The sequence below is a fragment of the Myripristis murdjan genome, chromosome 22 (genome assembly GCF_902150065.1).
Source record: "Myripristis murdjan chromosome 22, fMyrMur1.1, whole genome shotgun sequence".
In the NCBI taxonomy this organism is placed as follows: domain Eukaryota; kingdom Metazoa; phylum Chordata; class Actinopteri; order Holocentriformes; family Holocentridae; genus Myripristis; species Myripristis murdjan.
The window spans coordinates 7,023,613-7,166,611 of record NC_044001.1 but is presented as its reverse complement, the minus strand read 5'-3'; the positions used below and the strand labels follow the sequence as shown (position 1 = coordinate 7,166,611).

The 142,999-nt window shown below is 43.3% G+C and overlaps 7 protein-coding genes and 1 long non-coding RNA gene across 20 annotated transcripts in view; 4 read left to right on the top strand and 4 right to left on the bottom strand.

Annotated features, from left to right (window-relative positions):
- Positions 1–28,891: 28,891 nt before the first annotated feature.
- LOC115354461 (M1-specific T cell receptor beta chain-like) lies at positions 28,892–41,740 on the top strand. Its single transcript, XM_030044858.1, has 8 exons — positions 28,892–28,993; positions 29,238–29,546; positions 30,711–30,991; positions 37,059–37,116; positions 40,454–40,780; positions 40,892–40,921; positions 41,118–41,224; positions 41,469–41,740. Exons 1-8 carry the CDS (start codon positions 28,939–28,941, stop codon positions 41,493–41,495), a joined length of 1,194 nt encoding a protein of 397 aa, XP_029900718.1. The 5' UTR covers positions 28,892–28,938; the 3' UTR covers positions 41,496–41,740.
- A 3,022-nt stretch (positions 41,741–44,762) lies between these two features.
- Positions 44,763–71,571, bottom strand: paplna (papilin a, proteoglycan-like sulfated glycoprotein). Of its 2 annotated transcripts, XM_030082113.1 has the most exons (28): positions 71,236–71,571; positions 68,623–68,685; positions 68,093–68,196; positions 65,409–65,469; positions 64,910–65,012; positions 64,312–64,442; positions 62,604–62,727; positions 61,991–62,071; positions 61,675–61,847; positions 61,398–61,521; positions 61,098–61,224; positions 60,376–60,441; positions 58,591–58,795; positions 57,742–57,921; positions 57,305–57,455; positions 56,646–56,726; positions 54,977–55,175; positions 54,608–54,692; positions 54,148–54,274; positions 52,650–53,169; positions 51,247–51,405; positions 50,950–51,077; positions 50,297–50,351; positions 49,853–49,999; positions 48,466–48,593; positions 47,898–48,006; positions 47,184–47,359; positions 44,763–45,576 (listed from the first exon to the last, which is right to left on the bottom strand). In XM_030082113.1, the coding sequence occupies exons 2-28, from the start codon at positions 68,671–68,673 to the stop codon at positions 45,416–45,418; spliced, it is 3,756 nt and encodes a 1,251-aa protein (XP_029937973.1). In that variant the 5' UTR covers positions 68,674–68,685; positions 71,236–71,571; the 3' UTR covers positions 44,763–45,415. The 2 variants fall into 2 exon arrangements, with proteins under 2 accessions (XP_029937973.1, XP_029937974.1); XM_030082114.1 differs by lacking the exon at positions 60,376–60,441.
- On the top strand, positions 70,429–78,865 carry LOC115380860 (uncharacterized). The gene is made up of 2 exons (XR_003930369.1): positions 70,429–70,468; positions 78,766–78,865. It is a non-coding gene; the product is annotated as an uncharacterized LOC115380860 (long non-coding RNA).
- Positions 76,322–89,402, bottom strand: psen1 (presenilin 1). The gene is made up of 11 exons (XM_030082116.1): positions 89,293–89,402; positions 88,257–88,342; positions 85,388–85,758; positions 84,740–84,881; positions 83,843–83,910; positions 83,449–83,669; positions 81,722–81,820; positions 80,926–81,015; positions 80,656–80,829; positions 79,110–79,228; positions 76,322–78,952 (listed from the first exon to the last, which is right to left on the bottom strand). Exons 2-11 carry the CDS (start codon positions 88,290–88,292, stop codon positions 78,797–78,799), a joined length of 1,476 nt encoding a protein of 491 aa, XP_029937976.1. The 5' UTR covers positions 88,293–88,342; positions 89,293–89,402; the 3' UTR covers positions 76,322–78,796.
- A 494-nt stretch (positions 89,403–89,896) lies between these two features.
- LOC115380671 (enhancer of rudimentary homolog) lies at positions 89,897–94,166 on the top strand. The gene is made up of 4 exons (XM_030081805.1): positions 89,897–90,030; positions 90,595–90,682; positions 92,100–92,220; positions 93,833–94,166. The coding sequence occupies exons 1-4, from the start codon at positions 90,028–90,030 to the stop codon at positions 93,933–93,935; spliced, it is 315 nt and encodes a 104-aa protein (XP_029937665.1). The 5' UTR covers positions 89,897–90,027; the 3' UTR covers positions 93,936–94,166.
- Positions 94,167–96,257: 2,091 nt separating this feature from the next.
- LOC115354513 (BRD4-interacting chromatin-remodeling complex-associated protein) lies at positions 96,258–108,899 on the top strand. Its single transcript, XM_030044905.1, has 14 exons — positions 96,258–96,337; positions 96,575–96,620; positions 97,287–97,329; positions 97,548–97,613; positions 97,803–99,338; positions 100,585–100,818; positions 101,105–101,227; positions 101,270–101,690; positions 101,891–102,048; positions 102,407–102,468; positions 103,398–103,546; positions 105,293–105,387; positions 106,879–106,981; positions 107,713–108,899. The coding sequence occupies exons 2-14, from the start codon at positions 96,580–96,582 to the stop codon at positions 108,459–108,461; spliced, it is 3,780 nt and encodes a 1,259-aa protein (XP_029900765.1). The 5' UTR covers positions 96,258–96,337; positions 96,575–96,579; the 3' UTR covers positions 108,462–108,899.
- A 2,818-nt stretch (positions 108,900–111,717) lies between these two features.
- On the bottom strand, positions 111,718–120,747 carry exd2 (exonuclease 3'-5' domain containing 2). Of its 3 annotated transcripts, none has more exons than XM_030044577.1 (10): positions 120,628–120,747; positions 118,794–118,861; positions 118,258–118,702; positions 117,293–117,549; positions 117,020–117,146; positions 116,336–116,649; positions 115,497–115,603; positions 114,816–114,951; positions 114,069–114,437; positions 111,718–113,428 (listed from the first exon to the last, which is right to left on the bottom strand). In XM_030044577.1, exons 3-10 carry the CDS (start codon positions 118,669–118,671, stop codon positions 113,212–113,214), a joined length of 1,941 nt encoding a protein of 646 aa, XP_029900437.1. In that variant the 5' UTR covers positions 118,672–118,702; positions 118,794–118,861; positions 120,628–120,747; the 3' UTR covers positions 111,718–113,211. The 3 variants fall into 3 exon arrangements, with proteins under 3 accessions (XP_029900437.1, XP_029900435.1, XP_029900436.1); XM_030044575.1 differs by having other exon boundaries at positions 118,243–118,702; positions 120,628–120,746; XM_030044576.1 differs by lacking the exon at positions 120,628–120,747 and adding an exon at positions 120,392–120,526 and having other exon boundaries at positions 118,243–118,702.
- A 284-nt stretch (positions 120,748–121,031) lies between these two features.
- Positions 121,032–142,999, bottom strand: part of numb (NUMB endocytic adaptor protein) — a 44,139-nt gene continuing 22,171 nt past the window's right edge. The window contains exons 2-11 of one of the 10 annotated variants that reach the window (XM_030044379.1): positions 141,084–141,220; positions 135,744–135,818; positions 129,247–129,279; positions 128,433–128,507; positions 127,684–127,824; positions 126,760–126,964; positions 125,273–125,578; positions 124,708–124,878; positions 123,742–123,876; positions 121,032–123,376 (exon numbers count right to left, since the gene is read on the bottom strand). In XM_030044379.1, coding sequence (XP_029900239.1) covers positions 122,628–123,376; positions 123,742–123,876; positions 124,708–124,878; positions 125,273–125,578; positions 126,760–126,964; positions 127,684–127,824; positions 128,433–128,507; positions 129,247–129,279; positions 135,744–135,818; positions 141,084–141,209 — 2,016 coding nt within the window. In that variant the 5' untranslated portion in view covers positions 141,210–141,220 and the 3' untranslated portion in view covers positions 121,032–122,627. The remainder of the gene's footprint in view (positions 123,377–123,741; positions 123,877–124,707; positions 124,879–125,272; positions 125,579–126,759; positions 126,965–127,683; positions 127,825–128,432; positions 128,508–129,246; positions 129,280–135,743; positions 135,819–141,083; positions 141,221–142,999) is intronic. The other 9 variants (XM_030044381.1, XM_030044380.1, XM_030044382.1 and 6 more) reach the window with 9 other exon arrangements.

Here is a 142,999-nt window from a genome sequence, read left to right as displayed (position 1 = left end):
TGTATGTTGAGGGTGTCTGTCAAGAAAGAGACAGAGACAGAGAGGAACATTAAGTCATCATGATCAGGAGCCTCAGCTGGACCGCTCTGCTAATTCTCTGGCTCACCTGTGGGTTGGAATGCAAAAGCTTTGTGACAAATTTGCTAAAAGTCACATTTTCTTCATGTTTTCTTGATATTTTCCTTCTTTGCAGGCCGCTCACTGAGCAATGAAGTCCTTCAGGTTCCTGCCTTCCTGCCTGAGGAGTAGCTTCAGTGACAGGCTGCTGTCACTGTCCTGCTCCACCGACAGGCTGAGGAAATCATTCCTCCCCCACGCCATGCGGCTTTTTAACTCTACCCGGAGGAAATAACTCCTCTGTATGCACATTCTTCCTTCTACTCAGCACCTTAACTACTCCTCGTTTATAGTGTATATATTGCTTGCTGCTATTTATCATCTGTTTATACTGTGAATTTGGACATTGCCCACATCTATGCACATTGTATACATCGATGCACACTCGTTTTATTGGTTTTTTATCATCTATTTATCATCTGGGTGCTATTTATTTATTTATCATCTGTTTATACTGTAAATTTGCACATTGCCCTCATCTATGCACATTGTATACATCGATGCACACTGGTTTTATTGGTTTTTTGCACATTGTTTTTTTGCACATTGGGTACTTAGATCTTTAGATCTCGAGGGTCATCTTTTATTCTTTATTTTTGATTTACTTGTTCTTTATTTTTGATTTACCTAATCTTGTACTCTGTGGATACTGCTGAAAACTGTGAATTTCCTTCGGGATGAATAAAGTATCTATCTATCTATCTATCTATCTATCTATCTCAGTCTTGGGAAGTCCTCATGGATCGGTAGAAATCAGCTGCAGCCACTCAAGCAGTTCATATGTTACGATCTTGTGGTACAAGTTGGAAGACTCTAACCTCACACTCTTTATTTTTGTTTATCTGTTGTTGTTTTGTTTATCTGTTTACACACTATGCAATGCTGTTTGTCATGTTTAGTGTCTTATAAGCCCATGTGGGTTGGGCACCTTGAGTGCACGACACTTAAATAAAAATTCAATTCAATTCAATTCAATTCAATTCAATTCAATTCATTGGATATACCCTTTATAAAAACCCAACCATCGAGGAACAGTTCCAGAAGCATTTCAATGTGACTGGAGATGGCTCAGCGATGGCTCACCTTCATATACTAAAACTAAGACAGCCAGAGGACAGTGGCATGTATTTTGTGCAGCTAGTAGGCACAGTGACTGAATTACCTTCTATCCTCTACAAAAACCCTCACTGACAATCACACACACACATTTTCACTGAAGAAGACACACACCTGCATCTCACCATAATCTGCAGCAGGAAATCAACATTCCTATCAGAGCTGAAAACTGTCTCTTCCTGTCTTAAGCAGCGCAGCAGGAAACTGTTTCTATCCACTGATCACAGCTGTGACGGCCACAGTGTTCGCCCCTCCTCTTCTCCATCCAGGCAGCTGCATTCAGTTTGCAGTCTTCATTCAACTTTTCATCTCTGCAAGCATCATGATCAGACTTCTCATACACTTAGCAGCTCTACCTCTCTGTGTGACAGGTATTATCACATTAATTCATGCATAGTAGTGGAGTAAGTCATAAATATCTGCAGTAACGTTCAGTGACCTGTATGTTTCAAATCTGTTTCTGCAGCGCGATCAGCAAACAGTGTTCATCAGACTCCAACTGCCATGATAAAACATCCTGGAGACAAAGTCCTGATCAACTGCAGCCACTCCAACTCTAATTTTGATATGATCCAATGGTACAAACAGTCTGTGGGCAGCAGTGATATGGCACTCATTGGGTATGTACGCTTCACTACTGACAGCATTGAAGACCCATTCAAAGGGATTTATAATGTGAGCAGGAATGGAGGAAGTCTGTCATCTCTTCATATTCCAATGCTGAGTGGAGCCCAGGACAGTGCGGTGTATTTCTGTGCTGCCAGTGCTGCACGGTGCTACACAAACCCTCTGTCTGCAACAAAAACCCTCTGAGATCCACCGAGCAACAAAATCACAATCATTCACCTGCTGAAAACCACAGGAAGAGCAGAGAAACACCGTGAATGTCTGATATCAGACAGCTGGCTCACAGCGACACCAGAGGTCGGTTTGATGCAACACTTTTATTGGCCTGCAGGGGGCGATGTTTCTTCACATGTCTATGAGGAAATTATTATATGTGATTATTATTGTAACTGTATCTGGGGATACAGAATCTCAAATAAGTAAAATGATGTTATACATAATTTGATTTACAATATTTTTTAAAGTTGATATTTCACTTCTGCAATAACTGAAGTGATAATCTAAATACACTAAAAATTTAGTGCACAGCAATCAACCAGTAGGAGATTTTTTTAAACTCTACATTTGAAAAAAAGGCATGAAAATGTCTTTGAACTTCACTGTGAAATGGCTTACATTTAAAAAATATAACAAAATTCAACATTATAAAACATATTAGCTGTAAAGGTTATGGTTTCTTACATAAAACCAACATCCACATTAACATTTACATCTTTGTGGTTTATCTTCCCTTCACAAGGTGACAGTAAATCTTTACTCACACCATATAGAGCCAGTGGGGGAGTGGTGGCTGAGAAAACCAAAATGTTGAAGGCAGCAGGAAGTGCTCTGACACCACCCACCTAAATTCTTCATGTTTATTATGCTGATAGGTGGTTTACTCAGAGAAAGAGGAAGGTGTGATCAGTATGCCTCCATATACACTGATGAAAGCATGATTGTGATCTTATATTCTGCAATATAAACAACCACTCAGAAAACTCAACATGATCATCATATTCCTCAGCATAACCTTTAACATGATCCTGGTTTCAGGTAAAGCAATATTTTTAATCTTTAATTTTTATCATTATTCATGAAAAATAAAATCTCCAAACAGTTTTATTTGCATGTCATCAGGCGTCTATGGTGCAGCTTTTATATCCAGATACTTTTGACTCCTAAAGATAAATTGAGACTTTTTCAGAAGGTGAATAAGCAGCACATGTGCAACTTAAGTTGAGTGAGGATGATTATTTTCAACTCTGTACCAGATTATACTCTCAAATTGTTGTCTAGTCACCAACTGCATGTTGTCTGTTGTTGTGTGTTGATGTGTTTTCCACAGGTTCTTCTCTCAGTGACCAAGTTCACCAGACTCCAGCTGACATGTACAAGAAGCCAGGAGAAGAAGTCCAACTCAACTGTTCACACGATATTCAGGACTATGAGAGAATCCTCTGGTATAAACAATTGAAGAATGAAAAAATACAGTTCTTGGGATACATATATGGAGGCAGTGGATATCCTGAGCCTGGGGTGACTGTCCAGATGGGTGGGAGTGCAAATCAAGGCGAGATCAGCACATTAACAACTAAGGAACTCAGCCTGAACAGCAGTGCAGTGTACTTCTGTGCTGCTAGTTACCACAGTGCTGCGTATCGCTGCTCCTCAGTACAAAAACCTCCTATCACACATCTTTCCATCTCTGTATTACAGCTCACAGCCCCTTGCACCTGGATCAACCCATTCTAACCAACACTGGCCTCCCCTCTGGTTCAGATTACAGATTACAGTGGGAGGTTCCTTCAGCCTCCGCCCTCCATTATAAACACCAGCCTCAGACATTTAGTTTGTCTGTTGTGGCTCTTCATCATTTTCATAGGATCACTATGATTAGTCAGCTTGTCATCACAGTCATTGTCTCATCTCTGTGGCTTCAAGGTACAAGGACTAACATGAAGTTTCTGATTATTTCAGACATGTATGTGAAGGTTTTATTCATATCATTTATAATAGAAGTACCTTATCTTATTCACATGTAAATAATACAAAAGTTTGAAGAACCTCTTCATATAAAGGGTTTCATTCAAAATACAGAAATAACGTATGTGAAAATGTTGAATGTAACACCTGACACATTAATTCAAGCATGGAAAACAGACTTTGCATGTTATAGATTATTGAGTATACTGGTGACACTTAGATGAAAAGTGTCGTTTGGAAATTTGAATGTTTAAGAATCTGAACATTCACAACACTTTTTTCCCCAAACATGATGTAAGCTGCTTTGAAATGAAAAGTTTTCAGTTTTGTATTTTCTCCCTGCAGGTCGCTGCCAGGATGTAACTCAACAGCCTGAAATCATCTGGAGCTCCACATCCAGATCTGCAGAGATGAACTGCAGCCATAAGAGAGATGCTGGTCACTCACAGATGTACTGGTACAGGCAGCGTCCGGGCGAGGCCATGAGCCTCATCGTCTTCACGGCTGTCGGTGTGGAGCCAGACTATGTGGGGGACACTCAGCAGAAATACTCAGCTGTCAAAACTGTGGTAGAGAGCGGGGCTCTCACTGTCAAAGACCTGCAGCCGGAGGACAGCGCTGTGTATTTTTGTGCTGTCAGTAAACACAGTGATGCAAGAGCCGTGAGCAGCTGAACAAAAACTGCTTGCCATTAATTTGGTGACTGTGTCAGTCATGTGGAATCACAGCTTTACTTTCATATCTGTCCTGTAGGTGGAGTTACAGCTCAAGAAATACTTCTCACCTCAGTGGAGGAGGCACCATTCAGTGACACATGGCTGGTAGAGATTTGAGAGGAGGGCTTTGACAAAGTGTTGACAGTATTCTGATATTTTAGTAAAGGACTAAGAGCCACTAACTGTTTTGTAAAAGTTCAGAAAGGGAGACAACATGTTCACAGTTTTGTTTTTGTCTTGGCTCATTGGTAATTGTTTGATTTACCATAGAAAAATACAGTATGCTATGTTTATACTTTATTCAGCTCAGTAATTTCTCTCTTTCTAGGCTTTTCTCTTGGTGTCGAGATCCATCAGAGCTCATCAGAAACCCTGGAGAAAAAGTCCAGCTGGTCTGTACTCATGAGAAAACAGACTACAGATTGATGCTGTGGTACCAGAAATCTCCTGAAGACAGAGCTCTGAAACTCATTGGACATGTGTATTATTCCAGAATAGAGCATGAAAAAACATATGAAGAGCATTTTAATATCACTGGAGATCTGAGAGGGGACACAGCAAAGAACGGCTCTCTTTTTATAAGGAACCTAACGGCAGCTGAGCACAGTGCCGTGTACTGTGCAGCGAGATATGCACACTGACTGCAGATCCCCTCCACTCCTTACAAAAACTTTGCACTAACCTTCATTACATGGTGGTTTGAATAAGATCTTGAACAGGCCCCTCCCAGGCAGCTGCACTTGAGCTCGCAATTTGCAGATGTACAGGCATGAATGGTGTTTCTTCATCACCTCCCTTTTCTACTCACACTTCAGGAAAGCTCAGTGGAGCTCCCAGTTGATTCTCCATCTCTAATGGTGACAGTCAGTGTGATCTGATACCAGATCCCATCACTACACAACCACAACAGAGTGTCACATCTTTCTGAGTTTTTCATTTTTTGAGTTGACAGGCGAGAAGAAGTAAAAATGATCCGATTGTTGATTTTCTGCTGCCTGATGGGTAATAACTTGTTTGTGATAGAATTGTGTTTGCTCTATACAATGTTCATCAGCATTTCTTTTCATATTTCCATCTACAGACTGTAAGTAAATGCTCTCTTTCCGTCTCTGTCCAGGTGTTTGTCAGGGGATTGAGGTCCATCAGACTCCTTCTTCATTCATCAGAAAACCTGGTGACAACGTGCAGCTTGTCTGCACTCATGGAAAAACCGACTACAGAGTGATGCTGTGGTACCAGCAGTCACCTGGAGACACAGCGATGACACTCATTGGATATTTAAACATCAAAAATCCCAATATGGAAGAAGATTATAAGAAACATTTCAAACTTGCTGGAGATCTGAGTGGGACTACTGCAAAGAATGGCTCTCTTATAATCCAACAAACAGGAGCTGAGCACAGTGCAGTGTACTACTGTGCAGCGAGGGAAGCACACTGATGCAAATTCCCTCTGCTCACTACAAAAACTCCACACAAATCTTTATCATCAGTGGTTTTGAATTAGATATGGAATAAACCTCTCCCAAGCACCTGCTTTTGTGGTTGGAGTTTAGTTTGATGCAGTTCTGTCATCACCACCAGAGTTTTGTTTACTTTGTGTTAACCTTTAATAAACCACACAAGTCAGTCAATGCAAATTCTAATTAAAATGACATCCTGTCAAGATGCAAAGTACCTCTCAAAAACATCTCCAAAAGTATGATAAATAAACATAACAGGGTGACATCACTTCCCCCTCCTCCTGACAATAAGGCAGCTGAACCAACACACCAGTAAGATCAATGACAGTGATCTAATGCCACATCCCATCAGCACACAGTGATGAGACACTGTCACATCCTCTCTGACACTACACCACAGAATTAAGAGTAACTCAAAGCTCCAAATTTGATCTCGACATCATGATGAAATTTCTCTTTTTCTGTTTCCTCACAGGTAACAACTCCGTTAGTTGTGATAGAGGGGATGTGATGCACATAATTTACTTTAAAATCAATATATTAAATGTTTTCTTTTCTCATCTTCTGCCTACAGGAGGTGTTTCTCTGGGTCTTGAGGTCCATCAGACTCCCTCTGCACTAATCATGAAGCCTGGTGATGACGTGCAGCTCGTCTGCACTCATGGACAAACCGACTACAGAGTGATGCTCTGGTACCAGCAGTCACCACGACACAGAGCTATGAAACTCATTGGATATGTGGATTATAGCAGAATAACCCATGAGGAGTCATATAAAGAGCATTTCAACATCACTGGTGATTTGAGTGGGAATACTGCAAAGAACAGCTCTCTATTTATTGTGGACGTAAAAGAAGCTGAGCACAGTGCAGTGTACTACTGTGCAGCTCGCTATGCACGCTGAGGCAGATCTCCTCTGAGCTGCACAAAAACTAAACACCGCCCTTTATCATCTGTGGTTTTAAATGAAGCCATGAACAGACGCCTCCCAGGCAGCTGCAGTGATCCCTGTTTCATTGACTAATATCATCCTCTCTAGCCAACAATGTAAAAAGAAAAGCCTTGCTCAAATTAAAAAATTTGATGTTCAGTGGTCACATCTAAAATATCTGACTTCACAGAATCTAAATTGAGTCACTTGTTATGAGCTGATTCTTTTATGTTGATGTAAACCATATTACTGCACTTGACCCAACCTTAATTCTTTGTCTTGATCCAAATGAACCAACCTAATTTATTTACATTGAACCAAATAAATAATAAATTTTTGCGTTGACACCAGTAAATTCATTTACACATAATCAAACTATATTTTTCACATTTCATTTTACTTCAATGCATTTCTCATCTTAAACTCTATAAAAGATAAGACACTTGGCCAATACATTATTTCAAAAATTATTTATTCTTTCAACATTCAACTTTCAACAACTTTCAAAGTGCATCATAGCCAGAGAAGTGTATTGCAAAAAAACAAAAACAAAACAAAAAAAAAAAAAAACCACTTCTTTTGAAACATTTGTCCTGGTTTCACAGCGAACTTTTGAAAAATGTGTCTGGAATGAAGAATGTAGCTAACGCTAACGTTAGCAATATTGGTTTAGCCATGAATGTAACATAGCCTTATCATAACGAGGGTTTTGGTTTTTGGCCAACATGCATTCCTGACTGTCAATGTTAACCAGCTTGCACATTAGCAAAGTTAGCTAGCTTTGGTGGTGGCTGATTAGCCAGCTTAAATGGGGCCATTCTTTGCCATTTTGCCAACACAAAACACTAAAAAGTTGTGTATATACTTCTGCTGTAATCCATAAAAGATGTCTCTCACCAGTCAGGCCATGCAAAAAGAGAACTGTTTCTGGCAGGGCACGTGTGATCTCACGCGAATCACATTTGACTCAAAATAAAAAATATTATCTGCTGAATATGAACTAAAAAAATATGTCTGAGAGAAATCAATAACATAGTGTTGTGTCCTTTGGGCGGATATTTAGTTCCGTATAAATCAAAACTGATGTCTCAAAATCCAAAAAGAAAGAGTTTCACAATCAAATCAATAATTTTATTCTGTTTTCAATGGAAGTTATTAGATTGAATGAACAACTGCAAGTTAGACTTTTTACAGTGAATGTGTGTCATGTGATTTCATCACCCGCTCTCCATGCAGTTGAGTTGAGTTGAGTTGAGTTGAGTTGAGTACTTTATTGTCAGAATCTCTTCTGAAATTTTTCTTGCATCCAAGACACTTGTTCTTCATTGCAAAACAACAAATACCAAATAATATACACACATACATATAACATATAACATAAGACACCCATCAAACATATAATAATGTGCTATAGGCGTAAATGCCTCAAAGTGGCTGCAGTGCCTCCATGTCCTTACACTAACAATAACAATAATTCAGTGCCCTGACTGGCCCAACTATTCAGGATCTAATGCACCAGTTGGTGTTTTTCATGTTCAGCACAGTCAGTCAACAAGGGGAGTCTTCTCATCACCATCTCTGTATCTGTCATCATCCTTGTAACCACCCTCATATCCAAAACAGAAATCTCTTTTCATCCCTCTGAAAAATTCAAACTTACATGGACAGAGTCAAAATGATTGGATTTCTGCTTTCCTGTCAGCTCACAGGTAATGAGATCAGTTGTCTGCTGTGATGAATGTATCCATTTTATTTGTGTGGCAGCAGATCAGACCTGTGTTTGTCTCTGTTTCTAGGTTTCTCTGTAGGATTTGAGCTCCATCAGTCTCCCTCTGAGATCTTCAGAAACCCTGAAGAGGACATTCAGATGCTCTGCACCCATAGGGGAAACTGACTACAGAGTGATGCTGTGGGACCAGCAACTACCTGAAGACAAGGCTCTGAGGCTCTTAGGCTTTGGATACGTGGTGTTCAATGATATCAGTCTGGAAGAGCCGTATAAAAAACATTTCAGACTGGCGGGGGATCTGAGAGAGGGTTCAACAAAAAATGGGTGACTTTCTATAATCGAGTTAAAAGCACACGAACACACCGCAACGTACTTCTGTGCTGCCGGCACAGTGCAGCACATGAGGCGCTCATCTGCTGGTGACAAAAACTCCTGTTGTGAGTGTGGCTTCAGCAGGAGATTATCTCCCTGCCGTGCACTTGACATCTGGGGGTTTGACTGCAGATTTCTTGCCAACTTATCAGCCCTGCTCATCATGTGACGCTGTTCTCCCCGCATCACTTCCCTTTCCTGCCTGAGACTCATCAGCACTTTGTCTCTAATTGATTCTTCTCTCTCAACAGTGGAGATACTCAACATGAAAAGAGCTCTCATCATAATTATCATCCAACATGTATGGATCAAAGGTACATCAAGTAATTCATTTCTACTTTATCCACTGAATATTGTTTGTAATTTGAAAATATCAGATGGAAGCTTAATTATTTTAGAGAATGAGGATTTTATTTGACTTTATTTTAGTGTCCAGTTGAATTGAATTTCTGCTCACCTCTTTACAGGAGTGTCACTCAACAAAGATAAAGAAGTTCATCAGACTCCAGCCGATGTGGTGGGGAAACTGAACGATGAAGTCAAACTGACTTGCAGCCACAGCATCTCGAGCTATGACACTGTTCTCTGGTATCAGCGCTCACACGGAAACACTTCTCTAAATCTGATCGGTTACACACGTTTTACAACAATGCAGAATATTGAAAAACCATATGAAGGTCACTTCAATGTGAGTGGAGATGGTAGGAAAGAGGCTTTCCTTCACATCCTCAAACTGAGGCACCCTGCAGACAGCGGGCAGTATTTCTGTGCAGCATTCATATACACAGTGACAGAAAAGTCTGAAACTCCTCTACAAAAACCTTTATCTGATGCTGCACACCTGGATCAAACCACATGAACAGTCAAAGACAGACAGACTGGCAGAGAAACAGACAGGTGACCACCATCTGAGTGACAGACGGTTTCTCCATGATCTGTCTACATCACTTCCTCCCCCCTCCTTCACCTCCAGACAGCACACAGCAGAGACTCCAGTTGGTTTTTCACATTCGGCAGCACTGCCAGACAACATGATCCCACCTCCACTCATCATTTTCACCGTCACTCTGTCCTGGATTAAAGGTATCACACACTCACAGAGACACTTATTGCTTTAGTTTAAAGTAGAACTTCTTCATATGCAGCTGGAGGGATTGTAATGTAATATTGATTTGATTTTGTTAGTTTATTTAGTGGAACCAAAACGCCAAGCAACAATTTCCAGTGACTTTCTTCAGTAACACTTAGATTTCTGTGCGTTAGCCAAAGATTTCTATGGCTAACACACACACAAACATGTTTACTTGTAAAGTGCTGGCCAACCCTCGTCTTCATCTCTCTCCAGGGGTTTCACTCAGTCAAGAGAAACAAGTGCTTCAGACTCCAGCTGATCTGCTGCAGCGGCCCAACCAAGAAATCAAACTGACCTTCTCACATCAAATCTCAAATTATGACACTATTTTCTGGTATCGGCGCTCGGCAGGAGACTCTTCTCTGAAGCTGATCAGTTCTGTGTGCTATCTTTTGGTTGCAGCGCTTTATTGAAGCTACATCACGCTTATATTGAGTGAAATATTCGAACCTAAGATGTCATTGTTTTATGGCTGCACCATTACATCAAATAGAGAATATCTAGATGTCTTGTGCATTATTTTGTGCACATTTTCCTGCAGTTCAACAGCAAATATTTGGTATCTTTGGAATCCCTGGGATCACCACTAGAAGTTAAAATAAAGTTGTGTGGATTTGAACACAGCAGCATGCATTTTGACTTGTGATGCATTTACTGGACTTGGTCAGAACCTGCTGACCTCTGAATAGGAAAGTACAGTCTGTCTTCACACTTCTATATGTGATTATACTTTGATATTCATCTCTTCCAAGGAACACTTTGAAATCAGTTCTTTCTCTCTCTCATGCACATTTCAGACTGGCGGGGGATCTGAGAGAGGGTTCAACCTGAACACACCGCAACATACTTCTGTGCTACCGGTACAGCACAGCACATGAGATGCTCATCTGCTCACAACAAATACTTCTTCCCTTCCCTGTTGTTAGTGTGGCTTCACCAGAAGATTATCTCCCTGCCGTGCACTTGACATCTGGGGGTTAGACGACAGATTTCTTGCCAACTTATCAGCCCTGCTCATCATGTGACGCTGTTCTCCCCGCATCACTTCCCTTTCCTGTCTGAGACTCATCAGCATTTTGTCTCTAATTGATTCTTCTCTCTCAACAGCGGAGATACTCAACATGAACAGAGCTCTCATCATAATTATCATCCAGCATGTATGGATCAAAGGTACATCAAGTAATTCATTTCTACTTTATCAACTGAATATTGTTTGTAATTTGAAAATATCAGATGGAAGCTTAATTATTTTAGAGAATGAGGATTTTATTTTACTTTATTTTAGTGTCCAGTTGAATTGAATCTCTGCTCACCTCTTTACAGGAGTGTCACTCAACAAAGATAAAGAAGTTCATCAGACTCCAGCCGATGTGGTGGGGAAACTGAACGATGAAGTCAAACTGACTTGCAGCCACAGCATCCCGAGCTATGAGACTGTTCTCTGGTATCAGCGCTCACACGGAAACACTTCTCTAAATCTGATCGGTTACACAAGTTACACAACAATTCAGAATATTGAACAACCATATGAAGGTCATTTCAATGTGAGTGGAGATGGTCAGAAAGAGGCTTTCCTTCACATCCTCAAACTGAGGCGCCCTGCAGACAGCGGGCAGTATTTCTGTGCAACATCCATATACACAGTGACAGAAAAGTCTGAAACTCCTCTACAAAAACCTTTATCTGATGCTGCACACCTGGATCAAACCACATGAACAGTCAAAGACAGACAGACTGGCAGAGAAACAGACAGGTGACCACCATCTGAGTGACAGACGGTTTCTCCATGATCTGTCTACATCACTTCCTTCCCCCTCCTTCAGCTCCAGTCAGCACACAGCAGAGACTCCAGTTGGTTTTTCACATTCGGCAGCGCTGCCAGACAACATGATCCCACCTCCACTCATCATTTTCACCGTCACTCTGTCCTGGATTAAAGGTATCACACACTCACAGAGACTCTTATTGCTTTAGTTTAAAGTAGAACTTCTTCATATGCAGCTGGAGGGATTGTAATGTAATATTAATTTGACTTTGTTAGTTTATTTAATGGAACCAAAATGCCAAGCAACAATTTCTAGTGACTTTCTTCAGTAACACTTCATAATAAATAATAATAGTAATTTTACAGTGAACAAAGAACTAACAATTCTTACATAGTAAACTATATATTATCAGTTTATTGATGCAAACAGAAATGTTGTTTAGTCTTTTTTATAAAGGGTTAAATTCTGTATGGAATACACTTATTTTCTAGTAGTGAAGAATAAGAAATCCAAGGTGCTGGAAAGTTAAAAAGTCGCAGTTCTGCTTTGCGATATATTTTCTGCGTGAGCATTTATTATAAAAACACTTTTTTTTACTTTTTTTTTTTTATCTTTTTTGCCTTTTTCATCATTGTTTTATTGTAGTATAATAACCTGTGAAATTAATTTCTATAAATTTCTATAAAGGCTTACACACACAAACATGTTTAGTTGTAAAGTGCTGGCCAACCCTCGTCTTCATCTCTCTCCAGGGGTTTCACTCAGTCAAGAGAAACAAGTGCTTCAGACTCCAGCTGATCTGCTGCAGCGACCCAACCAAGAAGTCAAATATTCAAAGAATATTATATATTATACTATACCAAGAAGTATAATATTCAAACCTAAGATGTTACTGTTTTATGGCTACACCGTTACATCAAATAGAGAATATCTAGTTGACTTGTGCATTATTTTGTACACATTTCCCTGCAGTTCAACAGCATATATTTGGTATCTTTGGAATCACTGGGATCACCACTAGAAGTTAAAATAAAGTTGTGTGGATTTGAACACGGCAGCATGCATTTTGAGTTGCAATTGCATTTACTGGACTTGGTCAGAACCTGCTGACTTTTGAATAGGAAAGTACAGTCTGTCTTCACACTTCTATATGTGATTATACTTTGATATTCATCTCTTCCAAGGAACACTTTGAAATCAGTTCTTTTTCTCTCTTAATCAGATTTTGCAATAGTGTCTGTCTTTTTCATTCCAGTCCAACATGTCCTAGAATCCACACCAACTGCACTTCACACCCTGTTCTCTAATCTGTATACACTGGAAAGTGGCAGTGCATATGCTGTCTCAGAGACTGAGTGTCCAACTGAAAGAGTTCTCTAGGTTTAGGCTTCTCTCCTGTACAAAAATATGCCCCTTTTCCACTAGTATGTACTCGGCTCGTCTCAGCTCGACTCTACTCGCCTCGACACGGTTTAGGTGGTTTTCCATTACAGTTGAGTAGCACCTCGCCGTGGGTGGAGTCGTCACAGCAAGACGGCGCCCTGTCCAGCTCCCTCTGGATTCTTTGGGCCGCCACCAAGCACAGAAAAGTCTCCGCCTCTTCATTTGACCACGGTACCAGTGTACTTCCCATTTTCCGACTTTGCCAACTTCAGCGATGATCAATGCACACGGTCGCTGTTGCCGTTTTTTTTGTTTGTTTGTTTGTTTGTATGTTTTTTTTGTTTTTTTTTAAATGCCGGGTTTGGTTTTCGTGCAGGAGTCGCTCTCATGTGTCATCGCTCCCCGTCCAATCAATGGCCTGCATGGCGTTTACGTCACATTTCGGTTCGACTCAGCTCGACTCAGCTCACTTGGAACCCCGGCTGAGTAGGTCCCAAAATAGTATCTGCTACCAGGAACTACCACCTAATGGAAAAGCTCTCAAACCGAGTAGAGTCGAGCCAAATCGAGCCGAGTAGGTACTAGTGGAAAAGGGGCAATAGACTCTACAGAGGAAGTTATCAGATGGAGAATATAAGCTATAGAATGAGAGCCTGGGGAAACAAGGCTGAGCATCATGGTGAATTTGAAGCAGTTTTATTGAACAACAAATAAAACAATAATCAAAACAGGAACCAGGAAAGTCACAGCTTCTAGTAGCCTCAGGTATTTTCTTGTAATGGCCACCGTTGTCTCAGACGACCAGCGCCAAGTCCCTCCCTCCAGTTACATATTTTCAATGTACGGGGACCCTTTGAGACCCACCGTGAGGAGATAGAGCAGAGTCAGCTCCAATAAATAAACAGGACAGGCTTGTGAATGAGTCACCACCAACAAAAGTGGTGTAAATAAATAAATCAAAAGCACTAAATCAACATCCTGTGATTGTGCTGTTTTCACAAATGTACACTATATACACACCCCCAGGGAGCAGGTACTGCCAGACGCCAAGCACTGCTCCCTCAAGCCAAGGCGCCAGACGCTACCAAGGCTTGCCGACCTTGCAAGACGCTAAGGCCTAAACGGAGGGATGGAAGAGCTTCTCAAATCAGTCTGCCAGACGCGAGACTGACTGAGAGGAAAGAAAGAAATCAACCAGCCCTGGTTGCCAGACGCAAACCAGGGCTTGCCGACCTTGCAAGACGCAAAGGAAGGCCAAAAAGGAGGGATGAAGAGGCTACTCAAACCAGTCTGCCAGACGCAAGACTGCTTGACAAGAAAGAAAGAAAGAAAGAAAGAAAGAAAGAAACAGGGCGATGGTGTGGCCCGAGAGGACGGAGTTAAGTCCTCCTGTGGCGGAACAGGCCACGGAGCCAGGAGAAGAACTTCTTCTTCTTGCTCATCTTCTCTTTGTGCTCTGTTCCAGTCTCCTGTCAAAAAATAAAGAAGTCAGATCTGATTGCACTTCTTCATGCACTTCTTCTCTTTAGTGACAATTTGCACTTGATAAAATTTCCATCTCTTAAGCCTAACTGTAAAGTCTACAGCTAACCCTGATCATGTCATCATGTACTGTAAACTATGAGCTTGAGGAAAAATCCTGCTTTGGCCCATCTTTGTGTTCATTAATACATACACAGACTTTGAAATATGTTGCTGTACAATTTCTGTGAACAGCTCCTTATCCTCTCAGTTTGAATGTTAATTTGAAGGGCAGCTCACCTCCTTCATGTAGAGGAACTCCTCCCTGCTCTCCCTGCGCTCCCGGAGCAGACGCAGCTCCAGCAGGGTCGGCTCTTGCTCTGCCTCACTGTCTGGCCTTTTGAGGGGGATGTTCACACTAAATGGAGTGTCGTCGCCACTCTTCGTGCCCTCAGCGAACCTCACAGAGGGTTTGAGGTGGTTGATCACCTCTGTGGCGATGACGCTGCAGGCGAAGAGGGCGACCTGGGCGTCCTCCATCAGCCCCTCTCTGCTCAGCCAGACATGTGGCAGGGCCTTGTTTAGTTTGGTCTTCAGAGGCCAGCACAGCTGCTGGCTCAGTTTGACCTGTTTGCAAGCAACATTTGTGAGTCATTATACAAACCCTTCCTTTATTCTCTTATGTTGTTGAATACATATTCACATGTAAATTTGATGCAAAGCCAAATAAAAGCAGAACCTACCTCCTGCTCCGGGTCAGTGAGACTCTGAAGTCTTTGGATGAAGACTCTGTTTGTCACATATTTTCTTGCCTCCTGCTGCAGCAAGTGGTGTATGTGCAGCACCAGCTCGCTCTCAAAGGCCGTGTTTTTGAGGTGCTGCTGGCGGTTCAGGGTCTCATCCCGGCCTTTGAACAGCTCCACCAGGACGGCTCTGATGGTCGACTGCTGCACCTCGGCTGCAGAGTCGCCAGTGAGCGGCTGCACAGGAGACATATGTGATGACAGGAGACCAGAGTAGAGGAGTCTTCCCTCAGGGCTGAGGACAAACGCCTGGTCTCCAGTTCCCTGTTCGGTCCTGATGGCCTGACCTTCAGCAGCAGTCTCCTCAATGATGTTTGTGCTGGGAAACTGCTGCTTGAAGGCAGCCAGGCTGCAGGTGATGGCCAGAGGGTTTTCCAACAGGCAGTTGTTGGCTCCTGTCTTCACCTCCTCATAGTCATCGCCCACAAAGAGTCTGCCCTCCACCCACACTACATCCCTGTTGCAGAGACGGGGCGTGGTGACATGGCGGCGGTGCTCCAGAATGTCCTGGTCTGTGATCCTGGCCAGGGCCTTCTGAAACACCTTGCTCCGCCGGATCCAGGTCCCACAGCCCTCAAAGATTTCTTCCCTGATGGAGTCGGAGAGAGGCTGAGAGAAGAGTCTGCACTCCATCTCATCATCCTCTCTGGGGGCTAAAACCACAAAAGAAGAGTTTATTGATGAATAAAGTAGCATCATTTTGGAGGGCAATGTTATCATAAAGAAACATGTGGAACCTGCAAAATCCTTTGTTATGAGAGATTAAGAAAATCATCATCAAAGTGTCTGTACTATTTTTGAGCCACTTTAGTTAGTAAAACCGAGGTTTAGATTAACTAATGGCCAACTGTGTGAGGCCTGATCATTCAGGGTGAAAAGCAGTATGCAACAGAATGCAACACAATTTGATGACATATTCACAGTCAAGCTCAATAATTTCCATTGATCCAAAAGTGAATCTGGTTCTAAATGGAGAATGTCTCCTGCATTAAATGCATGGAATTGTGGGATTCACAACAACAAATGACCACAGTTTCTTCCTTTTGATCACCTTGGCTGGGGGCGGGGCCTCCTGCCGGGTCAGTCTGGCTGAGTGACTGATAGATGGTCAGGACGGCCTCGATAACGTCCCGAGGGATGGAGCAGAGGAGAGCGGGGTCCCTCTTGGAGAAACGCTTCCTCAGCTACAACAGATGAGACATTTGTGTTAGACACAGTCGAGGTCAGCAGCCCGGCTGGATCAACTGGAGGGGTTCAACTCCCACTGAGCAAATGTTTCGGCTCACAGTCACATGAGACCACAACACCCACATGTTGGTATGTGACTGGCTCTGATGTGCAGTTGTACCTGGATAGTTGTGCCAAATGTTTTCATGAGGCCAGTCTGGAGCATCGCAACGGCTCTCCTGGTGTTCAGTGGAGGAGGAGGGAGGCTGGTGTCCACGACAACACCAGGAACTCTCCTCAGGGTCTCCAGAGTCACAGCGCTCATCTGGAGGAGAGGAGGATAACAGAGGAGGGAGGAGCCACATGAAGGAGAGGAGAGTGGAGCAGAGGAGAGCAGGGGGAGAAACAAAGAACAGAAAAGAGTTGAATAAAAGAATGGAGGAAAGAATATGTAGAAAAAAAGAAGAGATGACAGGGAGAGGGATAAAGATCATTAACTGATAATGCTGAATCAAAGCCAATCAAATGTGATATTACTAGATTTTTTTATACAAAATAAAAGAAGGGACTGTGAGGGATTTGATATTGTCATGACTGAAAAATTCTGTAGTATTAGTGCCAACATGAGATGAAGTTGCAGTAGAAATAATAGCAATACACACTAATGAGCTCAGAAGTAATAGTAGAAGTAATGGTAGTAGCACTAATAGTTTTAGCAGTAGTATCAGTAGTAATATCAATAACTGCAGTAGTGGTCATAATATGAGAGGCAGCAGCACTCACATGGAGGCACAAGGTCAGCAGCTGCTGCTGCTCCAGCTGAGTGGAAGATGCATCCAGTGGGCGGAGCTTCAGCATCAGCTGGACCAGCAGATCCTCCACCAGCTCACTGCTGACAGTCACTGTGGCAGGCAGAGGGGGGCGCTCTGCTGCACACACCTTCCACTGTCAAAACACAACTTGGTCAGTGTCTGCTCTCATTTTCAAACTAACTCATCAAAAAAGCTGTTTCTTTCCTCAACCTGTATTTTAGATGTTAACTGGATTAAATGTGATAAGATTTTGAATGCACTAAATTCTACAACAACTCTTAATGATGGAAAAACAATTAATTAAAGATAAAACTTAAATTAAGCTGAAAAAATGACAAGATTAAAGCACAAAAATCAAGCAATTAAATCAAATTAAATTGAATCAAATCCTCTAACTGACCAGTGTGTTCTCCTGGTGAGCTGAGAGCTGCTGTGTGAGCAGCTGAACGATGTTCACAGCCACCAGGTGAACAACATACTGCTTGAGGATGTGTGGTGAGGCACACACAGCTCTGTCCAGCTCGGCTCTGGGGCCTAGAACCTGCTCCAGTGAGCCCAGGACAGACTTGGCCACCTGCAGAGTCACACAAACAACAAGCTGGCATCATTGATGCTGATCTGACAGTGGAATTCAGTATAAATCCACATACATATTGAGCTTTGACAAAACCTGCATTACTTGGGTAGACACCGTGGAAACTTTACATTCTTGGTAGACTGTTTCAACATTATCAGTGCTAATATTTTTCCTCCATATTGAAGGGGAATATGATTTAATTGTCAGCACTGAGACAAGTTGTTTGTTTACTGGAGTCACCTGGTAGTGAGCAGCGGGCTGAAGGAGACAGTTGGCCTCCTGCTTCTCCTCTGTCACCTGGAGCCAGGGGAAGGAGGATGACAGGAGACGCTCTGCATCCTGGGAACACACATTTTCACAATCAGACATTTTGCTTGCAGTCGATGATTTCTGTGCTAACTTTGTTGCAACTTTGCTTGGGCAGTGGTGTGCACAGCACTCAGTGACAATCCTTTCTTCAAGTATTTACCTTGTGTGTGTCCAAAAGGAAGGGCTGAGCTGTCAGACAGTCACCAGTCTGAAGATCAGACGGGCGGATCTGGAGAGCAGCAAAGACCAACATGAGAGAGATGAGGAATTTCAACAAGTAAGTTAGTATGAAAGAAAGAAAGTTATCACATTGTCTGTGTCAGTCTGAGCACACATCAGTAATAATGTTACCTGCAGCAACAGCTGGTGGATGACTTGCTTGAGGGAGGAGCTGTGGACCAGCAGCTTCCAGGACTGGGTCCTGGTGTGGCTCTGGGCCTCAGGCCTCTCCCCCTCACATGGTATCTTGGACCAAATGATGTCCATGATCTCTCCAAGGAAACCTGGAGACCATGGAAAATAAATTTACTGTGGTATCAGCGCTGGACAAAGTACACAACCCCATCACTTGAGTCAAAGTAGAGATACTCCTGGACAAATATTACTCCACTGCAAGTGAAAGCTGCTCGGTCCAACTTTTTACTTGACTTCAAATACTGGAGGATTGGCTTTTTAAAATACTGAAATATTCAAAAGTACATTTTGTTTTTGATATCAAAACATTGCAGTATTGTTTTCTCAGTGCATTTACAGAACCTCGTAACTCACTATGAAACCACCAAATGAACACACTGACTTGCTTGTAGAACCTCTTTGCTACACAAAGCCTGTAGAAAGGCCTTTCAAAACTTCAGCATAGAAATACAATCTAATCTACACAAAGGACATTTTCATTTTTTAGTTTAATTTTTTATTGTGTGTGTGTGTGTGTGTGTGTGTGTGTGTGTGTGTGTGTGTGGCTATATGTGTACACGTAGGCATTCATCAGACAGACTGCCCAACAACACTGCTTTCAGCAGGACAAACTCAATAAAGACTGAATTAATTCACAACAAGCATTTGTTCATTTTGAGGTAAAATCCACTCTTTTTTTTTTTTTTTTAGGTGAAAAGAAGTGCAGCTCTGCAGTCAATGTAAAGAATTTATTGGGAATGACTTCTACTGTACTGTTCATCTCAAATGAGGTGAGACAGGTATTTTCTCCTGTGTGTGGCCAATCACATTTTAGAAAAAAAAAAAAAAACGAAAAATCAACAGCTGACTTCAAAGCTATGCTTAAAAGTCACAAGTTACAACAACTTCCATAGAGATGTAGTGGAGTCAAAAGTACAACACTTGTTTGTGAAATGTAAAAGTCACAACTTTCAAAAAACAAAAATGTACTTAAGTGCAGTACTCCAGTAAATGCACTTTGTTACTGTCCACCACTGGCTGTAATTTAGCATTTATACAACTTATGAATTCATAGTCAAGCACAACTGTAAGGAAAACACGCAAAGTACTTCATAAAATGTTTAACTCCTCAAAAAATAAAACAGGAGCTTGGCAAAGTCTCACCTTACAAGCTAACAGTTTTAAACCTTAACTTTAAAAAAATAATAATTAATTAATCTAAAAAAAACGCATACCTTTGCAGGATCTTGGAGAAGGAAGTTGGTTCTCGAGGTGAGAAGTTGGTGGATGCAAACTCGGTTGAGGAACAGCCAAAAAGAGCAGTCTTGAAGACCTGGTGTGTACGCAGAGAATCTGTGTAGACTAAAAACCTCGAGTGTCCCTGCGCCTCAGATCTCCGTTAGCAACCACTCTGAAATCTAGAATCTAGAACAGAGGAGCTCTGTGACGCCACAAGGCCAAACAACAGCCACTGTACCATCACTACTACTACTGTACTACTACTGCTACTACTGTACTACTACTACTGCTACTGTACTACTACTACTGCTAATACTACTGTTCTACCACTACTACTACTGTACTACCACTGCTGCTACTGTACTACTGCTGCTACTACTGTACTACCACTGCTACTACTGTACCATCACTACTACTACTGTAATACTACTGCTACTACTGTACTTATACTGTACTACTACTACTACTGTACTACTACTGCTACTACTGTACTACTGCTGCTACTACTGTACTACTACTACTACTACTACTACTACTACTGTACCATCACTGCTACTACAGTAATACTACTGCTACTACTGTACTTATACTGTACTAATGCTAGTACTGTACTACTACTGCTACTACCGTACTACCACTACTACTACTGTACTACTACTACTACTGTACCACCACTACTACTACTGTACTACTACTGCTACTACTGTACTTCTACTACTACTGTACCACCACTACTACTACTGTACTACTACTACTACTACTGTACTACTATTGCTACTACTGTACTACTACTGCTACAACTGTACTACTACTACAACTGTATGACCACTACAACTACTGTACTACTACTCTTACTACCGTACTACTACTGCTACTACTGTACTACTACTACTACTGTACCACCACTATTACTACTTTACAACTACTGCTACTACTGTACTACTACTACTACTGTACCACCACTACTACTACTGTAGTACTACTACTACTACTGTACTACTACTGCTACTACTGTACTACTACTACTACTGTACCACCACTACTACTACTGTACTACTACTACTACTACTACTGTACTACTACTGCTACTACTGTACTACTACTACTACTACTACTACTGTACTACTACTACTACTACTACTACTGCTACTACTGTACTACTGCACTACTACTGTACTACTGTACTAATACTGCTACTACTACTGTACTATGACTGCTTCTATACTACTACTGTTACTACTGTACTACTACTACTACTACTGTAATACTACTACTACTACTGTACTACTACTGCTACTGCTGTACTACTACTACTACTACTGTGCTACTACTGTACTACTGTACTAACACTGCTACTACTACTGTACTACTACTGCTACTATACTACTACTGCTACTACTATACTACTACTGCTACTACTGTACTACTACTACTACTCCTACGGTACTACTACTGCTACTACTGTACTACTACTACTGCTACTACTACTGTACTACTACTGCTACTACTGTACTACTATGTACTACTACTCCTACTACTGTACTACTACTACTTCTACTACTACTACTGTACTACTACTGCTACTGCTGTACTACTACTACTACTACTAATACTGTACTACTACTGCTACTACTGTACTACTACTACTACTACTGTACTACTACTGCTACAGCTGTACTACTACTACTACTACTTCTACTGCTACTACTACTACTAAAAATGATAGTAATAATAATAATTTGCGGTGGATGGTGTTCAGAGCACTGTCAACATAATGCTGTTCAAAGGTTTTCCTGGACACTGAAACAATTTGTTGTTTCAATATCAGCAACAGAAAGATGTTTAGATTTCAGTAATAAAAGCATTTCACTTGGCGACTGATCTAAAAAGCTCGCACCCCAGTGAAACAGAAAACTCTCAATACATCTGGTGTTTCATTACGTTTCTTTACATTTCCCCTGAACACACAACACATTCCTTAATGAGGCCTTAACTTTAAACAGAAAACTCTCAATACATCTGGTGTTTCTTTACATTTCCCCTGAACACACAACACATTCCTTAATGAGGCCTTAACTTTAAGACTGAACCTGTTAATTCTGCCTCAAATTAAACTGAAACTCAAGGCCATGTACCTCAAAATGTCTTAATCCATGCACAAATCCCCTTAACTTTTTGAAATTGTAGACTTCTTGAAAACCACTGATTTTCAAAACTCAGTATAAAACTTAGGAATATCATGAGCCATGTATGGCCAATGACAGAGGTTTGAAGTCCTCTGCAGTGTGTGCTCTGCACTCAAATGGCCACTTAATTGATTCCCATGCAGACCTGACAATGCTGTGTGAATGAGAGCTGCTGAATGAACAACTTGAAAGGTTGTAGGTTCATGAGTGTGTTTTGACAATTCTGCAGAGGATGCCATGACAGATGACCAATTTGGGAAACTCGTGCAAGAGTTTTCTCAGTGTGAGGGAGGAGCATGTCAGGCTACCTATTGGTGGTCTATGAGCGCTGTCCTCTGGTCATGCAATGACCATGTGACCATGACCATGACCATGACCATGCTGTGAATTTCCTTCGGGATGAATAAAGTATTTAACTAACTAACTAACTAACTAACTAACATGCTGAGGCATTCATCCTCCCTTTGCTGTTCCTGCAGTTTTCCCATGTCAACTGACAGAGTGCAGCCAACCACCAGCGATGTAGAGGTGCTGCAACTATGAGCTGCAGCTGGTGATCATCAAAAGGAAAAAATAAAATAAAACTCAAATCACACACAAAATAAAAACAATAAATGAAAGTTTGTTTTCCCCTTTAAAGAGCCTACTCCTACCACATACATCAGTTAATTCTACAAAACATGATATACTCTGTGTATTCAAAATTCAAGATTCCTGCAGTTCCTGTCTCCTCCCATTTTAAGACAGCACAAGAGCATCCATTCAGAGAGGGAGGGAGAGAGAAAGAGAAACCAAGTGACACAGTAAGGAATTAGGTAATAGTTTATTTATATAGTGTACATAAAAACAGCTACAAAGTGCTTTAAAGTAATACAAACACATGGAAAAACACAAATAAACATGAGATCAAGTGATACTGCTAATGATATTTCAAACAGTCCAATGTGCTTCTGCGTGCTGCACTTCTTATGAAAGGCTTTGCTCCAAACTGAGCAGCTGAAGGGTTGCTCTGCAGAATCAAATGTGTTTTCACTCAGGAGTTCATTCAGCACTTCCTCCTGTCGTCTTCACTGTCTTCAGTCTCAGCTTCAGAAGACTTTGAGGACTGAGCTCTTCCTCTTCATCATCTTCACTCTTCACAGGGAAAGGAGTGAATAGGAACTTGGAGATATCTTGAAGCTGCTCTCCCTCCTGACTGGTCCAGAGCTCCTCCTGTTCCTCTTCAATGTCTGGGGGCTCTGGCTCCTCCTGGGGGAAGCTCTTCTTTACTCAGCAGCAGCTGCTGAGGCAACCTTGAAAAACACGCGCACACACACACACACACACACACACACACACACACACACACACACACAAAAGTTAAAGATTCTGTTATTAACAATGACCAAAAGGGGGCATTGTGAATGAGATTCCTGTTCCACCTGCAATAAACCCCACATCTGCCTGATAAGACCCTGTATGACATTTGTCATTCAGTCTTTGCTGGATGTTTCCTGCCCATCTAAAACTTTTCAGACACATTTTCCTTCACCTGGTCAACATTTGTTTATTTTAATTACAAAGTACTTACAGCTAGATCTAAATTTCTTTTGAGCCTCCTTGAAACATTTTTTTGACTTTTGGGGGGGAAAAAAAGCTGCACTGTTTGTTGCCTGCTGTAAACCGAGTGAGACAACTTTATTTATCCTGTTTGTTTTGTTTTGAAGAGAGGGGCAGGTGATATAAAGATGTCTTCTTCCTGCTTCTTTTTGTTCACGGAACATGTAAAAATGTTTGGATTTGAATGTGGCTATTTTTATAAGAATGCATTTTCTTTGATTTGTAAACACCAGAATGAACAAAATCACTGAGAATGAGTGAATGAATAATTTGGTCTCGAGCAGGATCCGACCTTCACAAACTCTGAAAGCAAACAGTTCAGTGTGTGTGCTTGAAGAAATGTCCACTAGGGGCATCAGGATGGTGTCCTGTATGTTTCTGCTTGTGTGGAAATCAAAGTTTGGAGATCTTCACCTCATTTGTGTGAAACAACAACGACCATGAAAGATATTCACAGCCTCTCTTTCCCTGTTTTGCTGCTCCTCCTGGCAGGTGAACAATTCAAGATCACTCAACAGCAAATTTGGATTATCAAACAATCTGTTGTTTGTCCTTCTGTTATTATTTTGTTTTGGACTTCATTTTTACACAACATGTGGTATGAATCTAATGGCATCACATGGTTCACATTTCTTCCCCTGCTGCTTGATTCAAAGCTCTCTGGGTTGTGTTTTCTATAAAAGACTAGATAATTGTGTGGTTGTGCTCTTCATTCTTTCATTTATCTTCCTTTCTTCATTTTGTTCACCTTGTTCTGCTCCTTCCCAGCTCGTGTCTCTGTCAGAGGAGTTTTGTGCAGCAGCTCTGTCCTCCAGACCCCGGCAGCGCTGCAGAGGACTGTCGGGGGAAACGCCAACTTCAGCTGCAGCCACAAAGTCTCTGAGGTCTTCTACCTTTACTGGTACCGACAACGACAGCATGGTGAACCACTCATCTGCATAGGGTACCTCTATTCCACAAACATCAACATCGAGTCCAGTTTTCAGCACAGGTTCACACTGCGTGGAGATTCAACAAAGCACAGTTACTTAGAGATCCACGACCTCAGCAGAGAGGACAGAGGAGAATATTTCTGTGCTATCAGACAGCACAATGACATAAACAGCCTGTCTGCTGACACAAAACCTCCCACTCTGAAACTCTGCACATTTTCCTTTAATAAATTGAACCCTGTCACTCAGTAGCTCACACAATAATGAGAATTACCATTTGTAGCTCTCTAATCCCATTGTAATTTGTATTTTAGTATTTCAGCAGTGTGCTTTTCATTTTCAGAAAACAAGTCGAGTCAAAGACGGTGAGGAGGAAGAGTCATGACTTGAAAATCAAAACACTGCAGTCGTTGATTCTGCTCTGTGTTAAAATAAATAAACAAATAAATAAGTTCCATTATGAGTGTTGGAGCTGTTTTCATGAATATTCATGGCAGAACTAGATCTTCAGGCAAGTCCCAGTTCAACAGAGCAGAACATGGTGAGAGTGAAACACATCAAACTCAAGTGCATGCAAAACTACAAAAACCCCTCTCAAAGCTTGGAGCTCCAGTCTGCTCTCTCTCTTAGGCGCCGTCTTTGGTGTCGTTGCTGCTGCAGATATTCTGACGTCATTTCCTCTCCCACTTCTCTCAGCTGAGAGCTCACCACATATTCTTCTTCAGTTTTCCTTCCTCAAGTCAAAATGATCCCAGCCCTCATCACCTTGACCTTCTCTGTGATTTGGGCTGCAGGTAAAGATAATATCTACCCTTCAAAAGCTGTTACACACACACACACACACACACACACACACACACACACACACACACACACACACACACACACACACACACACACACACACACACACACACACACACACTGTCTCCAAATCTTCAAAATCTGAATTTTTTTCTTTGTGTTTTAACTACATTGTTTCCCCTCCTCATGAAAGCCCCATAACTTTCATTGCTTTTGTTTATCAGTCTGGATTGAGCATCCAGGTGACAACAAGTCAGACACTCTGACTTGTTGTCAGACTGTCTCAGTCTGCAGAAAATGTGAATTATTAAATGACAACAGTGTTTGTTTTTCCTGGTTTCAAAGGCTGCATTGCAATAAAGGGATACAGTTTTCTGAACTCGGTCATCATATCCACATTACAGATGATTTATCAAAAATCTCTTATGTTTCATTATGTTATGAAAGCACCAATAGTCATTCCTGTATTGTCACATTATTGATATTGAGGTGTGATCCTTAAGGAACTCCTTCAAATATAATTTAAACATAACTGAGGTAGGTTAAGATTTTGTGAAATCTGATTTTTTCTGAATCAACCAGCCCCAATGCAAATATCCAGAAAATGTGTGAAAGATTATATTCATCCAACAGGTGGAGGCACAGTACATTTTATAAGGCTTTTATCAAGAGGTGTGGTGATGAGTTAACACATCCCCTCCCCAGCCTCCCCATTCTTCTTCTCTCACAGCAGCTCTGAATCTCCCTGAAAGCAGCTGTCAATATGTTAAACATGAAGACTGTAAAGATATAATCTCCTTGTCCATTCCACATCAACAACATTTGAATCAAACTCTGCTTTCTCCACAGGTCAGGTGAGGAGCGTCACGTTTCAGCCAGCTCGTCCACAGATAGTGAAGGAGGGCACTGAGGTCACTATCAGCTGCAGCCACGATGACAGTAACCTTAACGTAATGCTCTGGTACCAGCAGAAAGAAGACAATCACTCACTGACCCTCATTGGGTATGGATATGCAAACATCCCCCAAAACTACGAGGGTCAGTTTGAAAAGCAGTTTGAGCTGACAAGAGAAGACTCACTGAGAGGAGCTCTGATCGTTCGCTCAGCAAAACCATCAGACTCGGCTGTGTATTTCTGTGCTGCTAGTGCACAGTGATGTGGTTTAATGACACTCCCTCACTGAAAACCCTGAGCCTTTTTTTTCTTTGTTGTACTGAAATGGATGAGCACATATGCATGTTCAAAGAGAGGAGGAGAGAGGCAGCGTCTGTCATTACAGAAACTCTCATTGGACGAAGCTGTTCCTCCTGCAGCAGCACAAACGTGCAGGATGTCTCCAGCTGGGATTGGATTCCTTCTCATCTTGCTTCCATGTAATCTTTCCTCTAAATTACTATCTAAAATGCAATTATCTGCAAAAAGTTATAATTAATCCTGTTTTTGATATTATATCAGAATTATATGGATTTTATTTCCCCATGGCTTCTGTATGAATCACTGTTCAAATGTCTTTTTTCCACAGATCAAGCCAAGAGTGTGACTTTTCAGCCGACTCAGCCCAGAATAGTCACTGAAAGAGCCACAGTGGAAATTAAATGCATTCATAATGATAACAGTCTCTATACAATGCTCTGGTACCAGCAAAGAGAGAGTAGACTGATGAGCCTCATTGGATACAACTACTTTGGATCTTCCTCCGTCTATGAGACGCAGTTTGGAAATGGATTTGAGATCACAAGAGAAGACACAGTGAGAGGAGCTCTGATCGTTCGCAGTGTGAATCTGTCAGACTCGGCTGTGTATTTCTGTGCTGCCAGCACACAGTGATGTGGTTTAATACCTCTCCCTCACTGAAAACCCAGCTCTCTTTTTCTGTTGTGTTCAGATTCAAGGCTGATAGAGCAGGGAAACAACTGCAGTATTGCTCTGAATTTATCAGCACACAATAACCATTTCTGCCATTTGCCAATTGTCCTCAATTGTCTATGTCAGTTGTCAATTGTCCTCTACTGAGCAACAAGAATCGAGCTGCTCAGAGGGGATCGAGCTTTTTCTGTTGCTGCCCCCAAACTCTGGAATGACTTACCTGTGCACATTAGACAGGCCTCTTCACTGTCCATTTTTAAAACCAGTCTGAAAACCCATTTTACTCATTGGCTTTTAACCCAGCATGAGACATCACTCTGTTTTATTTGTTTACATCTTTTTTTATTTATTGCTTTTACTGTTTTGTTGTTTTATGGTCATTTATGCACATTCATTTTAAATTCCAGCATCAGACATTGCTCTGTTTTAATTTGTTTGATTGTTTTTATTCTTTCTACTGTTCTTACTGTTTTGTTGTTTTATTATCATTTGTGTACAGCACTTTGTTTCAGCTGTGGTTGTTTTAAAGTGCTATATAAATAAAGCTGAGTTGAATTGAGTTGAATAGAGCCATGTCTGGACGCTGAGATATGGTGACAAATTAAACTCTTATCTTCCAAATACGTGGAGGCACAGCACATGTTAAACAGCTTTTATCAAGAGGTGTGGTGATGAGTTAGCACCTCCCCTTCCCAGCCTCCCCACTCTTCTTCTCTCACAGCAGCTCTGTATCTCCCTGAAAGCAGCTCTCAGCAATGTCTTCATCCATGTACACATTCGTTATCCTCTTGATCTGGTTTCCATGTAAGATCTCAGATTTCACCACAATTCACTTCAGAAATCAGTGTCAAGCTTTTGTTCAGTATTTTAAATATGAAGACTGTGAAGATATAATCTCCTTGTCCGTTCCACATCAACAACATTTGAATCAAACTCTGCTTTCTCCACAGGTCAGGTGAGGAGCGTCACGTTTCAGCCAACTCGTCCACAGATAGTGAAGGAGGGCACTGAGGTCACTATCAGCTGCAGCCACGATGATAGTGCCCTTACAGTAATGCTCTGGTACCAGCAAAGAGAAGACAATCACTCAATAAGCCTCATTGGATACAACTACATTGGATCTTCCTCCGTCTATGAGGCGCAGTTTGGAAATGGATTTGAGATCACAAGAGAAGAAAGAGTGAGAGGAGCTCTGATCGTTCGCAGTGTGAATCTCTCAGACTCGGCTGTGTATTTCTGTGCTGCCAGCACACAGTGATGTGGTTTAATGACACTCCCTCACTGAAAACTCTGTTGTGAAACAAGACAGGAGCCAGAGGAGGTGCAAGCAGAGCAAGTGGGTGGAGTAAAGGAGAACTGAAATAGAAGGAAAGGAAGACAGTTATATGTCATTTGACCTGTGTCAAAGTCACGAGTCACGACCAGAGTGATGTACGGGCTCTGACTTCATTACACATTATGATTATCAATAAGAAATGGTGACAATGGTAGCTTTACACACACTTGGAGTTTTACTGCTCTTGCTGACACGTAAGCCTCACTTGATTTTAGCAAATTTTTGTCTGATCTTGTTTTCTCTTTTCTAATTTGTACATAAAATCACTTGTTCACATTTTCCTGTATTCCTGTATTTTCTTCTCCTCTGTGTATTGGAGGCTACTGGCTGAAGACACTGATACTAACACTTGAGGTTCACTGCAGTGATCCAAGTTGCACTGTGTTTTCATTTTAAACTCTTTGTACCAACCTCAATCTGAATCTGCTTTCTTCTCAGGGAACGTGGAGAACGTCTCCGTCCAGCAGTCTCCATCCCAACTCACCAAGGAAGGGACGGAGGAGCTCACCATCACCTGCAGCCATGATGACATCAGCTATAGCACAATGCTCTGGTACCAACACAAGCAGAGCAGTCAGTCTATGAGCCTCATCGGGTTTGGAGTCAACACCGGCAGCCCCAACTACGAGGGTCGGTTTGAAGAGCGATTCAAGCTGACGAGAGAAAACACCCTGAAAGGAGCTCTGATCATTCACAAAGTGAACCTGTCAGACTCGGCTGTGTATTTCTGTGCTGCCAGCACACAGTGATGTGGTTAAATGGAAGTGCTGAGCAAGAAACCAGATAACACTCAAACTAATGACAGCTGCTGCTCAGGGTTTAGGGCTTTAGATGTTTAACTGAAGAGTTTATGGAAACAGTTTTTTAAAGGAAGATCAATTTGCCTGTTTGTCACTAAATGGGGTCGATATTGAACTTTAATTGAATAATCAATATCAGCCAGTCAGTGTTGCCCAAGACCAACAAATGCTCCCTGGCATAAAAACAGTACATAAATCATGCTTGAAATTCTATTTTTTCATATTTTAATTATTCATGTAATGGCTTGCAATACTGTCTTCATTACAAATGACCCAATAAATTGAGAAAAATCAGACTTTATTCTGAAAGAATGTGTTTGTAATTTGTCACAAGCAGACAAAAGCACAAATAAACATCTCTGTGCAAAGTTTTCCATCTATTTACCACTAAAAACAACTCAACTCAACTCAACTCAGCTTTATTTATATAGCACTTTAAAAACAACCACAGCTGAAAACAAAGTGCTGTAGAAAAATGATAATAGAACAACAAAACAGAAAGAACAGTAGAAAGAATAAAAACAATCAAACAAATTAAAACAGAGCAATAAAACAATAGAAAGAATAAAAACAATCAAACAAATTAAAACAGAGCAATAAAACAATAGAAAGAATAAAAACAATCAAACAAATTAAAACAGAGCAAGGTCTGATGCTATAATTTAAAATCAATGTGCATAAAAGATCGTAAAGCAACAAAACATTAAAAGCAATAAAACAGTAAAAAGGACAATAAAACAAATAAAACAGAGAGGTAACTGCCCTTTCTGCCATTCATTTCAAGTGTCACAGTGCAAAAACATCATGTCTGCCAAATGCACAACACCCAGCTCAGAGGAAACGTGAAGTCATGTGATCTCTTGTCTCCTCTGAACAGAGTGATGTGTGTCTTGGCGTCATTCAGCTGGGGGAAGGCTCATCGATAACATGCTGCTCACAGTCCTGTATCTGTCCTGTCTTTTACACTCAGGTGGGTTCTGCACATTCATTCATAAACAGACACACTGCCGTGTCCTTCACCAGAGTAAACTCAGTCCCATTTTCACATCACATATTTGTGGGATCTTACAGAGGTGGGATGTCCTGAAACTTTATCCTCCATGTGCTGCAGGTCTGGCTGCTGCCCCAGAGGTTCTTCAGTCTGGAGAACAAACGTCCCACCCAGGGCTCACAGTGTCCTTGGGGTGCAGCATGGCTCCAGGGTTCGGCATGTCCAGCTACACCATGTTCTGGTACCGACAAACCCTCTACGGGACGCCCATAGAGTACCTCACAAAAGAGTATGACACAACTGCAGGTCGCTTCAAAGCATTTCTGGATGCATCAAACAACAATTTCTCCCTGGAAATCACTAAGCTGCTCCTGAATGACAGCAGCACCTACTACTGCGCTGCCAGACACAGTGCTGCACACAGGCCACACTGTCATACAAATAGCAAGGCTGCAGGCCCGTCGATCCCAGATGGCTCACAGGCAGGAAGGAGCTGTGGCTCACTTGGTTTTGACACTAAACTGTTTAAATTTAACTGTCAGAGAGCAGATGTCACTATGAAACTGATGATGATACAGCCTGGTGTGTTCACATCCACACAGCTCATGTCTCATGTTAGATTCATGTTTTGGCTCAATACTGAGCTGCGATTAAATATCAGCAGCCAAATGAACCTCTTCTCTGCTCTTTCTGGAGCTGAGTGTTGGGGGAACCTTAAGTTCAATATGTTCATGTTACGATGCACATATTGCATACTGTCAGTCTGTTCTCATTCAGTATTCGTTCAAATTCCTACGAAAAGTATTGCACTATAATTTGTATATAACCCACGTAACTGTGAGCCAGAAAGTTGTGATCACGGGACCTATACGCTGCAGGCTGGTCTTTCTGTGAAAACAAAATAAATGGCGGCCATTCCTTTTATTCTCAGTGGAAAATGCAATATTTTAAGATAGCTTATGCTTTCAAATGCGTTTTGATAACATTTCCAGCGGGAAACGTGCATTTTATTTCCAAAATCTTCGTTCAGTTAATGTATATGATGTTTACTTTGTTAGTTATTACGAAGATTCTTTCAGGTTTCTATCATTGCTATGGCTGTTGTTATGGACACTGCTACCACTATCGCTGATGTAGCTTCCGCTCGGAAGTATTTTCCTCACTGTCACCGTGGAAATCTGGGGAGGGAGGCGTGGGGTTAACCTGCTCTCACAGAAATCCGTGAAATGAGCATGACCTCCTAATAACGCATTGCGTGGTCCTCGCACGTAATTTGTTTTAATCATAGATTTCTATGGTTTTAATTCCGTGTGGTCACCACACAAACAGTGTCCACTAAAAGTCAGCGAGGATCCGTGTCTGATTATTAGCCATAACGTTGTAACCATCCAAGGCAGACTTACCACGAGCTATGAGGTTGTGTAACGATGGCATGTGCTTCTGCCAAGTCCACAAGTCCCGTATAATATCAACTTTATTTTAAGAAAACATGTTTTATTTGCGATGTCATATCACGGAGAAGCACTACATTACCCATAATCCTAATGTTTATCAGCGACGTGTCTGATTTGACTTTCATCAATAAAGTCAATAAAGTGTAATAAAGTTCATGAAAGTCGATAATTATATTTTTTATTTTTCATAACACATCTTTATTCATGATATAAACATAGGCTACATGTTAAGGTTATACTTTTGCTGTTGAAAAACCACCGTACGTATGTTTTCTAAACCTAATTTCAAAACTTTTACCCTACATCATATTAAATCTCTGTGATGACGCCCAGCCTATTCTGCATCTTATTGGCTTACCTGATATTACTTTAACCAATCAAACTCCTCTTGCCTAAAACCTGACCAATCCCAACCAAGGAACGCACCGTTCATGTTCGCGTGCCACGCGAGGGAGGGGAGTGAGTTTGGGAGAGACTTAACGTTAGTCTGTTAAAAACTTGATCGGAGTGAATTAATTACAAATATGGATGCCAAACAATTTTTAAATTATTTTAGCATGAACAATGCCGGCCGCTTAGCTGTGAGTGAGCCCTAAAGAGGCAGGGAATAAACCTTTGAAGTCGGTTGGCTATAACGCAATATTACGGTGACAGTCTGGACTTCCTTTAGTTTTCTGTCAGCTAGCTAGCTAGTAGCTACAGACACCACAAAGCTACACTATGTCTAACGTTAGCTATAAAAGACAATGAAGCCTGACCTGACCTGCTAGCTTCCAGGCAGAAGGTGGGCTACATTTATCTACTTTGCTACAGAGTACACTGACTGGGAGCTTGGCTAGCTAAGTTGTTTTGGTCCGTCCTCTCTGTTTTCTAGACATCGTGATTCCCCAAAATTGAATAAATGCCACACATAGCAACACAACACATAGCAAAACTGCTCAGCTAGCTCAATCATGTTGTAATTAGAATATCCGCTGGAAAAAATACTTTTTTCATGGACTGATAGTTATACTTCTGCCGACTTCTCAGTTATTTTTAAGCTAACAGATGCCGTGACAAAGACTCACCAACACAGCTGATCTTTATCCACAACCAACTTAGATTAACAGTTATATTTAAATATAGGCTACTGCTTTCCAGTGTCAGCGCCAGAGCAAACATCTATCTTTTCATAAACTCACTGGCAGATGTTTTATGTCAGCTAGGGGTGTGTCACTCCAATTTAACATTAGCTCTGATTAATGTGGCTAAGCAGCAGAAGTAACGACAGTAAGCAGTAACATTAAGGCTGAACAGCTATACTATATAATTTCAACCCCACCCTTCAGGGCTTTTGCTGATCACCTTTTCAGGTTATTATCAATTTACCTCTGAAATAAAGACGACAGTTTTCACAGATGTGTTGATTTATTAAATGTTCATTTCAGTGTACAGATGTAAACAAATTGACAAATTAATAAAATAAAGACTGAACAAATTAATAACGATTAATAAGTGATAACATTAATGCATTAATAACAAGAACAAAGTTATAGCCTGCACATCTCTGTGGAAAATCTTACAGGTACTGTCCGTGGTTCTGAATCTGCATCAGTGGGTACTGTCCGTGGTGCTGAATCTGCCTCAGCGGGTACTGTCCGTGGTGCTGAATCTGTCTCAGTGGGTACTGTCCGTGGTGCTGAATCTGTCTCAGCGGGTACTGTCCATGGTGCTGAATCTGCCTCAGAGGGTACTGTCCGTAGTGCTGAATCTGCCTCAGCGGGTACTGTCCGTGGTGCTGAATCTGTCTCAGCGGGTACTGTCCATGGTGCTGAATCTGCCTCAGCAGGTACTGTCCATGCTGCTGAATCTCCTGAGGCATTTCATTCTCTTTATCAAATTAAAGCTCCATAAAATTCACGGAGGATCTTGTTTAGCTCTTCTTTCCTTACAGTTGAGAAATCAGCTGTTTTCAGGTAGTCTTGTAGACATTTGACGGCCCAAAACGTTGACCGGCCTTACTGGCTTCATTTCTTGACCTCTCCAGCTGATCCAGCTCTTCACTCGTCACTCTCGCGTATCTTGGCTTTTTTGTGTTCTGTCTTGTCTTCCTCGTTCAGCCATTCATCCAAACTTAGGTCGCCAAATAAATCAAAATTGACAACAAAACGGTCCATTATGCAGGCTAACAAAGTTGACAGCGGTCAGCGGCTTTTGATGCGGGTTTCAGTGAAACGTTTCGTGTTGCCATGGAAACCACACAGACTCGGGCAATAAGATATAGGCAGAGTGATATTTTAAATGATGAGGTATTTTTCATTTGAGCACGGCTACCCGTGCTGTCATGCTCATTTGAGCACATTCTAAACGTCTGATTGACCAGTCAGATTGCTTGGTCAGATCTACGTGTTGTATAATAGATATTTCATGTGCATGTGCTATGCAATTTGTGTTCTGCGTTAATTGACCCTTGGCCATGCAAAGGACCCCACCGCACGTTACTGTCTGTCTGTTTATCTATCTATCTATCTATCAATCTATACAGACAGACAGGCAGACAGAGAGACACAGACAGACAGACAGAGACACAGACAGACAGATAGACAGAGACACTTAGAGTGAGAATGATGAGAATGACAGTGACAATGCCCCCTCCCCACCCCCTATCCCCTTAGCCCCCCACCCCTCCGGATCTTTAGTGCCCCCCCTGTCATTTCTTTCTGGAAACGGGTCAGGCAGCCCACATGAAAGTGTAATTAGAGAGATTTAGAGGACAAGTTGAGGAGGTTATCATACACTGACCTCTACAGGCTGCATGTGACATTACATGAAAAAAAAAATCTGAGTGCATTCAAAGGTAAAATGTCAAAAGTTCAGCCTGTCACATAAGTGAAGTGTCACTCAGTGGAGAGGAACAGGAATGAAGTGTTCACATTCTGGTTTCATTCACATATAAGTCACTAAGTCGATGCAGGGAAACTGTGACAAAACACTTCAGTTAATCATCAATCACAATTCATTAATCACAATGAGAAGAATTTGAATTTAAAACAGAGGCTTCACACAGAGAGACAGTAAAGTCATGGTGCTTCATAATGCAGTGGGAGAAATAAATGGGACAAAAATGTTGGAGTTTAAATATGAACTCACTGGAGTTATTGTCACAACAGTAAACCAAATACATTCAACTTAAATATGACAGTTCAAAGGAAATACAGTATTATGTTACATTGGTACAATTTATTGGAACAGTTTACAGAGAATAAACCTGAATAAAATGAACAGGCTGTTGTGGCAAAACTCAAAAAAAAGAAAAGCTTGATGCAACCAATTCAAAGTCAAGTTCAAGTCAATTATTTTTTAAAAGGACATTAGTGTCTCACACCTTTAGTAATGATATTGTAACAAAAGACACATGATGTAATAAACTTTAAAAATGTAATAAAAATGCCACTCTAGATGGGTCTGCAACACAATAAAAACTGTCAATGTGATCAACTCTTAAAAGATTAAATAATATCACAGTATTACATTAATCAACAATTATGAACTCAAAATTGTCACATTCTTCTGTGATGATTGTAATAACTCAACTTATTTCATTCTTATTATTTTATGACTTATATGACCGTTACTCTGTATTATTACATGATTAGTTACAAATATGTTTCAATCATAATGGAGTCATGATGTCTAGTTCATCTAATATTGTCTTTTGTGATATTTTCACTTTAGTATTTAGTGTTATTACATGATTATTTAAAAATATGATTCAAACATTATGGTGTTGTAATGTCTGTAATTAATGTAACAATAGATGTCTTTGATGTTATACAGATTTGATGAAATTTCGGAGCCATTTAAAGTTTGTTTTCTTTCATTTCTTGTTGCTCCAGATGAGTAAAGAGGTAGTTTTGGGGTTGGACTCTCAGTGTCCTCGGCGCCTCGTGTCCCAGCTGCACTTCACTTCTAACTGGGTGGGATAAAGAGGTGTGACCAGCAGAGCTGTCACTTCCTCTGTGCTGCTACAAGAAAACACCAACACACACACTTTCCCTTTGCTTCCCTGCCTCTTGCTTCTTTTCTTAGCTCTCACAGAAATAGCAGCAGTCAGGTTGGAGCCTGTTCAGCCGCCAGTAACCCCGGCCTGCACAGCTGCTCTCAGAGACACACAGAGAGATGGAGGCTGAGATATGGAGGAGCTGGGTGGGGGTGGGAGAGCCCACAGACGCACACAGACTTCAGGTTTTTGTATGATGCTTTTTCACCGTGGGGACAGGGGGCCACGGTGATACAATCCTATAGAGCCGCTGTACAAAAACCTCCTCCCATTCACATGCATAGTGTAGAGCACTGCATGGAGCTTGGGACGCATTTTATAGGGGAAAACATGAATATTCTGAGGGCGGAAAGGATGTCACTCAGCTGGGGGAGTGAAATGTCCACTTTGATGAGGACATTTGACTGGAATACATTTTTAAAAAATGTTAAAGTCATATCTGCTTCATTTGGATGTTTGATTCATTCATGTTGACAAAACAGCACAACTTGGACATGATGAAGCTCTGCTGAAAACATTTATGACCAGTGGATTATAAAACAGTGTCTGAATGTGCCATTGAGGGCTGTTTCTGGAGAGTTTTGTGACTTTTTGTCAGAGGAGGCAGTCAGTGTGACACTGGAACTCAGGCCTTCTTTGGAAGTGGAACAAAACTCACAGTTTTGGGTAAGTCCCAGCTCTCCCAGGTTCAGGTCAATGAGACAAAGTTGAAATTGTGAAAAGATTTGGCTGATGAGGAGGGAATGATGTGCAGCGATGAAAAAGATGAACTATTTAGTTGAATCAAGAGCACTGTGAACTACGGCAATCCTGCTTACTTTGGCCAAGGAACCAAGCTGACAGTTTTAGGTAAACATTTCTGCCTCATATTGCCTTAAAACCTCAGGATCAAAGAAATAAATTGTAAAAAAACATGAATGTCCTGAGATAATTCTGGTAGAGAACGGCAAAAGAGAATCTTGCTCAGTATTTCAGCACTGTGATACTAACAGCGAAGCTTACTTTGGAAGTGGAACAAAACTCACAGTTTTAGGTAAGTCCCAGCTCTCCCAGGTTCATTTAACTGAAACAAAGTTGAAACTGTGAAAATATTAGACTGACAATGAGAGAAGAATCAGTGGCCACAAAAAAGATCAAGTATTTAGCAGAACTGAGAGCACTGTGACCTACACTGATCCTGCTTACTTTGGCAAAGGAACCAAGCTGACAGTTTTAGGTAAATATTGCAGTTTGATCATGAAATTTGTTAAGTTTCATATTGTCACAGAACCTCAGAGTGAAAAGAAAGATTTGCCAAATGTCCCAAGATAATTCTGGTAGAGAATGACAGAGGAGAATCGTGCTCAGTATTTTGACGCTGTGATAACCAAAGAGAAGCTTACTTTGGAAGTGGAACAAAACTCACTGTTTTGGGTAAGTCCCGGCTCTCACATTCAGCCAAACATTTTCACTGTTTCAGCAAAGTTGAACTGGTGAAAATGTTTGGCTGACAATGACAGAAGAATCAGTGGACATGGAAAACATGAGTATTGAGCTGAACTGTGAACACTGTGAACACTCAGCCTGCTTACTTTGGCAGTGGAACCAAGCTGACAGTTTTAGGTAAATATTTCAGTTTGATATTGAATTTTTAGCAAATATCACATTGTCAAAGAAGCTGGGCATGAAAAGAAAGATTTGTAAAATGTCCAAAGATGCTGGCGGTAGAGAATGACAGAGGAGATTCATGCTCAGTATTTATGAACTGTGACGGTGCCAACGAAGCTTACTTTGGAAAAGGAACAAAACTCACTGTGTTGGGTAAGAAAAGGCTCACGAGCAAAGAATAATGATAAAAAGGCCTGTTTCTCTGAGTTGAAGCAGCAGTGTGAGAAACTTGTTTGGATCTTTCTAGTTGTAGTTCTGCTCAGCACTTTTTGATGTTAAGCTTGTACACTGTGCCAATTACGAAGCACACTTCGGCCAAGGGACAAAACTGACTGTTCTTGGTGAGTCAGACGGCAAATTTTCTTCTCCTCAATCCACCAAGAAATGAAGTTAAATTCATGTGAGCCTGACAGGTCAGATGTTAATGCAAACAGTTTTGTCTTGCATCAAACTATAGAAACAGGCTGTAACACCACAGCTGCTGGTTTGGTTAGAAGAGAGCGATTAAATTAAAACTAAAGAAATGAAAAGCCATCAATAACAAATGGGAAAAGGAACACTTTGAGCTGATTTGAGCTCTGATGGAGCGCACTGTGCCTCTGGTTATGAGGCTCACTTCGGTGAAGGAACCAGGTTAACTGTCTTAGGTGAGAAATCAAACACAAAGTTGAAAATATGAAAATATTGTTCAGGAATCATCTTGAAACACAGATTTGACTTCTTGTGGACTAAAGTGAAGACGCTCCAAGGCTCAACTGACACTTTGCCTTCACTGATGAATCCTAGTGACTTAAAGAAAAAGCAAAGATAAGAACTTAAATTAGCTTTGTGTAAAAAAGACACATTTACTAACACAGGAGATTAGAAGGTAAATGTCAGTGGATTTTGGCTTGCAGCAGATTACACTGGAGGTCTTCACAGGCCAAAGTGGCACAAAGTCAGATTATTTTCAAAGTGGAAGCCCTGAATAAGAGAAGCAGCAGGAAGAGTTTTTGTCACAGTCCAAACACTCTGTGTTCCTACACTGAAGCTTATTTTGGAGCTGGAACTAAACTCACTGTTTTAGGTAAGAAAATCCTCCACAAAATCTGACAGAGTGAATTTCACAAATTATTCATCTGAATGAGGTGAACGGGCCATGTTGAGAATATGGTTTTTGATATTTTATTTGATGGTGGTGCAGGTAGTTGAACTCTTTTTAAACTGTAAAAGAAGTTCTGGCTGAAGTTGGTTTGTTCCAGTACCAGAGGAATAACAAGCGCTGTCAATGTTGTGCAGCAATAAGACATTTGGCTCTGCGCCCAGATTATTGCTCTCATAGAAACTTCTTATCAGCTCTGTGAACGGCTGTGAGCTCCCAGTCAGAGGCTCACTTTGGGAAAGGAACCAAACTTACAGTCTTAGGTAAGGTCAAAACAACTTGATGTCATTCAGTGCTATGTAATACTCCACAGGGTGTAATGGTAAAGTAGGTGGTGTGATAGCTATTGTGCAAAGTCAGAGTTTAGCTGTTTTTGATGGCCTCATGTTCTGAAATGGACCTTAACTCAAAAGTCCAGTGTTGTGAGGAAATGCCTTATTTTAGTATTTAACGCTCTATTCCTCTGTAAAACGTGTACAAAACCAAAGGGTGTCAGTATCTCTCTAAAGTTGAGCAAAACAACAGCCAGTTTACAGCTTTCAGAGCTCAGAGGCTGCACAGTTTTTTCTGCAGCCATGTGTCAGTGTGAACAACTACGACCCTGCTTACTTTGGCCAGGGCACCAAACTGACGGTGTTAGGTAAGAAAATGCAGAAAATGAAGATTTTACTCCTAAACGTTGGCCTTGTGAGTTTGTTTGAACTGAAAATCAAGTTGAAGAAAATGTAAGACTGAAGATCATTTGGGATTTATTTTAGAGAAAAGTTTGGGCTTGTAGAAAAAACACAGTTTTCTTATCTAAATGCATAAATGTTGAGCTTGTTATGGTGAAAATGCTATGTTTGCTCCAGGCTGCAGGCTTTACTGTAATAGGTGAGATATTCAACTGTGACATTCAGCATTTAGCAGTAAAATATATAGAGTCAAACATACATATAGAGGAAAACAAGCTTGATAAGCAGGAAAACTGAATGTTTCCTCACTTTGCTTCAGGCAAACAGAGTTAAAGTTGAAAAGGAGCCAAATGTAGTTTTACATGACACACATCAAGTTACTGAGTCAGAGACAGTGATATCAAATAGCAGAGCAAACCAGGAGGAATAGGAGGTGAAATTGTGGTTCTACTTTATATGTGCAGGTTAGCAGAGAAAATGATGGTGGCTTACTAATATAATGAACTGAAGTCTGTTCAGCCTTTGTGAGGTCGCTGCAGGAATGATCAGTCAGTTTTGTGCATGTGAGTTTGTGGTGTGCTCTGGCTCTTATCCTGCTTATTTTGGAGAAGGAACCAGGCTAACCGTTCTTGGTAAGATGACTGCAAAGATTTTTACAAAACCTGTAAAATTGTCTGAATCAATGAAATCAGAAAGGCTTTAATGTGACTGCTGTAACCTGTAATGCCCATGAGGTTTGTTGCATTTATGTTTAGCATCAGCAGGTCCTCCTGTGTCATTCTCTGCCCTGTTAAAGAAGCTTTTTGTATTTAAAGGTTCAAATGCTTTGAAGTATTCTGGGTCGGCCCATTTAGGATCTTCAGGACTGGGAATTTTAATTAAATGTTTTTTGTCTTTTGACCATGCAGAGTATAACGTCACTGCACCAACAGTCAAAATACTTCCACCTTCATCAAAGGAGTGTAAAAAGAAGAAGAAGACCTTGGTGTGTGTGGCCTCTGGTTTCTACCCAGACCATGTGAGTGTGTTCTGGCAGATTGACGGGGTAGATGTCACAGATGGCGTGGCGACTGACAACAATGCCGTAAGGAAAAACGAGTCCTACAGCATCACCAGCAGGTTGAGGGTCTTGGCCGAAGACTGGCGCTCACCTGACCGGACTTTCACCTGCACGGTCACCTTCTTTAATGGAACTGGTTACGAACCCCACTCAGACTCTGTTCATGGCACTGCAGGTAAGTCCATATGAAACTCAGAGAGGAAACTTTGTCTTTTTGCTGTGAGAAAACAATGCAATCAGCAACCAAAACCACCTTCACTTGTCTAATGCACTTTTTTTCTTGAAGGTGAAGGTGAAGGAGAGAGCTTCACAAGAGGTAAATCTACTATTGTGCATGATATATACTATATAATATACTATATAATACTGCATCTCAAGGCATTGAAACAAGTAATCATGGTAGAGCACATAAGAATAGAAGCATCAACAGAGTGTTTTGTTGCACACTGACATGATTGTCTGTGCAAAGAGCTCTGGTTCTTCTGTCATGTGAAAGTTTCAATTTTCTGCAGAGAACTATGTGAGGACCTCGCAGGCTGGCAAACTCTCCTACGCTGTTTTCCTGGCCAAGAGCAGCTTGTATGCGCTCTTCATCACCGCTCTGGTGTGGAAACTTAAGGTTTGTCCCACATCATCTCCAGCATGTACCATGTACCTGTGCCATGTATGCTGGTTTCTACTTATACAGACTGTAATATGTGTAGTTATACTCATATTAATATCGTGATTGGGAAAGCAGCACAGGAGCTGAAGACAAGACAGACCATCATTAAGTATAAAGTGAAGTGATTCAGGTGGTATCAGTGTTGTTGCTTGTAAAAACTGGATCAGTGAACTTGAATCCTTCTCTGTGTGTTTCACAGAATTCATCTGGGAAGCAGAACAACTGAGAGCTGAGCTGAGGCCTGAACAGACGCATCAGAGGAACTGAGTCTCTTTGTTTCTGTAAATCAAATTAAAAACTGCCTTTTTCACAGAGCTACAGTGCGTTTACATTCAATAATATTCCTGTTGAAATAGATACAGTACATGTAAAGCATGTGAACAGTTTGTTTTTCTGATTTTCTGAATACTTAATCATGCTGCCTGTTTGTGTGTAGCTGTGACTTTCTTTTTGCTTAATATTCTACTTAATAAAAGATTTTAGAAGCTTATCTGTGACTCCAGTTTCATTTAAACCTTGACAAAGTTGAGAATATTGTATGCAAAGTCAGAATGACTGATTCATGTTTATTTTTAAAAAATATTTTACGCTCAGGCAACTGAAGGCAACAGTGATTAAAGAAATAATTCTGCTTTAACTTGTAAATGAAAAATCACTTTCTTATTATTATGAAACTGTTATTTACATAGTGTACATGAACCAAACATACATGAATGGATCATCTTGAACACACAGAAATGGACTTTGTGATACTGACCAAGAGGGTGGTTGACTGTTTTTGAAGCTGATTCCATTTCTGAAAGTTGAAAGTTGGATGCCTCCCCCCTCCACCGCTCTCATCTGCCTTCCTGCTCTGAACATCACTTGTTCCAGAGACAGTGGGAGGTATTTTTAGCAGTTTGCCTATCTTTCTGATTTCTGAGAAATCCACCTTTTGTTGCCCACATACGATCAACAGTTTCCATTTGCTGCAGCAGGCCTCTGCTCATCAGAGCTCTGCAAGCTGCTTCATTTGGCTCAGGACTGGATTTTCCACCAAGTCAAACTGAGAGATGACTAAACTCCCTGTTGATGTTTAGTTGAGAACTTACATCTTCCTTTTTACACTCATTTGAAGTTACTGAAGTGGCTGTATTTGGGCTGTATTTGGGTCATATCGAACTTTTCCACTCTGCACAAATGAAAGCTGATGAAATCTATTTTGTTTTAGTCTTGAACATCTTGAACTCTTTGCTTGTGTTGCTTGAAGACGTTCAGAGGTTAAAGTAAATGTTCAGTAAAGTGCGAGTCACACCACACCTCGCATCAACAGGAAATCAATGTTCTGATCTGTGTGCAGAAGGAGGCAGAGTGTGTCGGCGGTGAGGAAGAAACTGGGGCTTGAAACCCTGCAGGGGAGCTGAGAGCGACAGCAGAGAAGAGGATGTGGTCGCAGAGCAGCCTGCACATCATTCTCTGTGCTGAGAAACGACAGAGGTGCAACCTTCCACATGACCACAACAAACAGCTCGCACAGGACACCTGCGTCTCTGCAACAGCCTTCCACACACACACACACACACACACACACACTTCAGATATGTGTACAAACAGCTGAGATCCCTCTGGAACAGGAAGAACGCTCCATTTCTGTGTCAACTGAAGCTCCAGCATGAGCACGTCTGCTGCCGATCTGGTGCAGAAATCTGCATTTCACATTTTAAGGTTGAACATGTGGCAGATGTAAAAGTTGAGTTTTGTTGCAGTCACACAAGTAAACACACTGTCAGGCAGACTGGAGAGAGATACCCACAATCTATTGATAATAAAAGAGTCTATGAGGGTGTTTACATTAAAGTCAGTCACTTCAAATTGTTAAGTTGCTGTTTTGTCATTTCTCCTGTCAATAATTTCCATGACAAGCATGTGCAGCAGTGTTTGTCCTTCTGTGAAACATAGCAAAGCATTTGGCCGATGCTTTTGTCTAAAATGTCTTTTCTCAAAGTGTCAAAGCCCATTTTGACCATCTGCAGCCCCAGTGGGAGTCAAACTGAGGAAGAACATTTTCTCCTCTCCACAGCTGTTGCCCTGAAAAACATGTTTGTGCCTTCTGGAGTCTTATTTATTCCACAGCAGGAAGTGCAATGCAAATATGATCACCATAAATCATTATCATATTTTTTTTCCAATTACTGGATATCTACTAATGCTAATCCTGAGCTGTACATGTAAACTGCAGCTTTGGCTCCTGTTTGCAGACAAGTTAAAGCAGCGAGAACACTGAACAACGATTTTAGATTTTTATTCTGTTTTAGTTAGTTCTGTAAGTACACTATATATTCTTTCAGTTAGTTTTTGTTTTCCCTAAAGTGTAGTTTTTATTTCTGTCACTCAGCTAAAATGTTTGTTTGTTTGTTTGTTTTTTTTCACTTAAGCTTAGTGTTTAGTTTAGTTTTAGTTAACTATAATAACTATAATTAATGGCAGATTAGGGCCCACATGAATGTTGTGCCCCAGGGTCTTGTGGTCCTATAATTCCACCTGGATGAAATCTTAAATCGACAATTAAAGGATTCAAGTGTGGAGATGTGAGGGATTCATATCTGTAAATTTGAAACTTAAGAGGCCAGATACAGAGCAGAAAATGAACCAATGTGGTCACATTGAAGCGAGTGAGTGAGAGACTCTGCAGGTGTGGAGGGGCTCAAACACTCTCGGGGCCCGTGTGGTGCTGCACGACCTCTTGTGGCACCAACCGGTATTACATGTTGTGCATTCACAGAATTCAAGAAACCAAAGGATTTACCAAAATATTATTCTTATTATCAAATAATTACAAAACAATACAAAGTCAAAACAAACAAACATGAAGAGTTCTGCGGTAGGAGCTCACTGCACATCCCGCAGAATCAGCTACAAGTACAATCTTGTATCAGTGAATTGCCACAATTTCCATAAAATAAGAGCAGTGGTTACAACAGTACAGTAGTTACAGTAATTTCACAGGGAAGAGGAACATTGTTTTGTTTTTTTCCAGTGGCCACAAACACAAAATAAACATGATTCTCTTGAAAACAGAGAATATGTAGATCCAGAAAGTAAAAGAGAGAGAGAGAGAGAGACAGAGAGAGAGAGAGAGAGTTCCTGTGTGTGTCCAAAGTTTTGCTTTAGCTTCATCACATTCATCAACAGATTTACAACGGAGTCAACCGAATGCTCCAACGTTTTGGGCAAAAAAAAACCCTTTTCCAACGTATCCAGACTGAGACAGGATGTTCGATACTGTTTTCACCTCTGTGCGTCCAGCGGTTCGGTTCCAATTTGTGGCATTTAACTTTAGCTTAGCATAAATACTTGAAGTCTGTGGGAGTCATTAGCCTGGCTCTGCCAAAGTGAAAAAATCAAGCTTACAGCAACTCTGAAGCTGTCTTATTTACACAGTGTGTCATATGGATTTGAAAATTTTTGTACAAAAAAAAAATTATTTTAGGAGAAGTTAGATGGTGGAACTATAACCAAGGCACGCATGTATCCTTCCGCCTATCGTTGCACAAGTTTTTTTTTTTTTTTTTTTTTTTCAATTCCAAGATGTGTATTTCAAACATGAAATACACAGAACAAGCTTCGGAACAAGCCCGTTGTGAGCTTTATTTTTTCACTTTGACGGACTGAGGCTAATGACTCCCATAGACTTCAAGTCTTTATGCTAAGCTAACACAAAATGCTACCCATTGGAACCAAACCACAGGATATACAGAAGTGAAAATGGTATCCAACATCTTGTCTCAATCTGGGTAAGTCGGAAAAATGTTGAAGTGTTCCTTTAATAGCTTGATATGAAATGTGAATTTTAAGGCACGCAGTTTATATGTCCTAATTCAGGGGTAATGTTCAACGCAGCAGTGTACAAATAACACCCTACACAAAGCACACACCAGTCTTATTCCTCAGATGTAACCTAAAGAATTCGTCCCTTTTTAATGAATTCTGGTGTTGTGTAACTCAACCTGGTCAGATCAGGGTTTCCAGAGTCCTTTTGGCGCTTCAAAGTCCAAAGCCCAGATTCTAAACTTGCAGTCCTCGATAAGAAAATGGCTCAAGAGGTTTCAAACGCTGACCCCCGCCCTCCCCCGTCTAATCCCGCAGTCTTAAAGCCCCGCCATGGCTTCAGCCCAGCTGGCCAGACCTGACGCTCCTCTGAGAGTGCCTGGTGCAGCTGGCACAGCAGAAACTGGAGTAGTACGAGTTGGAGCAAAGCCGGGCGTAAACGATCAGCTCGCAGTTGGCAAGCTCGGGCTGGTCCACGCATTCTGGAGGAAGATCCCCTCCTGCAACACACACACACACACACACACAGCAGAGGAAACATGAAACGTTACACTTTGAGTTTTGTTTGTTTACTGCCTTCATCCCCGCTCAGATTCACAGGAAATCACCTGGAAATGAATGCATCAAGTGGTAAATGAGCTGAATCACAGTGCATTTCTTTTACAGGCTCAAACTATTTTTTTCCATCTGTTTGTTTGTTCACCTGCACTGCACAGATCTGTGGTTTTGTTTTGTTTTTCCATGTTGTCACACAGGGGAAAAAAAAAAAAAGACTCCCTGGAAGACGTGCATGTTTCAGCATTCAGTGTGTACAAACGCACCACTTTTGTTCTCATATGACCTGCTCCCACCCACAGTGTTAACTGAGAGAAAACAAATGTCAGGTTTCTCCAACTTGGTGTGATAAATCAAAAGAGAAAAAATAGTTTCTGTCAACTAAAAGTCATCATTTTAGGTTTTTAATCAAATTCTTGATCATATCATGGCAAACCAAACTGTAATAAACTGAAGTCCAAGAACATTTTACTAAATTAGACAGACAGACAGATAGACAGAAAGACAGATATACAGACAGACAGATACACAGATAGACAGACAGACAGACAGCACCCTCGTCACCTTGCTGTGTGTCTTTGGTCAGACAGACAGACAGGCAGGCAGAAGGGCAGACAGACAGACCTTGCTGTGTGTCTTTGGTCAGTCAGACAGACTGGCAGACAGACAGACAGGCAGACAGACCTTGCTGTGTGTCTTTGGTCGGTCAGACAGACTGGCAGACAGACAGACAGGCAGACAGACAGACTGACTTGCAGACAGGCCTTGCTGTGTGTCTTTGGTCAGACAGACAGGCAGAAGGGCACACAGACTGGCAGACAGACAGACTGACTGGCAGGCAGACAGACAGACAGACAGACAGACAGGCAGACTGACTGGCAGACAGACAGACTGACTGGCAGACAGACAGACAGGCAGACAGACAGACAGGCAGACAGACAGACAGACCTTGCTGTGTGTCTTTGGTCAGGCAGACAGGCAGAAGGGCACACAGACTGGCAGACAGACAGACTGACTGGCATACAGACAAACAGACAGACAGACAGAAGGGCAGACAGACAGACAGACAGACTGACTGGCAGACAGACAGACAGACAGACAGGCCTTGCTGTGTGTCTTTGGTCAGACAGACAGGCAGACAGGCAGAAGGGCACACAGACTGGCACACAGACAGACTGACTGGCAGACAGACTGGCAGACAGGCAGACAGACAGACTGGCAGACAGACAGACTGACTGGCAGACAGACAGACAGGCAGGCAGACAGACAGGCAGACAGACAGGCAGACAGACAGACCTTGCTGTGTGTCTTTGGTCAGACAGACAGGCAGACAGGCAGAAGGGCACACAGACTGGAAGACAGACAGACTGACTGGCAGACAGACTGGCAGACAGGCAGACAGACAGACAGACAGACAGACAGACTGGCAGACAGACAGACTGACTGGCAGACAGGCAGACAGACAGACAGGCAGACAGACAGACAGACAGACCTTGCTGTGTGTCTTTGGTCAGACAGACAGACAGAAGGACAGACAGACAGGCAGACAGACCTTGCTGTGTGTCTTTGGTCACTCTCACTTCAGCCGTGGCGCTCACAGAGTAGATGCCGGTGTAGGCGTTGCAGGTGTACGTTCCCTCGTCTGCAGGCTGCACGTTGTTCAGGATCAGACTGCCGTCAGACAGCATGAGCACGTTACGGCCGTCCGGACGCACCGGCACTCCGTTCCTACGAGAGCAGAGGACAAAGACAAGAGCCGGATGAGGTTCCTCTGCTCTCCACAGCTGCTGTTACTGCTGAGAGTTGATGAACAGAGCGATTACAACAGAGGAGCTGAAGGGCTGTTTGAGTCTAATTTGCAGAAATAGCATCTGCAGCTAAAAATCTGGTACGATCAACCTCAAGTGAAAAAAGGAATGGCTCCACCTTGCAAAAAATTAAACGCAAAACAGCTCAATGAAGAAATTTAACTCATTAAACTCAAAACTTTCTCTTGAATATTTAACTGAATTTCCAAGACACTCTGCTATTAAAAAAAAAATCTAAAGGCCTTGGAGGAGATGGGACTACGACTGTAAAACAAAGACATTTTGAACTCTGTGGTGTTCTTCAGGGTCATGAGAGTGACTGGGACAGTCATACCGGGTGATGGACGAACATTTTCAGTTGCTGGAGCTCTAGCGATTCTTGGGCCAAAGAGTTAAGTGTCAAAAGAGCATCAGGTGTCACACGATAAACATAATAGAGTGACAATACTGAGTTTTACCTGGACCAGCCGACATTGACATTGTCTCCTGACACCACGCAGGGGAGCTGGGCTCTGCTGCCCTCAGACACCTGGATGTTGTTGGGAGCCGTGGTGATCCTCAGGTCCGCTGGACAATGAAACCATAGTGTGATAAAGGCCGTTTTGGTGAGCAAAACCCTAGATTACAGAGTGAACCCCTCACTAAGTGTTAATTTATGCACAGAGGCAGAGATTGCAACACCTGTTTGATGCAGCATCTATTTGACAAAAAAACATGAGAGATGCAAATGACAATTCAATTAAAACTGTGCATTTAAAGGAGAATAAGGTCTTGTATGGCCTTTATTTATTTCTATGGGTGTGCAGTGGATATTATAACAACATTAATATAACTTCTCTCCTCCTACAGCGGCCTTTGAAGAAGTGAACACGTCATGGAAAGAAATCCTGTGCTGTGCTATAAGTCATGACATGGTACACTTATCCAATAGGAATAACTTAAAAGTTTCCTCCCTTTTTATGTCTAACACCTGTTAAACTTAGACGTTTTATGTAACAATGTGATAGTGATGCTGAGAGGAATCACCTTGGACTCTGAGCTGCAGCTGCCTCTGCTCCAGCTGCTGGGGAGTGGAGGCTGTGCAGGTGTAGACGCCCGAGTCCTCAGAGCTCAGCTGCTCCACGGTCAGCGTGCCGTCTGAATGCTGCGTGAATCTGCAACACAGAAATCAATCAGGACCCGTAATGCCTCCTAAAGCACCAAGCAGGACTGGGCAAAAAAAAAAAATCAATATTGTAATATAAGACTAGATATCGTCAGCAGTTTTGGATATTATGATATCATGATCTGGCACAAGTGTTGCCTTTTCCGGATTTTAAAGGCAGCATTACAGTGATGGGATGCAGTTTTCTGAAATCAATAAATTGCTCTAAGTGCTCTATTATTTTCCTCTACCTGCTTGGTCATCAAATCCACATTACTAATGACTGTTTATCAAAAAACGTCACAGTGTAAATATTTTGTTAAAGCACCAATAGTCATCCCTTTATTGCCACAATACTGATACTGAAGTCTTCAAGTCAAAAATATTGTGATATTTGATTTTGATCATATTGCCCAGCCCTAGGAGGAAGCTTGATCTAAATGGGGTGAAATATATTATATAAAATATGAAATATAATGTATAAAAGCAGACAAGGCCACAGCTGAGAAGATTAGCAGCCTCTACCGCCCTCTACTCTACATTTTATACTACACACCCTCACACAACGAGAGACTGCTGTGTGCCACAGAGCAGGTAGAGGGCGCTGTTTTCCAGCACAAACAGAGGTAAAGCTTTCAGAGTTTCTTGCAATAGCAGATTGTGGGGGGTAAAAAAAATCCACTGTATTTATTATCTTCAGGAGAGTGAAAGAGAAAACAAATGCACATGGGTTCAGGGTCAGGTAGGAGGGGGCAAGTCGCCACATCCTGTTTGGGACAGGAAGCAGTGGAAAATGTGGTCTTAGTTTTGGGAAACACAGGCACTACAATAGCACTGGCATGAGATAAAGGCCACCAGTCCTCCTGACCTTAGCAGTGCTTGTTTATGGTCATCACACCAAGGTTTTTTTTTTTTTTTTTTTTTTTTAAAAAGACTATAGATAGCACGTTTGATTCTATATTTACAACAGAAGTCAGATTAGAGCTGGTTTTTGTAGTGAAAACTGGAATTAGCTGAGTGGGCTGGTTGGGCGTACTGCAGATGTCTTGCTCAAGGACACTTCAACCTCATGTACTGTTCTCACAGCTTAGAAAAGTCCATTTTTATTTTTCTTCTAGTCTTTCACAATGTTTTTTTGCATATTTTTCATGGCCCAGCAGGGATCAAATTTCTGAAGCTGAATTTCAAATAAAATGCCTTGGAATCAGAAAAAGGATTAGATTTAGGATTGAATTAGAAATTGTCATGTGAATTCAAATCCCGGCCTACCTGGAGTCAGAGAGCGTCTGGCCGTCTCTGGTCCACTGAATGTTGACGGATGCGAGCGCAGACGGTGGGACAATCGTACAGGGCAGCCTGGCCGTGTGTCCCGCCCGCATTTCCAGCAGAGACGAGCCCGACCGCTCAATGCTGAACCTGAGGAAGTGATTACAGGAACACAAAGCTGATGGATCTGCGTGGGGCTTTACATGCACGACTCTTTCATCACTCGTGACCTTAAAAAATTAGGCGCATTCTCTTTTGCAAAATCCCCGTCTCAAGGTTTCAGCACTTAATACTTTTTTAATCTGTCTACCCCCCTTCGCCTACTTCTAGTTTTCATAGGAGAAATTAAAAAGGGATTATTATAGCTTTCACCTGGATTGACTTACTGCCTCTTTCATGAAAGGAGCATTTAGGAGAGAGAGAGCAAGCAAAGGAAATTATTTGTACCTCGGTGATGGACCATCTCCAGGTGGTGGTGGGGTTGGAATGAACCGAGATCCTTCTGTATCCACACACACACACACACACAGACAAAGCATGAATTAAGCAAAGCATGAATGCTCCCCACATCATTTACTCACACAATGTAATAACACAAAACAAAATAATGCAAAACGGCCGACTAACTTTTGAGGATCAACGTCCTCTGAAAAAACCTTTTTAAAAGATCCGCTACATCATGGTTTCAGTCAAATATTGTGAATTTATACAGGACCTGAATAACTGGGTTAAATCAAATTATGTTTTAGATTGAGTCTGGACCCAGTTAGCCCATCCCACACAGACTGAAGGTTTTCTCTGCAGTGCTCTTATCTGTAGAGACACAACCTAGAACATACTGGACTATGTACACTGAGGATGTACTCGTGTGTTTTGGCTTGTAAATGGAAAATCAATTTTTTTGGAGCCGCACAAACATTAAAAATCTAAAGAAAAAGAAATTGGCCTAAAAATAAATGTAAAAATTAGACTCCATTGCAAAAATTAGTAGGTAAATAAAATCTGATCTTGGTGTGCCATTGGACTGTCATGTCTGCTTCAGGAACTCTTGTAGAGTGAATGTAGTTTAGTAAACATGTAAAATGATTTAAGTGCATTACCTGAGACGGACAGGTATATGTAGCGGTGGTCTCTCTCACGTTCACGAGTGGCCAAACACAGGAACCAGCCAGAGTCTGACTTGGTGATGGGACCGACTAACAGCGAGCCGTTGGGCTGCTGGTGATGCCTGGGAGGAAGAAGAATAAAATGTTGAGAGGAAGAAATGGGGAGAAATAGCGATTATTAACAGGGCTTAGATTGACCGGGGGCAGCAGGGGCCCTGTGGAGGAGGCCACTGACCCCTGACTGCAACAGAATACAGAAAAATTATTTTTAGATATGCGTGAATTGCTGACCTGTGAGTCGAGAGAGGGATGCCGTCTCGTCTCCATTCCACTGTGATGGTGGAGGATGGAGGCGGGCTGACTCTGCAGGGCAGCACGACCGTCTGGCCAACCACAGCCTCCACCTTGGCGGGGTCGGTCTTGTCGATGGACACTCCGCCCAGGGTGAAACTGCGGAGAGAGGAGGGGGCAGAAAGAGAGAGAAAGGACAGAAAAAAGCGAAGGAAAGAAAGGAAAGGAAATGAAAAGTGAAGAGAAGAAAAGAAAAAAGAAAAGAAAGGAAAATGGAGGGGAGGGAAAGAGAGAGAGAGAGTCACTTTATGCTCCACTGTTGGTACTGCTACCGGTCACCAAAGCAAGCATAAAGATCGGCCAGAACGCGGCTTCAGTAGTTTGTCAGGAAACGGCTGAGAGAGAAGAGACAGAAACCCAGCTTTGGCACACAGATGGCCCATGCAACACAAACAATGACGTGACAAACAATGCAACCCACAAACCCCCAAAGCCACAAACTGAGACCAAACGAGGAGAGACAAAGATGGCCAACAGAAAAGATGTGCAATTTCTGTACCAAATTAATGCACCCATGATTTTTAGGCAATGCTGCTCAGTGTTCCCCCCAAAAGCTGCCCCATGTACCAACTGCTCTACACAAAAATCTACACAAACTGAATGATAAAGCTACACAAAGGTGAGGTGGAGAAAGACGGAGTTAAGTGACTGCAGACAGACAAGGACGGATGAAGACTCACAGTGGATCCTTTTATTAGTTGAGTCGAATGACATCAGAGGTGAGGAGACAAAACACAAAGGTGGTGGCAGACACAACAGTGAGGTAGCAGGCACAAAGAAGCACAAAACTAACACACAAATCTAGGCGGGTCTAGGAAAACAAAGAGTCCCAGAAGCAGAAAGAATCGTCCATTTAGGATCGCTGTGTGGTCATCGACTTCTCCCGATATTTGTCAAGGTTAAAGCGGGAACCAAAGCATGACTTGGCTGCTGGAGTAAGCGTGAGTGCAAGGGTCTGTGGAGCTATAAGCTGTGTAGCAAGACTGAAGCTGTGGTGTGTTTTTCAAAGCAAGTAGAAGCCTGAACAAAAAATGATTTATGTAATGACAAGCAAAACAATGATGTGAGTTTAACTAAGAGCATGTATGCATAGTATATATATACTTATTGCACAAAAGATATTCTGAGGGTGGGTGAATGCATTCGATTTGTCCTCGGATCGTGTGAGTATTTACTCCTTCAGATCACTCTCGCCCCGCTCAGACTGAGGGCAGGGCAGAGTGGATTGGAACAGGCTCCTTCAGCAGGGCAGGAAGGTAATTACCCAGATTATGATGCCGGTGGCGTCGGGTTTGAGGCAGAAATGGCTGTGGGCCGTGCTCCCCAGGACCACACGGTCTTACCTTGCTGCTGGGCCGGTGTGCTGTGCAGCAGTGGCATGTGAATGCCGGCGGGCATGCATTTGGACTCTGGCCCTGTGGGCAAGCATGGCAGCGGTGGTGCCGCTGGTGGCCTGTCTGCCAGTAGGGGCTGAGCCAGCCTGGACGGTGAAAATTCTCCCCATGTCGCGTCCACGGCCAGCCGTGGACCCTCCAGATGTGGACCCTCCAGAGGTGGACCCTCCAGAGGTGGACCCTCCAGACGTGGACCCTCCCGCTCTAGACCTTCCTGATGTGGCTCTTCCAGAGCCTGCAGAGCCTCTGGAGGTCGCCCTTCCAGAGGTAGCCGGCCCCTGCTGCCTGGGTGCAGCAGGCTGGCACGCCCTCTTACACTCTGCGATGGTCATAAAGTTGTTGTTGTTGCCATGGCAGCCTCCATACCAGAACTGCAAGCACTTCGCAGTGATGACGTCGTAGTGGTAGCGTGCAGTCCAGCCGCTGCAGGAGCCGGCAGCACGAGGCAGGGAGCAGGTGTGGCGCTCAACTGCAGCAGAGGAACAGAAAAGACGACATTACCAATCTCTACATGAACATATCAACATCACCATAAAAATACAACACACTCTTTCTTTTTTTAACATTTAACTGTGATAATGATAAAGAGAAGACATATTGTGGGTGGGAATTTTGTTTTTCAACTGACTTATGAGCTTTCTTGAAATAAGTAGATAAAATTAGCTTTGAAACTCTGATGTCTGTTGATCCCCCAAGGAGTAAATTCAATGTTTGGTCACACTATCCAATGTTAATATTGCAATAGTACAACAATATTACAACTTAGCATCAAGTTTCTATCAGATGAGTTTTACAGAGTCAATCTTGGTGCTGAACTTCATATCAACCTGTCCAGTGTAAATACTAAAACTTAGTAACAAGAGACTACAGGCTGACTTTTAGCTCAGCATCAGCCGTGTACAAGTTAGAGTTAGATCGATACTACTAAATATTAACAATTAAAAATGAGTGATACCCAATGCTTTGTCCCAGCTGAGGATGAAAATAAATCACCAGAGACCAGGATCTAGAGACCACAGGGAGGGAAACCCCTAGCACTGTGCCCAGCAAATCGCACCCTGCCCAGATCAACTGGGAAAAAAACCAGGCAGGGAACACGGATGTGAACATTTTGTCCTCCTTACAGACACACAGTCAACAGGCCTGTGATGCTCAAGACGGCTCAGTTGAGGCCTCTCTGTGGCCAGCAGTGGAAGGCTGTGGTTGCACTGGGCACCTCCCAGATGTGAGTTTTATGCAATGATGACTGTGAAATCAGAAAACTGCTAGAACAGAACATTCAGGGTCCGCAAACCTTTTAAAATTCTACAAAACCAAAAACCAGAAGCTGAAAGCGCCCAACTGTCCTGTCCATGGTGTTATTATATCTTTATCTCTGTCTATATATAACCTATTTCGGCGGTGTTCCACCACCGTTTTATGTAATTGCTGCTTCTCGGTCTCTTACTGTGGCTGGGGGGGTTTGGGCAGCCCTCCCCGTCGGGTCCCTCTGCAGGCGTGGTGCGGTCAAAACAGCATCCATAGGTGGTGATGCGGCACTGCACGGCGTTCTCAGTGGGAAGAGATGGAGCAGCCTGATGGGACAGGACAGGGAGAGGGAAGACAACAACACAGTTAGAAAAAAAATACATTTTATATAATAAACTGAGAAGGACAAACAGAGCTATTTCCAGATTTTAACAATGCATTTGCAAACGGTTTTTCTTTTTCTTTTTCTTTTTTTTTTTTTTTTGACAATAAGGCTCGGTTTCTGGCAGAAAAGACATTCCTCACACATGCTTTTTTTTTTTTTAATTATGTCTGGTGTATAAAAAAAAAACTGTCACCACTGTCTTCCCACCCTGACTTATCTATGAGGTGAGACCGATGTACAACTCCATATAAGGCTTTCATGTGTGTTTGCTTACTGTGGGTGCAGGGGCCACGTACTCCTGACAGCCCTCACTGTTGGGGCCCTGAGCGGCCGTCACGCCATCTTGGCAGCAGCCGTAGCTGACACACAAAAGAGAGAGGAGCAGATACAAACAATAAAACATTTTGTACCGAACGTCTGTACCATAAACTCGCATGATTCAAACAGTTCTAAAAAAAAAAAAAAAAAACAATCTCAGCCTCTCCCTGGTCAGTTACGGGTAATTACTGTGTTCATGCTCATGGTTACAGTGGTAGACATAAACGTGACGCCCATACAATGACAATAACTCTAAAACAGACCCCGTATTTTTCTCGAAATGTCTCCCACAGCCACAGGATGACACAGGGTTGGTGCTGGCTACCTGGTCTGAGTGCAGGAGGGCTGGACACGGGTGGGAGCGGAGCCCCGTGGGCAACCTTGGCCACGAGAGCCCCGGGCTGCCGTGCGTCCGTCTGGGCAGCAGCCATAATAGGACTGGCTGCAGTGAGCGGCAGGGGCGGAGCTGTGAGGGTCGTGGACCGTGTTTGTCTGGGTCATGTCCACTGTCTCTGGCCTGCGGACTGAGAAAGAGACAAGCGGAGAGAGTTCACACGTTGCACATGCAGACCGGACCCCAGGGTTCAGGGAGGTTCATGCAGACAATGACTCCAGGGAGGTTCAAACATTGCTTTACTGATATTAGAGTCTAATATTAGAGACAGTGTGCTTGTTCCCTGTCAGGAGGCGAGCGAAACTGCACAGGAAGCCGAAACACAAATGAAACCCAACAGGAGCCGCCACAGTTCTCTCCGTAATTGACAAACCCTATTACAGAACTATCTGATTAGGGCGAGATCAAGCAGGGAACACCGGGAACCGAATTGGAACAGGAACACAACAGAGGCTATCAGTATAAACAAACTCGCAAGCAAAGACAAACAATACACACAAGACCTTCAAACTTCAAAAAAAAAAAAAAAAAAAAAAAAAAAAAAAAATTCCTGGCCACTGGGACGGCACAACGCAGGAGAGCGCCAGAACATGCCACAAACACCACGGGCCCAGGCCAGCACTTCGCCAGCACACTTCAGTGCCTCACAAATATTTTAATCAGGCCGACAATACCCATGGACCCCCGAAAACATGTCAATCAGGCCTGGATAATTAGTGCTGGGACAGGGGCTGGACGAGGATAGGAGACCGGGAGGAGGGATGGGTGAGTCTGCCGGGGACAAAGTGTCAGGAATTATATCAGCACGGGGGGGTGGGGGGGTGCAGAACGGTAGAGCAGTGGTCTAGAAATGTGAATTAGGGTGAGATAATACCTTCTTTTATTTGGCCTCAACCGCAGTGGAAAAGTTCAGTTTGTTTTTGGATTTGGTTCATTTATGTCCAGTTTTCAAGTGAACCTGAGCCTGTAAACAAAAGTCACATGGACTCATAAGCGGCTCCGTCTTAGCTTACTGGGCACAATTTTTGGTAACCTGTCATTCTCGCAGATAAGATCATTCCACGGCGAGGAATTCAAAACAACTCCAATTGCAGTCCATGTAACTCGAGCAAAGCACGATGGGTTTGACTGTGACTCCTCACTGGGGACCACGCCAGTTAAAAACACACAGAATTCACGAATAAATAGCCGAATGCTTATATGGGTTTTCGGATGGACTGCAGTTTGTCCTCGGTTCATGTTGTCACGCTCAGCTTTCCAAGCATGAGTAAATGTTGGCAGATGTCTCCATCCGTCTCCTCACACCCGTCAAACCCTGTGTTTTGGGCTTGTTTCCTTTAGTCGGTTTGGCTCACTTTCACATGCACCGCAGTCGGTTTGGAGGAAGCTCCAGACCTGCAATTTCAGGCTTTCCCTGCACAGCTTCTCCGCGCCACCACGCTCCAAATGGCGTTGTTCTCACCTGCCCACACAAACCGAACTAAAGAACTTAACCGAGTCCCGAGCGTCTCAGCGTGAGGCGGGAGTCCAGGACCAGAACGTGTTATGAGTCGACAGAAAAATAAAGGAATGATTTCAGATACTGAGATGGAAATGCAACCTGTGGAACGGCCTGGCACGTAGGGGCGGAAATCAGTCCGGGTGCTGTCGTGTCCTCTTGGCTCCTGCACACTTGGCACAACTGGACATGAAACAAACACAAACACAAAATAATTAATTGGATAAGAGCAATGCACGAAATGTAGGTGTGAGGTTAAATTAGCTGATAGCTGAGAATGACACTGTGGTTCTTTTAGGCAAAAAAAGTGTATCCAGTGCTATGAGGTCTTTTCCTTGGACTTTCTTTTGATGGAGTTTGAGTTTCTCCATGTTCTTTCTTTGCCTGTTCAGTCATGGTACCTGTTACTGCACTTTCAAACTACCAATCCCTTCTTCTATTTCTTCTTTTATTAATTCCAAACAAATCAAAAAATTGCATCATTCCTGTGCGCCAAGGAAAGACCTACCAGACACTGCAAATGACAAAATTTTCAGGAGTTGGGTATAGCTTAAAGCACTATTGTGTTATCTCGTTCACTGATAGGAAGTCGTTATTAATATGGAAAAGTCATGGATTATTACTTTAGTTTAGTTTGGTTGAAACATGAAGAAGTGTGTTAATTCAATAAGGCAACAACAAAGCAAGACGATATGTTCTGGAGGAGCAAATGGCCTGATTTACAAAAAAACACCGGGCTCATTTATTTGGTATACGCTCACACTGTGGCATGAAGCAGGGCTGGCTGTTGCAGCTCTCAACAGTGGGAGGTCTGGGTTGGGCGCTGCAATTCTCCTCAGGGTACGTGTTCCTCTGCTGGTCTGAGCAGATCAGCTGACGTTCACGCAAGCCGGAGCTGCAGCTTCTGGAGCACTGAGGAAAAAAGCAGCGAGTTGATCAGGAACTCTGAAAAAAAAAATTTTATCTGATGCTATGTCTGCTTTATTGGATTGCAATGAATGACAGGAAATAAGGGAGACAGTGAGGGCATGACATGCAACAACAGGTCTTGACTGAGGGCCAAACCCGCAACATAAATGGCATGCACATTCATCCGCATAGCTGCCGTCACTCTTGCATGGCATTTGTTCAGGTTGAAGGAGCAGGATGGTGTGTGTGTGCATGTGTGATTGTCTGTGTGTACTCTTGCAACACTCACCAGTCCCCACTGTCCAACATGCCAGCTGATGATGTTCTGGGAGCAGGGGGCCATCTCACAGGGCTGGATGGCGGTGGGGCGGGCCAGCATGCTGCAGGCGGTTTCTTCCAGCTTCACGCCTCCTGCACCCACACAAGTCACTTCCCTGGTCTGCTCTCCTGAACCGCAGGTGACTGAGCACTGCACAGGCCATACAACACACAACTCAATATCATACATATTCCTCATTTTGTGATACGGATTACAGCAGTGAAATTACTGTATTTTGCCCTAATACTTAATAAAAATGTGAATAAACTGGTTAACCGTACTGCCAAATGAAGACATTTTTGTTTGCAAATTCAGTGACAAACCTCTTCATACACTGCAAAACAGCAAGTCATTAATGTCATATACTTTTCAAGAATTGGAAACAAGTGGGATTTTCTCATCCCGCTGGCAGATTTTTACCTTGTTTCACTGAATGTAAGACAAAATGATGAAGAGGTTTTTTAGTGTACAAGGATTCCCATGCATGACGGTGCTTATTAAAGTTGTGCTGATATCATCTGAGGCCTTATGTTTGATGTGATGTTTCAGAGATATTATTTACTATTTGCAGCTCCTATTTCCTAAGCATGTATAGTTCTAAACATTGTGCAAGTCCATCATATTGCATCTGGTATTTTGTGTAAAAGTTTTGCACAACTTTACAGTGAAACAACAGAACCATTTAATAGTGGGCTGTTCTCTAAATGCTGCAACAAAGTCCAAGTTGAAAACCCCATTTATGATCAGGTGTAGTGCATGACATATTTCATTTCCTCTTGTTCACATCCATATAGTGTTATAGTTCGCCTGCTAACCCACCTGGCTCCATCCAGTCACTTGGTACTCAGCGCACTTGTGCATGTTGCAGGTCTGCAGAGAGGGGGGGGCCTGGGCATAAGCGGCACAAATGGAGTCTTCCACCACCCGAGGTCCTGAGGCGTCGCGAGAGACGCACTGCACACTGCGAATCTGGGAGCCTCCGCCACAAGAGACGGAGCAGGTATTCCACTCCCCAGTTTCCCAGCTTTGAAAAACCAACAGCAAAAGGTGATGGGCAGAATGAGGAGAGAGAGAATTAGACGTGGTTTTGATGTAGTCAACAGTGGAGTGAGGAGTTTCATCACAAAATCACAAAAATGATACTTCGTGTGGCAAAATTATTGCCAGAGAGTGGCGCTGACCAACTTTTCAATTTTTTCATTTCTTTTTGTGAAACCCTTCAAATGCACTACACTCTTAAAATGATGTACCATCTTTAGTTTAGTGCAACACACATTACTACGACAATCCCTTTTATATATGAATATACTGTATCTTGGAATTGATGTTGTTTTGAAAAGCAGCTCTAATGTGTGTTATCCTAAACTGGACACATGGATATGGTAAAAACAACAACAAAAAAAAAAAAAAACAGCACATCCTTTTTGAGAGTGTAGTGTTATATATAAAGCCCCGGTCGTGGTCAACCACTCATCAAAGCCAGCAGCCGCTCCCACAGCAAGCGAGCCAGCTGACGGACAGAAAGGTGGTTTCCTCATCGTTAGTTTGAACATATACTAATTACTAGAAGCAGTAAGTATACATAGACACAGGAAAGGGGTAAAAATGACATATAAGAACAGCACGCTCCCATTTTACCTCCCATAAACTCTGTGCCAAATATATAACACACATTTATGATGTGTGTGAAGCGAACCATCAAATGTTCCTAGTTTTCAGTCTTTAAAGTGGGGGCTAATGAGGGTGTAGTTGGCTCTAGCCTGAGTTGATAGGCATCTCAGGTTTCGGAGCAGCAGCAGCATCAAAGAAAAGGACCAGGAAATGCCAAAGAGTCACTGAAGCCCCAGCTATTTACTACCAGACCACTGGTGGTGCTTCACACTCACATGTACACAGTCCCGAGCCCGGAGCACTATAACCCTTCACCCGGGAACACCTCGAGTATGCAGTAACACTGACGACACATCAGCTACGCTAGTGGACACGGACAGAGAGCTCTAAGACTGAACTGTTTGCTAAAGCAGTCGGACAGCAGCCCAGCTCAGGGATCGGAGTCAGGGGCCAGAGGTTGGGAGGTGGAAGGGAGAGGGAGGTCTTTGATGCATCTAATCGCCCCTGCGTCTCCCCGGGGAGAGGTGTGAAACATGTTTAAGACAAATGAGGGGCATTACAGGGTCAAAAGGAGATCCATGAGCTGGACAGTTGCCCCACACCTTTGGAAGAACAGGCTTTTGCGCTAAACACAGACGCTAGTGCTAAAGGCAAACACATCTGAAGGGGGAGAAGGAGTGTGCAAATGATATGTGTGAATTCAGTCATTCACACTATTCATTATCATCAAACTTTATGGACTTGGCGTAAGAGCAAAGGACTGTGTGTTTCACCGGGAAGCCACCCAGGTGTGAATGTGGACATGTAGACAAATATCAAATCAAGGGAATTGCTTAAAAAAATCTAATTGCACTCAGGAAATCTTTGCATGCTTATGATAGCGGCTAAAAGTTAAAAGGAAATAAATTTGGGGTTTTGATGATACAGATCTCCCCCTGTGTTTGTGGTCACACACAGTCTAACTACGCTAAGACTCCACAGACCCTGGGTTACCTGAATAAATAGGCTCTGGGTCTTTCTGACGACTTCCACAACTGTGGTGGATACAGGTACGCCATCCTTTCAGACAGTCATGACACACCAAGAACAGAGAGAACTGCTCTAAGAAACATCTACCTTTTGACACGAAAGCAAATTCATTTGCACAAACCATACAACAACAAAAAAAAATCACAATTTCATGTACTTAAGAAATCCCAAAAAGCATCTCTAGAATGAGCTTGTCTTGGCGCATAACAAAAACGTTTTAAGGCAATGATTGAGCAATGAAAAACTGCAGAACTGGCAAAAATGTGGAATAAATGTGGGGAAAAGAGCAATAATAGCAACGAACTGGCCTGAGGATGAGAGCCACGTAGACACAACCATCATATTATGTGCTTATTCCACATTTGCCACTTGAGTCTGCAGGGTCCTCACTTCAATCAACCCTCTGCAATTTTGCAGAATGCACCTTTAAAAGAATGTATTTTGAAACATGTTCTCTCATCCTTTTATAACTGCATGGGAAAGAACACACCTGACAACTCAGTAACTTTTACTCCCAGTACATTTTAAATGAGCTACTTTTTACTTCAGTAGATTTTTACACCAGTGTTTCTACTGAGGTAAAATATCAGCAAAATCACAGTAATTCTACTTTCACAGCAGTTGGCAGTGCTCCTTCCACCGCTGCCCTTTAGCACTTTGCTCAGTGAGGTTTTATCCTCAGTTACCTGCGGGTCTGTGGGCATGCATGGGGGTTGCATGTGCGGTTGCTGTGTGGCCGTGGCAGAGAGGCGCAGAGGTAGTCGGGATAGGCCTCGTTATCGATGGCACAGAAGACCAGACGAGACTGGTAACCTGAAGAAGGAAGAGACCAAGAATCAAGCCGCTGTGCCATCGAGAAACCATGAAGAATTATACTTCTCAAAATATAGACCCATTTTAAAACGATAATAAGGATTTCAACAGTCAGATATATATTCAGGCACATGCTAAGAATCATATAGCCTGTTTTACTGTGTGACTCTGACCTGATCCACACTCTTTGCTGCAGGCAGACCAGGATCCATAGCTCCAGTAGTAGCCCTCTCTGGAGCGTCCATTTGGCAGGTAGTACTCATACTCCACCCCTTGGTTTGGCTCCTGGCTGATCAGCTGAGATCATGCAATAGCAGAAAAAGATTAGGTTGGGATCATTTACACAGTCTGTAAAAGAGACAGAGGAGCCCCCTAAGCAGTGAACATACAGACAGATGGATCAATAAAGACAGTCACTTGAGGACTGGTGCAGTTCAGCAGCTGTCGTACCTCAATGACGAGGGGCTCAGTGGTGGGGCCGCGGCCAATGATGGTCTCAGGGACGTTGTCGCCCTCGGCGCCGCGCTGGTAGTACAGTGTCGTGCCGGCAACAGTTGTGGAACGGGAAAACTCGATCACCCAGTGACCGTTGAGGTAGTACTCTCCGCGCAGGTTCTTGATAGCTGGACATGCACATGAGTCAGTCTTAGTATCTCAGTATTTTGCACATCATGTACAATTATGAAAGAGCTGTTGGATGTAAATTATCTTTTGTGAGCTAAAAAACATGAAACACAAGTTGAGACAAATTCAACCACAGGCTCACCGAGGTAGTTGCGTGTAGGGACGGTTTCTCTGATGCTGATGGTGGTGGCTCCAACGGGGATGATGAACATCTGGTTGTAGCCTGAGATGCAGATTAAGGAAAAAATAAAACAATTGCAACTGCAAGTCAAAACAGAAACTGCAGAAAGCTGTGTTGTAACCAAGCTGCAAATAATAACAAATTAGAATTTTTTGTTCCCATATCATATCGTAGGTCCTGTAGCTCCATGAGAATGCATGCACATGTGGTACTGTGAGGTGCTTTGGATAAACTAGTCCATTAATAAATGTATCTTCAGTGTTTATACAGTGCAAGGATTATAACATAAATGCAGGGAAGACTTGCAGAGCTCAGTATAAACAAATCAAGGCCGTAACTCTGTTAGTGCACGTTTCCCACGGTAATTGGTGTTACACTGTCCAAGAAAAATGGAAACTCTGCAGGTTATTCTCACAAAGGCTGCACTGCACATTTTGGCAACATTAATCTCACTAATGTCAATAACAGAGGTGAAAATCTGTGTTCAGGAACAATCTGGTCTAGGGAATTTCACAGGGATTAATGACTCCTAAAAATCTGGTAGTGTGCTCAAACTATGAAAAAAGCAGCGTACCGGTGGGCAGGTCGCGCACCGAGAAGGTTTTCTTGACAGGGTAGCAGGACTGGCCGTTGCCCCCACACTGCAGGCAGGGGTCCTCCTGCTGAGGTGACTCCAACATGTTGTCACAGCCCAGACGCTGGGAAGGGAGTAGGCAGGGAAACATTTCATAAGAAAAAAGTGTTGAATCAGTGTGCTGAAATATCAAGTAGTGTGCGTGTGTCCGCTGCCGACATGACGGAGGTTCCTAATAGACCACAGCTACACACTTACACAAACAATTTGCAAAACCTGCACTGAAATAGTATGTCTTAATTTAACACTGCAACTTTATTTGCTATTTTTAGTTAGTTATTTTTCATTTAAAGGCATTAATGCATCCCAGATTTTTCCACCCTGCTAAACAGTTTCCCCTGAATTTCATTATGGTTTCAGAGGAGATTTTCAATTTAAAGAAAGACTAAATGCTGTGTCAGTGGCTATGAATAAAATTCTGGGAAAACATGGAATAAAACTGTTATAATTTCAAGATATTAAATATCAGCTACTGGCTGCAGTCTAAAAATATCAAAATAATACTGGCCTTCACAAAGCCACATCAATTGAACCCATGTAGGTAGAGTAATAATAATATATGCGGTATAATTACTTATGTAAGCCTTATTTAACCATGTGGTCTCTCTTCAAATATTTTTTGAAAGACCTGACCATGCAAGCAAAGTCAAGACAGGAATAAGTTTCAGACAAACACACCATAAGTAAGTGTTAAGTCAAAATTTGCGACATAAGCCCTCAGAAGAGGCAGCAGTCCAGCAGCAGAACAGCAGGTTCAGGGGCCAAAAAAAACAATATAAAGCCTGCTTTAAAAGGGCTTGTGAGAATGGAAGATTTGCGGGAACAGAATGTTTCCGAGAAAGCAGCAATCAAAAAACCAGGGAAAAAAAACATGGTGTTTGAGGTCAAACGAATGAAGGTGTTCAAAATAACAGAGCAGCGGGGTCCAACAATCACGACGCGAGGACAGAGCGGATTTTGGATAATCGCTACCCGCAAAGTAGGTGCTAAAGACATGATGCTGGAGGTAAAACCGAGGTGTTTCGTGAAGAGAGGTTAATAGGTTGCTGCAGTAATTACATGTTGAGAATGTGTTTGGTCGAAAGCTAGCCTGGAAAGTGTTTGACAATACCACATAGTGAAACTAATCTGCCGTCCTGCTGGTCGGCTCCACCGCCTGTGTCTGCTCTGCTCAATGAAAAGACGCTGTATGTATTTGACTTGCTGATGTGGATGTATTCTGAGTCTATAAGATATTTTTTCTTGTTCTCATATCTTTATGTTTCTACAAAAATGACTGGAGAGAGATACAGAATACATCACTCATAATATGTTTTCAAACCTCCAACACCTGTATGCCACATTTAGGGTCTTATTGCTTCTCCTCAACCCAGCTACAAACCTATGAATTTCTTTCATGGTGACTGTGGGGGTGGTATTCCTCCACACTTGTCTTGTCCAATAGCTTCTAGTAATTACTCAAAATAGACTCAAAATCTGATGCAGTGACTAGGATTATTCACCTCAGTGAGAGAATAATAAACCAAGCTGGTCCAGGGATCAACAAAATCCTGCGCTTTTATTTTTTTCATGTCAATACGAGGTTTTTACACCATTAAAATGAATGCATTAAAACACATTCAGATTCTGATTCGTAGTAAACCCCTACCTTGCAGACTCCCTCCACACAGATGTCCCTGCGTCCCGGGTGGCAGGGCGTGCCGTCGACAACGGCACTGCGGTGGCGGTAGAAGAAGTTCTCTCCTTTGGGCATACAGTTCAGCTCACAGGGGTTCTCAGCTGTTGGAGAGGGCAGCATCGTTGTAGAAGTTAAAATCTTTGAGAGAGCTGCCTTTGTGTGTTTTATGGGTCTTGAAAAGATGTTCCTCATCTAAGGGAATTTAATTCATCTAGTAGTCACCCATTTCTCTCATTTTAATTCTCTATTTAACCTCTATTCAGCTATAGTCTTATAGCCATAGACCCTTATAAATAAATGGGTGCCTGACAAAAACACGATGCTTATTATAGATTTTTGACTATAATAACTTCACACACAGAGCTGAGCTGCATTTCAAATCAATCTTTAGCCTCCCAGCTTTCAGAGGATGGTTTCCACTTCTATTTGGCACTTCTGACATTCTATTTCCCCCTGTCCCCCTTTAAGATGGGTTTAAAGACAGCAGAAGAGAAAGGTGGTAACTAATCTTACCAAATATAGAAAACCAAAAACAAATTATTTCATTATTTCAAAACCTAATTTTCACCTCCATAGTATGGCATCCACTTGTAGAGTTTGCCCTGGAAGTCAGTCCCATCGAACTGGGAGCACTGCTCCTCACGGAAATCCCTTGATCCCTCGGGACAGTCCTGAGTGGAACAATGGGAGGCGACAGGGAGGTCAAAGGTCAGGACACAAACTGAACAAAAGTGCACACAGGATGTGACTCATCCATGATACACAAAACTAGAGCTACACTGAAAAACTTACCCTAGTATTTGACACACTGCTATGAGGTTCTGGTTATAAAATGTTTTCACTACCTCAAGCCTGTGGTCAGTATTTATCTGTCTCAAGCATTATTCACTGTAGCTTTTGAGATTATGGTTTTAACACAGCAAACATGCACTGATGGGCCCTAAATTTCAACAAAACATAAATTGTGGTACCATCTGACATTTGAGTCTGCTGAGAAGACCATGTTCTGAGAAAATAAGCAACAGAGTTTGTTATTCTAACAGCAGCGATGAAGACGTGCTGTTCACCTGGATGTTGCAGGAGCGATAGGACTTCTCTGGCCCCACACAGTTGTGTCCTCCGTCAGTCCTGCGTGAAGCAAAGACAGCATGAACAAGTGAGGGTGTTGGCTAAAAAAAACATACCTCACAATTTCCCATCGCCACATTAAATAACATATTTCTGTTTCATGACGCAATTTCTTCCAAAGCTACAAAAACAGAGAAACAAGGCAAGGGTGTATGATGTCATCTCTGCTGTTTGTATGGGCTTTTTAAGTCACATGACTATTACAGTAAACCATGCCAAGCCACAGAATGTGTTTTTATGTACTGTCTCAATCAGCTTTTGCATCTTTTCAGCAGCACGCTGTGTTAAGTTGTACATCATAGTGATGGACTACACATGGTGAGACCGCAGGCAAAACATGTAAATTAAACTCAAGCTGTGTGCGCTTCAAAACCTGAGGTTCACTGACATTTCTTTTTATAATCTGGGCCTGTGAAACCAAGGATCTCAGCACAGAAGAAGTCAGCATTGTTGAGTCTGGCCTCGCGCACACATCGGCGCACACGGCTGTGAACTGTGAGACAGCAGATTGTTTGCCGCCCTCCCCTCCAGCCGTGCCGATAACTCATGATTAAGTCACCTCCTAAAAACGACCATGCCCCAAAGCTGCGGTACAAGACTTGCTCCTGTGAGCATGCCAGCTCTGGAGCTGAAACATGTCAAAACACTTGTTCACAACATCAAGCCAGCGACCCTTTCATCTGGGAGTGGAAAATCCAGGAACATCAAATGAGAGTTTTATTTCAAAATGACATAGCCGACATGGAAAAAAATGACAGCTATTCGTAAAAAAATGATTGATAGCACAACATTAAAATAGATAATACTTTATAAAGGAGAGCACGTGGTGAGGTTAAATTCATAGCTGACAAAATTATCATTCTAACCATAACTGTCACACTTTAAAGACTGGATCTTATGGATAGACATTTTAACAAGTCATTTAGTCTCATATTCAGTGTTAACATTTTGTTTTTCTGTGTCAGTTTCTTAATTCAGGGCCGATCTGACTTATTCTGCTGAATTGGACACAAATGTGGTTACCTCATCCTCTTGAGATAACCCCGCTTGTTTTAAGAAAAACAAGATTTTAATACTGAAGATGAGACTAAATGACTTGTTAAGATGCAGGTAATAATTTTAGTCTAAAATGGATGAATAGCTATGTGAAATGGAAGTCTTAATTTTGCTGCTCGGAGCTTCAGCATGATGAATCAACAGCGCTCTAATCATAGCATTCAAAGGTGAGACTTCTGAGTAATCTGGCAGACAAGACACAACAGAGTTCATCCAGCTAGGTAGAAATAGTGGGCAGGGCTTCTTCGTCTTCTTCCTCCTCATCACTCTTACTCATCGTTCAGCTAGAGGTGAAGCAGTCTGACTCACCGGCTGGCTGCAAACACTGCCAGGCCCCGACGGGACACCGGCAGCAGGATCAATCCGAGTCATGTACCCAGAGATGAGGGAAATAATCTAAATATCATCATCAAGCATCACACATAAAATTACAACGACCAGGGCTCACTCTAATCATCTCGGGAATTCATTTGCATTGTCAAGAAACATATTTTTCCACACTTTGCCTCCAGTAAGTGGCTGATTATACACATGTTCTGCCTGGTGGGCATGCAGGCAGAACATGTGTATAATCAAAGATGTTCTTTTTACCGAATTCCCCCGGTGTCATTGCTTAATTACGCGGGCACACCTACATTCTGCTAAGTATTTGCATCTGGACAGGTTACAACCACAGCATACGGAGGTAATGTATGAACCCGGAATGAGTTTGTACCGTGCAAGAGACATAAATAACATGAGCTAAACAGCCAGAGTGTGATAAGTCAGCCGCAAGGTCGAGGAGAAATCACGCTGGCAGCGACCCTGAGCTGGGTAAGGTAACCCATGCTGGAAGTGGGGCAGGGACAGGAGGATACGCGCCAATTCCCGCCTCGTAAACACATATCACTTTATGTAGCGCAAGAGGCAACATGCCGGCTGGATTCCAGCAATACGGTTTATGAACAGCACTTAAAGTGTAAGCTGGCAGCCACGAGGTGAGCGTGACCCATCCTTCTCACTACTCGCACAACCCTGCTTATGCAAGAGCAGCAGAGCACAAACACAAACACAAGCGTGGGCATTTAACCGCGTACAAAATGAAACCGAAACACCTCTGCAGCAAAGGCAACCCGATGAAATGATGCTGATGTTTCTTTTAATGGCTTTTGAAGGGAGTTTTTCAACCTGTGCCAACCAAACAAAGGCAGAAGGGAAATGTTCCCTCCCTATCTTGATCCTCTTCAGCAGTCAACGAGGCAACACCCAGCACAGAAAAAGTCCTTTAAAATGTTAAGGCACCCCTCCCTGCCGTCTATTTTGGACGGAAGACAAACCCAGATACTTATGACTTCAAGGCATTTCTTTTAGCATCACACAAAGACACAGTATGTACACATGAGACTTGCAATTACAGTGTGTGTTTGTGCATTCAAGAGCTGACAATAGGGGCTTTTTTTCTCAAAGGAAGGTGATATATGTGTGTCCATTTGTGCATGGCTGTGCATGTTTGTCTGCACAGGTAGATGGGCATGTGGGTATATTAAAAAAAAAAAAGAGAGAGAGGAAAATAGACACAATAATGTACCTCTGAGTGATGCAGCGTCTTGTTCTCACAGTCACACCACTGCCACAGGTACGACTGCATTCTCCATATGGGCTCCATGGCTCCCAGTAATCCCCACCGGGCCCCTGGACACAAAACACCAGTTCACTTGCTGATACTAACTTTACCACGGCTGACTTTCTCCATCACAGTGAAAAAACACCACTAACTCCAGTGTTCAACCTAAAAAAAAAAAGCAGCAGCAGCTTTTAAAGTATCATATGGAGGCTATAAAGGGACAAAAGGGAGTTTTTCCTAATGATTTTATTGAGAAAAAAACAAATGATTGTATCGTTTTACTCCAAACAAGACAAAGGAAAGACTACACATAATGCATAGATTAGACTTGAAATGCACTGTGCTGGTCTTAAAAGTAGCTGCTGCTTTTAAAGAGACAGAAACAGGACAATAAATATAAGATTGCTGCCTCGGTTCTTTTTAATTTATGTGTGCTGTTTTCGAGCATGACATTTGTTACTGTGTGTGTGCATTTAGACCCAGTGGGAGTTTACCGATAGTGCTGGAGCCAAGAGGAGCTGAAGGATTGCCAGAGGCAGCAGCATCTTCGTTGTTCACTAGAGAGAATGAGATATTTATTACTCATTGTGACTAATAAAGGGCTTTAATACATTGAGCAACTTCTTCGGAAAACAAGCCAGGGCAACAATTCTCGCTACAGGGACGGATGTGAGCCAACAAGCCGGCATATTCAATGTGATTTACAAGGGCAAAAAGATACTGCAAAGTAATGAATCTGGACAGTTGTGTTGAAAAAAAAAAAAAAAAAAAAAACTCACTTGGCGAAGCTTCTCTTCCCCTCATCCTTCTGTTTGCATTTTTTCTAGCATCAGTGTCACTGCCCGACAGTATCTCTGAAAATACTGTCAAGTAAATCACAGCCTCCAGTTTTAGATCATCACGTGTAGCGATGATTTTCTTTTTTGTTCTTTTTTTTTCATATTTGATCCCAAAGTCAGAGAGGAGACACAGTGTATCCACGCTGAGCGGTTGGCTCCAGTGTTGCGCTATGGTTTGCAGCCACCAACCACACTAAATAACAGGTGGTATCAAGTGGCTCTACACACTCTAAACAGGATGTGCCGACTGCTACGCATCCCGGGGTTTAGTTTGGAATAACAGACACTTTTGTGTTAGTTTTCAGCTCAACATCGCGGCTTTTTTTTCAGCAACTGAGGAAAACAGCCTTGATTTTAGCTCGAGTGTGATGTATTTCTGACTTTAAACAATGGAGGTTTGAGAGGCTCATAGAATTTTCTCAGCCAATAGAGAACAGCATAATCCTTTAATTGAAAGTCAAATCTAAAAATCATCAATTGTGGGGTTTTGAGGTTTTCACAGAATGGGCTGAAATGACAAATAGACAAGTTGAAAAACATCTCTTTAATGGACAACTTGTACGTTAAACCAAGCTTTGGCCCTCAGTGTTGATCTTTGGGCAAACCATGAGTGTGAGAACACCGGCCTAATCTTTTCCCCCACCATCTTATCACTTAATTGCTTAATTGGGCTAAATATCTCCCCTGCACTCTGTGTGAGCTGACTTGAGTGGCTGTTTATTTGTTTTTCCATGGCAAAAGGATGCATTTCCTGCCCTCCCCCTGAAATGGAAGGGGGTTGACTGCCGCTGCCAAGCTGCATCTGACCCGTGGGCCACGGCTACCAAATGCCCCCACAGAGGAAATTTACCCCGCGGCCGCGAACGCCCCACTGCGCATGGGCAAGAAGTCAGAGGCAAGGCTGTGCCAGAGAGGTGAGGGACAGGCAGTCACCATGTTGGCTCGCTCTCATCTCCCTTGCTCTCTCTCTCTGTCTCTCATACACATACACACACACACACACACACACACTGAACCAACAGCCCATAATTGAGCACACTTCAAGTTTGTTAATGGTGTCAGTGCCTCTGGGCTGTGGTAACGTGGGTCTATTCAGTCAGAGAGGGCAGGACCCAGAGCAATCACTCACCGCTCAACAACTCTGTATGGACAAAATAAATGGTCCTCCATCACTCATACTCATAAATCTGCACACACACACACACACTGATACTCTAAAGGGCTGACCAGTTGCTTCGATATCCCATCAGCTCCATTATCCTGTTGAACCTTAACACAATCAGGCCCTGGGCTATTTAAAAGTTGCCTGTGAAGTCACTGTGACTGATAACTGTGCCGACTTGTTAAATCTTCCCTGCAGGCTATATAGGCTATTACAAGCTTTTATCTCACCACCACAATTATTTCTCAGTTAGGGAAATTAATTAGTGTGGGCAGGCTGTGTCTTGTGTCCTAGGTGCAGTGTGTGTGTGTGTGTGTGTGTGTGTGTGTGTTTGTGTGTGTGTGGCGGAGAGTGTCTGGTGGTCAGTCCTCAGCTTCTTCTGGGTCTGTAATGATCAATGGACCCTAAGGAAAGATTACCAGTGGATTCCTCTCAAATTCTTATAGGGACTCAATGGTGAGTCTATCAATTCATTCTCTGCCCTCACAAAATCACTGTAATATTCCTGTAAAGGTGTATAGTGAATGTGTGGTGCACAATAGTAAGTTTATAGTGACCTGATCACACTTGATGCCTTTTTCATCCCCTGTGGTATTCCTATTATATTCTTATAATATTCCTTTAGAGACCTGTAGTGTATCTGTGGTGCTCACTTGTGAGATATCCTATTTATTTTCGCCATTGGTATCTCTATAATATTCCTGTGATACTTCTATAAGGAGACATAGTTTTGCTGTAATCCCTCTAAGGTGTATTGTAAAATTACGGTGGTTCCTGTACATACGGGAGTGGAAAGGTGAGTGTATTATGCAATAGCTTTACAAAACTGAAATTTGTGATTTTTTTTTTTTTTTTTTTACCACCCACCTCCGCCTCCATCTCCATCTCCATCAAAGTGAAACTTAGCCTACTTTTCATCCTTGCCATTTGCGAATATTTCATTTTCAGTTTTCGCCGAGCAGCCACTTCGCAGTCCAAAAGAGCGAGACAAGAGAGGGGCGAGGATGTGTTTCCTCCAAGAAGTGCCTACCATACTTTTGGTTTCGGCGCATTTTAAGTTGCAAAATCCCTTCGGTTTTTTTTAGTGAGGTGAAATCTATACTCACCTTATTCAGTGTTTTCAATGCGAAGTCCCAAACCTCGGGGTGGGTCCTGACGGAGGAGCGGCGCGCAGCAGAAACAAGAGCTGGTTTCTCTCCGGAGGCTTGACTTGGAGATGCGTCTGAAAAGAGCTCAGTGTCCCGGCTATATGAGGAGCGTTATCTGGCTGGACCGCTTTCCCCCCTCTCTCTCTCTCCCTCTCTCTCTCTCTCGTTTCCAACAGGAAATCGACAAGAAGAAGAAGTCCAGTTGGTGAAACCTCCTCTGCGGCGTCATCACTTGGCTTATAAACAGCGCGCATCCCGGGAAATTACAGCCCCCTCATGACAGAAATGGGGAGCTTTTACGCGCAGGCTATAATTTGAGACTGTAAAAATAACAGTTAATCAACGTGTTCATTTGTTGTAAGGTCACCATAAGCACATGCTGGACGGGTTTCTCAAAGGTTTATTCCCACTTTGCCGTATCCAATGCCATCATTATCATGCTCTCCCACTGGTGCACGGCTGGAGTCGGGTGTCCCGAAAATACCAGGGTAAACATCCAAAGTCATCTCGCTTGAAGGTTTTTGGCCTGCGCATCGCCTAATGGAGGGACAGTGTTGTCATTTTAACTGAAAATAGGTCACACAGCGAAGCATTGTATATATGATTGTATGTGTGTCAGGACTGAATACCGGCATTGAAAATAACAATCATATTGAGGCAGCCGCAAAGCCTAATCTAATTAGTCCATGACGTTGATCGGCCGTTTTGGTCAGTAATTCAAGTTAGATGCAGGGAAGCTTTCAAGAATAACACAAAAGGGCTTTGAAGGACTAAAGAGAGATGGTGCATTTGTTGCGACGTCTTGCTCACATGCATATGTTTACCATCACATGGAAAAGACAGAGATAGGTCATTATTTTGGGTTTTTAAGAGGAACCCGCTATAGCCACGGTTAAACCTATGTTTAGGGGACTGCCATCATACATTTCCCAAAAAGATTTTTTCCCCTCCCCTCTCTTTTGGGGGTGAGGTTTTTCAAAACATAGTGATCCCAATTTGCACTCACATCTGAGCAGAAACACCCAAGCGAGCTGCAATTGTGGACAGCCCTGGCGTCACGTAAATTTGTGCAGTGTGGGTGTAATCTGCAGTCCTCTTGCACAAAGTTTTTTTCTGTTTATGACTGCTGGTATTTTGGGTGTGTGTGAGGGAGCCATGAGGGCCCCAAGATTTTGGTCACGTGTAAACATGTAGGTGTTTTTTTTGTTGTTTTTTTTTTAAACACCAAAGATGACATGGGATGGCCAGGGGTGTGTTTGGTTACAGTGAAAGATAAATGTTCTTTGTTTGGGTGCATGCTGAGGGCCAGACAGTGCTGGGGGGATGTGGGGGGGCTTGCTGGCTGGGGATTCACAGAAACGTCTAGAAATGTTGAAATTACAGCTTTTCACAGGTAGGGCTGCCGCTGTTTGTTTTGTCTCTATTCGCAACGTGCACCCCATGCAGTCATAAGATTTGTGCGCCTCTGCTTTTGACTAGGCTGCAAACCTCCAATAAAAAAAAAGCAATTAAAGGCAAAGTTCACCACAAAATGAAAATTCAGTCCAAAGCTCCGCTGAAGTTCACAGGACCACCAAAGGTACAGCGAGTTCTCCTCCTATGATTTCGAGGAACACATAAAGATGATGAGGCATCGCTGGAGTCGGACCATGCAGAACAAACTGTTTGGAGACGCAGAGATGCATATTTCATGATATTTTTGGAGCTGGAGAAAGATGGCATGATTTAGTCTGGGGAAAAAAGCTAAGATGGAGCCATGCTGGCGGTTTTTTTTGGTGCTCCTATAAACTTTTAAAGTACTTTGACTGACATGTGGGTGGGTAGGTAAAAACTGATGTTTCATTTTGGGTTGAACTGCTCCTTTAACAGCTGACAATGGTTCACAATGGTTCACAATGATTCACATGGCATGGGTCAGCATCTATTTCTGGCCATGATTTTTGGTACAATCCAGTTTATGAACTGCCCGGGCCAGAGCATTTCAAGCCATTTGGGTCAACTGTCTCATTAGCATATTGTTGGTGAAAATGGGACGAGACTGCAAATAATAACGTATTAAGTTTTAAATTGACACTTAAAAAAAAAAAATCTACCCAACTTTTACACTAACATCCCTGCCAGGTTTCTACTGTGCTCTTCCAAGAAAAGCACAAAAAATACTTCAGCTCTTGTCTTGGTAAATTGTACATGATGCAAAACACCAGAGACACAACTCGAATGGGGAAGCCGGAGTGTTTCCTTCCCGCTTTGCTGGAGGAACACCTCGTCATTCTTGCCTCCTGATGTTGAGAAATCTGCCGAGGATTTGCAGGATTTACCCAGTATGAACATATTCAACAGTGACAATGCTTTATTGGGTTTGTTTTTACAGGGGATAACACACGTCACGCAACATTTGCTTCACTCTCTTTGATCTGTGATCCGGCGTTAGAGGCACCTTCAAGTCTTACATCTCAGAGGGTTAAGGGCGGAAAGGGATAACAAGACATTTTTAGCACCTTGACACTTCAAAGCCAAAAATAGGTGGCCACCCACTTCTTTTGGTCACTCAAGTAGGAACGCTAATATCCAATGGCTGTCATTAAATAAAATCTTTATGAGGTTAGAGTAGTCTAGCTGCCAGGAATGTTGTTAGTGGTTTATTTATAGTAAACTAATGAGCATACTGTCCTATGTGTAATCACACGGAGAAGCCCCTTTTCAACAAAATTCCACATTTTACACATCCACATTTCTTCGAAACCCTGAGTTTTCATTCCTGGTCATTATCTCTAGCCGTGGCTTTTTAAAGGAGCACTAACCCACAGGACGTTAAGTTTACATTCATACATACTTAGCTTTACGCCCATCCTCTCCCGACCTAAACTGTATGCTTACGCTCACTCAGACAGAAAAACACACTTTCTATAGATTTAGGAAAACAAGCTGTGCCCACTTCAGTCGGCATGTTCATCCAGTCCTCTGAAATGTTCCCCGACATGCTGTTTTTTTTTTTTTTTTTTCCCACCACCCCGCCTTGTTCTTTTTTTTCCCCCAGCTCTCTGTTTCCAGCAAACTCAGGTTACATCCATCTCTCCGGCCCAGGCCCAGTCCTGTTTCCATCCTCTTTTCGTCAGCTGGAGCTTTTCACAGCTGCCGGCTGAGCTTCTGTGCCTGTCTCTCTTTAGCTTCAAAAGCGTACTTGGTGTCCTGTAGCTGTTCCATAACCTCCTTGGCTTCCTTCATCTCCATGGCAAGCTGGCTGTATTTCTCCACCAGCTCTTGGTTCTCTCTGCGGAGCTCCACCACCAGCTGGCTCAGCTCCTCGCTCTGCTTCCCGCAGTGCAGCTTCAGCTGCTCCATCTCTGACAGGGTCTCCTCCATGCGCTTCACCAGGCCCTCCAGCTTTTCCTTAGACATCTTTTCCCAAACTTGTTGTGCAGCGAGTGGCTCAGGCCTCAGGGGTTGATCGTTCGTCTGGAACAAAGAGGTCCTGACTGTTGTCCGAGCTGCGGTGGCTGTGTCTCCTGCTCGCCTCTGTCGTTAAGTGTGTGCATTTGTTGCCTGTCTAGAGTGATTATTTAAGTCTAATCCTTAGTTCCTCTCACATGGAGCAGCCACCCTTCCTTGCCCTACACCCAGTAATCCCCTTAGCAGAGCTATCCTGGGAAACCTGTAACGCACACAGGTGTGACACACAATCACAGTGTCTCCAGCTCCCAAGTCCACTCTGTCAACAGAGGATGAATGTGACTGACATATTACCTCGTCTTGTACTGTCTCACCCTCCTGTCAGAAAACATGTTTTTACTAGAAGTGCAATGTATGATGACTGTAATTTGACATTTGCAAGGAAAAATGAACAGATGTTTTGGGCCTAATGGTAAACGGAATTTAAATTTCTCTGAATAGGATTTTTTTTTTTTTTTTTTTTTTTTTTTTACCACTGGCAAAAACTTGGAATCCTGAACAAGGGTTAATATTGTCTAGGAAATCAGTCCAGTGAGTCTCAAGCACATGTTGTAAACTAATCTGGACAGAGCAGATGTCTGGAATCGATGCGCAGGAAGTCTTATGGAATTAACTCTATAAGTGCATGCCAGCGGAGCAACAAGACTCACATGCCAAAGTGAGGCCTCGCTGGGGAACTGGTTAGGTAAGTCACAGTATGAGGCTAAACATTCTGGGTAAATTGCCATACTGTGCTACTGTCCTGGCCCGGGAGGCCAAACGGTCCCCATGGTGACAGCTAATGCGTCCAGCGCTCCAGGCGCCTTGCCAATCACGGCGCTGGCCAATTGGCATCGGGACGGGCGCGGAATGCCAGTGCACCAGTGTGCCATGGAATTTCCACAATGTTCCCACCGTCTGCAGAGTGGCTTCGCGTCAGTCCAGGGGAGGCTGCACTCTCTGGAACCAGCGTGCATAAAAGAGGCGAGACAATGGCATTTTGTAACTGTGTTAAAGTAGTAATCCTACCAACCACCAGGGACATGGCCCTGCAGCCGACCCTGCACTCTGACCTCCTCAGTGAGGAGAGGCTTTCCTCAGAAATCTGTCAAGTGACAAAGGAAAACTTTTCATCATGCAGATTAGTCACAATTGTGCTTTATATTTGAGTAGAAATAACTAAAAAAGACTGATTGCACTGACTGATATGCATCCTGCAGTGAGAGTACTTCCTCTTGGTTATTTAATTTTTTTTAAAGGTGGTACTCGGTTATGTTTGCACAAAAAGAAAATGGCTTTTACATGAATAACACAATAGCAAATCAGCTTATTTCATGCAACCTTTAACATGTGCTGCCCTTAACATCAGGTAGACTTTTATGTAATGTGATTTACTTTATCAAAAGAAAAAGTAGAAAAAGTGGGTAGCAGCAATAGAGATTCAATCCAAAATGTGCCTAGTCGTTAAGGCTCAATCAAGTGACTTCACCCTGTCAGCTACTTGTGCATCTATGATAGCTGTGCTTGAAATCCAGATTTTTTTTTTTTTTTTTTTTTTTAATATATACTGGAGGCTCTGCAGATGAAACGACAGAAAAAAAAGACTTGCCCTCTGTTCTGTTTCATTATTTATTAAAAAAAGGAACAAAATCTCAAATGAATAACCTTGCATAATATACATATGCATGTGAAGGACAGAAAAAGGCCAGTCACCCAACATATTTCCTAGAAACAAAAGACATAAAAGAAAAAAAAAAAAAGTCTCAGCACAATTATTATATTTTCCCACTTGTGTGCAGGTTTCTCTTCAGCAAGCATGAAACTTGAGTGCAACAATACAAGAGCAGTCAGTGCACCTAGTCTCCCTCAATCGGGGAGCCTAATCTCATATTTCTGAGAAGCCGTGGAACTGGGGCTAAAACCAGGATTCCTATACATTTCAGTATTCCATGCCAGAACATTACCTCAGTGGATTTGAAGTTTTTGGCTTGTTTTCAATCGGATCAATGCTGACTGATTTAAAGTCAGCTACGCCGTATGACTTGACACTTTAGATTCTTCTCAACAAGAATCACAGTATGGCATACGACACTGGATCTATGGCTCGCCGGGACGGGGTGAAATATACTGAAATTCAATATTTTGTAATGCAAAAAATTTGACAGTTTATATCATGCGGCAGAAATATTAATCACGGTAGTGGCCACATTTTATTTTGCTGTAGTAATGACAAGTGAGACGACTCACCTATCACAATTTCATAAGCTCTTTGTCAAAATTATATTATTTGCACTTTGACATGACATTTTTAAAATGTTTACATTCTAGCAAGTCAATTCCATCGCTAGAAAGAACTGAAATAGACATTTCAGCACAGTCATACGTTCTTGTTTTCTAACTTAGGTCTATTATATTGTATACTGGTTTACTGAATTGTGAGGCCCATGTTGTGTACCGAATCATGTATCATCCCATCATTTAAAAAACACTCCTGTTTATTAGAGAAACAGCGCCTCTGCCATCCTCCACATCTTTTGAGGATCTCAAAAATATTAAATTCACCATACTTTCCTGGGCTTCCTTGACCTGCATAGGAACCCTGCAAGTTGTGCCCCTCTTTTGAAACTGGTTTCCAAAAGTTTCACCTCTGCATATCTTTTAACACAGCAGTATTTGTATACCTTAAATAATTTGTGTTAAATGTAGCATAGATTGAGAAAGCACCAGGCGAGCAACATGGGGGCGACAGTAGCCTGAAGGTTAGAAAAGCTGGCTTATGAATGGAACGGATGGGGAAAAAAATAATAATAAAATGTCTGTCAGCAAAGTCAATGAGTAGCACATTTCTGTCCCACAACTGAAATGCCCTAGAGCAAGGCACTGAACTTCCAACTCCAGCAGAACAGCTCAGTGGCCGACAGTGCAAGGCTGATTTACCGGGTCTCAGGTGTGACTGTGTATAAAAACCTTTCGTCCCCCTGCTACTACTCTCCCAGGCCGCTGTTGTGAATGAGAATGTGTTGTTTGCCAACTTGCCTAGTTAAAAACATGACGGCAGAAAATGTGGGAAATGGTCAATGTCTTGGTGAGGTGGTGTCACGATATAAATCTCAAAAACATATTTTTAATTCTCTAGACAACAACATGTCCACATCAGAAAAACCATTGTGTAAACCATTCTGGGCAGATGTCACTTCAGATTCATATCTTGGGTTTTTTGGGGAAAATTCAACATTCTTAACATTCTTGACAGCAGTGGGTAAGCGGGCGCTGGCGACTGACGGCTCACACACAACCAAACTGGAAACCAATCTGGTGTCATCAGTATTACAAAAACAATGCCACATTATCGTCCATTAGTTGATGAAGGCTTCTGATGTGTTGGTTGTTTGGGGTGGGGTTCCTTGGGGTAGCCAAGGAAGGTATGAATATGGGCTTATGTGCAGACAGTTGCCAGTTTGAATCCTAAACTGGCAAGGGAGATGAATAGCTACTGTCAAGGTGTCCTTGAGCAAGGCACCTAAGCCCCAGTTGCTCCAGAGGAGCTGCTCAGTAGCCGACAGCAGCAGACTGCCGCCGTGCCGGGCAGCTCCCAGACGTGGATGTGTGTGAATGTGAAGCAGGGCGCTGCTGCAAGAGAGCATGCATGCTCTGTAACGCTCCCCTGGATAAATAAAGGTAATTGAAATGGAAAAGGAAATCTCCTCTTGGTTTGGGATTGTGCCTGAGACTGCTGATCGATTGAGCAACTTGAAGATGTCCCAAGTCGAGTGATCTTCCCTCGAACCTTTCAGACTGTCTCAGAGTAGAGACATATCACTTAAAAGACAAAATATCAAAGATGTATGGTTAAGAACAGTTGCTGTGTGGAATTCCCTCCCAAAGAGCCAGAAAGAAAGGCAAAACAAAAACAACTTCAGTCATGAGTTTGTGGGAGGGGATATGGAGGCAGGAGGGGCCCCTGCGTCGCCCTTTTGTTCCCCGGCTGTGAGGGGACCGCTCTCATGTTCTCTTGTGTTGTTGACCCGAGAGCTGTGTGTGTATGCATGTGTGTGTGAGTGTGTGTGTGGGATGTCAGGGCAGCGTCCTGCTAAATGTAGAACTGGTGGAGCGCCAGCTGGTCCATGAAGGGCCGCACCAGGTTGTCTGTGGCGAAGTAGAAGACCAAGCCGAAGAAAATGGAGATGGGCAGGGCGGGGAGCGCTTTCTTGAAGATGGCGAGGAGGAGGAGGGTGAGACAAAGGCCCTGCGGGGGCAGAGAGAGCCAAAACAAAACTGTGAGGAAACAGCACTTTAAGAGATTGTGTACCAAACTAAAACAGCTGCATCGAAAACTACCGCTAACTCAATTGAGAGAGACAGATGTGAGGCTGACACCAAAGTAAACAGCCGTGTTCACTCACAATGAGGATGGCGACAAAGCATGCGAGCGTGGTGTTCCAGTCACCGCTGGCTGTGGCCGACGCTTTTCCCACCAGCATGCTGTAGAAGATGAAGTCTCCGAGGCCCAGCTTTACCCCCCCTGGGAACACAGCAGGACAACACGTTTAGGGTGGGGTCAATTCACACACACGAGTCGCTTAAGCCCCACGCCCTCCCACCCCCAAAGAAATATTCTCGACTGTAATTACTGTACATACGAGGGCTCCTACCCCGTATTTACTGGAGGCTTTGAGCTGGGAGAGAAAGAGGACAGGCCCCAGAGAAGTACAGATGTGAAACCTAGCAATTGCCATGAATAATCACTTCCTAATCCACTGTAGCTAAAAACAGTTTGCTGCACTCATAGAAAGAGAAACACACAAATACATGCTAATTCCACAGAAAAGGGAACACACAGAAAAAAAAACCCTGCAATATTTTATGTATTCAGGTCTCAGAAAAGGGGGAATGGAAAGATGCTGATTACAAACTAACAGGATTCTGTCAGTTAATCTAAGATGACACATTATTTTGAATTAGAGAGAGACAGAGCCAAGTTTAATAGCAGGGCGTGGCAGTAGTGCCTAAATATCATAAATGCAGTATTGTTACATTCAATGGTATAACAATATTTGCCACAATTTTCTCATGACACAGAAGTAAAGGGAAAAAAAAAAAACGCTTAACTGCAGAAAAGAGCAGACTAATTTCATCATGAACCCTGACTGTATTGAAAAAAATAAATTACAAAGAATCTGGTTGATGATGGTGTGTTGTGTGTGAACATATACCAGTATGAATTTTCTTTCACGTATGGTGTGAATCATCCAGCCCTGCTTTATGTGCAACACTGAGCCTGTCCTGTTTGTTGGCCGCAAGGCGGCTTCAACATCAGAGGGACAATCGTGTAACTGGAAGGTTACAGGGTTCATACACTTGATTACCAACGCTGTTCAGTGACTTTCCAGGGCTGTTTAGTTCAATTTCCATGACCAAAAGACTTGTGCTCTAACACAATATATGTTGTGAAAGTTGGTCTATTCAAATACTGCACATGATCCTCCGTAAAACAAATTGACAGATAAACACTTTGATTTTTTTTTATTGTAGTCGAAGCTGAACAGCTCAATTTTCAATTAGTTTGACCAAAAGTGTAAATAACATTTACTCACAGAGGAGGAATAAGTCATTTTTATCTTTCTTAACCAGACTGAGACAAACTGACACATGAACACACACAATGGAAATCCTTAATCACCAATTAATCAATCAGACACAGAGCTGATGTTTCTTCAGTAAGATCTCAATAACATTTCCAAAATATTTCTAATGTTATTATTTTCTATAACTTTTCCAGGGCCTGGAAATCTTGTTTTCCAAATTTCCTGTCTTCTCCAGGTTTTTCATGACTGTATGAACCCTAGACACTGAACACCAGCCAAATCGCTCTGGTTACAAATGTCGGTCAGAGGGCTCTCTCTCATGCTGTCGAGCATGAACATAAAATGCTCGGCTGTCGGTACTTACTCTCCTCATCGTCGTCTTCAACAGGAGGCCGGGCGGAGGGCATCTGCTGGATCTCCCGTCTGCTCTCCTCGGTCGACTGCATGGGTCCCAGCTGGTGCTCCTGCTGGTTTACCCAGGTCGAAGTGAAGCCTCCGTCGTCTGCTGGTGGGCTGGTGGGGGACGGCGCCGCCATGGCTGTGGACAGTTGGCAAGAGTCAGACTCATCAACAACCACATGCTGTTTGAATCAGTGTTTCGGTAAAGACACACTAGCTGGTGCTTCCTGTTCACCTTGACTCTCTGGCTGAGGCGGCGCTGCTTCTGTCGAGTTCCTCTTGGGCCCGTCGGTGTCTGCCATGTTGACCAGCCACACCATGGTAGCTGAGTGAGAGAGAGACTCAGAGCGTTAGGGGTCCAAACCCAAATCACAGATCAGTCAGATGAGTTAAGGAACTCAAAGCTACAGCTGAGAGTGATGCATTCATACTTTCTAATACCGAGTTGAGATAAAAGTCTGTTCACATATATTATTCCAACTATGCAACATTTCTTCTAATTTTTCCATCTTTGGCTGTGTCAAAACGCTGTATCACTGCATCATCAAAACAGTTGAAATGCACGTGCCAGACGCTCTACAATTTTGGTTGTTCAGTGTCTGGCACATGGAATTACTGGAGCTTGCACCTAACGGTATGGTTAAAAAAATAATAATGATAAAAAAAAAAAATGGTGCTCAAATGAGAGAATGAATGAATGAAATTTTATTGAAGTGTCTTACTTCGTCAAGATGTCCTTGTCAGGCTGGCAAGGACAATAATTTTACAGATATTGTGACTGTAATATGATTAAATGTTTTAGTAGGAATAATAATCTTTACATCATGATTTGCATTTTCACTGAGAAATAAAAAAAAAAAAAAAATACTGCTGGGGTCTATGCCAAACAAACACTTTCGTACACTTGGAGAGTATGATTTATAAGCCAGGGCATCTTTGATGTGTTGATGCTGCTAACCACGGTGCCACTCCACTTACCGCTATACACTGAAAATTAAGAAATTAAGCTGTATATTCAGTGGTTTTCTTACAAGAATAGATGAGCGCTGGAAAGATGGGTTCGTTCCTTTCCTGAGCCGTCTCCACCAGTATCCTCAGAGGCCCTTTGGGACAGAGCACCGCTAACAGATCTGTGTGCGGAAAAGGGAGACAAGTCAGATAAATGATGCTGACAGGCCAAAACCAGCGCACAGAGATGACATGTGTGATAACAGGAGGCCAGGGTTGAGTGAAAACACGCTGTTCCTGGCTCCTCTTACAAGAACTAGGTGGAGCAGCAGAGGAGACTAGTCATTAAAGAACTTGTCTCATAACAGCCAACAGGTTTGATCCTGCAAAACGTTAATGGCCCATGCCCATGAACAGCCAACTGTCCTTAAGCAAGACGCTGGGCCCCCACCTGTTCGCTCACCGTGAGTCACAGAGTATCAGCTAAAATGTGTAATGTCTCCTCGTAAATGCAGTTTACATCAGACTTCACATGAGCATTATTTGCAAACCTAACGTAGCATTTCATTTGAGCCCCTTGGTGCACCTGATGGGTTGGGTTTGCCACACTGCACACTGCAAAAAGTGCCATGAAACTTTGACTATTTCAGTTAATCTAGAACAGGGTCTAATATCAACTTCAAACAGCTGCTGATTGTTAAATAACCAATTACAGATACATCAATCACAGTCACCTTCCATGCTTTTTGGCAATGCTTTAACCTGTTATTTTTTTGTCTTTATAAGACAGATGAAAGTGAACAGAAACAGGACAGACTGAAAGAAGATAAGGGGGAGATAAGCGACATAGGTCATGTGCTGGAGTCAAACCCAGGATGTTGCAGTTAACAAGACAACCGGCTGGTAACTTTTTGAGAATAACAACAGAATAGCAAGAATATAATCATGGTTATAATCAATCCATGGTTTCAGACTTTGTCCCTGCTGGCCACCGTACACTGTCTGACTGCAAAACCAAACTAATTTACTGACTCTATCAAACAAGCTCCTATTCAAACATTAAAATGTGTACATCAGGTCAGCTTTACATTGCCTGTTATAAATAATCAGATGCAATGTGTCACCTGTGGCTATATTTTCAGGGTTTGTGTGTCCAACTCTGCCTCTGCCTATCAGGAACAGAGCAGCTGACAGGAAATCAGTCCCTATCTTTGCTGGCAAGGTGGCCGTCTTAAGTTCAGCTTATACCTCTGTCGCCCCCACATTTCCTCGTAGATTTGTCTTTCCACCCACGCTTCCTTAAAAACATTTGTTTGCAAGTCTGAGCTCTTGAGCCACATCCTTCCTTTCAGTACACCAGTGATGAAATTTGTCATCCCTTATTGCATAAAAATACCACCACAGGAAAAAGGTGACCACAGTAAATAATAATATAGCAAAGATGCACAATAAATGTTACAGGGAGTATTTCTGGCTGCGGCTGCACACGTGTTCCAGTTTTGTCATGCTTTTTCCAAAGGTCAAAGTGATAAAATGTTTTTCTTTGGACACTTTATCCCACTATAAAAGACAATTCTATGCATAGGACCTAAAATAGGAGAAATAATGTTGCTTTAATTTTCTTTTTTAAACAGTAGTGGAAGTAGACTTTCTGTTATGGCACGCAACTGCTGAATGCATACAGAGGAAATACTGAATGTTGCTGCATAAATTAACATTTTTAAGACCATGTGAGAACACCACAGATTTCCTCCTTGAAAGGCTGCAGTGCCAGAGGTCAGAGAAAGCAGGAGAGGAATTGAGGATTTACCGTAGACGGATATGACAGCCAGTATGAGCCAGGCAGTCCACTCTGGCAGGTACTTGATGAAAACCAGGGCCATGAGGGCGCTGATCATGATGAGGTAGGCCTGCTGGAGCCGCAGAGGTCCTTTCCAGTGAATGCAGATCATGCCCACCACGCCGAAGTTCCAGATAATCACCGTCAGGGTGATGTAGTCCATGGCCACATTGTAGGTCTTGAAAACCTCTCTGTCGGGCACAGCACATAGGCGACATGTCAGAAACACCTGCTTAACGATCTCATGATGAAGGAAAACTCCCTTAATCATAATAAAAAATCAGACAAGTTGGCATTTATGGGACCTGATGGGAGTGCCGGCAGAAGAGAAAAAAGCTTAAAGAAGGCTGAGGTCAGGACTCACTTGAGGTAGATGTAAGAGAAGAAAAACAACAGGAGGAGTGAGGAGAGGAAGAGCCAACCTTGGATCACCTGAGAAAACAAAAGATACAAGTTTTTAACTGCTTTAAGTACCAGACGGGTGATCTGATCTCAAGTGGACGGCCGAGACAGATCGCCGTTCACACCTGGATTTATTATGTGGCTCAAATGCATCTCCTGTGACTTGTGACTGGATTTGTGACTGACCTCAGACCTGCCAGAATTATTTGTTCCTTGCTTTTCTTACTTTGATCACTCTCTACCTTACTCCACTTCTATATTAGCCTACATGCTGTCACTGTCCTCCCAATATTCCCACCCATTCTATTCTTTATATCTGGCTTATTCATGAGGCAGCTGTATCCAACCTCTCTATTATTTGGGTTAGCTGATAAAGATACCATCATCTCACGAGAACAAGCTTCAATAAAATGCATTTTTCACCCAAACACTTTGCAAAGCAACTAGGCAGTCCTCCAGTGTTGTTAGGGACACATCAGGACACATTAGCGCTCACACTACATACGCAATGTGACTCAGTGCGGTCAGGGACGCATAGGGAGAATTTTAATGACTTAATGAATGAAAAATTTAATCATTTAGCAACTCCCTGATTTTATTCCTGATAGGGTGGGAAAGTCTCTGAATTTTTCAATGTGTGCATTGGTGTACAGACTGTTTTTATGTAGCTGTGGTCAGGGAGGAGTGCACGTATAAGCACTGCATGATACTAACTGGTTATATCTGATACTTGGAAAAAGACTTGAAAATGGCCTTGCCCTCAGAGTTAAAACCTACATGACACATTTCTCGAACCACATCTGCAGTGGGTGAGACTACAATGTGTGTCAGAGTGTGATATGACAAATCCAGCACATACCTTGTAGCAGCGGTACTTGTATAACAGCACCAGCACCAGAGTCATAACGATGATCACGCTGATCATGATGATGGCGTTCAAGATGGAGTTGAGGGCTCGCTGTGCTACTGTGTCTGTGTCTTCAGGGAAGGGTGTGTAGATCCTGTGGGTGACATCACAATTGAGCCAAAAAGACCCTCAGTAATCATTACGAGATGCATTCAACATAATCAATGGCTGAAAAATAAAACTGACAGATAAAAACAAAAGCCTGTCTTTATGGCTTTTATTTATTCATCTCATTCAACTGAATTTGTACTCATGTTGGCTTGCTCCTCCTTGCTCCTCTAAGAGCTGCTTGCTTGTAAAGTCTGTGAACTTGGAAATTAAATGTATTCTGCTTTTACATCATCATACTTCAAATCATTCTGGATAAGTTTAAGGCGTACAATGCAATGTAAATGTGCCGCATGCTGCATTCATGAAGACTGCCTTTATGATCTTTCTGCAGTCCCACCTTGGTATTCGAACTATGTATATATTGTTTTAGCCCCACCTAGTGGCACTGATGTACTATTGCATTTCATTCATGCTCAGACAAGCAAATGAGGTCACTGGCTTTCAAATCTGGCATGAGTTCCATCTCATTTCCCTGTCAATCACACTCACAGTCTCTGCCCGTCATTCTGGGTGTAAAAGCTGACAGACTTTATGGTTGCCACGACCACCACCATGCAGAGGGTGACGGGAACGAACAGCATGATGACGTGTTTGGCCCCATATTTCAAGGTCAGCTCCTCATCCTCGTCCTCCTCGCCCTCCACCACCCGAGGAGGCTGAGCCGCGGGGGGCTGCCCGTTCTGCTCTGGTGCACCGCTGTCACCACCGCTGCCGCCGCCTCCTCCTCCTCCTCCTCCTCCACCACCGCCTCCTCCTCCTCCCCCGTCACCACCTCCTCCGCCTCCTGCTCCTCCCCTGGAGCGCACTCTGGTCCCTCCAGCCTCCTCTGGCTGCTGACTGGGCTCTGTTGCCTCATTGCCCTGTCAGAATGAGAAATAAAACTCAGTCAAAATCACTTTATTTATCAAGTACAATTAATCAACAGAAGTTTGCATGCGTGATACTAGTGCAAAAACATTTTAACAACTGGCATAGGGACATACAGGCATACATGGAGGGGATAATCAAGGCAAGATGCAAAGAACCACCTGCCACCAAGCCGAGGGTGGTTCGCCTCCTTAAGGCTGTTTATTTTATGAGTTGACTATCCTGCTTGCCCCACGGTCATTTTCCAACAATAATAAAGGACAGAGAAGGAAACAATATAAAAAATTCTCAGTACCTGATATGACACTTCAAGTATCTAACCATCGGGATAACTTAGAATATGAGCACTGAGTTACAATTACAACACTGGCTTATAGCGACAAAGCAGCCGAACAAAACACTGATTTCACATTAGAGGAATTGTATGGAACGTGCTGCTGTAACAATAAACACAGTGGTGCTCTAATTTTGATAAACATGACTGCAACTTTAAGTGTTTCAGTATTTAAACAAGGTTCAAGGTTTATTTGGATCCCCATTAGCATGTAAACATAGCTATTCTTCCTGGGGTCCACATTCATCACTCAAAATCATATTATTATACATACAACGTAGAACATCACATCACATATGACGCAACACAGTTTAAAGGAAAAAAATAAAATACAATAAATAGACAAATATCCAGACCACAAAACAGGACAACTGTTCAACACAATTAGACAGGACAAGCTCCAAACATTGAGTTTCACTGAAATTACATACAGGCATAGTTGCCAGTACCCTAGACAGGTCACCAAAGATATTATACCTCCATTGGGTAAAGTGACACAAATCTCAAACATGTAGCTCATATTTTAATACATCAGAATATATAATATATATATGTACTTCAATCTCAGTCAAACACACACCTACCCAACTGGCATGAAGGCCTACACAAGCACTAACCCAGAGAAAATGATCATAATTAGTATTTATGTATCATTCTTTGACAGACAGAATAAAACTACATTAGAATAGAGTTACAGAGTGAGAGATCAAGTTGTGTCAGTTTCAAATTAATGTTATTAACTGGGGCCTAAGTATCTATTCTAGTGATATCCCAAGTACCTACAGCCATATATGATGTTGAATCCAATATTCTTGTCACTTGTCATTCAACAGGGGATTGTGTAAACCATATAATTTACTGCATACATCAAAACAACTTGAATTCCCCCATTACTCTGTATCGACAAGAACACAAGGGAGCTGATTAAATCTTTGGACTAACTGCAGCCATAACAACAGCTTAACTATATAAGCCCTTTCACAGGTGCAGACGTTTCACTTTCTGTGTTTAGAGACAATAAATGAATGAGAACCACAGACTTTGTAAAGCCATGTCTTCAAATGTTACTTGTGTTACACCAAACTGTGAGCAGACTGTCCTTGTTTGCATTTCAGAGCATGAGCAGCACATTTACACACACCACTCCAGAGTCTCTGAGGATAACAACAGCGCCCTCGTTCCCACTCACCCCAAGGCCCTGTCCCCTCAGGACAGAAACAAAGAGGCATATCGAGATTCTGCAAACTAAAACTGTCAGGCTGCCTGACAAGTCGAAACACGAGGCAGCCCCAGATTCGCAGCGGTCTCTCCAGGTACAACAGAAGTGAAGGCAGTCTTCTCCAGAGACTGTTCTGAATCGTGAATGCTGCCTCGGCTCTTTAACAAGCCACTGTACAAAATGAGTGCACCGTGTGGCGCTGCATTGTTTCCTAAAAACCTGGAGAGAGGCCCGCTCCTGGTCCCCATTATGTTACAGATACTCTGCTTTACTCCATTAACGTTAAATCAAGCAGTCACTTGAGGTCGTACCACTGACAAAGAGAACCGTTGGCTCATGCCCTCCATAAATTCACTATAATACACCTCTCCAAGACACAAAGACAGCATTTGGCTCGTTAACACAGAGAAACCACAGGAACAATGTTGTACTGTACATACACTAAGAAGCTGTTATGCGATAAACAAAACATTAGACGAGGGCTAGCATGAGTCAGTGGACTGTGACAGAGAAAGAGGACTTTGACTGCTCTGCTCGCCTTGAGAGGCCACACCTTTATTTAAGAGCGAGATGACTACACTAAAAAAAAATCATTTTCTAAAATAACTTATTGATACTCCACATAATTCTTATTATATCACTAATATTCTCATGGACTTTTTTTTTTTTTACATTAAAGGTCAATGATGTGTATTTTGTCATAACACAAGCCTAATACCGTGGAGAAGTTTTATTTATTACACAAATGACACGCTCAAGCCACTGCCAGGTGTGTGGTGTCAGAAACTAATTAGGCAACTGTTGATTGCTTCATGTTCAAGCAGCTCCTACAAAACACTGAGCTTTACATCGCAACAAAAAAAAAGGGGGTGAGGCAATCACTAGGAAATGCATTATCACTGAACTGTTAACACGGTGATCCATTCTTTTATACTGACCATGTTGCTCTCAATATCCTCTGCATTGTTCGCCATGGTTGGCCTGGCAGTCACTTGTCATCACATGCAAACCCAATTCTTCTGTCCTGGTGAGCGAGAGAATAAGAGAGGAAATTTAGCTTATGACACACCGAATGTTTCTGAGGAAGGCACATCAATGACAGTATGAGAAATCAAAATAATAATAATAATAAAAAAAAACAAACAAACACAAAAAGGAGCATTCACATACAAATTCTCATACACAAAATGCATCACACTATCACGGTTAATAACCTAAGTGAATAGGAAGACAAATATATACATTTCTAGATACAGAAATGTGTCGCTTCTTGAACACAAGGCAGAGATATAACCCAAAAAAAAAAAAAAAAACACACACAGGAGGTGCAAAGACTTCACATAAGCATGAATCAAAATAAGAAAATAAGAAAAAAACAATTTGAAATCATGCATAAACCACATACTACAATGAATATGATATTTACCCCTGATAAAGATCATATAAATCATGTCAGAGACTGAAGCCAGCATCACATAGGCATAGGCATCCCATCCCCATTAACCCAAGATGATCAATAATAATCATTTTAAAATAAAAGCTCATTATCTAAGGTGACGCATCGTGCTTTGGGAATCACCAGCCCCGTTCAGAGAGCAGCCTGTTTGACTCAGGGCATGGAGACTAGCTTGGCGGACGGGGAATTAGCTTCACCAAGTAGTTAAAGATTAAACGCCGGAGAATCACAATTAGTTCCTGGAGCCTCGGTGCCAGTTCACTTAGCTGATGTTAAGACATGTCTGGGAGCTTGTGGGTGCTAGTTAGCCGAGGTGAAGAGGTGTAGTGCAGTCGCTGACACGGAGTAGGTGGGGTGTATTTTAGCTTTAGCGTTAATGTGGAAACGTTAGTTAGCCAATAATGCAAAAAAAAAAAAAAAAAAAAAAAACGGCTCAACGGCGGCCGTCTTGGCTCGCTAACCTGCACATTTCAGACTGTTTAGTGTCTCAAATGACGGCTCGTTTAGTTTAGGCTTACCTGGCACGGCTGACAGTCAGTTACCCTTTGATTTGGCCGATTTGATGTGCTTTCAAATCTATTTAAGACCCGGGCACTTTTCTTTTCTCGTCTTATTGTTCCTGTCTTCTCACTGAGCATCCGGTTTCTAGCGTGAGCTACTTCCGGCTCACGCTGAGCTGAGAAGACTTTCAAATTCAAGACTTTTAAATTTACAGGTTTGGACATCGAAATAATTAGCGTATGCAATAGTTTCAGTATCGTTAAGTGAGTTCGGTGTGGTATAATCGCGTTTCTTTTTTTTTTCTTAATTAATGTATATATTTGTTTATTTTGGTGTGGTATGTTTTGTTTATGCTGTATTTCTCTCGCTCTTTTTATATTAACACCTAAATGCTTAATCTATTAGTTAACCGTATGCCTTGAAATAAAAACAAAAACAATAATAATAATAAAAAAAAGTTTTGTTTTTTATTTGACTTTGTCTTTATTTTATTTTGGTTAAGCAAAATTTAAAAAAAAAAAAAAAAAACACTGCTGTCGTTTTGAGTTGGCTTTGTCCACCAAATATATCGTTTTTAAGGCAACAATGACCGGAAAACCACCAAAATAAAACAATCAATGAAGTGGATTAGAAGCACGGGGGGCTGTGGTTAGTTATTCTTCCGGTGTCAAAGGTCAGCTCTTCGGTCCTAGAAGACGCAAGGGAGCTGGAAAACTGGGGAACTAAACCATAACAGATTCTCGAAAAAAAACATGGTCAGTATGTAATGAAGTGACATCGCGTTTTTAGAGACAAACTTTGCAGTTTTGTGGCGAAAATCACGAGAGTTTAAGTCTTAAAGCAGCCGATCAGGTGTCCGTTAACGATGCCAGGTTAGCATTAGCATTAGCATTTAACGTTTAGTGGGGGATGGTTCTCTTCACCAGACCTGCTTTTTTAAAATTATTGTTATTTTTTGTGACCAAATTAAACATTAATGTTAATTTTAACTATATAGAGGGCCTTACAACAGGACTGATTTGCTTTTCTCGGTTTTTTTAATCTGTGTTTAATCATCTATTTCTGCATTTATCAGACAGGTATGGGGGATGCCATGCTTTTCACAGATATTAAAGTCTAACTACTGTACTTAGTGCCTTCATCTGTCTGGGTTTCTGCGTTTTATGAAGATTGGTTGGTGATAAATGAAGTCGTAAATTAACTGCAGAACGCTTTGTCACAAGTGTTTTGAGTCTACTTCTGAATATAATAAGCTTTACAGTGAAAACAGGGTTGAAATGAGTTTTCTAAGCACTGTCTAACGTGTGTTTCTCTCTCAGTCCCACACAATCCTGCTGGTGCAGCCCACCAAGAGGCCAGAGGGAAGGACGTACGCTGACTATGAATCAGTCAATGAGTGTATGGAAGGTAAGTCAGAGGTGTTTCTGTCCGCTGAGCTTTTAAAGAACTTTTAAAGGACTTAAGGCTGCTTTTTTGAATGATTGAATGAATGATACTCTATTAATCCTTTGCAGGAAATTACATTGTCCCTGTTATTTTTCCACCTAGGTTAAATCTGTTTCTATCCATTGCTGACATTGTGTTTACATGTTCACATGGAATGGCTGTGTGACAAAAAACACCTGAATATACTCTGCAACCGTTTTAAAACAAACTCAGGATACAAAGTAATCCAAAGTTTATGGAAGTTTATGTCATTTCGTCCAAAAAAAAAAAAAAAAAAAAAAAAAGAAGACCTTGTTTGTTGAGCATCACTTAAAATATAATGTGTGTTCAGCAGTAATATTCTGTTTTATTCAGGACAGTCAAGTCTTACACACACACATACACACACACACACACACACAAAACTCCTCCAAACAAACCAGACAATGTCTTATCGGATTAGGACAAATCCATATAAAATACCTGAGATCTACCAATATCATTTGTTATACTTACATACATGTATACCATTTACAATTGTCTACACACTTCTGATACCCAGTGGCGCTCTTTGTTGTATTTTTCTTATTTCTGTGTACATTATTTACACATATATTCAGTGGCCACTTCATTGGCTCCACCTGTACAATCTAATGCAGCTCAGTGCAACAGCTTGGCCATAAATTCTACCTTTTAACAAATTTAAAATGTTTGATTTTTGTTGGAGAATCTGTAAATTTAATTCTATGTTTATTACTGAGGTTGTCGTTTCCGGAGGTCTTGTACTGGACTACATTATATTGATAGGTGTTTCTAATTTTTTGTCCTCCCTAATTATTTACAAAGACAGGGACAGAATAGTGGAAACAGCTCTCCATAAAATGCAGTCCAGTCCAACAGCAGCACTAACTATGAGCTCAGTGCCAAACATACAATTGAATGAACACCTCTATTACTGTGACAAAAAGAAAACCTCAGCATTATAGGCAGCAGGAAAGGAAATTTTATAGCACAACAGTTGGATTAGATTGGATTAGATTGTGCAGGTGAACCTGATAAAGTGGCCACTGTGTGTATTGTATTTGCAAGTGAGATGTTAAAATGCAGACTGCCTGTAGGACTTATGTGGAGATGTTGGGAATACATTGTGCATGTAAATATTGCTTCAAATTGTAATGAGAACTCGAGATATATAAATTTGGCTTCTATTAGACCAGCTCTTATAAAATTAGAGTTTATAGATTTAAACTAGCATTTGCATTTTAGACATAAAGCTCACAATTATCAGTTAGAAAAATTCCTAAACAACAGAACATGTATGTTGTGTCGCTCTGTCATTCCTCTACAATGGATTTATCAAAAGATTAGGGGAATAATATCTGTTGTGTCCCCTGCACAGGTGTGTGTAAGATGTATGAGGAGCATTTGAAGCGAATGAACCCCAACAGTCCATCAATAACATACGACATCAGTCAGCTGTTTGACTTCATCGACGACCTGGCCGACCTCAGCTGTTTGGTGTAAGTTTGACTTGGAAACAGGCTTCAGTGAAAGGATGCTTTTAGCTCAAAGAGAAGGTGCTAAAAAACTATTTTGAATGAATGTTGTGTTCTCTGCAGTTAGTGTGAAGTTGATGTATCAGTTTGCAGATTTACTGGGCTGTTATTTGCCTTTTGTTAAAAATTGTAGTCATTGTCATGCACCTCTCATGTGATGGATAGGTTTGATTATACATTTAATGTATAATTTATCAGTACTACTCTGGTTTTCAGTGGGAAATCCTTAATCAGAGCTGATTGCAGTGCAACATTTTGACTGTTTTCAACACAAGTATGCAAAAAATATATGCTTGCATGCTCAATAATAATACATTTAACTTACATAATGTATGCTTACATATACAAACACACTTAATAATGATGTTAATAGAATATTTAATGATCCACCTTGATTGTATACCACATTTACAGCATGACAAGTATGAAGGTAATGCTGTATTCAGATAGATTCACAAAACAACTAAACAAGATGATTTCTCACTTTGGTGTGAAGCTTGACGGTCACTGTCCTGTAGCTGACTCCGCCAGTGAAAAAGACAAAGTACAATGTCACATTTGTGCTGGACCACATGGGCTTAAATTTATATTTTATAATTTTGGATTGTAACTTTATCTTAGAAATCCCAGTGTAGTTGTTTTTTTTTTTTGGTTATGCTGTTTTGGGAAAAAATGGCCCCTGTGGAAGTACTTTGCTGCCTTTGGTGTCTCAGCAATTCAGTTACTTTAACACTTTATCATTCTAAGAGAACCTATCACAATTATGTCTGTTGATTTTTATAGATTTTCATTTGGAGTAATGATGTATATGTGTGGATAAAACTAAAACAAAACACTTTACATTATTCACACTGAGGCATGTTTCATCGTCAACTGGTTAAAAAAAATCTGGTCACAAAGCTTCCAGATTATATTTTCATGTCAAAAATATATAACGCCTAACCTTCTTAAGTATGATGTTACACACAACCTTTTTTAATACAGTCTCCCACTATCGCGTCTTTGCTCTGTTGGCTTTCATCTGTTTGGTGATTTGGTAGTGTATGTGTTCTGCTTTGAAAGGTCCTCATACTTGTGGAAACAGTGTGGGAAAATCTACAACTTAGAATAATTTCATTCGCATACTGCTGACACTCTGAAACTCACTGCCTTAAGCTCAGTCCTATTAGATGCATCGATCAATTCAGAATCAGAATCAGAAATACTATATTGATCCCCGTGAGTGGTAACAAACACGCACCCTGTGGAAATATTTGAATGTGAGGTTTGTTATGAGAGATATAGATGCAGCAGGGTGGCTCGGTGGTTAGAGAGACCCAGGGTCACGTCTGCACAAATCGACCCTGCTGAAGTGCCCTCAGGCAAACCACTGACTCACTCCCAGCTCCGGGCCGAGCCTGACCTCTGAGCTCCCGGGAAGCGGACAAGCAAAAACAGAATTTCCCTACAAAGATCAATAAAGTACCACGTCGATTCATCCATGTTTGTGCAGCATCTGTTTCAGTCGAGCGCCACCTGAGCCACCAGGACAAATATCACACACCTGAAAGTCAGCTTTATTTCTCTGGTGCTGCAGGTACCGTGCCGACACACAGACGTACCAGCCCTACAACAAGGACTGGATCAAAGAGAAGATCTACGTGCTGCTCCGCCGTCAAGCCCAGCAGGCAGGGAAATGAAGCCGGTGCCAGAAGTCACTGTGGGTGGGAGGACAGAGGGTGAAACCGAGGTGGATGATGAGTGGAAAAGGGCTTGAGTGATGTTATGCAGCAGTCATATTTTCCTATCTGTAAGTTGCTTTTGAAAAAAAATCTTCTGTTTTTGTTTTGTTTTTTTTCCCCCTTTGAGGGGATGTTTATTTTGTATTAACATGTCCAAGTTGTTAATAAAGATTTGCTTTAAATAAAAACCAAGCATATTGTGATTTTTGAATCAAGGGCATGAAGTGGATTTTTCTGTTGTAGGCTATATCATACCAGTCTTTTTTCTTTGTCTTTACTAAACTTTTCTTCTTACCACTTTCCTTTCACTCTTCTTTTTTTCACCAGGTCTGTCACTCTAATTCTTTTACTTTTTCTTTTTTTTTTATTGAGTATTTATTTTTCTTTCATTTTTTTCTTTCTTGTTTTTTCCTTCTTTTTCTTTATTTCAGCAATTCCTGTTACCAAAGGAAAGCGACGACAAATGACAATTTATGCTGTTGTCGCTCATTTAGCCGTTTTCCCTCTTCGCTCAATACGATGGCAAATAAGCGCGTCTTGAAATATTGATTTCCTATTGGACGCGGAAACAACATCGCACATTTTCTTAGCCCCCTCTTTATTTTTATTCTTAGTTTTATTTTTTTATTTATTCGTTTGCTCGGCTCGCGACAAAAAATGTACCCCTTACCGTATCCTTTTCTCGGAATAATAAGCTGTTAACGGTGATGAAGGAGCGTTATCGCAGAGCGGGGATTTTCGAAGCGTCTGCGGCCGCCTGAAGGAGCGCAAGACGCGGGCAGCCTCCGCTCGCCGACTCGCTGCAGCTGGAGCCTCGTCGCCTCGCACTGTTTTCTCCACCTTTGTGTTGTGATCGGCTCCCAGTCTGTTTCTCACACCCACCCCGGCCCCCTCCACCTCCCCCCTCCTCCTCCTCCTCCACCACCACCACCGCCACCCTACCCCATCCACCACCCCCCCATACACACACACACACACACTCACTCACACACACACACATATATACACACACACACACACACCCCACCAACCCACCCACCACTCCCTCTCCTCCTTTTAGCATCTGAAAAGACCACTGAGTGAGAATCGATGGCGCAGAGGCCCGCTTGACAGGACAATAAACCACAAAGAAGGGGTGAGTTTTTTTTTTTTTTTTTTAGGGGTTGTTATTGTGGAATTGCGGAATTACTCTAATGGCAGAATGATAAGGGAAAACGCTCGGGGCGGCTGTGTGCCAGTGATATTTAACACAGGCATCTTTTGTTGCTGCGATATGATTTACAGCAGGCGTCAGCTCCCGTGGTCCCCTCCAAAAAATAAAAAAAAATAAAAAATAAATAAATAAATAAAAAATAATAAGGATCACCAGCAGCCCCCCATCCGGCATCGTTTGGAGCATTATTTTTAGATGAACACACATTCACCTTACGTAACCTGTATTTGGAGGCTATGCATCACTGTATCCATGTCCTGTTATTGAAAGAGAATAGCATGCACTTGCCGCTGCAGGTTTTGATGAGGGTCGTTTGCCTGTATTTCATTGGGCGATGCGGTACCTTGAGGGTGTTAATGCCGTTGTCGTGTTGTAAACAAAAATATGTCAGTGTGGAATCGGTGAGGGAGGTTTGTCTTTTTTAAGGGACCTCCCCTGGAAATTGAGCGAGGCACAGAGTAATATTATAATTGGCTGCTCTTGTAGCGAGCTTTTCACATTGCTTTTTTTTTTTTTTTTTTTTGCTCCATCCAGCCATGAGGACAAGTCACATCCAGGCGCAGGGGAGCCATCTATTTACAACCGAGGCGTCCAGATTTGCCTTTCCCATGCTTGTGTGGCCACTGATAGCCCCAACAATAGCTCCCATTTCTCTATCAGCCTCTGGCATAATCAGTGCAGTCAAAAAAGAAAAAAAATATGATTGCATTACTGGTAAACACTGAGATCATTCTCTCAAGTGTGTCTGTACAGAATCACACCACAGACCATACAGCCAGCTGGCAAGAAACTGATGAATCATATATTGATCTTATGTCTCACTGCTGGGATGAAAATGTGTTTTGGCTGGTGATAACCTCAAGTGACCTGACAGCTTGTTGGTTTGTGTGTGTGTGTGTGTGTGGTTGTGTGTGTGTGTCCCCTCTGCCCTCCCCGCCGCCCACTCACGCCACCCCTCTAGCCTCTCCACGGGCTTCCCACACTGGGAGACACGGCGATGCCCCAGGAGAGGGAGGATCCGTCTCCGTCCTGCCGCCTTGGCCTGGCATCCGTCCACTTCCAGACCCTGAAAGCCAGCCAAAGTTTCCCATGAGGCCACCACGAGAACTCAGCTTGACCGCTCTGTATGGGGCCTCTTACATATGAAGTAGGTTCACATGCTCTGTCTCCATCTGAACACATGGACAACAAAACTGAAGAGCTGAAGTTGTTGATTGTTGTGGCTGACAGTGGGTGATTCGCTTAGTTTCACAAAGGAGCCTAATACACTATACAGGGATGTGTAACTAAGAAAGATCATCTAAGCTGCTTTTTTCTCCCCATATTACCGCCTTAATGGAAACAATTTCTTATATCATTGCTCTATTCCACCTTTTTCCCTTAGTTGACATGGAGGATGAAGATGGGACTTGCCTACTTGACGTTTTGTGGTGAGTCTCTATGATTATCACACAGGTTGGCATTGGCACACTAGCCCCGGGAAAATGTACTTGATCATAGGGCTGGGTGAGATATTGATAAACTATATCAGTTTATCAGTGACATGTGGCTGATTTTATCTGGGATTTTGGATATTTCCAAGTGTCGTCTTTTCCTGTTTTTTAAAGGCTGCACTACAGTAAAAGGATAAATTCCTTAACTTAAGACTATCTGAGCTTTTCTGTCATTTGCCTCTACCTACGTGCTCATCATATCCACATCACTAATGATTGTTTATCATCATTTCTTGTGTGGAAACATATCATAAAAGCACCAATAGTCAGTATTAACCAACACCATCGATAAGGAGGTATTTGGTAAAAGGTATCATGATACTTCATTTTGTCTATATTAACCAGCCTTACTTAGGTAGATTATCAAAAAATGAATGATGCAATAACTTGAACAGGGCTTTATTAGTTGTATAACACTGAATACACATAAGTAGAATGACGCAGACAGTGTATTGTCACTTGTTCACTGTTGCGCTCTTCACATATTTTGTTGTCGTCTTTGCACTTCTACTGTACATGTCAATATGTCGCTGTCCTGTTTTCACCAGGATTTTAATGTGATTTTGAATTGGATCATAATCTATGTCTCTTTGTTTTTCACAGTGACCCCCAAGCCCTGAACGACTTCCTTCATGGGACAAATGAGGTAACAGAACAGTCCCAAACAGAAATGGTTTCAAACAAAATTCAGTGGTGTAAATGATAAGCTTGAGCCTGAAATATTTCTTGACACAGTCTTGTGGCGCTGCATGGAGGAGAGGTAACAGTTTGAAAGGGATTTGTTATGTGACACTGCATGCGTCTCTCATCATGACTATGCAAGCCCAGCCTAAAACAAGTGACTAAGTCGTTTCATCCCACCAGCTGCAGACTGAAGACCTGCTCATTAACTCCTCCTCTGGGGAGCCCTCCCTCTTCACAGATGCCCCGGTGAGTGTCTGGATCCACAGCCAGCAGCGCCACAACAACCCGCATTTCCCCCATGAGAATGATTTCCTCTGTGCCTGTATTTGCTTCCTGTTAACTCCTACCATTCATGTAATTTTTCTCTCCTTTTTCCTTCCACCTCCCTGTGTACTCCGCCCTCCACGTCTCCCGCTGTCTTCCTCCCTCCCCCAGAGCCCCGTCTCTCTGCTGGGAGATGACAGGGACTCCCCAGACACGCCTCCACCTGGGTGTGTGGATTTGTCCTTCCTGGAGGAGGCCCTCCTGTCATCGCCAGAGGGAGGAGAGGACCCACCGGTGGCACAGGGTGGGCCTGTGGAGGCGGGATGTGAGGGGAAGGAGGGAGAAGTGGAGCAAGAGGAGGAGGAGGAGGTGGCATGTGATATCCTGCAGCAAAGCCTCCAGGAGGCCGACATCACTGAGCAGACCATGGCTCTGGAGGCCGGCCTGGCCCAACCTGGGGAGGGCCTGTCCCTGTACTCACCTGCTCCTCTCCTCTCCCCACCCACTGTACCATTCCTCCCCAAATCCATGACCTTGCCTGTCACCCCAGCTTTGCCCAGGGACACCCAGGCAGCAGTGGAGCCTCCCCAGCCCTCTCTTCTGGCTGTTGGGCCAGGCTGTCCTTCTCTGAAGCCTGCTGCCCCTCCTCAGCTGATGGGGCTCCTACCTGGAAATGTGTTCCCTGCTCCCACTCCTGAGACCTCGTTCTCTCTGAGTCCTGCCCAGGGCTCCAGTATGATCATTCACAAGGCTGTGCCCAGTGTGACAGGACGTCCTCTTATCGCCCCGACCCTGAGAGCGGCGGCGGCGGCACAGGGCATCCTCCTGCAACGCACCCCTCTTCCCATCCAGCCCAAGCTGCCCATCAGCATTCAGCCCAGACTGGTTCAAATTAGCCCCAAACCGTCTGGGCAAAAAGCTGCCCCAGGTCTTACGTTTGTGCCTGGGACTGGCTCACCAAATATTTTATTGTCCCAAACTCCAGGCCCAAAGCCTCCTCCTCCACAGCAGCAGGCGACCCAGCAACTCCCCAAGCCTGTCAGCTTACAGCTGGTCAACCAGGGCGGCTCTTTTGTGCTTCAGCCTCAGGGACTCTTCCAAGGCCAAAACCAGTTCCTTCTTCCAGGCCAGTCCTCTGTCACTATCTCCCAGCCTGCCAGCGCAGCTCGACCGCTGCTCAACCCCAGTCACCAAGGACCGTCAGTTCACAGTGTGACTCCCTCCACCGGGCAGCTTGTCGATGGTTCTCAGATCTTAACTGTACCCCAAAGACAGCTGAACTTCAGCCCCGTCTTCACCACCCCTACAGGGCAGCTAGCACTCCGCCAGGCCACTGTGCTTTCAGGACCCTTGCAGCTACAGTCAGCACCCCCCACTGTCTTCCAGATGCCAGCGCAGCTGGCTGGAACCTACACCCCTGGAGGGCAGGGGCAACGTGCCACACTGGTCCACAGTCCCGCCCTGGGGAACCACATTACCTTGATCAACAGTTCAGGGGTGCTGCCCCCAGATCTCACTTCCATCTCAATCGTTAACGGCCCTCCAGTAGTACAGGGGCTGCCTTTTGCCGCCCAGGCCCAGGGTCCTCAGGCAGGAGTGACAGAAGGACAGCTGAACCTCCAGCAGGCCTCTGTGGTGCTACTACCTGAGAGAGCCATCCCAGAGGAAATGACCAGCTCTGAAGAGACTTTCCAGCAGATCCCACAGGTGAAACTTAATATTACTAAAATAGCAATCAAAAATAAAAGCCAGGTTAAAAGATAGGTCTTTAATTTCCATAAAAAATTCAGAGGGAGCTTGCCAATATAATATCCAGAGGCTATGTCTTCCACAGTTTAGGGGCATAAAACCAGAAGGTAGCCTCACTGGTATTTTAATGGGACACATTACGAACATTTAAAAGAAAAGCCTTAGTGGGATTTAATGATCTGGCTGGAACATAAAATGAAAGAAAATTTCGATGAAGAGAGGAGCAAGGTCATTTGAAGCTTTATAAGCAATAAACAAATTTTAAAATCAATTCTAAAAGAGCAGCCAGTGGCCGCTGCATTCTGAACTAGCTGTAGTTTTCTTATAGACTTGTTAGGTAATCCAGTAAAAAGAGAATACTAGCTGTCTATATGGCTAGTAATAAAAGCATCAATGAGTATCTCAACGTCTTTCTGAGTTTAAAAAAAAAAAATCGGACTTTGGTGATATTCCTTTAATGAAAAAATATTTTGAAAGGATAATTAAATTTTAAATCAGAATCTAAAATCATTTCCAAGTTTGTGATTTGGGTTCCACTGTATGCAGTTTTTCTCTTGCTGCTTTGGGTTCCAGGAAACAAATCTGTTGTTTTCCCTCATTTAGTTTTTAAAAGTTTTTCCCCATTAATACATGAATGTCAGTCAGACAGGCAATAAGAGCATTCAGCGCACTGGGGTCATTTGGCAAAAAAGAAATGTACAATTGTGTATCATCTGCATACAGATGGTAATTGACATGGTGATAGTTAATAATGTTTCTAAGTGGGGGCATACAAAAGGGAAACTTGAGGATTACCATGTTCAATACCATGAGTCTCTGATACGTAAGCACCCAGGCTGACAAAAAACTGTCTACCAGTTAATTAAGACTGAAACCAAGCTAATACGCATTTTCTGTTACACCATAGTTGTACTGTAGTCCATACCCAAAATAGTGACCGCAGATTAGGGCTCACGTACTAGATGATTCTTAGCATTTGCTTTGGCCTGTTTGGAGTGATTGGTGGGACATATTGCAGTACATGAAACTGATTGTTGAATGCGTTTCTGCTATTGTCTAAACTATTTGGTGTTTATTGTTGCTGTCTTCAGTGTCAAACCCCATACCTCTGGAGTCAAACTAGATGTCAACAGGCCATAATTATTTGCCAGTGCTGCTTTGCCCAGGTCTGAGTTCTCTGACTTTAGCTGTTGTCTTCCTGTAGTCCTATGGACACGTTCTTCAGCACGTCTCTGTGCAGCCCAGCACTGCAAGGGTCCAGTCCCCCTCCCCTCCCGTAGTGACCGTCCTACAGCCCCCGTCTGAACCAGCTCTAGTCCCCGATGCAGCCGTGGAGCTTCCCAAACTCTTGATGCCCCCAGCAGACATGAGCCAAGCGGTGGAGGAAGTGACCCACTCCATGACCCAGAACCAGGCCTTTATACAACATCTACAGCAGGTCTCAGCATCCACAAACTCCTCAGGATTTGTGCCAAAGTGACATATTGCTTGAGCTGATTTACGTTTGGTTGGTGTTCCAAAAGTGCTGATTTCCCTGATGTATTAGCATTCAGATGAATTTTCTCCATATAGGATTTTAATGACAGAAATGTCACAATTCCATTGTGCAACAAAGTACCAAAGCTAATTCATATCCATATAATGTAAAGGTATTGATGCTTGTTACCGCTGATGCAGCTATTTATGTGACTGTTCATTTTCTCTGGTCTTCATTTTTACCACAGCAAGCACTTAGCTCTCCTATTACATCATCTGAGCTGCTGGTTGGAGCTCTGCCAGTGGTGCCGATGGAGTCCCTCTCCTCGCCTGTGACCAATGAGAGAGAGACCCAGCCACAGGCGCATGCAGTCATTGGTCAAGCTGACACCCGCACTGTGATGGCAGACCAGTGTGTGGAGGCCTCTCCACTCCCCTCAGACCCTGAGGATACACCCTTGCTCTGCCCCTCCCCTCCCATTCAGGTCACAGGCAGCACAGCTCCAGAAGGCTTCTCCCCACCAAATGGCCCACCGTTGGCCACACCTGGGCCAGATCCTGCAGTTTCCCAGGCCACAGTCCCCCAGCCCCAGATTCAGCCCCAGGCCCATCATCAGGTCCAGGTCCCACAGGCCTTATTTCCCCAGTCCCAGGCGCAGGTCCCAGTTCAGGCCTCGGTTCCCCATGTCCAGGTCCAGACTTCAGTCTATAGCAGCCCCTCCCCTCTGCCTGTCAGTGTCGTGGTGCCTCAGCAGCAGCCTGACCTCATGGCTGTGTCTGCCAGTCTCTCCAACAGAGGAGAAGACCCTGCTGTCCAACAGCACACACAAAACAGTGAGTCTTACAACACACAGATGGATCTCACCATGGAAGTACACACTATTCTTTCAGTGATTTGTGGCTGGTTTCATTTTCCCTAAGCGTTTCTGCTACCCTCACCATCATTATTATCCTTATTTTATTCTCATTTTTGTTGTCAGCATGGCCTGCACCCCTTTCACCGTAAGCATTCTCATCTACGTTTTTATTACCAGAGCCAACAGCTGCCTTGGCCGTGGAGGGTAAAGCCTTTACTCTCGATGTCCATCCGCCATCTCCTGCACCCCAGGGTGTCCAGGGTCACGGGCCCACGGCTCCCAGGGAGCGAGTTCAGGGGCTTCCCATGCAGACAAGCCAGCAGACTGGCACCAAGGTGAGGCAGTCACTCAAAGGAGCAAGGTCGAGCTCCTTTCATTTTCAGTCCAGTTAATTCAGAAGTACTACATGTTTTCTTCCTAATTAAAAAAAAAAATGTTTTGTTTTTTTTTTTTACATTTTTTTTTATTTTACTCATTTATTTAAATAACTGAGATTGAAGTTTGTATAATGTGTCTGGGAATTTCCTTTATGGATTGAGTGACTATAAACTGAATCGGCTCTCCTCTTGGAATAGAGACAGCAGGCTTTTGAAATGATCTTTTGTTAAATATGGCCAACTTATTATTAATGACTTTAAAATGCCCCCCTGTTTCGATCCCTTGATCTCATCTGAAATGTTTCCCACATGCCAGCTGGCAGGTCCTGTGGAGCAGGAGAGAGAGGAGAGACTCACACCAGCAATGCGGAGGCACAGGTAAGAGGCAAAGCACAGCATCTGATGTTGATCCTGCTCTGTGCCGTGGGATGAAACGTCACTTTATTTTTATCACATTTTAAATGGATGTCATGGCCCCAAAGGTCACGAAAACACAAGACAACGAAGGCCTTCAGTTCAAGTGAAAGCCTGAGATTCCCCAAAGTTAGATTTTGCAGTGACAACAGTTTTCATCACAGGGAGGGACTGACGCTTTTTCCTGTAATAATTGTGAAATAGCTTGACTTGATGGCTAATTCGGGATTTTAATTGTTTTAATAGTGGATATGAGGTGTTGGAAAGGTTTTGTATCTCAGGAGTAATTAGTCAGTTTATTAATTAATTTATTAATTAATGTGTTGATTTCCTCTGGGTGTTAATAGCAATAATAACACTACACTCAGTGTAGCCTGCCCACAGGATTGTGTTTTGCAAGAATCTTGCAAGAATCTTGCCACTTGTCAGTCAAGCAGTGTTGATGGTACTGTGGTGTTTTTTTGTTTTTTTTTTTCCTTTGGCTTCTTCTCTTCCTCAGTTTGTGTAGGTGGCGCTCTTTCCTTTGTGTGTTCTGCTGTGGTGGTTATCACTGCTTATGCTCTCTACCCAGTTCTTCCTCTATTCATTTCCAAACAAACTGCTGGTGCTACTGCAGTCATAAACATAAAACACATCATTTTAGTGTGCCAGAGGATTTTTCCTAGGAAACAGGCAGAGAACAGGCTTGGAAGAGCAAATGTAAAAGCTTTTGTTAACCGGATACAGGATGAAGCACTATTGTATTATGTTAATATGCAAAAGAGAGCAGAAAAATGGAAATATCATGGATGATCACTTTTGATAGCCTGTAGTCAGTCGGCTGCAGCTCAGGCAGGTGCTGTGGTGAAGCTTCATCGATGCCCACAGAGTTGTGCCGTGTGTGTGTGTGTCAGGTTCCAGCAGCAGCTCTGTGTGGACCATGCAGCGGTGCAGAGTCCACACACTGGCCCGCCCTTCTTCACTGTGGAGGACGCGGTCAGACGCCTGCTGCCCTACCACACCTGTGCCGGTCACCTGCCCACTCAGGATGACTTCAGTTTAGGTCAGTGAGCAGCGGTTGATTTTCACACACCTGAGCTGTTCGGTCCAAATGAATCAGATTGTCTTTTATGCACTGAAGAGATCTGTTTCTATGGCAACTGAAGTCCAGAGTTCACAAAATGACAACACCCACAGACTGAACCTTCTATATGTCAAAGATACACTATATTACCAAAAGTATTCGCTCACCCATTCAAATGATCAGAATCAGGTGTCCTAATCACTTGGCCTGGCCACAGGTGTATAAAATCAAGCACTCAGGCATGCAGACTGTGAAACAAGACATTTGTGAAAGAATGGGCCGCTCTCAGGAGCTCAGTGAATTCCAGCGTGGAACTGTCATAGGATGCCACCTGTGCAACAAATCCAGTCGTGAAATTTCCTCGCTCCTAAATATTCCACAGTCAACTGTCAGCTCTATTATAACAAAATGGAAGCGTTTGGGAACAACAGCAACTCAGCCACGAAGTGGTAGGCCACGTAAAGTGACGGAGAGGGGTCAGCGGATGCTGAAGCGCATAGTGCAAAGAGGTCGCCGACTTTCTGCACAGTCAATTGCTACAGAGCTACAAACTTCATGTGACCTTCAGATTAGCCCAAGTACAGTACGCAGAGAGCTTCATGGAACGGGTTTCCATGGCCGAGCAGCTGCAGCCAAGCCACCCATCACCAAGTGCAATGCAAAGCGTCGGATGCAATGGTGTAAAGCACGCCGCCACTGGCCTCTAGAGCAGTGGAGACGTGTTCTCTGGAGTGATGAATCACGCTTTTCCATCTGGCAATCTGATGGACGAGTCTGGGTTTGGAGGTTGCCAGGAGAACGGTACATTTCAGACTGCATTGTGCCGACTGTGAAATTTGGTGGAGGAGGAATTATGGTGTGGGGTTGTTTTTCAGGAGCTGGGCTTGGCCCCTTAGTTCCAGTGAAAGGAACTTTGAATGCTTCAGGATACCAAAACATTTTGGACAATTCCATGCTCCCAACCTTGTGGGAACAGTTTGGAGCGGGCCCCTTCCTCTTCCAACATGACTGTGCACCAGTGCACAAAGCAAGGTCCATAAAGACATGGATGACAGAGTCTGGTGTGGATGAACTTGACTGGCCTGCACAGAGTCCTGACCTGAACCCGATAGAACACCTTTGGGATGAATTAGAGCGGAGACTGAGAGCCAGGCCTTCTCGACCAACATCAGTGTGTGACCTCACCAATGTGCTTTTGGAAGAATGGTCAAAAATTCCTATAAACACTCTCCTCAACCTTGTGGACAGTCTTCCCAGAAGAGTTGAAGCTGTAATAGCTGCAAAAGGTGGACCGACATCATATTGAACTCTATGGGTTAGGAATGGGATGGCACTTCAGTTCATAGTATGAGTAAAGGCAGGTGAGCGAATACTTTTGGTAATATAGTGTACTAAAAGACAAAGTTAAGGTAATAGTTTTTGTCTAAGTTCGCCAGTATATCAGACCCCTTATTAAAGTTTCAATATCAGCCAGTCAGTGTTGTGCACCTATATCAGTTTCTATTTTTTTTTTCCTATATATTTATGCAGGTAATCTTGTGGAGTCACAGGGTCTCATTCTCAAGACAGACCTGTCTAGGACAAACACAACAATACAACACTATTTGTTGAATTAGTTAAAATAGACCTCCCTAGTTATGTTATTGGGAATGATAGTGGAAAATAATTTGCAGAAATTGTCAGAAACAGTGTTATTCTGAGTGTGGTGTTTCCCTCTGTGGACAGTGGACCAGGAGTTTGACACTGTGTCAGGTTTCCTGCTGAAACGCACCAAGGACATGGTCAACAAGTACAGGCAGCTACTGGTTGGAGAAGCGCAGGTAAGACACGGCATGCCGCTCTCTTCCCCCATCACCATTTTGTAAAAATCCATTTCTGCTGTAATGAAATCCATGTTGGATTTTCAAAACTGCTGCAAGGGTGGTGACCAACACAGGATCTGTCAAGTTATTATCAGAAATTTAGACTCAGTTATCAGTAAGGTAATTATAATTTCAGTTTACATTCTGAACTGATTGAATTGAAAGTAAATTGATCTTACCTGTATACAGCAATATGAATTCCATGCCTAACTGCACTGTGGTGAAGAAATGCCTGTGTATTTGTAATATCTAAGAGTGTATGTGTGCATTAAGTGTGTGAAAAGATTAATTTCAGATACTACATGTAAAATACATTTTTCTCTTTACTGACCACTTTCATGTCAGTCATGCTTGGGGCATTTTTCTTTTTAACTCTTAAATATTTAGTGTTTAATGCAGAGGTGTCAGAGATATGGGTCGTGGGCCAAATATGGCCCTCCAGCACATCTCATCTGGCCCCCAAAAAACAAAAAACATATTTTCAAATCAAAATATGATTTTTTTTAATTGCAATATTTGTATCCAATCATTATCAAGCACATTTAAGAAGCAAAATCGGAGGTTTATATGATAAACTGATAAATTAATGATAAATTAATGATAAATTATACTAAATTAAGTAGATCTAGCAATACAAACTATCCATCGGCCAGAAATAGAATTAGCTACAAGTAAAGGAAAAACCAGCAGGCTAAGTGCTGCACTGACTGTCACTGTGTTATGGTAGTTTTGCAAACATGCTGTCAAAAAAAGTGAAAGGTTGAAATGGAAAGTATAGAAATTCTCAAGAAAGATGGAAAGAGCAGTATTTTCCTCTGGGAGGTAAATGGCAAACCTGTATGCTATGTATTTGTCGCATTTCCTTTCCCTTGCTTTTTGCAATTCTGGGCCTGTATGCAATTTGTCATTGTTTGGTTGGCTACACATTGATTGTTTTGAAATAATAAATTGGAAAGTAGTCTAAAATATCCATGTGTCGACTGAGGTTATATTGACGTTTGCAGAATGTAATCTGGCCCCCGTGAGGTCTCATTTGAACGAATGCGGCCATCTGACACCCCCTGATTTAGTGTTAGACAAGGCCAAATAAACTTTGCACCAAATAACTGCATCAAGAATCGAGTGTCAGTTTTCTGCCAAAAAACAAACAAACTGCAGTCTGGGTCTGAAGGAGAGAGAATGGAACACATGTGGAGACAGATGTTGAGATCTGATCACCAAAAATCTCTAAATTCTCAGGATGACAGGTTTACCAAAACGCTGTCAAATAAAGAAGCCACTTGCACGTCCATCTGTCTTTTGTTTTCAAGCCGTGGTTCACTTGGAACCAGGCAGCGTCAACCTAAGCAAACCAAACACAAAAAGTGCAACACGGTGAACTTTTCCACTCTGGTTTGGAGCAAATAAAACAAACCGCAGGGGTGATCGCATCCTTATTGCTCTCCACAGCAGCAGAGTCCGTCAGCGGAGATGGTGATGTTGGAGCGGCTCTTCCTCCAGGCCGAGCGGTTCGCTTTGGGCGAGGACAGACGGAGAGCCCGCAGAGACCCAGGTCAGTGTCCCAGCAGGGGGACAGCGGGCCAGGACAGTTACTGGTTCAAATCCCTGGACTGAAAGGGGAAGTCTGGGTGGATAAAGTGAATGAGTAACCACCTTCTTCTCCTTGCCATTCCTATTAGCAAGGCACTCCACTAACTGTGTGAATGTGGAGCAGAGTGGTGCTGAAAATGACTGTGCATGCTCTGAATAAATTAAGGTTAAAAATATGACATGTGGGAGGTTTACGCAGCTGGTTAAAAGCCAGTAGACCCTTAAATCTGTGTTCCTACGTCAATGAAAACCTTGGAAAAGTGACAGAACAGCCTTGATTAAAAAAAAAAAAAAAAAAAGTGAAACATCATGCTTGTTGTTAAGCATAGGAACCTCTGAAGGAATAATAACCCCAAATCAAATTTTGTGATTATGAAAGTCCCAAGCGGTGGTTGGAGTTGGCCAAAACAAAACACGCAACCCTCAAATAAACTATTTGACAAATTTAGATGAGGAGGAACAGAGCTGGAAAGTATTGGTCATGGAAATTTCCCTGTATGTTAATGGATTAATCCTGAAAAGCATTAAAACATCTGGACCAGAGTCAAGTTCAACTAAATTGTGCAAGAGAAGATTAGAGAGAAGTTTGGGGGGGGGTTGCAACTTGAAACTTAAGTTTAACTAACTGATGTGTTCAAACAGGATTTACAAAGCATGATGGTGCTTAATCAGTCACTTTTATGTTTTTTGCAGAGGCGTTTATGACGGCCGTGGGTACGTCGGCGTCTTCCCCTCATGGTGCGTTGGCCTCTGGCCCCTCCCACCTGTATTCCTCCAGCAGCCCCTCTTCCCCCCCAGCCTGGACCAGACTCTCCGACCGGCCCCCGGGCCTCAAGACGTACCGCTCCAGCTCCCGGGGGGGACTCAGGCTCACCATCAAGCAGGAGTCCGGCTCCCGCAAGGTGGTTCACAACTCAGCCTGTGACCCCGGTCTGAAGCGGGACCACACCGGGCAGCTGACCAATGGCGGCAGTGCTGTGAACGAACGCAACTCTCAGGCACCCAATGGGCTGCCCCGACATCCTCAGCACGGCGAGGAGATCCCTAACGGAGTTGTTCCTGCCAAAGCCGCCGAGGACGTCCCACCACCCTGCGACAGGGCCGCTGAAGCACAGACAGCAAATGATTCCAAAATAAAAGCCCCGAATCCCCTTTCTATGCCAGAGCCAGAGGCTGCCTGCGTTGAGTTGCCTCCTAGAGATGTCAGTGCCCCCAAACTGAAATGCTACAGGCCGGATCCGCCGCCTCGGTCCGAGCAGCGGTCCAGCCCGCCGCCTCTGCCCCTCCAAGAGGACAACATGCTCAGTGAACATCTGCAGAGCGCCATCGATAGCATCCTGGAGCTTCAGCGGCTGCAGGGCCCCGCCGCAGCCCAGGCTCGGGCCACGCCTGGCCCCTCGCTGGACCAGGCTGTCACCAGCATCTTGGGCGGGCACCTGTAAGGTCACCTGTCCCGAGAGATGTCCGCATCGCCATAGGAACACCTGCCAGCAGGCCACAGTTACAGTTAACATGGGTCAACCATAGGTGGAGGTGGCTTAGCGGAACAAATGAAGGAGCACTTGCTGGTAAGCAGGAATCCTGACTTCTTTTCTGGTCCCAGAACCAAAACAACGGCAGCGTCCGAGCGATTAAAAGAGATTTCATTCTGGGTTTCAGAGGTCACTTTTAAGGAACTGACTGACAGGAAAGTGAGGAAGATAAGACGAAGAAAAAGAGGCACTAAAAAGAGATGCAGACAACAGCACTATCTATAGTCCGATAGATGTTAGATACTTCATTTCGATGTACATGTTTGTGGAAAAAAAAAATCTATTTGAATAGGAGCTATATTGTTTCAGTGGTAGTTTAAAGTCATTCAGAGGTTTACGACACACTGGTGTAACCTTCATCAGCATATAGTATATAAGTAATAGTGAGGAAAAATGAAACATGTGGAGTAGACTGAGATTATTCAATAGTTTTTTATAAGATTCCTTTCAAATGTGAATTTTCTTTTTGCATAGTGCCAAGCTTCCAGGGTATTTATTTTGATAATCTGTGCCAATTGTGTTTTCAGATCAGCTGCATTGATCCAGCTGAGAAAGGCAGTTAAGTTTGTGTATCTGCGCTGCAAGTGTTTGATGAGTGTATGTACGTGAAATTCCTTTCTTTTGTTTTTGCCTGAGATATAAGGAGAGCTTGAGGTGATTCTTTTTGTGGGGACCGAGTGTGTCAGTGCTTACGTGAAAACATTGCATCCTGTGACTGGACACTACATGAAATCTGGCAGGCTCCATCTCGGCTTCTCAAATGAACTCCAAAGAATTTGTGACCTGCTACATCCGAATACACCAGCAAATGTCAATATTGTCTCTCTCTCTCTCTCTCTCTCTCTCTCTCCCCCCCTTAAACCCGCACTGGATCCCGTCCTTAGTAGAGCAGATGCAGAACCCGAGGGGGTGCAAAAGATTGACAGAGTCGTGCTTTTCAGTTTTGACCCCTGCTGTTGTTGTTGTCATTCATGCTGGCAGTCTGACTGTGAAATATTTCTAGTTTTCTGTCTGTTTTCAAAGAGAGGAACGGTTCCCATATGTGTTGACATGCAAGCAATAATGAGGAGATAACTGTAGGGTTGTTAGGAGCAGTGATGGTGCAGCGAGAAGGAGGGAGATCTTTGCCCGCCTTGCTTGTCGCTGTTGTCGGATGAAAACCACGCAACTGCAAAAAAAAAAAAAAAAAAGGAAAAGGTATTTCCAGAGTGAAGGATGCTTATTTTGATCTTGTTGCAGCCCTTGCGGTTTAGAAATGATGTGTTTTTACGTGTTTTCAAAGGCTTGAGGCTCATGAAACTCACCAAAACACACACACACAAAAAAAAAAACACCCAAACTGCAGTTGCGTTGTTTTTCCGCGACAGATCTCGAGCAGTGGAGCCTCACTACTTTGACTGCATCATCGAACAGCCTTTGACCAAAAACTAGAGGAATCATCAGCTTCACATAACCGCATTTGGAGGTTGTGTTCTTATTTATTTATTCATTTATTTATTGGATTATTGGTTCGTAGCCCACTGTTCTAAGCTTAAGATTTATTTTTGAGCCATTATTGTGGAGCAATATGGGTTTTTCCATTTTTTTTTTTTTTTTGCAACATCTTATGTTAACGTGACAATCTATTTGGTCCGCGTGAAAATGTGAATTCCGTTCACATGAGATGATGACGTTGTGTAAGACAGGAAGGTCATAACAAAAAAAAAAACAAACAAAAAACGATATTCGTTATACCACTCTCCCTTATGAAATGTGTAAGAAACGTTCTTTGTAAATGGAATTCATCCTGAAGGTCGATGTTAAAGTTACGATTTATGATGTCCTTTAATTTATGTAATATAAATTGAAAATGTGCTTCAAACTTAGCTTTGATATAATTGTTAGGGATATTGGAAAATGTTTAGAATATGCCTTATTTAAATTCAGCATACCTTTAAGGAAATGGAAACTGCAAAGAAATAAGCCTAATTAATACTGCAGCATCTTATTGATGTTTTCCTAGCAGTATTGTAGTTTTTTTTTTTTTTTTTTTTTAATGTTAAAGTAATGCCAACCTGTCCCTTTGAAAATCCTTCTAGCCTCCAAGAGATTAGGGGCAAAATCAAACAGGCCTTCTCATGACTTAAATTACTTTATCTTTTTTGTATGTGAAATTGTGTTTTGCTGGAATGAACAAAAGGATTTCTTGTAATAATAATATGCAGTAATATAGTGCTGAAATTGTTAAAAAAAAACCTCTGCAGTAGTGAGGGTGGACACACACTCGGACTGAAATTAGTCCCAAATGAAACCGGAGCTCAGCTGGGAGTGTGAGGGAATAAATCTACACAAGTCTTTAGGTGTGCTCCCACCCTAACGGAGGTTTCGCTGTAATGCAGTAAAGATGTCAGAGTGTCGTTCAATACATGGGATCGCACTCCTTGTCACCGCTTAACTTCTTAAAGGGGAATTCCACCTTTTTTTTTTTTCCTCTTTGATTGTGCAAAATTGTTTCCTAAACCGTCCCCCCTTTTTCTCACGGATTTTAATTTGAAGTCCCATGACGTCAGATTGAAGGATAAAAATCCCAATCAGTTTTAGGTGGAATTTCCCTTTAAATGAAGTAGCCTCATGTGCCATTGTTATTCTTGCATCGGTCCGCAGTGACGCTGACCAGTAGAAATATGCCTGTATTTTAGTTTTGACAGTTGTTTGGGAGAAAGGAGTTAACATCTGCATGTTGAGCCATTTGGTATTATTTATATTTTTTTGTTTTTTCCTGACTGAACTGTGAAACCAGGGGAGCTCATATCCTACACTAATTCAACTTCAGATGAAAAAAAAAAAAAAAAAACATTTGACTGACAGATTGTTCTGATGCCAAAATCAAGAGGCCTTAATTCAGCAAAACTAGATTGTAAAAAGTGTCATTCCTGACAAAAAAAAATCCAACTAAAGACTCCTTTGACCTGAAAGTCATGAGTGATTCATATATGAAATGTTAAGAAAACCGCTTTTGTACTCATTTTTACAGACTATTTATTAAACTGTGATTTTGTAAGAAATAAAAAAAAAAAAACCCTGAAAACACACAATGCGGTCGTGCCTTTTTAAGCGAGGGTTGGATGTGAAAGCACGTGTTCACCTTCACCGTCAAGTGCACCAAGACAACAATGACAAAGCAGAATACAAACATGAATTTTTATTTAATTTCTTTTGGTTTTTGTTTTTTGTTTTTTTTTTTTTTAATCACATACAATTTAGGGAAACAAGCGCTTGTGGGAAAATGCAAATAAAAGACAAAGCATCTGGTTTCATAATTTAAAGTTTGATATAAATATGCATTCACTGCGCTCTAAGGAGAAAAATCTATGCCTTGCAAAAAGGGGCGGGTTTTGGGGTTTTTAAGGCCATATTCATAGTCAGTCTGGCTCATCACTCGAAGGAAACGAATACATCGAGGTTGGCGTGTTTTCCACTCGTGCACTGTGGGTAAAGTGGCGATGTTGGAACGAGACCGTGTCCTGCTGCCGTGACTCGTCTCCAGGCGAGTTGGGGGTGGGGTTACGAGGCACATTAAAACATGAGCCATGGAGGTGTCCCAACTATCTGGAGGAGCAGGAACAGGACGTGTGAACATGAGGGATCCGGTCAGTGAGCCAACTTTTCTCTGCTGAGCGTTTTCCTCCCCCTCCAATAACCCAAAAAAAAAAAAAAAAAAAAGAAAAAAAAAACCCTGAGAATGGATGGTCAACATCTGGGATGAATTCACACCGGTCCCAAAAACATCTCAAGCCCGCGTTCATCATTGTAAGGGATGAACCTGCATTTCAAGACGCCTCTGGGAAACCCATCCTTATCTGTTGCCTGAAGACAGACAACAGACTGAAACTGAAGCGGTGGGGGGGAGAGGGGGGGGCTCCAAATATAATTTAAGCATTAGGTCGAGTAAAAATGACCCTCTCTATGCAAAGCAAACAGTTACACAGACTAACACAGGTAATAGGAGCTGCTAACCTGCAGGGAGGGGAAAGGGGCAGATTTAGGGGGAAATTAAGAGCAGGTTATAGCTTATTCTAAAATAATCATTTCTTGAATTAATTTTCAATGTCTTTTACATGTTTTTATAAATAACTGTATTTTTCCCCATTTAAAAAAAACAACCATACAAGTGTCCATACGCGATCATGTGTTCCATCATGACGTCGTGGAGTTAGTGTTCTTCGGAGTCAGTGCTGGCTTTCTTCTTCACAGGCAGACCGTTCTGGGACTAGAGCCAGTGTCTGGTCCAGTTCATTTAGTTCAGTCAGGGTCTGGGCGGCAGACTAGCAGCGTCTCACTGGCACTCAGGTACTTGGCACCACAGGATCAGAGTGAAATGCCATCCTTCAGCCACCTCAGATCCAGTTTGTCCACACACTCACACACACACACACATTGATTAACACACATTCATACATCCCATCACCAGGGTGGGGAACTTGGCACCAGCCACATGCTGGTATACTTCAGTTGTCGCTGGTAAGATTGTACACTCAACCACACAGGTAAACCACCGTCTCTCCTTGTCTAAAAAAAAGCGATCTGGCTTGTAAAATGGCTCAAAGTGGCTGCGGAAGTTTGATTCTCCGTTGGGCACGCTGACCGGTGGCTGAGAAAAGTTCAGTCTCCTGCACGTGGTTCAGTTGAGCTGGATGGGAAGGTCCTCTCCGTACTTGCGGAGGAACTTGCTGTGGTTGTGGTCGACGGACCAGAGAGGAGGCAGGTGGCGCGGCTGCATGGCGGTGAGGAAGTGCTGCCTCCAGCGGCGCTCCAGGTCCATCAGACCCCGCAGGCCGAGCTGAGCGTGGGCGCGCACCACCTTCAGCCCATGGGGAATGTAGGCCTCGTTCAGTATCCTTCAGAAAAGAGATGACAAGACAAGCACACGCTCAGCACAGTGATAACAGATCTGATAAAATAATTTTTATTTTAATGCAGCCTTAGTGCCTTGGCTCCTCATTTGATTGGCTGCTTTCATCACTTCTAGATAATACAAAAGGCCCTAACAGACACATCTCTGCACTTCACCCTCTTAGCCAATTTGGCAGTGCCCAACAGACCATGTGAGTTATAGACTGGGCCTTTCGCTGTGACATAATGAGCACAGTGCACTCTTATCTCTTCAGTAGTATTGGTCACAGCTTAACATCAGTTTCTTTGGCAGGCACAGCAATGACAGGGCCGGCAGAAGTCTGTACTTGACCTGACGTGCAGAGTTTGATTGACAGCCCCTTGAATGACAGCCTACTGGATGAAAGCCAGGCCACAGACAGAAAAATCCCACATGGGAGCGAAAGGATTTATGTGTCTTTTAGATAAACCGGTTCATGGCCTGTTATGTCTGAGGATGAAAGAGGTCAGGGTGCAGAGATGGGGAGATAAAGAAACCTGACCGGCACATTCCTCTGCTAAAGCCGTACCGACATGGCACTTCATGTTGCTGGCAAATAATTTTTAGTAAATGTTCTTCCAGTATTGTAAGATTGCAGCTCTCACCTCGTCTCCAGACTGGCCGCTCGCTGCAGAGCCTCCTCCGTCAGCTCCTCCTCCTCGTTCACGCTGAGGAAGCTCTTGATGAAGGCCTGCAGCTCCTCTCGCCGCTGCTCCGGGAGTCCGTCCCCGGCGGTGAGGAGAGCCCGGGCCGCGGAGCGAACCCGCCGCCGGTCCGAGTCCTCCAACAGGCGCACCCCCTCCTCGCACCCCTGCGGCGCGGCGAACTCGTCGGCCAGCTGCTGCTTCAGGAAGCCGTCGTGCACGTTGGAGACGGCGTGGCAGGAGGTGCAGAGGAGCAGGATGTCGTGGGAGTTGTGGTCCTTCATCTCTGTGGGAAAATGTCGTCTGTACTCATGTGGGACGATGTTCTTCCTGCAGAACCCGATGACAGTACCAGTTAGTCACATTTGTCAAAGTAAACACATGAAACCTGAGATTAAAAGATGAAATGGCCACTTTTAGACAACAAAAAAGCAAATTCTTGTTTGTGATCAAATCTTTTTTATTCTTTACTGAAGAATATGAACATATAGAACATAAAACAAAGCAACATCTGAAAAAGGTATAAAGCATTTGGTTGCACTTGCACTTGGCTGACCACATTAATCATGCATTTACAAAATGGATTCTCAAACTGTAGAAATATCAAATTATGGTATTCACTTGATTTTTTCCCCGTAACAACTACAGCATTTTGGAACAGAGCACCTCAAGTGCACATGAAATAAATCAAAATGATGTATGCCAAACCTAATGTAGGAATCTGCTTTGCCGCAGACCACGCAGAGGTTCTCCTTGGCTGTGAGATAGTAGTCCTGCTGGGAGTCGGGACGTCCCGACGGCTCAAACAGCAGCCTCACAATAAAAGGGTCCTCGCTCTCGAGCTCTGGGTCAGGATGAGAGATGAACACTGTATTTTTAGACATTCGAGAGTCTTGGAATAAGTGCAACAGCAGGATAAGATTAAATTCATTCATTCCAAGATTACGTGGAAAGGTCAAAGCCACAGCATCCAGGACCATGGACATAAATCATTCCTGTGTCCCTAAACTCATCATGATGGAGAACAAGGTGTGTATATTTTAATCTATAATTAATGTAATCAATAGGACATTTAACGCTACAATTTGCAACTTAAGAAAGGCAAGAAAGAGCAGCCAAGCTAAATGCAGTGGACATGACCTATTTAAAAACACGGCATTGCTTTTCTTTCCTTTTCTTTTTTTAAACTGCAGCCTGGCTGCGTTCACTTGCTGCCACTTCAGCTGCAGCAGATGCCGGCTGCCTCAGCTTTACTTTAGCTGCTGTTTCGAGGTAGTCGGCTCAAACAGACGAGTGACAAGTGACGGTGTGTGAACCTGACAAACTGAGGGTGAGGAGAGCAAACGACACACACATAACAAATTATAAGCATAGACTTATTGAGTGTACCTCCTATTCCTTTGTCGAGGTACCATTTGGCTTTCTTCTTGTCACAGGTACACAAAGGCTGGCCATCTGGTGCGTGCAGGAAGCAGTTGTCATAGAGGGGAGATTTCCTGCAAACGGCACAGAGACAGAGTGCTGATCCAAGCGCTTCAAAGCTCCAGCAAAAACCAGCGACTTCACAAGCTGCTTTTGGTTTAACATCATTAAACTGTCTCAGAAAGAACATCATGCACCTGTCCCAACGAGAGAGCACAGCAGTGCCGTCCACAGACAGGTGCATTTTACCAATATATCACCGTGGCTTCAAAAGTAAAACGGCCTAAAAGGTTTATTTCACCCTTGGAACAAAAGTCTTTTTAGAATCATTTTCAGGTAATTTCTCCCCCCCGGTGCGCTCAGTGCTGCCGCTGTGGGCTGTGTGTGGCCAACTGTGGTACTGCACCTCATCATGGACGTTCAGTAGGGCAAATGCACAGAACGTGACACTGGGTCTGCACGGTTTGCTAATATTTGAGCCATGACTTGCTGATTTGCTCACTGCTCAGGTTTCAAAAGGGTCAACCTCTTACACCTGAGAATATTCACATCAACAAAACATTTAAAAATATTCAGACGTCAGATCAGTGATGCTGGATGGACAGACTTCTTGCTGTGTTCAGACGCCTTTCGCATGCATTTAACTGAGCTTTCAAAAAATCTGACAGTTGTGGCGGCCCTGTACTGAGGAAGGCGGGGCCCTGGCCGCTGTGCCTGATCTGCCCATTGGCCCCAGCGTCTCTGGAGGGCACACAGGGCAGTGCTGGACACCGACGGGTCAGTTTTCTGGTCAGTATTCTGCTCACCTTGCAGAGTAGCCCACACCCAGTGGTTTTCTCTTGTTGTTCTTCCGAGGGTCTGGGACTTGTTGATCTCCAGACTCCGGGCTTTCAAAAGCGGGCTGCTTCCTGGCAGTTCGTCGTCTCCTCTCTCCGTCCTTGTCGTCTCCGTCGCCTCCGGCCCGGCCCCTGAAAGGCACGTCCACCAGGCCCTGGCAGCGGGCAGCCAAATCGGAGTAGGTCGCCTCGCTGGGGAAGACGGGTCTGGTTTCCGAGCCGAGGCCCAGGAGATAGAAGAACAGAGCAATGGAAACCTGGGCGTCTCTGGCAGCGTAGGTCATCTGGAGTGAAGAGGAGCGAGGAGACAGAGGATCAGACTGTATACCAGCCAGTCTGAATCATTCATCAGTTCACTGTACTGTTGTTCAGTGTCTCCAACAAAAAAAACTACCAAAAGAATAAAAACATTATTCTGCATTAATAAAAGTAAGCTGCTTGAATACTTAATCTGTATAGTCTGAATTGCATCGTCTTTGTGCTGTTATACAAGGACAATAGTACCTTACAATGTATTATGTACTATAAACCTCCACTTTTCTTATATAAATACTTATTACACATCAGTATTACCAATAAAAAGAAAAATTGCACTGCTGCCTTCATAATTTCAAACTGCCTGCACTTTAACAGCAAAGCACTTTGAATAATCACCTGCTCCAGCGTCAGTTGATCAGCCTCCCAGTCACTGCAGCGCAGCTCCAGGGATTTGTCCAGAGATATATTCAGCAGATCTGCTGCCAGAGACTTCAGACTGAGGCCATTATTCACTGTAACGTGCCTGAGAATGAGAACAAATGTACACAGGGATTATTTGCAATTTACACAACTTTAATTTATCACAATGTGATTGCGAACAAATAAACACAGGCGAGAGCAACATCTCCACGAGCGGAAGGCCTCCAAAGAGCAGTAAGCAAACTGCACCTCTGCCTTAAGGCCAGGTAGCGCAGGTCGACTGTGCATCCCAGCGTCAGGCCGTAGTCCCGAGTCAGACGTTTGCCGTCTTCATAGCAGCCGACGCCAACTTTCAGAATGTGTGGGTTGCGGAGAACTTCAATTAAACTGTGGGGAAAGGACTCCTGTCCGCTGCGGAAGGGCAGCAGCCTCACCAGGACGCACAGGCCTGAGTAAGACGCCATCTGCAGCAGGGAGACGACGGAGGCTCGGCCCTTCACCGACACCTGGAGCAGCAAACAGTCACGTCAGACAAAGGAACGACCACTAAAAAGCTAAGGAGGATAGATTTTTTTTTTTTTTGAGGAAAAATTCCACCCTCTGATACTCTTCATCATTAGTTTGTGATGATGCAACGCATTCTCTAAAAAATGTATGTAAAGACTTTTCTTATGATGAAATCGTTAATTTACTTTTTTTGGTGCACCTGCTTTCAAGCACCTGCATCTCATTTTGATTCAGTTGAACAAGAACTAAATTTCCTTCATTTCCCAAAATCCTTTGAAAACATGACCAATCTACATCCAGTTTATATTATGCTTTTTTTTTTTTTTTTAAAGAATGCTCAGTTTTCATTTAAAATATTGTTGAAGCATTTTGTCAAAGCAGGGGTTGCAGCAAAATGTCTGATTCAAATTTTTTATTAGTTTATTTTAACGCAGCCTAAAACAGTGATTGAACTGTTCTCATAAAAACAAGTACATTTGATATTATAATGCTGTTTTTTTTTGTTTTTTTTTTTTGAAGAATGAATTTTCACTGTTACTACATTTAAAATGTCAAATAAATCACATCGTATAGCCACCGAGATATTTGGCATAAATATCGAGGTTTGAAATTTTGTCCATCTGGTGCGGCCCGAATTTCAGGGTGGATTTCTCCCTCTGTATTTCTGGAAACATGCAAAAGGTATTTCTTACGCCCTTGTTCTTTACCCATTCACAGTCGAGCCCCAGCACAGGGAAGACTGACAGCTCCTTCTGCAGCGACGGCCACAGCTGCTGCCACTCCTCCTCCGAGCTGACCATCACCGGCTGCACCTCCAACAGCCGCTCGGTCGAGGGCAGCTGCACAGAAGGGGGTGCTTGTGCGGTCTGACTCGCCGCAGCCTTGACTTCATTCTCCACAACGTGCGGCGGTGGCGGCAGTGGCGGTGGCGGTGCGTGTTGATACTTGACAGTGGTGAAGTCCTTATCCACAGGAGGTGGCGCCTCCACGGGGTCGGCTACCTTCTGAACGGAGGGCAGCCTCTTCCTCTGCGTGCGGTAGGCTCGCCACAGCAGCAGGCCTCCTAAGGTCGCCCCGAGCACCGTTGTTATGACAGCGGTCAGCGGCCCTCGGTGAGACATCTTGGCTTGTAGCGGGGCTTAAAGTGCAAACCTAGAGTCCAAACACACACGAGCCCAGTTGTCTTCAGTGCTGAGATCATCGTGCAGGGAACAGCCTTTTCTACCAAATGTAATGGTGTTACCTCTCCTGTGTCAGCGGACTCCCTGGTAAACCCGGCTCTTCTGGGATGTGGACAGGCACGGCATCCCTCTGGAAAACCAGCTGTCAGTCAGCAAGTGGCTTCACAACATCACCTCTCCACTCACAGGACAAGCTACTATAACCCTCCTATCACCTTCAAGGAGTCAAATTGACTCCAGTAACTTAAACCAACAGAAAATTATTATAATAAAAAAACTGTTACCCAAGTTTATATGTCAGATACTTTGAGAGAGCCTTGTTGATTGGCTAAATAGCCCTTTAAGTAAATATCAGTGGTTTTGGCACTACTACAGGTGTAGGTTAGGGCCCTAAAGCAAAGAGAAGTTTTTGAAAGATTATAAAATTATGTTATAGTTGCTCAGTGTCCAAAACAACTAAAACTTATTTATCTAAAATGTTTATTTCTAGCTAAAAAAAAAAAAAAAAAGGTCTGGAGTCAAATTGAGAAGCACAGATGCATTGAAAACATATCACGTTAATTTCATGTTTACCTACTTGTCCCCATTTATAAAAACTTCTTAAATATGAAGCAAAAAAATAATGTTATTGTGTATTTAGAGACGTTAAAGATTGAGCTGGCCCTAAAGGTAACATGAGGGTTAAATACAAAGTTGCAGGATTACAGAAAAATGCAGGCTTTGCCAAAGATATGGTGATCATCATCATCATCCTCCTCCTCAGTCAGATAACACTGGCTGCCTGTCCCGGCAGAGCGAGGAATGCACCAGCAGCACGGACACGCAACACCTGTCCGCTTCACCCCAGCTTGCAGCCGGCTAGCTCGCTCGCTAGCCTCGGCCGGCTAACACGGGTGTGTGTGTGTGTGTGTGTGTGATAAGGAGCCCGGGACCGGACCGGGACTGGGGGTGTTATCAAAGCTCTGGCGACGAGCCCAAAGCCAGCACAAAGCTTTCGCCCGCACGGTCACGCAAGCCTGTTCTCAGCTGAGTGCGTGCCAGCATGAGGCGACGCTGCTACACCACGTGTCAAGCCCGACGGAACACGCACGGCGCAGCTTCCGGTTCCTTCTTTCAAAATAAAACCACCAAGGCGCCTACATTAAAACAGCGCCTCGGTGAAACCCTCTCTTGCATGTTTCGTGTCTTTAGCACCACGCTCTCACATCGAAATATAATATAATTGTAATACATGTTATCGACATAGCTGCGCTTCATATTTAACGCAATGATGCCACTGAGTATTTTACTTTGGCGTTTGTGCGTTCCGTATTTTGTAACTTAATGTATGTAAAACATGTACTCCAAACTGGAATCAGATTTTTCCATGTGATGTTACACTGCTTGTTAGCCAATACTATACATTTGGCAGAAAACACTTTTAGGAGATTCAATATTTAAGGTCTTGTGGTAAATTCGGCTTAAAATATCCACCAAGCCAGGGTTATTTTAGTTAAATTTCAACTTAAATAATCATGTAGCACGTCCTGTCGATTCAGAAGATATTGAATTTTGACGCATCTAACAGACCGGTTTTTTAAATGCACTTTTGCAAGGCGCACGGCACAGGGCATGTTATTTTGAAGTTAAGCGACTTAACTACAGGTGTTATTGTGCCTACCTTCTGTCTAACTTGGCGAGTTGGTTAATGCGTAGCTTCTGCACTCAGTCCGAGGCTAAGCTATGCAGGCTAGCTAACATTAGCAGCTCCAGGTCCCTCTGCCCCGGTCAGCTGGCAGCATGCAGCGCCGCCCGTCCTTCCTCGGATGTTTGCCTGATAATTTATTTAGTTTCTGCACTGGCGAGGTTTTTGCACTTCGGCAACGCGGTCAGTCTGCGCACCGGTAAACAGCTTACCTTTCCGTTTCACAGCACCGCCACAACGCCGATCTCATCAACACTTGTTTCTCACTGCCGAGCCGATCCATTTCTTCCGGCCTCTATTTATAATGATGCTGCGGGACCGGGATGCAGTTTTCCAGCTAGCGCCGCCCACTGACCGGATGAGGAGACACAACAGGGCCCGACATGCATCCACACGGCAGATCATATCAAGTCCAGTGAAAAAGTTTCCAGGTTCATTTCAGTGTTTATCATGATCTTACACGGTGAGGGCTTGTCTGTGGACGATTTGTACCATTTGTACCGTCAGGGATCCTTTTGCATGCTCGGTATGGTATGTATGAAGTGTGTATGAAGTGTGTGTTGCTATGTGTGTGTGATGTGCCTTAAGTATAGTATTCATTAAAGAGACAGAGAGCTTCTTTTCCTCTACCACCATCAATTTATTAAATCTTTTAGCTTCAATATCTCTGGAAACGAGTGGAACAAAGTAATGAAATAATTACAAAATGGGAAAAAATAGATCAGACAATAGATCATATTCACAGGTTTGATTTAAAAAAAAAAAAAAAAAGAAAAAGAAAAAGAAAAACATGATAGAAACCAGACAATGAGACACTTCCGCTGTGCACAGCAGAGCAAACGTCAGAGCGGAGGCCAGGGCAGGGAACCCCGGCTTCTGGCCACGGCTGCTCTGTTACTGCAGCCATGACTGACTAACCCGACCAGCAGCCACCAGCTGCTGATCATAGTTACCTGTGAGGTCACATAATCTACTTTAGTGCTTGTGCAAAATAAAGTTTAGAAATCAACTACTTAAAAAAAACTGATGACACTACCAGCTGTGTTAAAAAACAAAAAAAAGTATCACAAAAAAAAGAAGAGTGACAGTGAAGACAGAGAAATTAAAATGTTAAGTACTGATGAGTACTAAACTATTAAAAACCAATAGTTTAAGAGAGAGCACTGGTAGGAGAGGCAACCAGTCAGGCACCACCACCATTGCTGGGTCCATGTTGATTGTTGCTGCAATGAAACCCTATTTACAGTGAGATGCTGCACATCCAATCACAGGATGCAATAGACGGCAATAAAGAAATTTATCTTAAAAAAAAACAAAAAAAAAAACAAAAACATAAAGAAGTAAAGCAGCTGTCCCTTCACACATCTCTCTTTACATCACATTAAAAATTAGCACTGCCATGAGCTGTGTACAGTATAGATTCTTTATAGATATATATATATATATATAGATAGATATATATATTTATGTATAATATATATGTAATTTCTTGTATACACGCACATCCACTCATCTTATTGTAGCTAGCCTGTGCCTTTGGCAAGATTACTTACAACTCCTCTGTTAGATTCCAAAGCTAGTTAAAATATACTTAATGCATAAAAATAAAGATTTTGGCATTCTCTCATTTTATTCTTCTGATTGTGAAGTTATTAATGAGAACTTCTCGTCTGGAAGCTTAGTTCTCTCAGTGCTGCAGCCCCTCTGCTAAGTGAGGCAGGTCTCGTCTCCTGCCAACAGGGGGCGCTAGGAGCTGGACCAAGCAAACAGGGGAGGCGGACAGGGGACAGGCGCTGCCACCTCTGGACAGGTGGTTGGAGATGGTGGAGCTGAGAGGTGGCAGGGTGTGGCTCGGCACCGCTAGTCCACAGGGTAATGACGACCACGCTGATCAGCAGCAGGAACAAAACAACACAGACAATGCTAATGAAATAACTGATGAGCTGCACCCTGGTTAACGGCAACTTTTGTTTTTTGTTTTTTTTTTGCACTGCTGTGCAGAGTTCTGCCCCCTGTTGATTCACCCATTGCTCTTCATTGTCTCCCAGTTTCTCTCCACCCTGCTCAGTTCACCCACTGAAGCAGAGAGAGGGAGCGAGGCAGGAGGACATCCCCCTCTCCTCTCCAGTCTGTTCTCCACCTGCTCAATCCAAGTCTCCATGTTATTCAGTCCTGTAATTTTTAATTAAATACTCCCAGACACCACCAGTCTTCAGAGCTGGATCTCAAAGGTCTTGTGCAGCTCACTGGAGAAGGGGTTTGTGGGGGAGGGCGTGGTGCGCTGGCGTGAGCGGCTCTCCAGAGCCGCCCACTGGGCCTCAAAGGCGTCCGCCTGCTGCTGGGAGGGGAGCTGAGGGGCGGGGGAGGACGGAGCGGGCTGGGAGGCAGCAGCCCAGCTATCTGCCCCGTTAAAGGTTACACTACCGTTGGATGGCTGGAGGGGAGGGGGATTGGCAGCTGTGGACTGCGGGGGCTTACTGAACGGGCTGACGTTACCCACGGCCTGGGTGTCGTACTGGGGTATCGTTGAGGCCGGAATGGGGAACGACTGGGGTTGCGTGGCCGAGCCAAACACGTTAGCGACCATCTGTGAAGGAGTGATGCCAACGACAGGAACGCTGGGCTGAGCAAATGGCAACCCGTTGGACATTGGGTAGGAGGCTGGAGCCTGTGTGTGGTAGGCCGGCTGGCGAGGGGGCAACATAGGCACCGCAGGGGGCAGCGAGGACATGAAGGCCACCGGGGCGACAGGGGCCACAGGCACAGGCATGGGGGCGGCGAACGGCTGGGTGGGGGGCGTGGCTGCTGCCATGATGGGATTGGGCTGCGGGGCTCGGACAGACTTGGACACCTCCTCCAACCACCGATCTGCCTCTGATGGCGTGCGTCTGTGGGAGGGCATGGCTGGGGAAGACGTTGGGGGAACTACTATCACCGGAGTGGGGGATGACCAGTCACTTCCTGTGGGGGGAAAGTGGGTAAAACAAGCAAGTGAATGGTCTCGACAGTATGTGGAGATGAGTTAGGAGCATATCAGAGGCAGCATATCGCTGAGATAGAATTTCAAGTTCAAAAAGAATAAAATATAACAGTAAACATTCATCATCCAGGGTTATAGCCACTGCCATGACTAACTGTATGTTGAAAATTCAGAGTTGAAATTAACCAGTGAGTACAATATATTTGTATGTTCAGGATGTAATGTAATAATGTCAATCCACGATGCACTAAACACAGTGGGATATCTGGATCACAGAGTCATTTCAAAGTGCACACTCCTGTGCCATGCGGACCTGCCATGAGAGCCTCCCTACAGAGTTGCTTACCTGGTGAGGCTGAAGCCGGGGCCCCCGCTGGGCTCTTGGCCCAGGGGTTAGTGTCTCGAGCAGGCAGAGGAGGGGGCAGAGCTGGGGGGTTAGCAGTAGCAGCAGCAACAGGGAAGGCGGGAGCTGTGCCGTTCACTACAGCAGATAAGAGACAGCAGCTAGTACAGGCAAGCTCGTGAAGTGTGTGACGCAGCCTGAGCTCATGTTAGACATGCAGAACATTCACGAGCAATACGTTAACTTCTTGTGTTAATCACACATACAAAATGAATGCTCTGATTGAATATAAGAATCATGCAGCCAGACTGTGAGCAACATAATCAAGTCACATAAAGTCCATGTATTTCTTACAGAGCTGAGCGACCACAGAAACTTGGTTGATGTGTGGATACTGAACGAGAGTGCCAGAGAAAAACTGGCTGAACTTTCTGTGGTCAGTTGCTGTCAACAGCCAATCCAATTTGCATGCTTCCTAGTTTCACTACTGATGTGAATTTGTTTTGTTTTATTAACATACAGTAATTGAGCCAGGCAAATGCAAAGTGGGTAAAGAAGCTGATTCAATCAAAGCTTCCCTGTTCACAACTTTTTTTTGAGAGACTACAGGAATAAATGTCTCCTGAAGAATGGTTGGAGAATAGCTGTATCCATTGTCGGTGTCGATGGTAAGCTTCACAGCAACTCACCATGACAGGAACTCTAATTTTTTAAGTGTATTTTCAATTAGGATAACGCTTGTCAGCCAGCTAGGCAAACTCATTTAAGCCATACTACATCTTAATACTTTTCTAATATTTTTCTGTTCAAAACTGTACTTGCATGAGAGTGTTATATAGATGACCCACAATTACATAGTTAGATTAGAGCAACTCAGCTACCGAGTTGCTGACAGCGTGAACACCCTGTTCTATATGTGCACACACATTACATAATGAAGGCAGTCAGGGGAGGCTCCCATGTGGTTACCTGGTGCAACAGGAGACTGTGGAGAGGAGGCTGGTTTGGGCATCGGGGCTGAGGAGAAGGGGTCCTCTGTGGGCCCGCTGAACGCTGTGGTGATCTGAGTGCACAGCGAACTGATGCTGTCCACCTCCCCTTCTACCTCTGGGACTGGAGGGGGAACACCAGAGGAAACTTCTATGAAGCAAACAGTAGAATAAAGTAAAAGCCATCACAGCGCTTGCAAATATAACTGAATCTCTTGTTTCAAACACTGCGAAATGTTGCTGGATGTCTGTTTCACTCATTTTCAGTTATTTCTTTTATTGTTAGTTATTTCTTGTTATTACTTCTTATAATTACTTCTTGATTACTACTTATACTATTACACCCATCAAGGGACTGGAGATTGGCTTTGGTACATGTGTAGTACATCGGAACTGCTTTTCGAAATGTCAGTGTATTCTGTTCTTGTCCCTTGCTGGTTTTTAGGAGTGTAAGTATTATCGGGCGAACTTTTCCTCACAGTCAAAACTGAAATGGAAAAACAAAAGAGTTGAGTATGTTCTTGTTGCCAAAAGGCCCGACTCACCTGTGTTTTTCATAGGGAAGTCAGACTTGCGCTGCATAGTGGAAGGTAACTCGTTCATACGCAGGGACAACTGTCGCTTGAAGGGAGAAGTCTTCTGGCTGAGGGCCGGGAAGCCTCTGAAGGAGCCCTGCCTGGCCAGGGCCTCTGCTGGTGCGTGTCTGCGGGGTATCGCCTGGGGCCCCAGGGTGGCCGCAGAGAGGGGCGGGGAGGACGAGGGAGACGGCGATCCTCCTGTCTGGGGGACTGAGGAGTTTGTTGCGCTCGTAGCCGAGCTCACAGGAACGGCAGCCTTCACATCTGTCTCTGCTGTTGGGGAAGCAGGATGATCAGACAATAATGCTCCAAGGAAAATAACAGCCTGGCCCTGAAATTGCTCGCTTCACTGCAAAACACTACAAATTCCAATTTCAGAAGATATTGCTCCCTGAATTTCAACATTCAGTATTTCAAGAAAAGCTGAGACTATAAAGTGGTGGAAAAAAGTTTTCGGACACCCTTAAAACTTTACACAATCTCAAATATTATCATGAAATATTTGTGGAAAAATCTTTTTTGTGTTTCAAAAGGTGTGGCTGCATTAGACAGATACAAACAAATACAAATTACATTTTTTTGTTTATTGTTTACAAGAAAAACTAACAAAACTAGATTCTTGACAAATTCTTCTGACCACAGAATCTTCTTGTTCTGTTGGTTCGTCTGTATTTCGTCTGTATCCAACTGCTGAAGGACTGCATCTGCACTTCCTGGCTATCTGGCGGCAGCTGTACCCTTCCTGGCTGAGAATCTTTATCTTCAGGCGTGTTTCCTGTGTTAGGTTCCTTGTTTTAGCCATTTTTGTGTCTGAAGATCTTTCAGATGTGCTGGCTTTATATAGACACGAAGCCTGGCAACAAAAATTGTGTCTTTTAATAAAAAGAACGACCTTCATCACTGGTACCAAAATGACCCAATACTCAAAATTTCTTATGTATTTTTATGGAACCAATCAATTTTAAGTTTTTAATGGCTTTTTTTAGGATTTTTTTTTGTATTTTGGCTGTGACTGTACTAAAAGAAATTGCACTTGAAGACCTAAGAGTGATTCTTAATGCAATATTTCACAAATGCATAGGGTGTCTGAAAACTTTTCCACCACTGTATCCTCAAAAATCTTGTTTTTCTAGGCAATGGTCTTAAATATCTGAAAATAAGTGCTTTCTACTTTGTTTTACTTTGATGTACATCAACTGTTTTGCCAGATTATGTTCCACTTTTTCCTAAAATTGTAGATAACTCATTTTGGGGGAAAAACAGCCAACCATAAATGGCTGGCTGTTCCACAAGTGACTGTGACCAATGTAAACTGGAAAACAGGAAACATAGAGTGGAAGCATGAATATACATCAACACACATGCAGACTCTTCCTGTACAGTCAATAGGTAAAACATCATTTCCAACATCAGAGAATAACACTGTCCAGAAAAAAAGGACAACAAATGCAGACCTTTCTTAGCATCCTGTAGCTGCCTCATCACCTCCTCCCGCTCTGCCGCCTCTGTCGCCGTGGTAACACGAAACGAGCCCTCACGGGTGAAGGTGGTTCTGTTGGCATCAAAGGTTGCCGTGACCCCGCACTCCTTCTCCCGTTTCTGTTTTCGCTCCAGACAGGCAGCAAACGCACAACCGACAGCATGGCTGAGACGCTCTCCCTGAAGAGGACAACGACAAATCATCTGTGAGTCTCTGGGGACTATCACTGACACAGAATACTAGGAAAATTCAAATTTAGATAAATCTACATGTTTTTTGTCCACAAAACATGTGAACTACACCTTTTTTGAAGATGCTACAAGAATGCCTTGAAGATTTTATGAAGTGCAGCCAGCCTAACTTATATATAACGTGTTCTCCAATATGATTTAATAACTGATAAAGGTATTTAGGAGTTATGAAGACCTCTGAAGAATTCTGTTTGTCATTTTGGCACAAATTAGGTTTTATTATGCATTATGTATTGAGTTCTGCAGACTGTTCTTCAGTCCTGACAAGAGTTCTTGTCATTTTCGGCACATTCCCTGCTGTGACGACACAGTCTGTCATGTCATGCTAGCATTCATGCCGGCATTCTGCCTTGTGTCGTAAGTTGTGTTGGGACATTGGGAAGGAGTTGTCTGTATGTATGTAGTATGGTTATCTGTATGTATGTAGTGTGGTTATCTGTATGTATGTAGTATGGTTATCTGTATGTTTCTGTGTTGTACAGGCTGTGAAATCAAATTTCCTGCAGGACAATAAAGACTATATCTATCTATCTGTTGAAGCCAAAGACAGTATCCCACCATGTGTGAGTAAATGCTCTATTGTAAATAGTTGTCTTTGTCTCTAAAGTTATTCATACTACATATTAGAGGTGATCTGGACTTCTTACTGAGTCCTTGATGGCCATGAAACAGTGGCAGATCCAGCGTCGCGTGGTGCCGTCCCTGCAGATGTAAGAGAACGCCCGCTCGAAGTTCCGGTCCGGAGCGCAGAACGAGACCTTCTCTATCGTCTGGTCCAGAATCAGGTCCTGCAGTTTCGGAATGCATTGCGATGACCTCGTTAGCAAAGATTAGAACTGCTGGTCAGGGTTAAAGGACTTTCAGTTCACACAGTTCAAAAGGTGAACAGCAGTTCCAGGAATGCTGATCTGTAGCTTATCCTGATCGCCGACGTCTTGGCAGAAGGGGTCAAAGTGAAAAGAAAACTACTTCATGAAGCAACTGAGTAATACCAAAACTAAGTAAATAAGTAAATAGTTAAAGTGAAATCTAAAATTGTTAAATAAAAGAAAAAAAAGATACACAGCCCAGCTTCTTTAGGTGTCTGAGTATGTGTCTGAGTCTGAAGTAGTACCACAGGCCTTCCAGCAGGTGGCACTGTAACTTCAAAGACTAATCTCCTCAACCCATATCTACTCTTGCAGGTGCAGGGAGTACATATTTCCAAAGAGGACCTTCTGGAGGTCACTAGACCACAAGGACAGAAAGTTACCCGCTAGAATTAACTGCTGCAGCCACACAATGAGCTACTTCCTCTGTCAGAGCCAAAAAAAGCCACATGTATTTCCTCTGGCGGCTCTGTCTTTTTGATCAAGGTGTTAAGAGCCTGTGATGGAGGACTGAAGCGATTGGTTACCTTTGTTTTGTCGTCGACGACGCGCAGACCGTCTGCCGACACCCACAACACAGCCCGCACCGCCTTCTTCCCCGCCTGCAAACAAAACACAAAAGGGGAACAGGGGCTTGTAAGAAACAAGACAACTTTTTCAAAATTTTTTTAATTTTTTTGTCTCTCCAGTCCACGCCCCCCAGATGACATCCCCTTTTACCATTCCTTGAAACCTATGCATCAAATCCAGCATGGAAATTCAATAAACCACACAAACCACACAAACCACCTGGAAAGAAAGAGAAGGCACCAGGCAGCAGAGTTTCAAAGACGGAAAGATGTAGAGATCAAGAGAGTGTCGTGTGATAGCACCCCGTATTTTAATGAAAGAAACAGGAAGGATGGCATGAGAAAAGGCGTGATATAAAGCACTCGACAATGGTGGCCCATTGGTTAGAATAACAACAACAATACAAGATGTGTTCTGTGCAAAGAAAGGGACAGCACTCATTCACACAAACTGTTCATTGTTCCATTCTTGCTTCATGGGAAGAGGAGCTGATGGGAGAGAAGGGCACGCCCATTCACACACACACACACATACACACACACACACACACACAAAACATAAAAGTGTCCCACCCCACCCAGTCACACAAACATGCATCATCGTGTTTGTCTCTCTCCAGACAGATTCCCCCTGTGTGTTTCTGTCAGTCTTCAGACGTGATCAGAGGGTGAAGTGTTACGTGAGGGCAGAAAAAAAACAACCACATAATAATAATAACAACAATGATGATAATAAAGAGGCAAACACTCACACACACGAAGCATAACTTACTTTTGTAAAGAATCCCTTGAAGAATTTCCTGTCCTGGAAGTGGAATTGGTAAAGGGAGGGTGGGTGAGAGAGGGAGGGATGGAGGGAGGAACAAGGCATGAAAATGTTACCGATGAGGTCTAGAAACTGTCGGGAGCCCACAGGAAGCGATTTGGTTTGGGTTTCTTTTCTTTAGTTGTTTGTTTTTTGGTTTTTTTTGTGGAGGTGAAGCTCGGTTATGAATGTGAGTGAGTGAGTGAGTGAGTGAGTGAGTAGGTGAATCAATGGATTGGGCCGGCCCATTTGATTCCATATTGATAGATGTGGTGATAGGTGGCATTATGGTGGTTACTGTCATTGGAGTGATCAGTGCTAGTATTACAACATTGACACCAGAGCCCTTGTGACACCAGGAAGTGGCGAGCTCACGCCGCAGCATGTCTCCCTGCTGCGCCGCTGCTATCAGGCAGCAGTAGGCTCTCCTGCGGCCCTCCTGGGAGGATTTGAATAAACAAGCCTACAAGGCAACAGGAGACTAGAGCAGCCCCACAGCTAAGACATCATACCAAGCTGCCTGGACAGGGGAGATAAGGTTGGCAGAGCTTAAGGTGTGTGGGGAGGGGATAATCCTAAATCCCATTTTTATTCTTTCTCCACTGATGCCTAGACCAAGACGATGTGGTCATTCATTTGGTTGTTCAGCAGACGGAGACAGATTCCCACAGAGAGCAGGCGGCAGTTTGACCTCTGAGTCAAGCGGTGACTGTTCGCTGGGCAGCGAGCGTTAGGGGTCAAGTTTAGGCCGCGGCACCATCGCATGAAAGCCCGAAAATCAAACCCGACCTAGCCTTAATCCTCCCTTCCTGCACCACCCCCAAAGCCCCCCCCCTCCTCCTCCCACAGTCTGTGAACAGGAGTGCCACGCCGCTCCTGTTACACAGCCGCGGCGGAGACGGCACCCAGAGCACCGTGTTAATGCATGATTTAACTTGTTACCAGCATTGAAGATTCACACGAAATGAGTAAGCACTTGTTAGTGTGACTGTGTGTGTGTGTGTGAATTGCAAACATGCAGGCGAAGGCTATATCGTTAGTATTAGTAAGTTATGGGTTAGGAGTAAATCTCTACAGGGTTGAGAAATAGCTAGAATGGTAAATGGGGGAAGGGGGTATTTGGAGGCTTTTCTCAGCGACACCACAGTAAAAACCTGCTCAAAAAGACAAAAAGTGTATAAAACCAACAGAAAGTAGCAAAAAGAACATATAATATTAACGTATTGAAATTCAGGTGTGAACTGGGATGAGACTAGAGTGGGGAAAAAGCTCTTTGTAGAGAAAGGACAGGGTCTAAAGAACAACTATAGGTTTTGATAGATCAGGGATGAAGTTTAAAAGGTAATAAATAAACAACTAGAGCAGGACGCTGACTTTATACCAAACATGCCAATCTCAATATTCACTATTTCCAGATGTTACAAGCCAAAAAGGCCCTTAGAGTAGAACAGGGCCGCCAAATGAAAGTATGTTACCTGCAAAGTGACTGGTAGTGAACAGAAACCTGCTGTCTTTGTCGCCGCCTAAATTACCAGTGTCATTTCCTCATCGACGTGCAACTGACTTGCTTGTGCAACAACTGCCACAGGCCTACACTGCGCAACAACCAACGACTTACAACACTTCCATTGAAAATGTAACATGACATAATCTTAAGAAAGTACCACATCCTCAACAGCGGAAAAATTACTTCACCTGTCAGGCTGTTCAGTAGCCTGCAGGGCAGCCGTGAGGAAGAGGAGTTTTCTACATCCCAAAATTGCCAGTGTTATTAAGTGCTCATGTTTCAGAGACAGTTATTTAGAGTTAACGTGCTGATTGTTCTTGTTTGTCCACTCATGGAGCTGATATGACCCTGATGGTTGTGGACTGATAAACACAGGCTCACGGCTGATTTTTACCCTCTAATGGGTTAAAATAACATTGAGATTTTTGCTGCCTGCATTTGGTGCTTACTCTGTCTTCCTTAAATCTCTGGCAGAGGTTTAAAGACAGCATGTCACAGCATGTGACACTAAAACTCTTCACTGAAACCAGTTTAAAAAAAAAGAAAAAAAAAAAAAAAGAAACAACAACCTCCTGATCCACTTGGGCACACTGTCAGTAATGTATTCTGGACTGTTGGATGCCGTACAAAAGCAAGCAAAATTCTTTTACCGTGACAGTGACTCACCCAGTCTATAAGGAGAAACGCTCATGTTTACTACCGGCTACTGAGCAACAGCGAAAACATTCCCACCGCCAGAATATAGAATACACCTCCGAGCCTGGGCTGCAAGCCAATGGCAGCAGGAAATGACATCATGATGACAACATGAAAGGGCAGCTTGGAGGTTGATGATGCCGCAGTGCAGCCTCCTCCACCACCTCCATCCTCCCCTCTGAGTCACGGGTCAGAGTTGTGGGAAAACTCCCATTACTGTCCCAAACGCTGCTGGGAATACAATGGAGTGTGCACACACACACACAGACACACACACATAGACACACGCACACACAGGCAGGCAGACACGTGCATGGACAGCCAGACAAGGGGTTTTCAGTCCGGGGTCCTTGGGGGACCTCTAGTGGGTCGCCAGCAAAACGGGGAGTAGTTTAATTTACCTATAACTTGTAGAGTCTGAGAGCAGCCTCAGCCTGCATTCAGACGGCTTTCACAGTTTTCAAACACACAATCTGCCACCGATCCAGGATGGCTGATCTGATGTTTAAATACAACATTTTAATCATTAGGAATAAAGTTTTCTTGTAATTAAATTTTTTCTTCCATTTTTTGGGGGGTTGTTTTTTTTTTTCTCATTTATATACAATTGTTCCAGTAATTCTTTGCTAATATGCTATGTTTTCGAAAGAAAATCTAGTGAATTTGGTCTGGTTTGAAAGTATTAATTCACTGGGCATTGCTACAACACAAAAATATGTACAAATGGTTATATTAACATTATATTTAAGTGTTACAATTGTGACATTAGGTCACTAATTTGTTCTAACCTGCCAAGGAGCTACGGATGAAAATGAGCTCATTAGCCAACTCTTTACATTGATGTGGAAACTGAAATGCTGATTCATGTGCCTTGACCCTGGTAAATACATAAATAAATAGATAAATTTAACAGGTGTGATGCATAACTTCAAGTGGGGGTCAAGGATTACTGAGAGACAGCTTGGGGGTCCAGAGGATGAAAAAGTTTGAAAACCCCTGAGCTACACCAGAAGCACACGGCCTCTGATAATCCCTTTCCCCTGCTTGTGCACTATGCAAAAAGTTTGCAAACAGTACACTAACACATTTATTTGCACATTTTTTCTCTTAATACCACAGAGCGCCAGCTCTCTGAGCCAGGAGCTGCTGATGCTGCTGACTGTTAACTTAGTGTGCAGCTATTAGCTGATTTCCAGAGACCAGCCTCCCTGCATCGGCCCACACCAGTTATTCAGCAAAGACGGGTGTGGGGCCTTGTTTCTCAGTGATTCAGGCATTAATTCTTGGAAGCAGATTTTGTTGCTAAGCAATATTAGCCCACATTCTGCTCACTGGGCGGACCTGCATTTGTTGCCAGGCAACAATTATCTTCCTGAACAGTCAATGAGGATGAACTGGAAAGTATCAGGGACTCCTCGCTGATTGAATTTTATATGTGTTTCCAGGAAGACAGCCGTGGTGTGGTGTGAGTGTCCAGCCCTGATATGGATAACCGTCACCAGGGGGCAGTCACACAGTGGATCACTGTGAAGGTTTTCCGGCACTTCCTGTTAGGTGAGCTCATCAGGCATGCAGGTAAAGTGCCACGTCCAGGGCCAGGGTTCAGCACAGTCACATGGGCACTGGTGGGTGTTGACATTAGCTGGAACAGAGTAACTGGATTACGGCTGCTTATAAACATGGCAGGCCTCTAATGTGTTTTTGCCCACCTCTCATTGTGGCTGGTACATCCCAAATTGTCCATCCTACCAGCCAAACAGATTGCTAGGGGAGAACAGGACCTTACAGTGATGGCAGGTCATCTCCCAAAGCCGCAGGAAGTGTCATCACAAATACAGTGGCAGACAGAACTGACCAGCATTTTGCTCTTGGCTGGGGTTCACATCCCACCCTGCTCATAAACAGGGATCAATAAAGATATGCTTGTATTGGACAGACATGGCCTCTGGGCAGGCGGGCAGTGAGGGAGGGAGGGAGCAGAGTAATGGAGGAGAAAGAGGAGGTAATATCATTAGGACGAGGAGGGTCAGAGAGTTGCGGCCTGCAGGAGGACAGGAGGCAGCGACTGTTTGAGTCGGCTTTATCTTGTGCTCTGTGTTATGACGACTGTAACTCAATAAGATCCCACGGCCTAAAGCTCTGTGTAAACCATGTGACCTCTGAGTGTGTGTGTGTGTGTGCGTGTGTGTGTGTGTGCGTGTGCGTGCTATGCCTCTGGGTGCACTTGTGCCCTTTTTACTTGTGTTGTACCTCTGGGTGAGCCTGTTGTGCAATTGTGTGTGTGTGTGTGTGTGTGTGTGTGTGACTGAAAGTCTGCATTTGTGTATTGTGCTTCTGTGTGAGTGCTGTAAGAGAGCACTAAGTATATGTTGCACTTGTATTTTATGTGGTTGCATTGTCCCTTTGTGTTACAAGAGTGTGTGCGTGCATCAGTGGTTAGCCACTAGGTGTGCTTGGTGTGCCACTTTGTGTATGTAAATTATGCCTGCAAGTTCTCTAACTCTCTCTCTCTCTCTCTGTGTATATGTGCGTGTGTGTGTATGTGAGTGTTAGAGTACATGCAGTCATCAGCGAGCCTGTATGTGTGTTTACTCTGTGTGGAGATGGCAGAACGCCTCACCACAGAGTCAGGCAACTCCAGATCGGTGTCAAAATATCGGTCAGCAGGTGTGTCTCAGGTCGCACCTCAGCCAAGGAGCTAAAACCAAGAGCGGTTCAGCCCAGGTCACCAATCATCTTAGAATGCTTAAAACACCCAGGTCAAGCCGGGCGGGGCAGCACTGAAAGGAATCTATTACTGGGCACACTAAGTATACAACTGAATGTCTGCTTAGTGCCATGCAATGATCGGTGTCCACATTTCACCATCGGTCTCAGCCACCAACGGCTGCTAAACCTGCCAAGACTAAGTTTTACCCACAAAATATTAAATATACACTTTTGCCACCCTAGCTGTGCTCAGTTCTATTGTCAGTCAGGTACTGTGTGAACCATTCAATAAAGCTTCAGGGGCAGACCACACTTTCATTTTTTTTTTAAAGTTCACCATCCAGGAAGCAGGGAAACAAGTTTTAAAGTTACGACAGTACGGTAGTCAGCAGGGACAAAGTTTGACAACAGGCAAAGACCAAAGACCAACGTCAGTTTTTTGTGTAATTATTAGGATTATTTTTTGTCTTATTTGCATTAAGTTCCTTTTGGTTGTTATTTTAAAATACACCACTGTTATGGTGGAGTAAAAATTAGGTTACACTCAAAATATGAAATTATTCTCAAGCATGTGCTACAGTATTAATCATACTCAAACAAATGGTTTTCAATAGCTCAAGTGGTGTTCAACAGCTCAATGAGCAGAGAGCCTTGGATTCTGCTGCCACCCATACTAAAAATATACACACTCACGATGCTGTAAGGTGCTTTGGATGAAACCCCTGACGACGGGGCATACGTTATGTTCCGAAAGCCAAAAAAAAAAACCCAACAAAACAGAAGTTACAATAACAGAAAAAACATGCTTGAACTGTCAAGAGGCTTAAGTCATGTCAAATTGAATCTGAGCTCTCTTGCCAGACACTTAAAGCGAGGATTCTTGTTAATCAGCACAGGTTTCAAATGTAGTCATGTCCTGGGACTCAGGCATGACACACTAATCCTCTTGAACAGACTGGTACTCTGTTCACATTCAGGGCTCACACTGGGCCCCGGCCTACAGATCCATCCACATCCATAGCAGTTTGTGACCTGGGTGGGGCCTTTGGCAAACAAATGACAATATGGAAAAGCAATCGCTCCACGGCTTCCCCCTTTCCCCCCCTGCCCCCGACACTGGAATTTGCTCTTTTGCGTAACTCTGCCGGAATCTACAGGAGCAGGAAGTACATGTCGGCCTATCTGCTCTGGCGGAGAGAACGGACGGATGGAAGTTGTCTGAGGGCTGGGAGGAGACCCTCACTGACAAATGGCACTTTCTGCCATACTAAGGCCTCTGTGCGCAGAGAAAACTGGGCGGGAACAGACGAGGCAGCGTTAAGGGTCAACAAAACTACAAGGCACATGATGAAAGATGAGGGAGGGCTGCCGTGATAAGAGAAATGTCAATAAGAGTCAGTAGGATGAGAAAATGGTAATATCCTAGACAGGGAGGTAATGGAGGGAAGGGAAGGAGGAAGAAAGGAAAGGAGGCCGGCCTGTGCTAACTTAGGACAGGCCGGCGTCAGCCTTGTTGCTAGAAGTACAGTTTGGTCATCTAGCAAGAACCTACCGTCTTCAGTCGCTTCACAGCGTCCTCGCAGATGTGCATGCCTCTGGACTCCTCCACCTCCACGTGGCCCAGGTACTGCAGCAGGGACAGAGAGAGACAGAAGACAGCTGTAAAATGGTGTATTTGTGCAGACTGGAGCCTAAACAGTCTTGGAGTTGCATAAATTGGGTTTGACTGGAAAGCTGAGACTCTTGTGGATTCAGTGAGCCCAATGTTATTCATATGTGATGATGTTATCCCCAATAGTAGCCATTTCATTGTAGTGAGACCGTTTTTTATGATTTGACATCATTGTGTAAAATGAACTCCTGTGACCTCTAGGATAATCACAGCCTCATGAAACTTTACAGCCATAAACTAGAGACACAGGGCATTCAGAAGATGTATGATTTTCCTAGGTATATTGACAACAAGGGGGACTTTCTGAAGCAATTTCCAAAACAGAATGCTCACTGAAAAATCGAATCACCGAAACATGTTAATTCTTAAAGAAATCTCCAAGTTTATGACCGTGTTTATTAATTCTTGAGCAGTCAAAAATGGTTAAATTTAGCACCAAACCTAAAAATCCTAAGAACATTTAAAGTTTACAAATAAATCCTCGGAAAATACAAGTGGGCACGAACATGGATGCAATGCTGTGTGCGCGCCTGTGAGTCAGTGAACACATGAGGAGGATTAGGGACAACATGAGTGGAACTAAACTACCCCACAGTCCCAGTACCCTCAGCATGATCAGCATGCTCACGAGCCCCTGTGGATCTAATGCCCACGGTACCCAGACACGGCTCAGATTGTATTCCCACATGGGTGCGTCTCATCACAACAACATAATCCATCTCAGGTCAGGTACAGCTGTCAGACACTGAGAACCTGACTTTCAAATCTTTTCCGGTGTTTGTTTGAACTTTCTGGCACACCTTTTCCAACAATATGCAATATAAAATATCGCAAACCCCACCCATCTGGTACTCCAACCAGGTTAAAACAAACAGTAGGAATTATTTGAAATTATTATGTGAGGGGGGTTTGACTGTAACTGAATGAGCGGAAAGAGCTACCCCCCCCCTCGTCCTCCCAGCCTTGAAGCGGCATCACACCCTGCTGTGTGTCACTCTGGAGCCACAGCCCTGACTGCTGGGACAGCCTCCGGGGGTCAGCGCTGCGAGGCACTTGGCCATTGTGCGTGCAGTCCTGGAGAGGAAGTCCTTACCCTTTCCTTATTGAGCACACACAACGAGTGACGCTGACCCCTGCCTGACGCCCTCCGCCCCCGAGCATTGCTATTTTCAGACCGCAACGTCACAATTGTGAGTCACACCGTCGGCATACTGGCATATACACGTGTACACACACACACACACACACACACATATGCAAACAAATGTGCATCCTAAGGGCAGGACTGATACAAGGAGGCAGCTGTGGGCAGTCAGGACAGAGGGGAGCACGAGCGCTACTAATAGGGGGATCAGCCAAGAGATGGGGCTGAGGTGAGATGAGTAACCGCACGGGAAACTTGAACTGTCACAGCAGATGCTTCGTTGTAGCTTCCCACTCCGTCCTCTTCGTAACTCACTGGCAGCATCAGTCTGAGGAAAGCAACGGTTGCACTTAGCGGCTGGAGCGACTTCAAACAAATGCAACCAACATTTCCTCTACAACAATATTACGTGTGGGGGGTCACTTTGAATTTTGAATTTGGAATGTTTTGAAAAGTGCTACACAAATAAAGTTTATCATCATTATTATTATTATTATTATTACCACTATTATTTATTAAGTCAGGCTCTGAGACCCTACATTTACTAATGGGCCCACTCCAGGATTAGTTCCACTAGGAAATAATCCTGGAGTGGGCCAGGATTAGCTGCAGTTTGAGAATACCTCTTGTTTCGACATTTATCATATTTGTAGAAATGCGCTCTGACTGCCACTGTAAAGTTTCTGTGCAGGCTGCAGGAATGAGTGAAGATGATGAATATTATTTATGTTTTTCTAGCTGTGTGGGCAGTTTTCCAGGTCTGGAGGGCTACTACAGCTAAGTAAAGGAAACACTGAACAGCATGATGATTTTAGATTATTTATCACCAACATTACTAGCAAGCAGCGATAAGCAGGGCAGGGGCCAGAACAACAAACCCCAGACAGTGAAAACAGTATGGTTGAATTTGAATATTCAGGTTTTATCTATAGAAGAGGCAGACATTTCACAAATGGATCAGTATCAACCCATATCAATAAATTAGAGTTAGCTCTGTGTGTGTAAATGCCCCTGGATGTAATCCAGATGCATTCCAGGAATTAATTCAGGATATGGGCCATGCATCAACTTCAGCGGAAAAATCTGTCAGCAGTCTTACAAACCTTTGCTTTCCACTCACAATATTAATGGTGTTCAAAGTCTTTCTACAGAATGTGAATGATAATTCTGAGCCGTTTCAATTTGTAGACAACACACTTGCACACATGCAAACAAGCTCCACCTGAGTTATAAAATCCGCATTTTCATACAAACAGGCCCGTGTATTTACTGCAGAAAAACCACCTCATGTCATGTAAATAATCTTTCTCATCTGTTTTAGTTAGGATAAGCAATATGCACATGCAAATGCACAGAAGCAAATGCATGCACACACAACGTCACCCAATCTCCCAACAGTTACAGATGAATACAGATGAATCTAATCCAACCTAATGTCGGGACGTTAGCAGCCTTATTCTGCTGATGTTTCCACACTAAAAAAAAAAAAAAAAAAAAGCATCAGTTTACATTTTCATGGCATTGAAAAGCACCTTGAGTCAGATGAATAATTGTCTGTCTATGCAATTTTACCTTGCAAACAACACATAAAAAAAACTAGACAACTGTGATGATGATGTCCCCCGCGATTGCTGCCAGTCACCCAGGGTGTAACTGTTGGCTTATTTGTTTATTTGTTTGTTGTTTTATGTGTAATGAGCAGTGTCAGAGACATTGCTTGAAGCTTGGGGGGGTTTTGGCCTGTTGGTGGCATGGTGGGCTAATCAGTTTTGTGTTCAACATGCCGGAGCCCAGTGTCAAAATCCACCATTCCCTCAAATTCCACCAAAAACCACACGGGACTGCCAGAGAGAAATCCATATTCCTATCCTTTCCTAGATCATAGGTAACATCAAACGCACCTGAACGTGACACACGGCTGGCCGGGTGTGTGCGGAGCCAAGACGGCAGCATTTATAAAAGGGGGGAAGTTCCAAGCCACAACTCTGAGGGCTCATTTCACCCCCTGAACGCACCCCAAACCCCCAGCCGCCCTTTACAGTTTACATTCTCCCCCTTCTCTCCTCGATTCCTTCAACTCTCCCAGTTCAGTGCAACGGTGATAATCTCACTGCAACTGATCCAACCCACACACACACACACACACACACACACACACGACTGGGTTCCTGTGAGGCACCAAGAGCGGGAGAGAAGGAGCAGGAGGGGGAGGAGGGAGACGCAGGAGTAGCATGGTAGGTTGCGCCGGCACAGTGAGAGCCAGTGCAGAATGAGGAGGGGAAAAAAAAAAAGAAAAGAAAAAAGAAAATGGTTGAAGGTACTGCACAGGGGAGGTGTGTGGGTTCAAAAGGGCCACAGGCAAAAGATGAAAATCAGTTAATTTTTCTCTGCCTACAGGCCCCACCGGCTGGCAAATCCGGATATTCACCAGCTTCTTTCACTCTTTTACCAGCGAACAACAGTTTTGGACTTACTGTTCAATAGGGGCCCTGAGCAATAAAATATATTCATGTTTTTCTGGTGGTTATCCTTAACAACCCTGGAGGGAGTGATATCTTTGGCTTCACTCTTTTGTTTTCACACGCTTAAAAAGCTAAGTGGGTCTATCAATTCACAACGCAGAAAACAGAAATCAGCAAATAACTTTTGCGAAACCTCCAGAGCAGCCAAACAATTTCCAAAAATCCATTTAAAAAGGAAGATCAAAGGCGCTGTGAGTCCTTGAAGAAAGCGGTAAACAAAAGCTGAACGTAACGCAACTGAGGTCACATCCACGTTTTAAGAAGTGTGCTTGTTGCTTATAAACAAAACTGGGTTCAAGTGCGGTGGAGGGAGGAGATTTATAGAGAGCAGGTGGAAGGGGTGTGTGTGTGTGTGTGTGTGTGTGTGTGTGTGGGAGGGGGGTCAAGGCATGAGTAGAAGACACCTTAAGAGACCTGGAATCTGGGGCACCCCACGCACTGGCTGGAGCGTACACCAATGTAACCTGAAATCATAGACCGACACACACACACCCCAAATCAAGACTATCTGGATTCTTGTGACAGTCTAAACCCTCCCCCCCAACATTGTCACACACACACACACAGTTCCCTACCCCACAAGTTTATCTGTCCAACTTAGGTCTGGAAATCACATGATAGTCTTAACCCCAACTGTCACGTTCCTTCACCTTCTCCACAATATCGCTTTCATCTTTGTCAGCTGTATTTCACTTCCCCTGTCTAGCTTAAAAGGAAACAAACAGGATAAAATCTACACACACATCTATCTGTGCACAAGCCATCCACCACACACACACACACACTCACAGACACCCCTTGACCCACCATGATGTCCATCTGCTCTAAGTCAAACATCACTTTCTCAAATCCTTCACCATCTCTCAGCTTGAGCCGGCTCTCATATCCGCCTCTGTCCTGAGCAAGGTGAGCGGCGGCTCCCACGTGACGAGAAGTGTACCGTTGCACTTCTGTTTGCAAAAGTGGAGACTTTTGTTGCCACAACACAGGGAGGCCTCTTCACTCCCGTGTGCCTCAAGTGCGTCAAGGCTGTTCCTGTTCATTTGTTCATGCATTATGCTTATCAGAGCTAAATGTATAATAGAACCTGCATAATCTACTGTATGGGACAGTGTTTCTTGCACTAAATCTAAGTCCCAGCCGTGCTAGTGGGAAATAATTACAATATATGTAGATGAGTTGCAAAGAAGGCACCGGGTACATTTATTGTATTTTGATTTACCCCTGCAGGCTACAAGTCAAGCAGAAATCGGTATGGATCACTCTGCAGGTTTGGATGGGCAGCAGCCTGGTACAGCACATTATCGTGCAACCTACATAAAAGCTGCACTCACGGTCTCTCAGTGCTTATGATTAATCACAAGCAGCGTCCTTGGGGAGCCAGGCGGTGCGCGAGTTCCACAAAGAGGTACCAGCGTGCCAACAGTGAGGTTAGCCCAGCACTGTGCTTGAGTGAGTGAGCATGTGCGTGTGCTTTGTGCATGCGACAGTGTGTGTGTGTGAGGGCTGTGTACGTGCAGGGGTGTGCGTGAGGGAGAGAGAGGCAGTAGTCACCTTGACGGCAAAGCTGCATTTGCCACTGCGGACCGCCTCCTCGTCTGTCTGCCACTGGTGCGGCCGGCTCGACTCCGGCACGTACACATCTTTCTTCCGGCGGAAGCTCTGCCGTAGCTTATTCATCGCTGAACCCCCTGTGAGCAGAGAGGGAGACAACGTATTCATTAAACCGAGGGTGAAACCTGGGCTGTTGTCAGCAGCATAATAAAAAGGTGCAGCAGTGGAAAGATATGGAGATTAAACAACACCAAAAAATATAAAGTAAAAACAAATTTAAATTGCAACTCTGGGAAATTCACTAATTCAAATCAGTCGTATGTCAACATGTAAATAAGTCAGCTTCCAGAGTTTCATATAAAAAAAGAAGAAAACTAAGGATTAGAAAGGGGAGGGCAGAGAATAATGGACAGGAAGTTTGACACAGATGGCTGTTCAGTGTAAGTGTGCCAGAGGACAGAGCTGTAAGAGCTGTATGGAGACTTTAAATAGGAAAGCTACGATCACTGACATCAGTGTAGCAACACAGTATTTGTCTCTCCGGCACTAAAGGAGAGATGTGAGAGCCTGAGCCTCTGCATGCTTTTGAGTCATGGCAGCCTGATTAAAAGGAGGCAGAGGGCAGCCGGGGCAGCCTGCTGCGGCTTCTACTGTTACACAGAGAAGCGATATACCCTTTACCTGCTACACACACTGGGACCTCAAGATTATAGCCACATCATTTTCAAGATTATAGCTCCGTTATTTCACTAGACAGTGTGATCAGCACTGGTAATCTCAGTTATTACCTAGGCGAATTAAGGAATAAAACTGGCTTGGTGTGGTTTATCATCTTCATTTTAAAAGTTGACTTCCAAGGGAATGAAATAAAATGCTCACTATGTTTCACGCTCCTAGGGATTATACATGGTGGGGAGTAAAAATATCATGTAAAATTGCCCTCAAGTAATTTTTCAATTGTGAAACGAATGAAAGTACATGATCAACTACATAATCATGGCAATCACATTAAGCAAGACTTTAAACTGTTGTTATTTAGAAAAGAAAAATAATTACATGTTCCTCCATCATCAAGTCATCTCCATTACAAATTCCACTTGGGAAGCTACCCCATACACCCCTTTTTATATTGATTTTCATGTTTTACTTGGGTCACATTTGAGGTCAGGGAAAAAAAAAAAAAAACAGAATTTCAGATTTATCCAGAAAAGTGACATCCCTGTATATGGATGAGCAGCCTGCTTGCATAATGAAACCTTCCCTGTGAGTTGGTAATGGCTAGGGGTAGAAAGTCTGTCTGAGGTGAGGCTCTCTTATCTGTCTCTGCCAGGCTGCGGCTCTGTTGGAAGCACACAATGAAGCTTTCAGCCCAGACCAGGCCATGGACGGACACACACACACACACACACACACACACATCAAACCTCCTACGGTCACTAAAGGAGGAACCAGGAGTGGACAGCGGCGTCACGGACCATCACAGGAGCGCGACTCTGCCGGGCACAGAGGCATATTTACCTGCTATCTATTCAAAAAGCCTCAGCCGATGACCAAATGCTCTCACAAAAGACAGGAAACTTTATTCAGTTCCAAAATTCACTCGCCGTTTCCACTACCTAACAACCTAATTAGATTTTTTGAGCAGAATAAGACCTCAAAAATGGTTGGTCACCTGGCCGAAATAGCAGTATGGGTAAGTTTTCCCAGCCAAGAGTCAAACGCCAGCAAATTTTGGCTGTGACTGGTGTTTGTTTCCCACCATGTTCCTATGTTTTGCACTAGCAACTCTGTTTTTTTTTTTACATGATACGGGCAGCACTTGGTTTTTCTTTCACGTTAGTCCACGTTATCACTCAGAAATACAACCACAGCCCCTTCGGCCACAGATAAAGGTGTAATCACAGGGTGCACTGTCT

Bases quoted from the DNA above. Each gene is read 5' to 3' on its own strand.
- LOC115354461 (XM_030044858.1), top strand. From the start codon at position 28,939: ATGGTGACAATGGTAGCTTTACACACACTTGGAGTTTTACTGCTCTTG. The intron at 30,992-37,058 runs GCCAGACACAGT...TCAGTATTTCAG, and splicing joins GCAGCACCTACTACTGCGCT to CACTGTGATACTAACAGCGA. The intron at 41,225-41,468 runs GTTTGTCCCACA...TGTGTTTCACAG, and splicing joins CTCTGGTGTGGAAACTTAAG to AATTCATCTGGGAAGCAGAA.
- exd2 (XM_030044575.1), bottom strand. From the start codon at position 118,671: ATGTCTCACCGAGGGCCGCTGACCGCTGTCATAACAACGGTGCTCGGG. The intron at 117,550-118,242 runs GTAAGAAATACC...TTGCTGCTCCAG, and splicing joins AATGGGTAAAGAACAAGGGC to GTGTCGGTGAAGGGCCGAGC. The intron at 116,650-117,019 runs GTGATTATTCAA...TCTTCACTCCAG, and splicing joins ATCAACTGACGCTGGAGCAG to ATGACCTACGCTGCCAGAGA.
- paplna (XM_030082113.1), bottom strand. From the start codon at position 68,673: ATGCTGCTGCCTCTGGCAATCCTTCAGCTCCTCTTGGCTCCAGCACTA. The intron at 62,072-62,603 runs GTACGCTGCTTT...TCTGCATCTCAG, and splicing joins GGTGCGCGACCTGCCCACCG to GCTACAACCAGATGTTCATC. The intron at 61,848-61,990 runs GTGAGCCTGTGG...GTGCATGTCCAG, and splicing joins CCCTACACGCAACTACCTCG to CTATCAAGAACCTGCGCGGA.
- psen1 (XM_030082116.1), bottom strand. From the start codon at position 88,292: ATGGCGAACAATGCAGAGGATATTGAGAGCAACATG. The intron at 79,229-80,655 runs GTAAGTACCGAC...CTGTGTTCCCAG, and splicing joins TGAAGACGACGATGAGGAGA to GGGGGGTAAAGCTGGGCCTC. The intron at 78,953-79,109 runs GTGAGTGAACAC...CTGCCCCCGCAG, and splicing joins GCTTTGTCGCCATCCTCATT to GGCCTTTGTCTCACCCTCCT.
- LOC115380671 (XM_030081805.1), top strand. The intron at 90,683-92,099 runs GTAAGTCAGAGG...TCCCCTGCACAG, and splicing joins AGTCAATGAGTGTATGGAAG to GTGTGTGTAAGATGTATGAG. The intron at 92,221-93,832 runs GTAAGTTTGACT...CTGGTGCTGCAG, and splicing joins GCCGACCTCAGCTGTTTGGT to GTACCGTGCCGACACACAGA.
- LOC115354513 (XM_030044905.1), top strand. From the start codon at position 96,580: ATGGAGGATGAAGATGGGACTTGCCTACTTGACGTTTTGTG. The intron at 97,330-97,547 runs GTAACAGAACAG...TCATCCCACCAG, and splicing joins TCCTTCATGGGACAAATGAG to CTGCAGACTGAAGACCTGCT. The intron at 99,339-100,584 runs GTGAAACTTAAT...GTCTTCCTGTAG, and splicing joins CTTTCCAGCAGATCCCACAG to TCCTATGGACACGTTCTTCA.